Source organism: Melopsittacus undulatus, chromosome 5 (genome assembly GCF_012275295.1).
Source record: "Melopsittacus undulatus isolate bMelUnd1 chromosome 5, bMelUnd1.mat.Z, whole genome shotgun sequence".
NCBI classification, from domain to species: Eukaryota; Metazoa; Chordata; class Aves; order Psittaciformes; family Psittaculidae; genus Melopsittacus; species Melopsittacus undulatus.
In genome coordinates, this window is record NC_047531.1 from 55,108,742 (window position 1) to 55,212,033 (window position 103,292).

Consider the following 103,292-nt stretch of genomic DNA (forward strand, 5'->3'; position numbering starts at 1 on the left):
ACTTTTCTCAGGGCTGCCTGGAGACACAAGCCAGCCTGTCCTTGGCCGACTGTTTTGAGGGGCTGGTGTGATACATGGCTTTCCTGGGGACCTGGGTGAACCTCCCCTCACGCCGTGTCGCTCCATGCATCCCTTCCGTACGGAGATGCTGACCCAGCAGCAGGCCTTGCCAGCAGCTTGACCCCGCAGACCCCAGCCCAGCGCCCCCGAGCCGAGGCCTGGCCGCCAGCCCCTCCACCCGCAGCCGCCCCGCCCCGGCTGCCGCTCCCGGCGCGGGCAGGCAGACGGGCAGGTGAGGTAGAGCCGCGGATTGGGAGGCGGGCGGTGACCCCGGCGGCGGGCCCCGCTCCGCCCTTCCGCCGCCGCTATATTAGGCGGGGGGCGGGCGACAGGGCGGGCCTGAGCGTGTGCGGGCAGCGAGGTGAGCGGGGAGGCGGGTGTGAGGCGGTGCGGGCGGCGGGGACCCCGCGGCTGCTCCTCTCTGTTCCCGTTTCCCCTTGCTCGGGGAGCCGCGGCGGGACCGGAGTTTGGCATCTCCTGCCGGGAGGCGCTTCCTCACTGTCCCTGGCAAGGGCGTGGGGAAGGGCTGCCCCCGAGCTCTCCCTTCGGTGGGCTTCGGGGCCGGCGGGGTGCGGCGGCAGCTCCCTGCCCGCCGGCGGAGGCTGAGCGGGCGTCCCGGGGCGATGCCGGCTTCCCCCGGCTCGGTGCCCGTAGAGAGGTGTGCCGCAGGCCGGCCTGCAGGCAGAAATGTGGTGTCATTGCTTCTCGGGAGCAGGTGTAAGTAAGTAGTTGGAGAAGAGGGTGGTGGAGCATCTCTTACAGAAATTGTGTTCAAGGTTAAAGCCCAGCCCCTCCCATGAAAGCTGGTGCTTTGCTGTGGCACGGGCCCATCTTTTGGTGTAGGCAAAGCCTAGTTCTTTAGGGAGAACAAAGCTGTTGTATTCGAGCGTGCTACTCGCTTTATAAAGTGATTTGGTTTTGTCTTTTTCAGTTGAAGTCTTTTTAGTTTAATTCTTCGGTTGGATTTCTGCAAAGGTCGTGAGGGGGTAAAACTGACTTAATGGGGGTGAGAGGAAGAGGAGCTTTATCTTAAGGCGTGCCACTTCTAAATCTTCATTCAAGCTGCAGCCTGGATGTAAGGCTGGCAGCATGATTTGCAATTGCTTGCTTGCAGTTTTTTCCCTGGTGGGTGATGTGTGCAGGAAACCTGCCTGGTTTTATATGGACACTATATTGGCTTTCTGGAATCATCCCCCGTGCTGGCAAATTCTGCCGATGTAAAGGATTTCTGGTGTCTGGATGGGTGGGGAGACTTGAACAATACAAAGTTTGCCTTGCTTTGAGATTCCTGCTATGGATATTTTGAAAAGAGAGGGAGAAGACTGAAAGGTGGTGATAAGTTCTTACCGAGGCTGTTTTGTGGCTACGTTTTTGGAGTACATGTTAAAAAAAATGTAATTTTAAAAAGGAGGGGGGGCGGGAGAGGTGAGAGAAAGCTGAATAAGAGGAGTTTCTTTGCAGCTCCATCCGTTTCAGTGGTGCAGCTTTCCCAAGCCCCTTTCCATCACCTTCAGGCCGGTCAGAGGAGGTGGAGGAAAGGAGCATGAAGGCGGCCAAGCAGCAGGTGAACCCGTCTGGGGAGAGTCAGTCTCCCTCCAGCCCCCTGCAGTCTGCGCTGACCTCGGCAGCCTCTCCATCCCAGGCGTATGAGACTTACATTGATAATGGGCTTATCTGCCTCAAGCACAAGATCAGGAACATTGAGAAAAAGAAGGTAACTTGTTTTTCTTTGCATGGCATGTGTTTAAGCTGTGAATTTTAAGACTTGGTGCCTGTTTTACAGTAGCTGGAATAAGGTTGTGTGTGTATATAGAAAGCAATCATTGATTTTAAAATTGACTTCTTCAGGACCTGAGCTTGGATTTGCTGCTGGGTTTTTGTTAGCATTTTTAACCACTGTATAGGAATGGTGTTTTTTAACCTTATTGTTCTGGAAATGGGCTCCTTGGATTTGACATTGTGTGAGCATAACGTTTGTTTCTAAGAACTGGGAATGTACCTAACTAGAGATGTGCTCTCAGCTGCTGGCTTCACAGTGCATGCACAGTAGTTACCAAAAGTAACTGAATGCTGTTCAGAACTGGGAATGCTTTTCTAATAGGCTTAATTAGTTCAGAGCTAACTTGGGCCTGTTTTGGAAGCAGCTTGCAGTTCTATAAAAATCTTCATATTTTTTCTAGTAATTGTATACATCTAATATGATGTAGAAATGTATGTAAATTGAAGATTAGAACAGTGTTTCCTCTGATTCATGCAAGTGTCAAATTATATTAGATATATATTGCCCTTCACTTTGGATAAATATGGGGGGAGAGTGTAGCACAGTATTAAGAACTGAGATAATAATACCCCTAAAATACTGTGGCTATAACTAATCAGGCTTTTGCATTCTGAGACTTTTCAGTTAATTGGCAGGTGATTGAAGGCTATATGCATGGTTTTTAACTTGAAAAATGCTATTTTCTGCAAGGTGAAAAGAAATAACGGTACTGTTTCTTTTATTACTGGATCAGGTTTGCAAGTAAAACCATTCAGTGAATATTTTGTTCTTCCCTAAAGATCTGAAAAGCTTTGTGTGCTATGTCTTAGTGTGAGAAGTGGCTCACCATAGATCAGACTTCTGGCCATGTGGCTGGGGACTTGATCCTCCTGCAGGAGATGCAGTATTACTGCTGTCTCATGTCATGCATCATCCTGTAATTTTGAATAATGTCAGATAAGCATGTTTTCTCTGTGGGATTAGCCAGCTTTGCATGGTATTCTGATTCTGTCCAAGAAAGCTCATTGTTGTGAATTTCTCAAGTATCTTTGATTTTTTTCACATGAATTACAAAAGGCCTCACCAGCAAATGAAAGTGTGACTTACTAGAATGAGTAGAAAGTAGTCCTACTCCTAGGCTCCTATAGGTACTGTGTCAATGAAACTGTGGGCTGTTACACAAATGAAATGGTATTTAACTTCATGGCCATGAATTCCCTTTTCTTTTCCCTGTGTGCATAAAGAATAATGCCTAACATTTTTTATAGTTTGCTTCAGCTTTTTTAGACTTTCAGTATATTAGAAAGAAATCTTACCTGAAAAAGTTAGTCTACTTTCTTAGGAAATAGTGCTGTAAAATCTTGATGAGATAACTCAAGCCAGATTTTGAAAGGCATGCTCTGGAAAGTCAAGTAGGGTTATTCAGGGATAAGATAACTGAATCTAGCATGGAACTGGAAAAGCTAAAAAGGCATACTTTAAAATAAGGACACTATGTGTTTGGATCTAGGGTCAATGCATTACTATTTCTTAAACAGATAGCAAATAAGAGATGAAAGATCAGAGATAAGAAGGGGAAGTAGACAGTCCTGGAGACTGAGATTGATGAATCAAAGGCACAGCAGAAATTTCTGTTCCTTTCTCCTGAAAATGAGCAAATAGTAAAATGCTTATTCTGTTGCAGTATGCAATACAGAAAATGTAACTTGCATGCTGTATTCTGCATTAGATAAATGTGTATTAAAAAATGTATTTTGTATTTTCCTGCAGCTTAAGTTAGAAGACTACAAAGATCGCCTGAAGAAGGGAGAAGCTCTGAATCAAGACCAGTTGGTAAGTGCAGGAATGGATGCCCTCAAAACCTTCAGCCATATCAGAAGGATAGGTTCCTGAAGGAGGTGGTGGTGTTTCACAGAAGTAATGCCTGCATGCTTGCAGTGGTATCTTTCACAAAACCAAATGGATGAATTATTGGTAATTAACTTGAATGTTGAGCTCACAAGCTTTGTCTCTCCTACTTTGACCTCGGCACACAAGATGGAGGTTACAGAAGGTACTTATTTATCTTTGCTTTGTAGACTTTCAGCTTCCTTTTCCCTGCACCTTTCTTGAGGGGTGTCCATATGCAGCTTATCTTTGTGGCTTTGCTGTGCTTGAACCTGAACATCAAAACTTTTGGAGTAGCTAATTAGTCTTCATGACATCTTCATTAAATAGGTGTTACTTGAAGTTACCAGTTGGCTGCACCACGCTGTTGATTACAAGTAGCTGTTAAAATATGACTGGCAAACAGTTCCTATTGGTAGAAGTAAGATGCTGGTCTAACTTGCATGATTTCTAAAGGCTTCTCTAATACAAGAATCTAGCTATGGGTTATTGATGCAGGTTGGAATGCTCTCTTGTCCTAGTGTTGCCATTAGACAGCTGCGAGTCACTGACACTCTCAAACGCTGTTAGAGCAATGTCTTGTATGCGAGGTTGCTAGAGTTTGGAATGCCAGGATGCAAGATCGCTAAGCAAATGTGATCCACTTTGTGGAGCTGGTGCAAGCTTGCCTAATGTTAAACAGTAGTTCTCTTTTTTTTTTTTTTTTCCTGTCTTGGACTAGAATGGATTCTAGAGCTGAAACAAAGTTTCTGTAATGCGAAAGCTATTATTTAAGCGTATCTGAGTAGCAGTGTCACATAATCTAAAGGGTTTATTGCTCTAGTTATAGAACTGTAGAATATCTCAACTTGGAAGGGGACCCATATGGATCATGAGTCCAGCTCCTTGCAGGACTATCTAACACTAAGTAGTATGAGTAAGTGCTGTCCAGGTGCTCCTTGAACACTTATGGGCTTGGTGCTGTGGGGAGCCTGTTTTGGTGACCAACCATGCTTTCAGTGAAGAACCTTTTCCTAATGTTCACCATGAACTTCCTCTGAGGCAGCTTCATTTTATTTCCTTGTGTCCTATTGCTGGTCACCAAGGAGAGGAGATCAGCAGCTCCCCCTCCACTGGCACCTTTAAGGCAGTTGTAGGCTGCAGTTGGATCACCCCTTAATATTCTCTAAGTTGAACACTGTGACCTCAGCAGTGCCTTGTAAGTCTTGCCCTCTAGGCCTTTCACCATGTTGGTTGCCCTCCTTTGGACACCCTCTAATAGACTGTCCTTTTTGTATTGAGGTGCCCAAAACTACAGATAGTACTTGAGGTGGGGCTGCACCAGTGGGGAGTGAATGACCACCTCCCTCTACCAGCTTGCTATGCTGTACTTGATATGCCCCAGGACATGGTTGGCCCTTTGGGCTGCTAGGGTGTACTGTTGACATAATGAAAATTGCCATCAACCCAGACTTCCAGGTGTCTTTCCATGTGGCTGCTTCCCAGCTTGTTTTCCCCCCATGCTGATCCTTCTTGTGAACCAGTTGGAAAAATGTCATTGGCTTCTAGCTGTATCACAGTGCAGCAGGATGAGAGCACAAATACTGTTTCTTTACCCTGAATGATTTCCAAATGAGGCAGATGCAAGTGGGATAAGAGGGGAAATAATAATATAGGATGATGACTTTTTCTCAAAACTCAATCCGGAATCAGGTGGGCATGAGCCTTTTGTATTGTCATAGGTATTAACTCTGATCTGTTTTCTGTCACTAACAGTGTGACTGTTGAATAGTATTCTGTGTAAGTTTGTTTAATCTTGAACATATTTTAAAGCTACTTCTGAATTTGGCTAGTTGTTTGGTATACACCCTGGACTGTGAAAAGATGTTAGGTGAAAGTGAAATTGATGCAGGGGAATAGAGATGGAGGATTCTGTAGAAATCATTTTTGCAAATGTATCCAGCAGTGCTGATTTGGAAAATGGCAAGTAACTTGGTTACTGGCTTTTAATATTTTCAGCTGAGCTGGATATCCCAGCCTTCTAAAATGGGAGATTAGGTTCAGTCCTGCCTAGTAAACTGACCAGTGGTAGTCAAACTGTTGGAATGACTATTGTAGAAGTATCAACTCAGTATTTAATAATCTAGTCAAGACCCCTGTTTTAGTGGTTAAGATATGGAAATACTGCACTTGTACCTTTCAGATGCAAATTCCCAATGTACATATAAATACCAGGACCTGGTGATTTGGGCTGGAGCAGAAGGAGCTTAATAGCTTGGACACTTGCCTGAAGAAAACTAACTGCTTGTAATACAGTGAAGTCTAATGTAACTTGATGTCACCTATATTCACATTGTTCCTTGCACAGAGGAAGTGCCCATCTGATGATGAACTTTTGTAAGCAGTTTGTATTAAGCTAATTACTTACGGTGTGTGCATGCCTTCCTGCCAGGGCTACTGTGTGCACCAGTCTTACTTCAGGAAACATCTGTTTCAGAAATTAAGGGCTTCCAGCAAGTGAAATGCTCTCACTGGCAATATTCTGATTTGCAAGCTGGGCAGGCTTTCCTTGGTACTGTTCCTCCAGTATGCTGTTAATGAATGTTAATAACAGGTGTGACACAAGAAAACTGTTGCTTTACTGTGGGTTGAGTTACAACTTGCCACCAGAGCAGTGATAACTGTTCTTGATGTTTTCAGGTAGGGAGTTTTACTTTGGGACTTGCATTGTTTAAAGCACAATTACTGCCATCTGTCTTATAAGTTGTTGGTGTTAAATTGTGAGTATTCCTCAATGTGTGGGCATTAGGGTCTTGGAAGTTACTCTTCAGAGTGTGAAGTGAACTTGCTAATTGGTTCTTATATTGATTAATTTGCTGAAGGCAGCTTAAACTGCCAGATGAGTGCTTTAACTCATGCACCTCACTGTGTTGAGTAGCATTTAGGCCTAGTAATATTTAGTATACTACAAATAAGTGAATACAGGTAAGTTATCAATGAAACTGGTTGAACAGATGAGCATGTAGCTTGTTTTCCAGTTGCTTAGGAACACATATGGAATTTGCAGATGTCCCAAATCTAACTGGGACAGTAGATCAAGCTTTTGTCATTGCACTGATGAAATGCTTCTCAATACTAACACTACTATGAAAGAGCTTTATAGTAGACCCATGAGCCTATTCCAGAAAACTTCTGCTATCATGAGCATAAAACACATGCACATGTGAGCAACTGAAATTAAACGTATTTCCCAGCCATGCTTATGGTATGAGGATATGGGCAGTATGTCTGAACTCTACAGCATTTTGCTGTCTTCACAGCCTTCAAGGAGACTTATAAAAATAAACTGACTCCTTAGTGGGGAAGAACTCATAAAAAATAGGGTATATCAAAGGACATATTAATAATCCACTTAATTTTTTTTTTTGAAGACTGGCTAGTAAAATATTGGTTAAAGCCATCAGTGAAGGCAGGAACATTGTTTTATTTGTGGAAACTAGATTTGAAAGACTTTTTTTCATCAAAGTATGACTTAGATTCCATATTTTTCTCTAAAGTTTCTACAAGTTATCTGTAAAGGCATTCAGGTAAGCATGAGGGTAAAAGATCTGTGCTGAACTTCTCAGTGTCCTGTATTCCTTCCAGGCTTTTGTATCAGTGTTTGATTTTAGGTAGTTGTTTACCTCTGACTGCTGAGACCTATGGGAACAAAAGGAAAATTGAAGTAACTGGTATCCAGGCTTTCCTGTTTCAGCATAAGTATACCATTAGGGTTATAAAGGTGTTGCCTTGAAAGTCTAATACAGACAAACTTGCAGGACATGTGTAGTGGTGTGAGCTGGCTTTGTGCTGCATCTTAGAAAGTCATGAATGAATGATATTAATGACTAAACTTAAAAAACCATTTACAGATACAGTATCAAAAAACTTACATTTTTAGGGAAATGTATGCTAAGTAACTAGTTCTCAATGATAGTTTACGAGTTGCATCTCAGTCCCCTTGTACCGAGTCTTAAGCCTGAAAATTTTTTACTTATTCCTTTGTAGGAGGCTGTAGAGAAATATGATGAAGTAGTACACAACTTGGAATTTGCTAAGGAGCTTCAGAAGACTTTTTCAGGACTTAGCCAAGATGTAAGTTTAAAATGCTCTTCCCTATATTGTAAGAAAGTAACTGCAAAGCTTGTGCTACTCTTCTAATGGCTACACTTGCATATCAATATGCAGAATACTTCAATACTTGGAAGTTTCTATCTTGGGACTCGGGGGAATGATGTGCTTAAGCTTTCTGGAGTAGTGAATAGAGCAGAGTAAATGTTGACAGTTTTGTGTACCACTGACCTCCACAATAGTTATTCACTGTGTATTTCTGTAAGAACTTGTGCTTAAGTAAACTGAGTCATTGGAATTTGGCTATGTTTGAGATGACTTCAGTTAAGCTTGAAACCATTAACTGGTACTGCTGGTACCTTGTGCTGGAGGTGGACTGTGGTATACTGGGTAAGTACAGACTAGTGGGGGAGCAGCTCTGTTGGAAGAGACATGCAGGAAGGAACATGCAGGCAGAGTAAATTAGGTGTACCTGTGGAGCAGTGAAAGTTAGACTAGACTGAGGACCAGTAGATTAGAGAACTGATTATATAGTATTGATAACCAGGTGTGTCTCTTTTTTGGTCACTTGGTACACAAAGGCTACAGATAAACTTCAGTGTGTCCAGTGGTGGGTCTCTAAATGTCTGGGGCCTGGAAAATGGGACCTGTGAGGAGAGACTGGAAGAACTGAGCTTGTTTGGCCTGGTGAAGTGAAGGCTTGGCAGGAGATGCAATATTGGCCTTCAATTACTAAATTGATTACTGAAAGGGTAGAGCCAGGGTTTTTGCTGAGATGTAGAAAAGAGTAATCATGAAACAGTAGGCTCCAACTAGATAAGAGGAAAATTGTCACTGAGCGTAACTGAGCGCTAGAGCAGGCTGCCTAGAGAAGTATTAAAATCTGTCCTTGTATCTCTTCAAGACCTGACTGCACAAGCTCTAAGCAAACTGGTCTTGATTCAGTGTAAACTTTGTTTTGGAGGCTGGGCTGAATGAAATCCCAAGATCCCTTCCAGACAATATTTTGATGTTTCCAATGAGGGGAAGGTGCTGTGATTAAATCACTGGGAAGTACAGCTCTCAGTAAAATTTTACTGAAGCTTGTGGAGTTTGCCACTTACTGTGCTGTAGTCATCTCTAATTGTGGCAACTAGCAGATTTAGTGCTTTATTTATGTTGTTATTCAGGGTTTAAAGCACTAAATACACTATTTTTATGTAAGCAGATGTTTTAATCTTTGAAGAAACTGGTTTCTTAGCTCAAACAAGTACTATCCTTAAGAGATTTGCTCCATGGTGGTCTTATGGACACTGAACATGATTAGTCACTGCTCTGGCATTATGTCTTTGCCTTTTACAGAATGCTGAAGAACTGGTAAAATGGTAAATGTTTTGGTGTTTAGAGAGACTGGAAAACCTTTGCTTGAGAGGCTTTTCTTGTGTATGTAATAATTCCAGGTAGTGCTGTAAATCTCTCAAAGCATTGTGTGAACAGAGATTTAAGAGCCTTTCCAGCAGTGCTGCTGCTTTGGGTTCACTTGGACATTTTATGTTGAACACAAACTACTGTGCTGAATGTAAAAACTTGGATTGCTTCTTACTGCTTTTCTCTGTGTAGCTGCCCATAAAATGTTGGAAATTAAGGATTGTTACCAAGTGTATCTTTCTGTAGCTGTTTTTAGTAATCTGGGTCATGTTTGTCCTTGCACTTAAGGTATTTTTAAAGACTAACCCATTTTTTTTTTCTTTGGCTTTACTTCTGCCTGTATGGATTCTACAGGCAGTACCCATTACTGCAACACTAGTGAACATTCTGGCAACAACATCTTCACAGATTTTACACTGCATTCTAGAAAAATGAAATTTCCACACATCTTGTAAAGAAACTTAAGATACCCTTTAATGAGGTATTTTAAATCTTTCAGTTACTCAGCTTCTGCTGTATAATTCTGTTAGTACATGATAAACTCTCAAATGTATATGTTCTGTGACTTGTTGCTTATTTCATGAGTGCTTCAGTCCTCTGCCATCAGAAATAAGAGTAACTGTAGGGTTCTGCTGCATCATTTAAATTGGGGTGTTCAAAATTTCTTGTCTCAAGAAATTTGGAAACTTCTGCATTGCTAAATTCATGTGGTAAGTGTTAAAGGTCAGCTAGGCTTGAATTTATGTTGGTATCAGTTCCTTATATTCAGTTGTGAGAGCTTTTACAATAAACCAACTAGCAGTTCTGATAAAAATCTAAATATCATAAAGGCATATTACAAGTGAAGCTACTGGTATCCAGTTTGACTAAAAGCTAGATTTGTAGAGAATTAGTAAATAAATGGGGAGCTTTTCCAGAGGAGGAGCTTGAACTCTTGGGTATCTGAAGAGTGTTAGGAGCTTCTGTTATCTAACCAGAATTAGTAGTTTGATCAATGTAAGATGATTGATACTAGAGCTTACTGTGTTTCAGCCTAGAATCCTGTTACTTAGTTGTATTTAACTTTTGAATTCATGTACTGAAATAGCTGCTGAAAGCACAGAGGAAGGCTCAGCGAAGAGAGAGTCTCTTGAAGCTTGAAGCTGAGAAGAAGAAACTGCGTACAATACTTCAAGTCCAGTATGTGCTGCAAAACTTCACTCAAGAGCATGTTCAGAAAGATTTCAAAGGTGGTGTGAATGGTGCAATATACTTGCCTTCTAAAGAACTAGACTACCTCATAAGATTTGCAAAACTGACATGTCCAGAAAGAAATGAAAGCTTGAGGTAAGGTCAAGATTTTTGTCTAATTGGTATGCTTCATTCATTACAGTAAATGTCTTCTGTTTGACACTGTCATGTTTTGGGACATTAAAATTCTGTTCAGTACACTTGCTTTAGTCTGAGAGTCTAAGAATGTAGCAGGTTGACCTCATTGAGCATTAGAGGAAAGCTGCAGGAATTGTGCAAGTTTCATGCAAGCGCTGCCCTCTCACATCTTATTGTGGGGCTGAGGAGGGATAGTCCAATACCATCATAATCAGGGAGGCTGGTGGTGTGCTGCTTTCTTGAGGTCTCTCTGTTCATGGACTGAAAGTGCAGTAAATGCAGAACTACATTCCATTAATGTGGTGGTCCAGATGTGCTGCTTTATTCCAAGGAAAGGTCATACTCCTGAGGCTCTCTTGCTATTATCTTTAAATCTTTGAAGTTTTAAAAAGTTCAGAAATGTTTGATATCTCTACAATAAATGTCATACTTCTTAAAGTAACAAGCTGTCAACAGGTGTAATGTCAGTACAAATTTGGTATTACAATGACTTATGCTTAGCCTGTCTGTTTTTAAGATGGTATGGAAAGAATTGTACTTAAATATGGAAAAGTAGTTATTAGGTGGCAGGTTGAAACATTTTGTGGATAAGAGTACTTCCATATCCAAACATGACTTCCTAAAAATCACTTGCCATATACTAAACCAGCCAAATCTTTGCTCTTAAGGTAACTTCTAAAGAACAGCTGTTTATAAAAAGCCACACAATAGGAGTCTCTTATCACGGTGAAAAAACTTTATTTCTAGCTTTCTCTTTGTTACATTTCCACAAGAAGCACAAACCTTTCCTTTGGAATTCTAAATTTCATCATGGTAGATTTCCAGATCTATTGTCTGGAAGGGGTGGGGTGGATCATGGACCTATGTCAAAGCCCCTCAGTAACTAGCAGAGGCCAGGAGCTGTTGACTGCCTATGTGCATCCAATAAACAAGGTGATCAGCTGGTTAAAGAGCAATTGTTCCCTTATCTAGGAGTCCTGACATTGAATGAAGGTCAGTTTTATGGTCTTGTGGGATAGTGCTAGGCTCTTTAATGTGTCTTAATTATTCACTACTTATATTCGCTAGGTTAAATAATGTACAGATAGAGATAAATCAGTAGTGGATAATGGATTTAGGGCTCCCTTCAGTGAGAAGGCTAAACATTAGTCAGTGTCTTCAAAGGAGGGGTGCTGGGATACTGCAGCACTTGATCTTGGCCACAATTCTGCCTAGTAAAACTGTCATTTGTTTTAGTGTTGAAGACCAGATGGAGCAATCATCACTCTACTTCTGGGACCTTCTAGAAGGAAGTGAGAAACCTGTGGTTGGAACCACATGTGAGTGTCTCATCTAGAGAAGTAACTTAGAAATCTGAAATGTGCATGCTAATTAAAACATTTGAAACCAGTGGAATATACATGAAAGGCTACTAAATTAAGCACTTCCAACTGCTATGTGTTCACTTGGCTGTCCAAGGGTAAACTGCTGGTTGCTTCAAGTTCTGTTTTAAATACAGCTCAACAACAATACAGCATGCTTTCTTTTTCCAGGTAAAAGCTTACTCTTCCTCCGGTGTACTAGCACCTTCTTGTGGAATAATGATGGTAGTAATTCAAAAGCTGATGCATGAATCCCTTACAGACCAGCAGTGGGAACATTTTTGGATAGTTATGTGCAAATGGCTTAAGATTGGAACACTGTTCCCAGCCATGAAATTCTTAGTTGAGTAAACTGATGTGTTTTACAAAGCTTCATTGGCCCCAGGCTGAAGATCCCACAGCACTGAAGATTGTCTTATAGGAGTTCCAGGCTCATACCTGTTGTCTGACTACAGTGCAGGATACCACACTAAGGAAGGATAGTCAGTAGCAGAACTTGCTGTGTTATTTAACCATGTACAGTGCAGTCTTACTTTGACCTGCTGCAAGTGTCCTCATTTTTCAAGCACAGCAATCTGTGAGACTCTACATGTTTTTATTCCATCTGTGGCTTAGTTTCAACAACCATGGTTGTAAACACATTTATGTTCCTATTTAAAACACACAAAAGAAATGTGAAGAAAGTCTTTCTTATTGCAAACAGACCTTGCTTGTCCCATCTACTCCAACCTTGTAATGGCTGCATGGCAGTATCTTTTATTTATAATTGACAGTTTTATTGAAGCTGTTGGACCAGAACATGAGTGTACCCTATCTAATTTCTACATGCAGATAGTTGAGCTGAAGATTAAGTGTTAACTCTTTTCATGGAGTTCTAGACAAACTCCAAGCTGGCTTTGTTAGAGGCTGGTTATTTTGTTATTGTTAGAGGCTGGTAACTTTAACTTTGTGTCTGTTAACATAAATTGATAGCCTAGTTATTTTGAATTCTGAACTTTTGTAGCTTTTTGGCTATAACCTAAACTTCTGTGACTTTTTGTCAGTATTTCTACCCCTTTAGTATCAATCTTGCACAAGCTAAGCTTGAGTTAAGCCTTGGGAAACAATTTTCTATACCCACATTAAATTCAAGCTACAATTCTTGTTCATGTAATTGTCGCTGGTAGGAGTGATCTCTTGCTGAGCATTTTTCCTGTTTTTAAGGCTGCTGTTTTTCTGTCTTCTCTGAAAGAATTTCTAGTATGATTTCTGGGGCCTTACTATCTATGTTGCTGTCTTTTTTTGCATAAAGGGGAAAACTAGATGGTTCTTGGAGTACACAGTTAAGTTTTTCTTTTCCAAAACTTCAGAGGGTTAAGTTCAGTCTGGAGCAGTCTCTTGCTTCCCACCCCCTGCTCATTTCTGCAGTTCTTAACTTTTTCGTCTGAGACTTAACATCACTGGGAAGATGGTGTTGTAGGGCAGTTGCACAGTGAGCTTGTTTGGCTTTACCTTTGCTGCAGTCCGTACAATGTGCTTTTAGTATCGGTGCTGGCTAGCTTACAGGATAAACAAAGGGTAAATAAATTCCTTTCTAAGCATATGGGAGACTAGGTAGCCCAGTGTTCACCTTGTGTGCATTTAAACACAAGTTGCAGTCTTCCCCCTGGTTTGCAAAAGTGATTTCAGCTGTAATATATAAAGTAGTTTAAAAAGTACTTTCCTTTACTAGGGCACTTTATTGCAATAACTCTGTAAGATGTGTGAACTTGGAAAAGTTGCAATTTGTGTAAAGGGAGGGAGTAAAGAGTGTTGATCTGAATACTCCTTAATTTCAAATTGTAATATCTTAACTGCGTGGCTTTTTACTCTTCAGATAAACACATGAAGGACCTGCTGTCCAAGCTTCTGGACTCTCGTTACTTTGAAAGTATTCCGACGCCTCGCACCACTGTGCCAGTAAAAGAAATGGAAGAAGTAAATAGAAAATCTGAGAGAACAAGACACGTGTCAAAAGGAGAGCCTGTCAAAGAACCAGGTGGAATATTACAGGGTTCAGTTTCTGTGCCATTGTGTTGTGATAAGCTTGAACTGAGCACTGACTTTGTGTAGCTTGAGACTAAATCTAATCCTGTGCAGTGGCTTACTTGCAATGTAGCAGATAAAATAGAACCTGCAAGGTTTTTGCCGTATTCTGACAAATATTGTAGGGGGAAAAAAAATCTAATTCATAATAAGATGTTTTTGTCACCTGAGCAAGTCTTCATGTTCAAGGTGTGAGAATTCTCTAGTTTAGAGAATGCTGCATATTACAGTAACCAAATTACAAATACTACAAAATATTTCTTAACTCCACAAATTTAAAACAAAATAAAAGCTTGTATAAAAATACCATGTTGAATGACAAGCTGATCTTTAGCAATTGGCACTACTACTTGGGTAGAATTAAAGACTTGCTACTGCTTGTTCTGCCTTTCTGCATTTGTTAAGTTGAAACAAATTAACATCCTTTCTCTAGAATCCATTGTGGAGCTTATGAAGTCTGAAATACAGCCACAGGAGGTAAGATATTCCACTGCTAATTGCTTTCCTTTAGTATATGATTTATCAGAAATGTAACAGCGTTTCTGCAGCTTGTTTTTTAAACTTAAGGGAATCTGAACAGTAATTTAGGTTTTGCTTTACATAGGAAGCATTGGTTTGGTTGCATTTCGATTTCTAAACACAGATTTATGGTTTCTGTAGGGTATTCTGGGATAAATGGGCCAGGATTACATGAAGAAGTATAGTACTTTAATAATTTGGTGCTTACCTGAATGAACTAAAGCATCAGCCTTTAGAGTGGAAACAAACTGATATTTAGTGTACTGCAGGGCAGAAAAAATACACACATACTAAAGCTGTCTCTAAAAGCTAAGCTGAGCTTGATACTGGTGGGGTTGCAAATGATACAGATCTTGTTCTGATTTGTCAGAAAAGTAGGGATCTTAAGATAGGCTTGTGTGCAGAGGGGTGTGTAGACTTGTGTCAACAACCATCGAGTCGTTGAAATGCATCTGTCTATACATGTTGAACATGTATAGACATGTTTCAACAGCTAAATTGAAGCTTAGTACTCAAACTCCAACTGGGAATAGCACAAAACCCATTAAACTTCAAAATGTGGGGAGGGGTGTACTTCTGTAACAGGAAACACTGGTTCTTGAAATGCTGTATCATTTCCCAGCTATCCCATTAGAGGGTGCACCCCTGAACAAGTTTTTATAACCTGGTAATGCTTGTTACCTGACTCTAAAGGCTTATTCTGGTGACTTGTCAGAAAGTCTCAGCCAGTGAGCCTTGTACATTATTCATATATTTACTTCCTGTTCATGACAAAGTGGTAACTAGGGAAAACTTCAGGATGCCTTCACTGAACTCAGAATTACTGAGCAAATGTAGCCTGTCCAGGCAGTTGAGAATTTAGTGACTTTTTAGTGTTTAAGCTCCATTAAGGATGAGGGTTATACTTAGTTACTGGGTCAAAGACTGTGTGGGAGATGGTGCTGTTGTTCTTAGCAGAATGTCTGCTAATCTAATAACACAGCATGTTAGATGCTTAGAATGAGAGTTGTGTTAATAAAAATCACCATTGAACCTGATACTGTTACTGCCTAGGAACACCAGTTAGCACTGAGGATAATAGATTTACTCAGCTCAAGTATGTGTCACTTGTGCTGCTCAGGAGTGTTTCATGCTTCTCTGGCCTGCCAAACAAAGCTAGTCTGCAGTGCTGTAGGATAAAGGCATGGCTGTCCTTATAGTTTCTACAGCTGATACACTGTCTGGGCTCTGCTTTTAGTCAGAAGTTTTCAGTAGCTGGGTGACCTAACTTACCTGAATTGTAGTAGCAAAATGTTTTCTTGGGAGCCATTAAGTTTCTCTGGTCTATATAGTTTCTCAACAGGCGTTATTTGCCTGAAGCAGAATACTCTGTCAAGAAGAAGCCAGAAGAGCCAAAATCTTGGGAAGCTGGGTATGCTAGAAAGCAAGAACCTCCAAAGTCCTGGGAAATGCGTGTTGATACTGAAGAGCAGAAGCAGAAACAAGAGACCTTAAAGCCTTGGGAAGCTCGTGTTAGGCAGCAAGAACCAAAAAGACCAGATTCTCCAAAGCCTTGGGAAGTTCGTGTCAAAGAAGAGGGACAGAAGTGTGAGCCTGGAAAGCCCTGGGAGGCCCGTGTTGAGGAGGAAGAACAGAAGAAACAGGAGGCTCCAAAAGTCTGGGTAGCACGTGTCCAAGAGGAGCAGGAGTCCTCCAGACCTTGGGTAGCAAAGGCTAGGGAAGAGCAGGACCAGAAGAAACAGGAATCACCTAAGCTGTGGGTAGTAAAAGCTAGGGAAGAGCAGGAACAGAAAAAGCAGGAGTCCCTAAAACCTTGGGTAACTAAAGTTAAGGAAGAACCAGAACAAAAGCAGGAATCTCGAAAACCTTGGGTAACCCGAACTAGGGAGCAACCAGAACAAAAGAAGCCAGAACCTGTGAAATCATGGGAAATGCCTGTTAGGGAAGAGCCAGAGCAAAAGAAGCAGGAGCCTGTGAAGGCTTGGGCTGCACATGTTAGGGAGGAGCCAGAACAAAGGAAGCAGGAGACTCCAGAGGCTTGGGAAAAAGCTGACAGGCAGCAGCAAGTGTCATCACAGCAGTTACAGAACCCTCTGAAGTCCTGGGGAGCTGCAAGTATTGGGCCAAAGGAGCAGATGGGGCCAAAGAAGTTTGATATGGAACCCAAAGAAGTGAGTTGGCATATGTAGTATTACCTGTCATAAGGTTTTGACACTAGTGTATTGGACTAAAGCTGCCTGTTAGCAGAGCCTTTACAGGGTGCATTTTATAGGCCTTCATTTAGTCCTGTTAAATTCTTGGGGAAAACAGTTCTGGCAGTTAAAGCTTATATTGGAATACAAGATGGTTTGGTTTAATTCTTACATTGACACAGTATTGCTGTATTTGAGCCTTTAATAACTGCTTTATGCATAAGACAGAAGACAGCTTAGTTCATCCGTAGGTACTGGCTCTATTCACCCTTGGCAGTACAAAGCAAGTGTGACTCAGCCAGGAATCAATTTGTGTGTGTCTGTATGCAAATAGCACTTCAGTAATTCTTTTTAGGCTTTTGATTAAAACAGCTGCTGATTCAAGACAGATCTAGATCAAGGAATAGCAACTGTGTAGGGGCTTATGTATGTATTTCCAGATGAATGCATAAACCATACTGCTGTTCTGAGGTGTTTTTCAATAGCTATAATTTTAGAAATGTAAAATGAAAGTTGCTGCAGCGCTTACAGCTGAGCAGGCTTCTAGCATCTGCTTACATTACCTTTCTCACCTGTGCTCAGGTAATAACAGTTTTAACTCAAAAGAGGTAACTGAACTGTCTTCTACCTTCTGTCATTAAGAGCCGTGTTCAAGCTAGAGTGAGACTTCAGGAAGAAAAGCAATTTTTTGTATAGTGTTGTCAACACTACTGTCTTGTTTCTACAAGAAACCAGAAATCTGTTAATTCCATAATACTCATAGCAAATGATTAAGTGTAAATCTTGTCAGTAAACTTGACGTAACTGGAAAATGGATGTTCTTGTGCCTAGAAGCGGGACCGCAAACTGAAGGTTGAACCTGAGATTAAGAGAGTATGTAACATGCAGCACTGGGTAACAAAATGGGATTAAAGTGTTTGATTAATCTTTACACTTGAGCTGAGTAGAATCTGTTCACTGGTGGTACAGGCATAACACCTGGTGGCCTCACTGAGTAAATCTGAGCACGAGGAGGTGTTGTGCACCCAACTATGCGTAGTATTACTGAAATAATCTGAAGTATTGGAGTAATTTCAAGCACTTTAAGGTGCCTCGGGTTTTCTGGTGTCAGATAACCTTAAAGCTTAAATGCAAGTTGCTTGCATGAGCTTTTTTTTAATATAGGATGGGCAGATGGATGGCTTTAAGTGGTAAACAAAACTTTGATTCAGTAAGAAAAAAGGAGTTTCTCCAGTCAGTTAAGAAACTTGCAAACTGCCTAAGAATCTTTGTAATGTGCAGGTGTGTATGTCAGCAAAACTAAACTAAATGAAGTTTAGTTTTGCTGACATGCACACCTGCACATTACAAGGATTCTATTGCTGGATTAAGTGAACAAAGCATATTTTAAGTAATCAAACTGATTTCCAGCATGAAACACCAGCTGGCTCTGTTTTTGCTTAGTTATTGACAAATCCAGTATCAAAAGTATATTGACTCAATAGAGAGCAACCTAGGTACTGTCAACCTAGCTAGGTTCCATATACAATTTTTAAAAAATATATCTTTGACTTGTCGGGTACATACAAAGCACAATTAACAATAATGCTGAAATTTGAATAAGGAAATTTCTCTTGCCTTTATATGAAGAAAGAAGAGGCAATGCAGTGTTATAGCTGGATCAATTTTGCTCCCAAGGACAATCTATAAATGACCGTGTGCAGGGATCTAGATGTGGTAGATAGGCCTGTGTCATTGCTGCTGGCCTCTGGAGCTGAAATTAACCTTTCCTTACTCCCTGAAATAACTTAGAGCCATGAGGTCTTTTGATAAACTACTAGGTTTTGAGATCTTGAAATATGCTTAGTTAACTTAATGTATCATGAAGTGCAATACTTAAGAAGTTGAGCTCATGTGCAGGCTTCTTAAGCTGTTACATTATTTAAATGTTTGTGCAACCTGTTGACCATTAAACTTGGTTAAAGCTGAGTTTGTGTCTTGCTATGTGAAAGTAAAAGTTTGGCTTGTGCTGTCATCCAGTGCCATTGAAATTGTATCTAATGTGAATGCTGCTCCAAGTAGGAAGCAAATGATTGTGTATCTACATGGTAAAGCTAGTGCTCACTGTTGAACTTGCAGTTCAGGTATCGCCATCCCAGCTGTCTTGGTACCACACAGCTAACAAACCTAAGAAAGAATTGTGGTATCAGAGTTAAACTTGACTGGCATGTGGGATACTTGAAATGTATGTTGGTGTTGTGCAGAAGTAGACTTTCAGTCTCTAAAAATTCAAGCTTTAACAGGAGTCCTTGTTATATTGGCACTCTGACTGGTAAAATTCTGGAGTGGTCACTGTCTTTACATTGATTTGCAAATGACTTGCCTAAATCAAATTCGAAGTATTTCAACTCCATTTTTAGTGAGTTGTCTAGACAGAAACAGTTCTTGCTGAATGTATAAGAAGTGTTGAAGTTAGATTTCAGAAACCATGAAAAATTAGACCCTAAACTTTTCAGTGCTGTGTAAAACTGACTTGAATGTTGCTTGAACCACTGATGTTAAGTGATCTCAGGATATAAGTTTGATGTGAGCTGGACTGACAGGTTACTATGCTCAGAATCTGCCACCATCTTGTATTGACTTCTAGGAGCATCTAAGTGTAGGCTAGAAAGAAAACTCTGTTTAAAACTGTCTTAAGGATATCAAGTACCTGAGTACCTGCTCTTTCTCAAAGTATCTCTTACAAAGGCATAAAATGTGAAATACTTTAACTTCCTGATACTTTTTTGTGCATGTTCTTGTACTGCGCTTGATTACTCTAGCTTTGAACACCGAAGTGGTGGCAAAATAGCAAATTGAGGTAACTTCAGTATGGCTACTTTGGGCTGGTGTATTTTAGTATATGCAGGAACTGGAAGGTAATGTCTACAGACTAGAGTCACAGTGTTTTAGTCCTGGCTTAAAGCCCTAATATTGTACATGTAACCCTGTATGCTTGTTCTTCTAGTTGGAAGAATGCTACCAGGGTAATGTACAAGTGTATGAGCTAGGGTAGGAGGTGAAGACTCTTAACAAGTTGTAAAAGCATATAGAAGACTGTATCATCTTTGCAGTCAGAAGTGAAACTGCAATTTCTGCTGCTTCTGTCCTGTTAGGGCTGTTTTTAATTGTGCTTAATGTATAAGTCTAATTTACCTAACTAGTGAACAATCTTAATGGCTGTAGACACTGCCAGACTTGACTTGGTTAGGTGACTTAACAGTGAAAAACTTACCAGTTTGTAAAACTACTTAGTAGTGCACTTGGGTCTTAGTAAACTGCAGTGAAGAGGAAAAAAGTAGTAGAACAGTTAAACCCATAATGGATTTACCATGACAGCAAGTGTTTTAAGATTGTCTGCTTGTGAGGGCTAATAAAGTGATGTACAGGAAGATTGATTCCTAGTAACTTAATCTATAAGTTGCTGAGATTTAACTTTATTCAACTGTATGTTTTGTCCTTCAGTTAGATTCTTAATAGCTTTAGTGTCTCTTCATTAATGAAAACTATATAGCGTAACGGATGTGCATCAGGAAGTCTAAGACAGTAATACAAAGATGCTCTCTTAGCTCTAGGAAAAAGTAAAACTTCCCACAGCTCAACAAGTGGCTATTGTGTGGACCACAAGTATTAGAAATGGAGTCTTCCACAGTTAATGTGCTACATGTACATGGATTATGTTTTGTGAAGATCACTAAACCTTGCAAGCTTCTTCCATGTCCATGTTACTGGAGATTCTGCAAATGCTAGGGATTAGTTCCAGATAACTGCATGAAAGAGTAGTTTGGGGTTTGTTGTGCTAAAATTGGACAAAGTACTCTGTCAATTTGTGTTGAATTTGTGATGAATGTCATGACACATACCCTTCTGCCATATAGTGGCAGTCTTCTAATGAATTCCTACAAATACTCAACTGCTATATAGTATTTGTAGTTATCTCCTATTGGAAAGGTAGACTTTTATCTCTAGGAAGGTAAAGGCTTTCATATGCTCCTGTGTGTCTCAACATTTGGGCCAATTGAAATAATGCAGCTATTTAATGTCCAGAATTGTCTCCCTCTAGCTGCATAGACAAATGTAAGAGAAGCAAAGCTTTAGAGAATCACTAAAAATAATGGGTTTAAAATACTTGTAACAAGCCTACCACTTCAAGACATGTTAGGCTATCTAGACAGACTTATTATTCTCACCCTGAAAATAAGAAGGCTTCTGCTGTCTAAAGAGGTTACTGTCATGATTTTTCTGATACCTTAAACTTGCTTATTCTCTGACAAAACACTTCCCTTTTCTTAATGTAAAGTGAGAACAAGTTGTGATGAACTGTTATGGAACCATCTGAAGCAATCAAAGAGTACTAAATTCCTGCAGAAGTAAATATTTAGCCACAAAATCAGGCTCCTGTGTGGGAGTACAGGTGTACTTTTCATGCTAGACTTTGAAAAGTTTAACATAATACTTCCTCCAGGAGTTGGTGCATTAAGAGCATCCAGCTTGTTAGTGGAAGCACCTTGGTCTAATCCTGAGTAACCTGCTTGCAATGTATCACTTGGGTGCACTTTCTTCAGAATGTCTGCAAATGCCATCCTAAAGATCTGCACTTATTGGTGTGGGCTCTACTGGGAGAGGGAGTATGTTTTAAACCTTGAGTGATGCAGCTTTGATTTTTAAGCTTATTCTGGCCTTCAACCTGGATATGTGGGTTTCCTAATGATGCTCGAAATGTAGGCAACTTACTGTCATCTTGTACACTTGACTGTATGAAGCTGAATGAGGTGAATTAATGTTGTGGCAACAGTAAGCTGCTGTTATTTAATTAAGTGAAAACTTGATTCAGGAAATATCAATGACAGCACAGAATTCCTTGGCCCATGTTTTCTGGCATTTATAGGTTGCTCTGGAAGTATACTAGATAAGATACTTTGTCTCACTTCCACTATTAGATTTAATGTATTCTCTTCTTATTAGGTGCCTAAACCTGTACATCAGCCAGCTGCAGAATTTTGTTCTACTTCAACTCTTCCAAAAGATCCAGTGTTGAGAAAGGAAAAACTTCAGGATCTGATGACTCAGATACAAGGGACTTACAACTTCATGCAAGTATGTGGGTTTTTTTTTCTTTTGTTTGTCTGGTTTTGTTTGTTTTGGTTTTTTTTTCTCTGCTGTTGTAGCACACAGCTCCAATTCTTACTGGGTTAGGGAAAACAGTGCTGCCAATGTGTGTTTGCACTGAATGAATGTAGCTCTAATTAGCTAACAGCAACTTATCAAATGAGAATGTTTCATTTATATGTAGAGTTTAACTTTTTTTTCTCTCAATGGGTTATCTTTTTGCAAAAGGAATCCATTCTGGATTTTGATAAAGCTTCACCAAGTGCCATTGGTTCATCCCAACCACCTTCAGTTACTCCAGCAGGTAGTCCTGCAGGTGGGTAATACCGTAAGTGTGAATCATATGCGAGATTTTTGCAACCACTAACAGGATTTGGCTGAGGCTGTAGATCAGTAGGCCTGCTTATCTAATTATAAAACAATACCCATGTCTGATTTAAAAAAAAAAAAAGAGGCAGCTCAAACCACTTACCTGCTTATTAATTGCTGGTGGTGGCTTAAGTTGGTGTATCTGCCTGGAAATGGAATGTTTGTATAATCACTGACTGGCATGTGCATCTGAACTTAACAGCAGAATTGACATACTGACAACTTGTCTAGATGTGTTGTATATAAACACAAGCTGTGAATGAGTTCAGGACAAAGAGCAGTTTTCTAGCTACACTTGGGAAATGGGAACTTGTTAAGAAACTGTGTGGCTCTTCAGCTATGAAACCAAATTAGCCAGTTTATTACACCTTTCGAATATAGAAAGTGGGTATCTCTTTTGTGGTAGAAGTATTTTTATAATTGAATACTTCCCCTTTTACAAAAGTTTTCAATGGGGTATAGTTTACTGATGCTAATTCTGAATATTTGCAGTGCACACACTTGAAATAGTGTGCATTTTCATACACCAAATGCTTTCAAAATGTAGAACTGCGCACTGAAACTCTATAGTGTTTGAATTTAAAATCAAATGTTGCTTAATGCATTTTTTTTACAGCTTCAAAAGAACAGAAACTGCCAAGTCAGAGTGACTTTCTTCAGCAGCCCCTTCAAGTAAGTTGAAGTAAGGCTTGTCCTGAAGAGGCAGAGCTGCAGCTGTGGAATGGCATAGAGGTTATGCACTGGAACAGACTTAGTACTTCAGTTGCTTTTCTTGTTGTCAGTAGTTTTGTAACAAATTTCATGTAACAGTAGCTTACAAATCTAAGATCACTCAAATGCTGACAGAGTTGGCTGCTCTTCTACTTGGAAAGCAGCGACAAATGTTTGAAATTTCTTGAAGTAAAAAGTATGTTGAGGACATGCTGAAATAGTTTGAATACTTAACGTATAGATTCAAGTTGTAGCTGATAACTGTGCCAAAGGACATGCCGCTGCTTTGTTATATAGTGCATGTATTCATCTTTGAGTTCTCCACTTATGCCAAAGATAGTGTGTCAGGCTTTGGCAGCCATGGTTATGTGAACTTCAAAATCACTTACTGTACTTGAATGCATTGCTACTTTGGCTTTTAAATAGGTTTCCTTGCCACAAACAAGAATTCCTGAGAAACTTAGATTACTGTTCAAAGCACTTCAGCTCCTGTCTCATTCTGAAGTTTATTTGAAAATGCCCAGAGTGTGAGTTTTGGTGAAACCAAACATTTAAGACAATATTTTAACCTTCTCTTTTCTTGCAAGGCTGCTGCTTCATCCATTGCACTGCATGGTTCAAATACTTCTCTAGCATCTGCTGATCAGACTCTTTCTGGCTCTGAAACTGAAGACTTGGTGACACCACAGACACCACAGGTAATATACTCTGGGCTTCACTGGCATTCAAAAATCTGTGATAGCTAGCCCTAACAAAAGCTGTGGTGACACCTCTCCTGGAACAACATGGAGGGACAGAATGAAAGTAACAGCAACTGTATAGCCTACATTCTGGAATATCTAAAGATGGCTGGGAAAGTTTTCCTAATCCACATGAATGCAAAGTCTGCCCCTTGAAATGGAAAGGGTGTGAGATGAAGAAATACGGGCTAGAGTGATGCAAAAAAATTTGGGAACGTATGAGCATCATGAATATTTACTTTGGTTACAGTGAAGAATACTCCCTCTAATAACAAGAGTATGCTTAAGTTGGGGTATTGTCATGAAATAGCAGACTTCTGTGTAAGGCTGAGATACGTTCTCTTGAGCAGTAACTGGAAAAACACTGACTTGCTGATACTGAGCCAAGACCTTAGATTTTGCATGAACTGTATGTGCAGTTAAGTCTTCAGCTGGCATTCAGATACTGTTTAGAGGCACAAATAATGTTTCAGTTTATGCAGATCACTGCCTTAAATACCTCTTGCTTAGTGTGATGCTGTCTTCAGAAACACAGCTGGCTCTACCTGTTAGAAATCTTTAATACAGTGTATGTAGATTATAATGGGGGAATGTTAATGCTTTTAAAATGTTTTTGGTGATGTACATGCCATCAGTATGCTGTTTACGTGGCATTTGTTCTATTCCTTAATACTATATAGGCAAATATAACAGTGTTGGTGTGAATATTAGTTTTGCTGCCCCTTGAATCAGCAATTTTGGCCTGGTTCTTGACACCTTCTCTCATTTAGGCAGTATCAGAAGACTTCTTGTGCTGACAAGAATTAAGTAATTTTACTGTGTAATATGCATCCAGAGGACTGGCGCTGTGCTTATAATGTAGAGCATCTGATTTAATAGAATGCTCCTAGTTTATCTGCAAACTTACTGTTTGGAATTAAGGTTGCTTGTGCCCAGCACTTCTAGTCCCTTGGGTTTAGAGTGTGGTGTCTTTTCAGGTCCTTCTCATAGAAAGCAGTAGATGTGCTGAGACCAAAGCTTAACCAGGGAATACACTTCATGGTGACAGTGCACTCTCCTGGTATGTGAGTGCATACCAGTTCAGATGCACCTGTGATGGTATACATAGTGAGAATGGAATTGGTAGTCTTCAGCCCTCAGCTGTGCATCTAAGTGTAAGCAACTCTTAAACTTAGAATTATAGTGCGAACTAACTAGAACATGCAGGTTTTGCAAAAGCAAACAAAGTTTGGCTCTGAAGCCTTGTTCAAAAGAGCTTACCAGAAGCATAACATTAGATATATCTTTGTTTAATTCAAGGAGACAGATGTGTATCAGACTTCATTGTAACAACTGGTTGAAGCAATCGACAGTTCTTAAAATTACCTGATTTTTTTTTTTTTTTTTTAGGGCTAGTTGTACAACCTGTTGTGTAAGAAGGGTAATCAGTCTGAATCTCTAATGCTATTTACTTGAAGTTTTTCGCTAAGATGACTATTTAGTAGATCTACTTTGGACCTGATTTTTGTCATGGTCTTTCAAAATCCACTTATTTCAACTTGGGTGCTGTTATTTTATAGCTCTAATAGAAGCTTGTGCTTTCTGCAGTACTTTTTGTAATAGCAGGTGCATGTATGGCTTCTTCTAGGCATCAGTATCGCTTTCTGAAGAGACTGAGAAATATACTTCCCAGCCACTGTATCAGACAAGTCCATGTATTTCTGAGCCCCTTATACCCAAAAAGATTGAAATTGCCCAGGTAAGCTATCACAAATACAGGGGTAAGGTAAATATATTGGTTGCTGAAATGTCTGGAGCCTTGCATTTCTTTGGCTTCTGATTCCTATAAATACTGGTATTCTAAATTAACACTTCACTTTAAGCCTCATCTGTGCAGAGAGCAATGTTGGTTAATACTTGGTCTTGACAACTCAGCATTGTTTTAATCTGAAACATTGAGAGGGGAAAACAATGAACCCCCCCTAAACTTCCTGAGTTCCTTTAGGAAAGAGGAGTCACTTTCAATATCAGCCAGAGAATCATCTTCCAATAAATGGAACAGAAGGTGTTCTGTTTCCTTAGTGGTGAGGAAAAAAACCCTGATATCTCTTTTGTGAAATTATTACACTGAATGGTATGTATAGTAGCTCATAGGCACATTTCACTTAATCAGCAGAGACTGCAATAGAAGTACTGTTTGCTGAGGATGCACAGCAAGGTTTGGAATGGTAAGCAAAAACTATTTTGTAGCTTTACTATGTCCAAATGTCATCCTGTAGAAACTGCTGACTTCTGTCAGTCTAGGCTTTAGAACAAATTAAATGCTCTGATACTGCCTGATAACTATCAAGTGACCTTTCATGACATTTATTCTTCCCTCAGGCTACTGTTCCCCTCCCAAGTGAGCCACAGTCACCATTGCCTACTTCAAGCACTTCCATGACACCAGTACCACCAGCGCAAAGCTTTCAGTCTCCTCCAGCAAGCAGCAGTTCTGTCACAATAACAGCAGCTCCCTTTCAGGCTATGCAGACTGTAAGTGTGCAGAATGATTTACGATAATGCCGGTAACTTAGCTGTAATACTGAGGAACTGGATACTCTTGATACAGTATGAAACTTCATAGATTGTTTTGATACAAGTTTTGCTCTGTGTAGTCCCCATATCAAATACTGGGATATATTAGTAGCCTCAAGGAACTGAGAGGGAGAAGTCAGACCTGAAATCAACAGATTTATAGCTGTTCTCCAAGGTAAAGTTGACTGTACTTAAACTCTTCTTAGGCATAGATTTTAAATAATAGACTGCAGAGGAAAGAGGAAATCTTCAAGTATAGTTGTTAGGATGAAGAGCTTTCTGAAGCCTGAACCTGTCTTGCTGCCTTTTAAACTGCTTGCTTCAGTGCAGTAAAACTTGGACCACTCCAGTAATGCAAAATGTGTCCTTGAAACATTGTAATTCATTATCCTATCTTGTTAACAAGGAGTCAATATAGATGTCTGGGGAATAGTCCACACAGACTGCATATGATGCTTTTTGCAAACAGATGCTGGGGTTTTTTCAGGCCATATGTCATTACTAATGTTCTTCAATATCACTAATGTGCTACTGCCTGGTAATCTGCAGTGCAAGCTTAGAGGGACTTGAAGAAAGAGTCTCTATTTAGTTGTTAATGTTCTCTTCCCTGTACTTGGTCTTTCTTACTCCTCTGATACCTTCTCAAGATGCTAGAGATCTTTATTTAATGTTCTTGCCCAAAAGCAAGTTTAGAAAAACAGTCTCCAAAGGCATCCTCTGTTTCAACAAATGTCACAGTGCAGATCCACAACTTGCTGGATGATCTGCATCTGACAGTACTGACATACATAGTGGATTTGGTGGAAGAAGATAGCTAGTAGTCTTTTAAAGCACAGGATCTAACTAAAATATGTGACAGTCTGGTGTGGTCTGTAGAAAATCATACCATGACTTTCTCCTTGGTTTTTGGCATTTATACAAGAGATTCAAGTAGAGCCTTCCTCAAACGTGCAGGATCAGAATACACATAAATAAGGGAAATGGTGGTAGAAAGGTGTTTTTTTTTCCAAGACAGTTCTGTTTAAATTATGATAAGTTGATAGGTGGTGATTTTTCATGAGTGGAGAACTAGCAGCATTCTGATCAAGGAATCCAGAGTCTTTCTGGGGACCCAGTTTGTAAGATAAGTGTCGTAATGTAAGTAGATCTCAGTCATTAAGATTATGTCTCTACCTAGTGTCTGTGTTTGGAGTGCTTTTGATCTTAATGGTACCACTGAAAGTATACTTGAATTAATGCTCTGCAGTTTTCAGAGGTGTTAAATATTGAATATTTCTCCTGGGACTTTTTTGGGTCAAACAGGCAAACATCTGTGACTCATTGCCAGGATGTTAATTCCTCTTCTAGTCATAGTAGCCTTTAACTGTGCAGTACTTTCTTCTTCCCTGTGCTGCTTAGATTATCACAAGTGGCAGGAAACTACAGACATTGGATTTCAGTAGATAGCGAGGAGATAGGTGCTTCCTTGCCAATAATGGTAGTACACTGACAGCAATGGAAGCATCTGATTACATGTTGTCAGGTGTCTGAACATCCTGTTGTTGCCACTGTGCTTATGGAAGCCTAAAGGCAGATCTTACTTGTAGCCCTCGTCTGTTACTAGAAATCCACCTGTAACCCTCACTGTAGGGAAAAGTAGACCACTTGCTACAAATACTTCAGGATGTGGGAGTTGACAGCCTTGCTGCCTAGTATCCTCTTCTAGGAACAGGATTGCTTCTGTTCACTTTGATCACTTCATCTGGTAAATTAAAAAAAATCAATTTGTTATGGTTCAAAACTTAACACTTAAGTATCATGAGGGGTTTCTGTGCTGTCTCCCTCTTAGAGGCAGTACTTGGTTTCTTGACCTTGTAAGAAGTGTTCATTTCCATTTTAATTTTAGAGGCTTCTGCAAATTGACAACAGTTGTCAAGCTGTGAAGCTGTTCATTGCATCTACCTATACTTTTGCCCTGGTCCGTCTACAGACAGTTTATAGTCTTGGGAAATGGTCAGATGTACCTCTAGACTCTAGTATCAGTACTGCTGACAACTCTATGTGAAATCTAGATGCTTTTACTTGAAACAGACTTCTTTCCTACTTGATCTTGGTACTAGTTGTTTTTGACCATGTCAACTCTGGTAACTTTGGGATATTGGCTATAAAGCAGTGGAGTCACTGGAGTGACTGAACTCTGGTTGATTAGATTTAACAGCATTCTTGTGCCACCCTTCTGCCCAGTCTATAACATTGAAATCTGAATTACAAAAATTAGGTTACATGTTTATTCTGAGAGAACTTAAAACACCAAAGGGGTGAAGGCTGTCTAATGGAGGGGATAGCAGTGTTATATCGGCCTCCAAGATGTGTATAAAGACAAATTTTTCCGAAATGTGAACATTTATCTTGGTATAGGCTGTCCCAGCTTCATGTCAAAAGCTGTAGGATGGATAGCCAGTGAATTTAAGAGTGGATTTCTCATAGAAAGTAGCTTACTATATGGTAGCTCTTCTGTTCAAATATGATAGCTATGGTCATTTAAGCTGCTTTGTGGGTAGTAGCTACATGAACAGGAGTAACCTTCAGAAGTGCACTGAGGGAAAAAGGATGGGTTAAAGTAATCTCCTTTATTTCTAAGAATATTTATTTCTAAGAAACAGGTGTTCTAGAAACTGAGCTGGGGGTATGAATTTAAGCTACAGCATAACATAAGCACTAGGCAAAGACTTTAGCTGGTAGTGTTAAGTATTTCCCTTGAAATATGTTGTAGGTATTTAAAGTGAATGCACCACTGCCTCCACGTAAAGACCAGGAAATTAAGGAGGATTCTTCATATTCAGCAGGATATAACCAGAATTTCTCTACAGCAAGTACACAGACTCCTCCTCAATGCCAGCTGCAATCTTCTCATGTTGCAGAACAAACCTCTCTTTCACAAGAATCTCTGTCTTCAGGTGAGAACTGTATGTGTATCTATTTCAAGTAGCTTTAAAAGATATTTAGGTTCTAGTGTTTTAACTCATTAATATGTGCTGTGAGTTATAACTTGGTGAAATTCTTGAGTACTTTTACAGCACCTGTTAACATTAGGGTTACATCAACCTATGGTTGATGGTATGGTGTGTAAACTTAATTCCAAAACTGCTAGCAGGATGAAAGGCTGCTTCAAACTATAGTAGCTATATGGACAATGTCACATGCCTGAATTTCTTGATAGGTTGGAAATTCAAGGTTGCGTTGATAGTTGCCAGTCACACCATTGTTAGCTAGGAATTGAAGCAATGATGAAATACTCGTATTTGGGAGCCATTAATTTGGTCTCTGGTAATAGACAGTGCTGGTGTTGCTGAATGCTAAATGAAGTTGGGGCAGGTTTTCAGTTTGACCTTCTGATAGGTGAAGTCTTCTGCTGCCTTATTCAGCACAAAACAGATCTGCTTGACAGTGAGATACTGTAACAGGAGAACTTACATGGCTGACACTAAATTTGAAATTAAACCAGTTCCTAAGTCTCAAATATTTTCCAGGGTGAAAGAAAGCTGACAACAGGGATCTGGATTTCTAAGACTAATCACTTGTAGAACAGTGTTGGTTCTATGTGAAATCTGTTAACCAGGTGTTACTTTATTTTTACTGTGGCTTGGTTATTTTCTCAATGCTGCCGGCAAGCTTGTTCTGACCTATGCAACTGAATCTTGAATGCGTTAGAGGCTTACACTGACAGCCTGGGCTGTCTACAGTATACTTCAACAAGCATTACACTCTACAGAAGAAAATGGGAGGATGCCCTCTTATTTGAAGTAATGCAGTGTCATAAAAAGAGAATATTCTGAGCAGCTTAATGGGTCTCTGAACTTCCTAAGGCTGCTGTTGCTTCCAGGTGTGGTAACTTCTTACAGTTACAAAAGCTTTGAATTCTTCTGTGCCTTCTGTTTTAAGCAGTGAATTATCAACCTGATGGAGCAGTTCCTGTTAGCAATGGTAGCCTTGCCTTTTATCCAGCACAGACTAATGTTATTCCCAGACCGCCTCAGCCTTACCTTAACAGTCGTGGATCTGTCAGAGGATCTGCTAGAGGTGGAAGGTCACTGGCTAGTTCATATCGTTCCCCTGGTGGGTACAAAGGTATGTCTGTATTTGCTACCACCTTAAACCTCTAATGTAGTAATACTAGAACATGATTTAACATGACATAGCAGAGCAATTTCATAGCCTTTTGAGTTATGAAAGTAGAAACTTTCACTAACAGTGTTTTTAAATTATTTAACTGTATAGATTTTGCTTGCAATTTCATTTACTATTCTGAACTTCTTTCCCCCTTTCTTTCTCTTGGCATCTGTCTTGCTAACATTCTGGGCATGTGTTCTCTTCAGATAGCACTTGTGGTATTTGCCCAAAACAAGGTACTCTTCACTTAGCACTGCTGGCTTTAATATTACCAGCAGAAACTGGGATGCGGGAGAGGCTCCCACTAGTGGAGACCCCTTCTGTATTAATAACAAAGTGAAGTTAAGAGCGTTTTTTTTTTTTGTCTCTGCAAGTCAGTTGCTATCTTGCCGCTAGCTGAAGTACTTCAGGAAGTTTCAGCTGACTTTAAGCAGATACTAATTTAAAATTATTGGTAGCTGTGGCCTGTTCCACTTCGGAAGGGCACTTGGTCTGTCATTGCTGTTTCAGTTATTTGGCTGAGACTGCATGTACCAGGTAATGAGTTGTGTAGTTCTAACTTGACAGCAGTTAAGGGTTTTATAGTATCTGGTAGTAAATGGCTTGCAGTTCTTCTTTGCTAGTTAGTCTGATAGCTAAAGAGGGTAAATAGTAGCACCTAAATAAATAACCACAGTAGATAAGCATATGAAAATATTTCTTAATTCTGTGCTAAATCCTGTTTCTGGATCTAGCAAATTTTTTCAGCTATTCCTTGAAGTCTCATTGGTATCAAACAAGCAGTTGTTATGGCCTGATGTTAATACTTTTAAGCATGCAGTTTTGATACAGTAGTCCTGAGTAGCTAATGAAATGCTTTCTTTACAGGAGAAGTGAGATTCTGCTCCAGATTCTGAATAGGAATAGGTGTAGTTGCATAATTTAATACACACAGTAATTCCCAAAAGGGAGCTCCAGTTGTGTTTTGGACTTGTACTGTATACCAAATGAGGAATATAAAATAATCAACTTCATTTGAACAGGTTTTGATGCTTACAGAGGCTCACCTTCAATAACTAATGGCAACTATGGCCAGCTGCAGTTTCCTGGTAGAGACTATGCTGGAATGCCCTATTCTCAGAGGGTAAGCATTGACTTCGTTTCCAGTAACCTTTTGAGCACTGTACAGGAGCTGAGTCTTCTACTGTAGGTTTTCATTATCTTCACAGTGAACTGTTCCTTACAGGATGCTGGTTTTGTTTTCTGGGCAAAACCTATTGAAACAGTAGGCAGCAGTTGAAATGACGGGATTCTGGAGGGAGTCTCCGAAATGAAAACATATAGCACATAAGATGTGATAAGAGTCATTTTACTGTGGATTTTAAAGTTGGTGCTGAGTGCTTCTGTAATATAAAATAATGGAATGAGAATATGGTTGGGCAAAAATTCCAAAGAAACGATGTATGTATAAGGATGCAAAGGGTTCTGGTGAAAGGAGAATCTTCAGCTTTGAAATGAAATACATTCTTCTGTACAGACTCATGGACTTCTAACAGACCTGATGTTTAAGGTATTGCTTGAACTGAACTGTATATAGTTCAGAAGCTAATTTACTGGAAAGGGTATTGAAATAGCTCTTTAATTTCATACAAGCTGATGTAAATTTTCCATAAGTAAGGCTGTTTATCTACATCTTAATTCTGAACTCCATGATTGTCTGTTCTAGAGCTTGAATCAATGGTGTAAATGAAAAAATACTGTATGTTAGCACCACTTATTTTCAGATTTGCTTATAGCCATCTTCCTAATATTTCTATTCTCTTTTAGGATGTTAATTACCAACAGTGCTACAAACGAGGTGGGATAACTAGTGGTCCTCGTGCAAATTCAAGAGGTAAGGCTAACATCAAGTTCCCAGTGGCACATGTGTATGTTTGGGCATAGCAGATAGTGTTATTGTGAATAGCGAGGAAAACAGTGTACTATCACTGATAAAACAGATTAAGATGTGTGTAAATTAACCAAGCTAGATAGAAGCTTAAGTACTGTTCTGAAACAGCATTGCATAGCAGCAAATTTAATGCTACTATTCTCAACTAGGGTGTCTTTATATGTCAAAGTTCTAACATAATGGTACCTTACTGAACTTTCTTCACAAACTGAAGAGGAAAACGCAGAGGGTGGTTCCAGTGTTGCATATGGCTTTTTCCATTAATTGTGTGGTCTCCCCTGCTTCTTGGGAAGCTATCAGGTCACAGAAACCTTGTAAGATAACTTTTTCTATGAAAAATAATTTGTTTGGGAACAGAGCTTTACTCTGTATTTCCATGCTGGAGTACAAAACCTAAAGAAACACATGGGACTCAAGGACTCAAGCATGAATAGTGTGTATTTTGAAAAAGCTGTGAGCAAGATGATGTAATCTTACTGTGTGTGCTGGAAAAAGCTGGGACTTAGGATCCTATAGGTGAAAAATTATATGAATAGCAGTTGTAGATTGCTACTTTGAAGAATAAATGGAAATTCTGGCTTATTGGGAAATTTTAGGATAAAGCAGGTCAACTCAGTCTGAGGGAGGACTTGCAGAATAAACTTCAGAACAAAACTAAAAAATGTGAGATTGTAGCAAGTTAACAGTTGACAGCCATACTCATTATTGTTAGAATATAGCAACTTTAGCTTTATTTGGTAACTTACGGTGTTCCTTCCTATGGAAATAACAACAATTTGCAGCTTGAGTGTGATTGGTTAATGTTTCTCAGATTTATTAATCTTTTCATTTTAGACCCTTTTTAACTTGGATGTTTGAAAGAGATAAACAGCTTTTCTGGGGAGGAGTTGGGGTGCAGAAAACTTAAAAGCAGTTCTAGTTTTTCAGACTTAAAATATTCTAGCATCATAAGTTGATAGGACCTAAGATGCAGTTCCAGAACAACAGTACTGAGATAACCTGAAGTGCAAATTCAGGTCTTGAAGGTGACTAAATGACTGCTTGGGTCTTGGTAATTTGTAAGGTTTTTCAGAAATTACATTTTATGTTCTCTCAGAAGTTAGCATACACTTTTTTTTTATGCTGATATATGTATGTAGAAATACTGAAGATAAAACTATTACAAGCTACTGCCCTCTCTACTTAAAAGTATGAAAAGTAACTGTTTTTAGTTAAATTGTGGCCCATCTTGCTGAATGTAAGTGTGGTGAATGTAAACCAGCTTCAAAGTTCTGTTCTCATTAGGGTCCTTGGAGAACTTGCTGTAGCTGAAAGACAAATCTGTTGCAAAGCCATACATTTGCTGCTTAGGACTGTACCTGCAGGTTTAAGGATATCCCTCTGTTACAATACTTACTTGTCATTGCTGATGATCTTTTACCAGCAGGGTGGAGTGATTCCTCTCAGGTGAGCAGTCCAGAACGAGACAATGAAACCTTTAACAGTGGGGACTCTGGGCAGGGAGACTCCCGCAGCATCACCCCTGTTGACATGCCAGTGACAAGCCAAGCTGCCACCATACTACCAGTGCATGTCTATCCTCTCCCGCAGCAGATGAGAGTTGCCTTCTCAGCCGCTAGAACATCTAACCTGGCTCCTGGAACTCTAGACCAGCCAATTGTGTTTGATCTGTTGCTGAACAACCTTGGAGAAACTTTTGATATCCAGCTTGGTAGGTTCAACTGTCCAGTGAATGGTACATACGTCTTCATCTTCCACATGCTGAAACTGGCTGTAAATGTTCCCCTGTATGTGAATCTCATGAAGAATGAAGAGGTCCTGGTGTCAGCATATGCAAATGATGGGGCTCCTGATCATGAAACGGCTAGTAATCATGCAGTCCTGCAGCTTTTCCAAGGAGACCAAATCTGGTTGCGTCTGCATCGAGGAGCCATCTATGGAAGTAGCTGGAAATATTCCACCTTTTCAGGATACCTCCTTTATCAGGACTAAAATCCAGTGTGATGTTTACAAAAGAGCTGCTCCAAACACCTTGGTGGAGGGGGGTGGACTAGCTTTGCACTTCTGACTTCATAAAAGATATGTGATTCCATTACTGGGGGAAAATGATGGTCCTGTTGCGCAAGGTGAAATCATGAAGCTGGGCTACTGAATCAGCACTAATTTGGCACTTTATCAGTTGTGATGTAGCCTTGCTAGTAAAGCTGTGAATGTATATTGTTTGCACTTACCCTAAACTGTATTAATGTCCAGCTTACTACACTATTGATTGCCTCAAGTATGGGCTATTCACAATGCCTTGTTGTGCCTCAATAAAACAAGTTAATATGCATTTTAGTATTAATATTGCCAGTGGTCTTCATTAAACATATCAAACTGAGCTTATTCCTGATATGGTGCATACATGCATATTACATAGAGCTGGTCTTCAGGTTTCAATAATTCGGGACAAACTATGTAGTTTAAGTGGGATTACTTGCTTGTTTAGTTCTTGTTTGATGATGTTCTTAAAAGTGTGTCTTTGATCAAAGCAAGTTCAAGGTTTTTCCATACCAGTTTGCTTTTAACTGAAAGGTCAAGAAGTTAGTAAAATTCTATATCTTTCATTAGGGCTATTTATTTCAAGTGCATATCCTGTCAAAATCTAGCTTTGTCACATCACCTGCCTTTCAGCAGTGGTTAAAACTTTTAAGCCTTGAAACAGTCACAGAAGGGCTGGCTCACACTTAGATGCAAATATATTTTCAAGTTAAAATTGATCCTTGTGAAGTACACAGGTGTGTTGTTTCCCTCCCCATCACACTTTAATTGGATTGTAATGCAGTTCTTTCAGAGAACTGCTGAGGAACTTGGTATTTGTAGTTGAAGTGTGCTGCTTGCTTTTCAAATCAAACCTTAATACAAATGCTAGGAAGCATTTATGAAATTCCTTTCTTACAGCTAACAGGCTCTGTGACCAAACTTCAGCAATTTCTTTGGTCTAGTAATTGTCAAGGCACGATATGTCCCTGTCATGTCAACTACTGTAAAGTATTTCAATGTTTAAAATGGAAGATAAACTAGTAAAAAGTTCAGTGGATAGGCAGGTCACTGGCTCTTTTTACTTCTAAAAGCTTCATAGCTTGCTTTAGCACTAGGAAGCACTTCAGCTGAGTGCACTAATGAGTGCAAAGGTGTGACTGGCATATCTGAAGATTAAATGGAACTATGCAAAGTAAAAACTGTTCAGCTAGCTGCTTTTTGAGATAAAAGCAAAAACCTGCATGGGGCAGACTTCAGACCTGATATAAAGCTTCTGTTTCATGCTAACTGGTTTTGCAGCTTCCAAATTGAAATGGCATCTCCCCTGCAGATGCCAAAATATGTTGTCTGGCATGACTTAATAAAGTTACTGGCATAAGATCTTGGGTTTATTCCAAGCTTAGATTTATCAACTTGGAGGGTAATCATACTTTGTCTTGGTTTAATTACTCTGGCAAGTTCCGAGAAGCTTAAGCTTCAGGGAACCTTGCTTTTTCCCCACGACGGACAAATACGTCAAGCCTTAACTCTTGAATACTAACGCTGTGTTTTGTGGTTTTAAACATGGTAATTCTTCAGCCAGTGAAGAGGCTTATTTCAAGAACAATCCCAGTTAGAGGGTGAGTGGCAGGAGCTTAACTAGCACTCTTTTCTTACATGGTTAACTCTCCTTGTATATTAATATGGTAGATAGGCCTGAGTGCTTGGATAACTAAACTTGCAGTAGCTTTGTTGCTGTGGACAAAAAGTTTATTGCTTTTCTAACAGACCTACAATTCCTATGTTGTTTTATTTGTAGAGCACTCCTCCAGTCACCCCTCTCATGGTCTGTCTATATAGACACTAGTAAATACATGAACTCTATTGTGCATATAGCACTTTAGATGGCCTTAATGTAGGCTGCTTTGTTTAGTATGCACCTTATCCTTACTTGCTTTATATGTAAGTGATAGATTTCCTATGCTTTAAGAACAAGTTACTATTACTTACAAATGCTGCTAATAATATTAGCCTTTGGCAACCTCAGATGTGATTACTGTGAATACATAACACGCATGCTGCTTTCTAATGCTGTGGTTCAGTCAGATCTGGAAAACTGCTGTCCTGGCTTTAGCTATAGCAGTTATCTTTCTCCTTGTACCTGATGCAATGCTGCATTTTGAATTTAGTCTAAGAACAGTGCTGATAACACTGATGTTTTAGGTACTGCTGAATAGTGCTTTTTCAGTCTCATGCTCTGCCAGGGAGGAGGTGAAGCTGGGAGGAAGCGGAGACCAGAACACCTGACCCAAACTAGCTAAAGGGGTATTCCATACCACAGCATGTCATACCCAGTATTTAAACTGGGGGGAGTCACCTGGAAGGCCCAGATTGCTGCTCAGGTCAGGCTGGTTATCAGTCAGCAGGTGGTGAGCAATTCTATTGTGCATCACTTGTGTTTATTGTATTATTTTCCCCTTTTAGTTTTATATTTCTCTTACCTTACATCCCTTATTATTAGTAGTAGTTTTACATTATACTTTAGTTATTGGACTGGTCTTATCTCAACCAGTGGGGTTTACATTCCTTTGATTCTCCTCCCCCTCCCACCCAGAGAGAAAGGGAAGGGCTGAGTGGTTCTGAGTTACTGTCTGGGCTTAAACCATGGCAACTGCTTGGTGGACCCATGTTTCTGTTTGTTTGGGACTAACCTTATTTCTTACTTATAAGTCTAGCAAAGTTTTTATGTGTCTTAGCTTGCATATATTTAAGATATCTGAGCTAACCATCTTGATTTCATCTCTACAAGATGGATTTTTTTAATGCCTAATTAAAGGAGTACATGCTGCCACAGATATGAAACATGAAATCTTATCATTATACCATTCCTTGTTAGTAAACTTGATCATAAATCATGTAATGGATAGCTTTAAAAAACTTCATAGTGTACAGGCTTTATCAGTCTGAATTGGAATTATCTCTATAGTACAGCTACTTAAAAATAAAATGTCTTTTTCCTGATACTTGTTATTAAAAATATGTACAACTTGGATAATTTTCTTCTAGAATAACTAAAAATATGTTCAATATTATCCTATACATTTCACACATTACCTTCTTAGCTAGAACTTTCACTGTGTTTCTAGTCAGAGTCAGGAACACAGATCTAGCTAACCTCTCACAAAACTAAATGCAAGTCCTATTGAAAAGGTACCATTACAAAAAAGTTTTCAGACTAGATGTGACTCAAATGACTGGTACTGAACCTTTGAAATGCTAGGGCTATGTTTACAAAATGCTTTAAAAATTCCAAGCAAAGCATCTTTTTTTTTTTTTTTCTTCCACACTAACAGCTGGCCAAAATCCACTAGTTGAGCATTGTTATTCTGATCTTTAAAATACCTAAGCCCATCATTTCCTGTTTCAGATGATAAATACTAGCCTATTGATACCTCATACCTCATTCTTCATGCTTCAGATTAATACTTGATTTTGAATGCTTCACAAAGTACTTCAGAGTATTCTAGTGCATTACTTACTGACACAGTTTCATCCTACCTCAGTATGTCTGGATGAAACATCTCAATCCCTGTTCTGAGCAACTAATTTCACGATCTAAAAATGCTTGATGTACCACTACTATAGACTTCAGGTAAGTATTGTCTGCCAATACTTTTTTCCTTGATAGTCATTAAATGAAATCGCTTGAATTGTTGCACTAGCTAATGTGCTTTAAGGATAATAATCAGATCTAATTAAAATATATGAAGAGGGATCATAGCTCTTCTAACATCCTGTTGCTGTCTTAGCTATGCACATCAGATACCACCTAAGTTCTCTCCAGTTTAATTACCTTGTGCAGCCTGCTGAAGATGAGCTGTAAAGCTAAGGAACTAACCCTACATTTTGATTTGGAGTGAGTTTCCACATTTTATTCTCTGAGTTCAGTGAAATGCTGGAACTACTCTGAAAGGGGAGGGTCTGCTGGTTTTGACTGAAATAAGTTAATTTTCATCAGAGTAATAGGTTGTGTTTTGGTTTTGTGAGCAGAACAGTTTTTATAACACAGGGATGTTTTAGTTTTTCGTTTTAATTATTTAGTTACGGCTGAGCAGTGCTTACCCAGAGTCAGGGCCTTTTCTGCCTCTTACATAGCCTTTCTAGCAAGCAGACTGGGGGTGCACAAGTTGGGAGGGGACAGCTAACCATAGCAACCATATAACTTAGTACTCAGCAATTCAAGCTGGGGGAAGAAGGGAAAGGGGATGTTCAGACTATGGCCTCTGATATGCCAAGTAGCTGTCAAGTCTGATGGAGCCCTACTTTGCTGTGGATGGGTGAACACCTGCCTGCTGATGGGAACTGGTGAATAAATTCCTTGCTTTGCTTTAGTGCATATTTTTTGCTTTACCTATTAAACTGTCTTTATCTCATCCTATGTGTTCTCTCGTACTTACTCCTCTGATTCACTGTTGTGGGGGGAGTGACTGGCTCTGTGGGTCTTAGCTGCCTACTTAAGGGTTCAACAAAGGGCTCCTTAAAGCTTTCAGAATACTAATGGAATTTACTTTTGTGTTTCTTCCAGGTTATGGAAGTGAGAAGAGACCATGAATGAATGAGAATTGTCATGGCTGACTTCCTGCAGCTAAGGGAGCCTCCATCCTGCAGGCTGCAGTGGTGGTGCAGACAATACCATTGTTGCTCTTTTTCTGGATCAGTTGACATCATGTTTTCTTCCTGACTGCTTCAAGTTATCTAAAACTGCTCCAACAACAGTCAGTAGGGGAGACACCTTTGGAATTTTAGAATCACAGAATCATAGAATAGTTAGGATTGGAAAGGGCCTTAAGATCATCAAGTTCCAACCCCCCTGCCATGGGTAGGGACACCTCACATTAAACCATATCGCCCAAGGCTCTGTCCAACCTGGCCTTGAACACCGCCAGGGATGGAGCATTCACAGCCTCCCTGGGCAACCCATTCCAGTGCCTCACCACTCTTACAATAAAAAACTTCCTCCTTATATCCAATCTAAACCTCTGCTGTTTAAGTTTCAACCCATTACCCCTTGTCCTATCACTACAGTCCCTAATGAATAGTCCCTTACCAGCATCCCTGTAGGCCCCCTTCAGATACTGGAAGGCTGCTATGAGGTCTCCACACAGCCTTCTCTTCTCCAGGCTGAACAGCCCCAACTTTCTCAGCCTGTCTTCATACAGGAGGTGCTCCAGTCCCCTGCACATCCTCGTGGCCCTCCTCTGGACTTTTCCATGTACTTCTTTAGCCATAAAGTCTTGTACCTGGAGGCCTGCTATACGTTTATCTGCTGCAGCTCATCCTTGTTAGCTCTTTGGTGTAAAATCTTTTTTTTTTTTTTTATAGTGACTGTTGTGTCTTAAAAGTGCTGTGTTTTAAATACAAATGGTAAATGCAATAAAACTACTAAAAACATTTTAGAGAGATGTTAAAATAGCCTTTAAACATATTTGGCTCTTCACTGTGATATTTTACATCAACAGCTCCACAAGACTGAAGTCCTTTAACGAATACATTTAATAACATTTAAGTTCACCTACTAGAGATGAATACACAGAGTCAGAATAAACCAGAGCTGCTTTTAAACTGCCCACAGCATGCTAATTTGGGAAAAGGAAGCGGAGATATAACACTACAAATCTTTGAAGTAATATGGATTTCGTATGATATGTGCTCCAAGATCTTTAAAATAGATGTTTTTACCAGAGTGCTTTATTTTCTATTTTAACCAAAATGGGAAAATGATAAAGAATTATCACAGTTAACAACATATACTTTCCACACTCACACTGTTTTCTGTTTATGTTTTATGATTACTGAACATACTCTCACCTGCTTCTGAGAAGAAATGAAAAGGTGGATGAAAATACCTTCAATTTCCTGCTAAATGCTGTAGAGCTGCATTACTGGAGAACAGAATGGCAGTTCCTGAATGATAATGATCAGGTGTTCTGCACTACTTCAAAGTGATGAAAATCACAAGAAAGCACACAGCCTCCAAAGGCCAGGTAAGTGTAATTCATTTTTACAGTCAGATTATTTCTTAAACTATAAACAAAATTATTAAGGGGATTTTTTTAATAGTATTTAGCTGCTTTAACATTTTCCTTGTAAATAATTTTGTAGAGTGGTTTGTTTTGAAAGGGATCTTAAAGACCATCCAGCTCCAACCCCTGCTATGGGCAGGGACACCTTCCACTAGACCAGGCTGCTCCAAGCCCTGTCCAGCCTGGCCTCGAACACTGCAAGGAATGGGATAACCACAGCTTCTCTCGGCAACCTGTGCCAGGGCCTCACCACTCTCATAGTTATGAGTTTCTTCCTAATGTCTAATCTGGATCTCCCCTCTGTTAGTTTAAAGCCATTTCCCCTTGTCTTGTCACCACATGCTCTTGTAAAAAGTGTGTCTCCAGAATTCTTGTAGGCTCCCTTTATTTAGTAACTTAAGTAATTTAGTGGCAGTAAAGATGTGGCAAACACTGCTATATAGTTCCCTTGGGTAGAGAAGGTACCCCTACTATAAATGACACATAAATGCTGTGCATTCAGCATTGTTAAGAAAAGTATTCTTCAGCATAGGTCAGGTAATACATAAGTTGAGGGAAGTACTGCTGCTTTCTTAATTGAGGAGCAGTAAATGACAAGTGTCATTTTGCATTGTAATTACAATGAACAAATGATATACTAATAGTATTTCTAAGACATCTATATAATGGGATGATCTCGTAATTACTCTTGTGTTTGACTTTTCCAAAATACAGCAGATAGTCTTTTTATTCTTTCTACCAGTTAATAACATGTTTCTTGTTTGTAAACATAATGTAAAACATTACCTGCAGAAGTAATGCAAGGATTTAGCTCACTAAGTTCATACTAGTCATGAGGGTTTTCTGGCATGCTTTTGGTCTGTGAAGTTATCTTACACCTGCGTGGATATTTAATTCTTCCTTTGGATCAGCTGCATGTTCTATGGCTTAAGGGTACAAATAGGAGGACAGGGGTGAAGAATCATAGTAGGGCAAGTGTTTACAGTTGGAAGTAGTGTTTGTATACCCAAAAAGTTCAAATTGAGACAGGGGAAGTTCAGATTAGGTATAAAGAAGAAGTTCTTTACTGTGAGGGTGGTGAGAGACTGGAACAGGTTGGCCAAAGAAGTGGAAAATGCTCCATCCCTGGCAGTGTTCAACACCAGGTTGGCCACAGCCTTGGGCAACACTGTCTAGTGTGAGGCAGGGAGCTGGAACTAGATGATCTCAAGGTCCTTTTCAACCCTAACCCTTCTATGATTTTCACACACAAACACCATTAAGATACACAAATAATTTTCACATTCTGTTATCTACATAATGATGAGGACAAGAAATCCAAAGGAGCATGTTTAGAAGCACAGCAGGAATTACAATGTGTGTCCCACTGCACATTTTAGGAAGCACCTTGCAGCATGTTTCCATCTTTCTGTATGTTGTGAGCTTTTCTTGTCCAGCTGCAGGTACCTGGATAATTGTGTCAGTAATGAAATTGACCTCACCTCCATTCAGTTTTTGTGTGCTCACTTTAATCCTCGTGCAAACAACTCACCAGGTAGCAAATACACATCGAGCCTGGTATGCAAGTTAGAAAGCTACTGGAAAAAAAGGAGTAAATTGTTAAGAGGGAAAACGAGGATTTCGCCTCAAGTGCAGTGCCAAGTATGTGCTGGCAAAGATGGATTAGTGCAGAGGGTCTGGAAGCATCCCGTGGGCTGCGCAGCCCAGTACCTATGCGACTGGTGTGCCTCAATCAGTGGTACCGCTCGCTGCAAGGTACGGAGAGGCCACCAAGCAGCGATGGAAGTCCTCAACACCAGCTGTACCATGGGAACAGTGCTGGGGCTGGCTGAGCCGCCCCTTCGCTGCCGCGGCTGCCCGGGCCTGCTTGTCCGCCTGCGTTCCGTACACCGACATGGCCGCCCCTAGAAAGCCCCGGCATGGATATCGCTCCCTAACCCCGCCTCCGGCGTGCCATCCCAGGTGACTTCCATTCGTACAACAACATGGCGGCCACTTCTCGCCGACCTCCGCCCGAAGCTAGAAGGAGGCGCTGCGGCCGTAAAGCAGTGCCCGTTTTCCGATACCCAGTTGTCGCAAACCGGTGAATGGCTCCGGAGAGGGACCGGGGGGGGTGGGGGACACGAGCCTGTGACTGTGGCACGGGGGGGCGGTGGCGCTAGCGGCGGCTCCTCTCCCTCCTCCTCCTCCTGCCCCTGGGGACGCGCTGCTTGCCAACGGCGGAGCGGGAAGATGGATCCCAACAGGATCATCCAGGCTCTGAAGGGCACCATAGACCCGAAGCTGCGCATTGCTGCCGAGAACGAGCTCAATCAGGTGAGGGGGGCGGACGGCCCCGGCCACGACCAGCCGCCGGCCTGCCCCGCCCCCGCCCCGCCGCGGCATGGGGCCGCGGCACAGCACGGGGCTGACCGGCAGCGCCGGCAGGGGCGGGTTGCGCCCCCTCCTCCCGGCGGGACAGTGTTCTCCGCACCGCTCAGCGGCCGGGGGCATCACCCGCTGGAGCCGGCCCTTCCCCGCCGGATGGCAGCAGCTGCCCCGGGACCTCGGGCCTGGCGGCGGGAGGCAGCGCGGGAGCCCCGGGGCGGGACCTGCCGGCTTCGGGAGCCCCGGTCCGGGCCGTGGGAGCCCGGAGGCTGTGCGGTGCCCTCGCTCCGTTGTGTCCTTAGTTTCGTGACCCTGAGAGCACGGTGTACCGGATGGAGTGCGGCAGTGTAACCCTCGGCTGGCTTGGGCGCTGATTGCAGTGCTCGGTGCTGGGAGGCATGGTACCGGGGCGCTCTGCTCCCGGGTCTCGGTCCTGCTCTTCCAGATGGTTGAGAGCAGTGGCTCCCGGGGATTTTGTCCCGTTCAGTAGCACGAGGAATAAAACTTTGAGATAGGCACGTTGGGATTCTATTAGCAATATCTATCACAGCATCCCTCAGTTGTACAGGCAATAAGCACTGGATCAAAACTATGAGCACAGTCTCAATTCTCTAACAGCCTTCCAGTACCTAAATGGGGCCTGCAAAAAGTCTGGAGAGGGACTCTGCAGGGGCATGTAGTGACAGGACAAGGGGGAATGGTTTTAAACTGACAGAAGGCAGATTTAGATTAGACATTAGGCAGAAATTCGTAACTGTGGGGATTGGTGAGACACTGGCACAGGTTGCACAGAGAAGCTGTGGCTGCCCCATCTCTGGCAGGGTTCAAGGCCAGCCTGGATGGGGCTTGGAGCAACCTGGTCGAGTGGAAGGTGCCCCTGCCTGTGGCAGGGGTTGGAGCCAGATAAGCTTTAAGGTCCCTTCCAACACAAACCATTCTTTGCTTCTATGAATTTGCACATTTGAAAAAGGAAAAGTCCCCTTGCACAGTGTTAAATCCTTTCTATCTATGCTTTAGTGGAATGGATCAGTTCCATTGGAGGACTTGGATTTTTTGACTTTGTTGGTGTCATAGAAAAATGGTCAGTGAGAATTGGCTATCAGGTGTTACTGCTGTTTCAGAATTGCTCTTCTGGCTTAATTTTCTATTTAGGTAGTTTAAAAGTCATTCTGAATTAGGTAGAGCTAATCCTTGCTTTAGCAGTTGGCAAATTCCTTTAGTAAATCAGTGGATTAAGTGTTGGACATTGAGAGGGCTCTTGGGGATAGTTAGATAAAAATACAAACCTTTTATTTCTTTATTTGCCATAGTTACTTAAAAAAATTTTATCAGTGTTTATTTTTATCCCTACTGTGAAGGACTGAGAGGGAAATTATAAATATTTGTCAGCAGCCTGTTGCACAGGAGTCAGAACTACAATAATAAACTGCTTCATGTTTGGCAGGCTGAGAACAAAGAGGCAGCTGTCTGGATTCCTAGGTCCTGCTCCTTGCACTGTTGTTCTGTCATCTGGAAGAAGCACAGGAAAAGTTTTGAAAGCAAGATTGAGATCTGTTAAGTGTTTTAGGTTCAAGTGATGGGTAATGCAGTTCTCATAAAAGACACTGGTTTTAGATTCCAGAGGACAAGTAGACAAGTACATTTATTGAGATCAGATTGAGATACAGATTATTATTTGAAATAGCTGGCACATTTTCTCTAACTACTATAAGGAATGAGTCTTGAGACTAAGACATACCTTTTATTGTGTAGGCTTTCTGTTACTAAATGAAGCATGATGTATCTGACTGATACAATGTACTGATGGAGTGTTGGGTTTGACATAACTCTTTAGATGAGGAACAAAAGTACTCCTGAGGAATGTTGCTTAACGTGGGCCTTTGACATCTTGAAGCCTTTCAGTGCTTTTGAGGCAAGACTTCAAAGCGATGTGTCAGACTCTCATGTATCTAATGATAGTGTTGACATATAACTGTGTTCCTGCAAGTACTGGAATCCAAATGCTTTTCTGGCATTTATCTTGTTCTGGCAAAGGAACCAATCCACCAACCAACCAGAAAACCCTCCAACAATAAGTAGTTGAAATGGTAATATAACTCTTGTCCAAACAAAACAGGGGTCACCTTTATTCTGTGCCATAGTTAAACTGATGCTGCTCCTGATACGCACATGCTAATGGGTATTGAGGTAAAACTTCTCTTGTGTTTGCCTGTCTGCAGTGTATGTTTGCTTTCAAGTTTGAATCCAGGTAGTGACATGAGCTTCCCAGAGAATGTAAATCCAACTAGTCCACCGATATAGCACCTCTCTGTAGGCGCCTCATTGCCTGTACCAAAACAGAATCCTTTAGAACAATATTGTAATGATCCTGACTCTGTAATTTGCTTACAGTGTAGAGTGTGGGGAATGCTGTTAAAATGAAGGAAAGCTTCCCTACCTGTAAAAACTCATAGCATGTTGAAAATGCCTCTCTTTTGTAAGCTTATTTCTCTTCTGCACACATGTAAAGATAGAGAGAAATCAATCAAGCTGTTGTCTACCTTCTGGATTATCATCTAACTGCATTCAGAGATGGAGTCAAGATTTGGGTTTTTTTTCTTCCATTATTATATCTATTGGAAAGATGTTTGTGAATTTTCTTCCTCCTGCAGCTCGAAGCAAGCTCTGGTTTCCAGACAAAATTAATTTATGGTCCATTTATATCCATTTGTGCCAATCTTACTTCTTAACTAGTGTAGATTTGTTGGTACTCTCTCTGACATATTTGTCAAAGGCTGATCCCTACTGGCCTATTTTCCTTGCTTCAACAGGCTGTATTTCCTTTGCCTTATACTAAAACTGAATTTATGAAATCTAATAATAGGGCACAGTTCTTTGTGTTTGTTTCTATTTGAATTAATCTTTCTTGTGCAATCTGGTCATCTGTTTGCAGCATTCCAGAAAGTTTCATGTTCAATGCCACTAATACCTCATTTGATACCTTCTAAAACTACGGTTATCTTATTTGTCTTCAACATATACATATTTCTCATAATTTAATATACCTATGTCTCCTTTCATTGTATGGTTATTCATCACAAAGAAGCCTCAAGCTTTTAGAAGTTCCTGTTATCTTCGAGTGGATGACTGTGATCTTTGTTTCCTTACCCCACTCTGTTTTTTGTTGATGCAGTTCTAAAGATCACTCAGTTCTTTGTAGGATTTTTCTGATCTTTCTCCTTGGATGATGCATTCTACTTAGGAGTCATCAACAAACTTCACTCCTCTGTGACCTGAACACAGGTGTATGTGTGGGGTTTGCCTGAAAGGTGATTCTTGATAAACTAGAGCAGTAATTTCCTGCCAGGTCAGTAATCTATCATGTAACTGCTGTCATTTCCCTTGTAGCCTGTTGATTTTCTAAGTGTACACATCTTTCAATACTCCTCTTTCTTGTGCTCCCCCACAATTTTAGTGCACTGATCTTCAGTGGCTCAGCCTGCTATAGTATATTTCCTGGGCTTGTAACAACGGGGGAAATAAGGTAATGGTTCCAGCTGTTTATGTGAATATTGAGATCTTAAGACCACTCTGAAAGTGCCAGTGAGTAACTCATTCATTACCTAGAGGAAGAAATCTCAGGTGTTTGGGTATTTGTACTGAAGACCAGTTTGATGAGGAAGTTTAGTTGCATGATCAGAAGTTCCTTGGAAAGTGGAGTTTGTTTGAGACTGGGTGAATTTGGCAGCAGAACCCACAAAGCAAAGAAGCTCAGGTAGGTTCTTTCATATGCTTATTCTCACCATGTATGAAAACTGTGTGTTTTCTCCTCCCGTTTTGTTTTTCCCTCCACAAAATGCCTTTGTGTAGGCAGGGAAAGAAGAAAGTGGCTTTTGAAGTTGTAGCTTGTTTTAACAACTATCTGTGACTGACAGTGTGAAAAACAAGAGAGAAAATACTCTTAACAACTGCAAAAATATTCCTGAGTGTGAAACACTGATGGAATTTCTAAGTAACACATTTCCAGTGCACAGCAAACAGAAAATAAAACTTACTAAAGCAGGTAGTTGAGCATTCAGATCAAACGTGTGTAAACCTTAAAATAATCTTAGTAAACAGTTAATTGCATATGTATCCAAGGCACAAATTTCTTTTGTCTGTCTTTGCAAGCAAAAATACAGTGCCTTGATTTTTCAGCAATTTTTACATGCCATGCTTGGATTAGGAGGTACAGAGAAAGAGGTGTTTACTGCTGATATAGAAGGATGGTCTGGGCTTCACTTGCAGAACCTGAGAGAAGGCTCCAGTTTTCATATGCATTGTCTTTGATTGTCTCATTGTTCTGCAGGGGAAAAAAGCACCATCCAGTGCTGTTCTGCAGTCAGCCGCTGGGGTTGTCGTCAGTGCAGCGGGAAGGTTACAGGCAAATAAGATTATGGAGCAGTTGCTTGCTGTGGGATTTGAATGTGACTGCAAGAAAGATGGAAATAGTACTTCCTGAAATGAGTTTAGTAGTATATAGTACATAATAACCTGGGATCCAAATCTGAATGTTAGGTGTGAAGAGTTTTTGATTCAGTAAGATCCTTTTGGGGAAATTTTTATGTATTTTTCTTGCTTTTTCTCTTGTTGCATTCTAGTCTTTTTCATGTGATGGTGTTCATCCTGCTGTTTTTCTGTGGCCCATATGAGGCTTTCTTGAGTGTCATCTGTTCTATACCTAATCAAATAGAAGATGAAATAGGCAAAACATGATGTGCTATCTGATGTTTCAAAGACTGGAGCTGTGGTGCTGAGGCAGGAAACTATATGTTAGGCCAAAGGTGTGTGAACAGAGTGCAAAAAGCTGTACAGCTGCAATGCACAGATCCTGAGACAGCAGAGATGGCACAAGATGCATGGGAACATACACATCTCTTCTCCATTGCTGTAAATTTACCAAACTGCATCTTAACCAGTGCTGTGTGCCTCTCCCAGTTTAGCTGCTGCTAGCTTTGCATGTTACTGTATCCCATCCTCTTAATCCCAGTGGAAATTAAATGAGTGAGTTTGGGTTGTATTTTAGCATAAATGCTCTGACATGTGATTCAGTATGTATTTTACACAGCTTTAAAATGACCACTCTTAAATAATCAGTGAAAGCTTATAGTTAAAAACTTTTATTTTCTCCTTCAAAATAAACATGCCACTGTGGGTCAGCATCTTCCACACAGTGTGAATCGGGGGCAAATGGCAGTATGCTGTATTCTGGGAGTTGTGCTGAAGGTCTTTTTCAGCCATCTGCTGCCTCCCTGCAGCTCGTGGACATGGCTCTTCAAAATCAGCAGATAGCTTTCCATTCCTTCTGTGGGACTGGCAGTATTCCTGCTCTCCTTTTGTAAGAGTTCAGGTGCAGCTCTAATGATGTAAATAACTGTCTTGCCAAACTCATCCAGCATCAGGATCTCTTCCTTGTCTCTTCCCACTTACACAGCGCACACCTGACAATTGCTCTGCGCCTGCTTGTGTGGTAAGTATAGCTTTACTTCCTGGTTCCCAGGAGCCTGTTACAAGTTTCCTCTACAAGGCAGGGAAAGGATACATCCCAAGATCACAGTTAGCATTGTGAGACAACTAAACTGAGAATGTGCTGGTATACAAAAAATGTTGCTGCATACAGCTTTTTAAAAAGTCCTCTGTTCTAAAAATTGCAAGCAGCATGTAGTTTTCCTGGGCGGGTTTGTTGTTGCACAAGTGAGCAGGATAGTGTTTGAGCCTCACAAATACAACCAAATTGGGGGCACAGAGTCTCTGTTGATCTCTACAGTGTTTGTGTTTCTGATAATGATTAGAAAACGAAGCTATGTACTAATGTGGATTATGGTAATGACAATAATATGGAGTAGGAGGATTTAACGGGAGCTTGATACTCTGTTCCTGTCTGCCCTTTAGGGATGTTGGCATGTAAAGTGCAAAGGAACCTCATAGCAGTCTTCTGGTAGAGCTGGGGCCCCCTCTGAGACACTGCGCGTACCTTCTGCATAGCATGTCTTTTGTCACTCCAGGCGCTTGCTGAAAGGATTTGCTGCACAGGCCAAATAACCGTATTTGTATATGTCCTGGCAAAACTTCAGGGATAGCAGTTGTACGCCAGCACAAGTGGTATCAGTAAAGCTTCCTGGAGTAGCACTGGCTTTAATGTGGATTTAGTAAAAGCTGTTTGCACAGAGAAAGGAAAACAATTTTTCCCATTATCACTGTGTCCACTATAAATGTCATACTGGTAGACTACTGCAGGAAAACAACAGCAAAACAACCTCCCAAAGTGTTGTATTCTTAATGCATTCATAGTAGTAAAAGCTGTGAGTAGATTGGGTCTGAGAACAAAATATTGGCGCTGTTCAGAATAAAAAGAATTATTTGAGTTCATGCATGTTTTTGGTTTTCTGTGCTGCTGGGATTCCTTATGGCTTCCCTGTCTCCCTGGAGTTGGGTGTTAAGTGCTGGAGGATGCTGCAGCGTACTGCAACTCCCATCAGAACCCGACAACATTGTCGATATTCTGTCCAGGTGTGACTGAAGGACAAACTTTGCATTCCAGGACACTTGATTAAAAGGGGATCTTTGGAATTGAGTACGCTTCAACCAGTTGACGCTGACAGCTGGTATTTCTGCATGTTTGTACATAAATGGTGTTCCTGTGCTGTCTGTTACAGCTTTTACTTTGTTTGGAGTATTTCTTGTGGATAATGAAAGTTTATAGAGAAGGGAATTATAGGAGAGTATGCTTTTGATTTGCCATTACTGCTTTTATGTGAGATCTCGGATTACTCTATAAACACCAAATGAGTCTCTGAGCACAGTGTAGGTTAGAATTACACTATCATTATAATGAGTAAAATGAGGGCCAGAAAGTTAACTGATTTGGTAAAATTATTGAATGATAGTGTTGTGATGCAGCTGTTACACTTAGGCATCATGAAAGCAATGTAATTTTACCTCATTATGGAAATGATAGCTCAAGGAACTGGGTACATGAAGAGCAGAACACTCCTCTTTATTTCACAGCTTTTGAATGAGGCAAAGTTTACAGAAGGATGTAATATATTTGTACTTAAAGCACAGCTCTGCAAACAACCACAGAGCTGCCAGGCAAAGCAGTTGGAAAGAAATACTATAAAAGGTGAAATAAAGCGAGCTTGTGCTATCTAGCCCAAAGAAACATCTCTCTTTGGACATAAAGCACATGGACCTAAGTGATGAAAGATCTGACCTACTAGTAACTACTGATGTTGCCAAGGCTTGGTAGTTACTGCACCATGCTGAGTCAATGATTCTTCAAGTTGGAGGACCCCTGTTGAATGACAGCAGAATAATGCTATCAGATTTTCACATCTTTTCAATCTGGCATGCCTTGCTCAGAAGTTCAGTGAGCATTATTTTCTCTTTGACATTCCTCAGCTGCATGGCTGATGGAGCGTTTGAAAAGTTCCCAGGAAGACTGTGGGGTTTGAAACATTATCTGTGTGCACTTGGTTTTAATTAAAAATGGTTATTCCACTGTGTTTTCCCAGTTCTTGTTTTTCTGTTAAGATGCACTGTACTTCCAGTTCATTAGTGGGTGTATAATATCTGGCTAATGCAGATGCCATTTACAGTTGAATGTAATTTTAAATGGTTTTCTTAATCTCTTCAAAATTGAGTATCTCTATTACACCACAATGTTTTGCAAATAAATGGTATGTATTGATGAAGCATGTCAATATCCATTTGATTTATGAGGCTAAGTTAAATAATTCAAAGAGAGATCTGTAGTGCTTCTCATTATGCATGTTCAGAATTATTTAAATATTCAGTACCACTATTTAAATATTAATTACCACTAATCTCTAATGGAGAGCCTTGTCACATTACATATTCCACCCATGGGCTGTTATACGCTCAGCTTTCACAATTATAATTATTTGGATTGCTGCAGATCTGGGTAAATCCAAGTACTAAAACCTTTCGTACTTCATGAGGAGAGTCAAAAAAACCCTGCAAAATGTATTTGTTATTTAGCTTTTGGTAATAACAGTCTTTTTCAAGCACAGTGATTTGCTAACTGTTTCGTATGTATTTCAGTCCTACAAGATCATCAATTTTGCTCCAAGTCTACTGCAAATCATAGTATCAGATCAAGTCGAATTTCCAGTGCGTCAGGCAGGTGAGATGAATTCCTTGTTTCTTTTTCTTTCAGTAGACAGTCAGTCTGTATGTTACTTCAACAATGTATCCAGCTCTTGCAATGCAAATATGTCCACATTTGTCCTAATTGTGGAAATGAAAAGGATCTAACATGAGGGTCAGTTAAAAGCAGGGGCATACGGTAGAGCCCTGCTTTTGGCATCCCCGTGTTTGTAGTGATCCCTGCTGGATTGCTGTGATACTGATAGGAGAGTGATCTCTGCTCAAAACTAAATACCCAAGGGAGCCTTAGGTCTTTGTTTTCCTGGTGGTATAGAAGTAGTGATGTCAAGACAAGTAGGAATTTAAAACAAAAAAAAAAGTGGATCTCATTTTTATACATGTATCCATTTTCCTGGAATAAGGAAAACTAATAATAAAAAAACCCCATCCCATAGCTCCCTAGGTCAGGGTAGCCATGTATGCTTAGTCAGTATCTATGGTGTCTGCTTCACAAAAGTAGATTTGAAGAAAGGTCACATCACTGCTGAGTTATAAATTTATATCCTAAGCATGTCTAGAAGGATTGCTGAGCAGCGTGTGTAAGTCCAGGTATGCTGATGTAGTTAACTTCAGGGTATACATCTGAGTAAGATCAGATTCTAAGTTCTCATAATCTATTCTAGCTGATCCTATACAATATTTTTGACAGATACAGAAAATATTCAGCTTTTTCAAGAAATGGATGAACACTGTTTTGCTCACAGCTCTGTTTTTATCCTATGGAACAGCATTTCCCATAGAAGCACTGCTGTTTTTTTTTTTAACAGATCCTGTTAATCCCCTCAGTGCATTGGGGCATGCTGACATATGCTGTTTGTCATGCTGGCATTTATTTTTTCAAAGATAATCCAACTTTGGCATTGTTAAACCATTCTCTAGTAAAGTTTGATGCTTAATCTAGACTCCATAAGGTAATTAGTGTAAATTAAGCTCTCATTTCAGTATCATTCAGGAAAACCCACCAAGTATGTAGAACATAATTTCTAAATTTTTGGTTTATTTTTCATTTCTTACAGAGTAGGGGTATAAAGTAGGAAAACATGTTTAAATTACATTTGTAAGCTAACAGATTTCCCTGGGAATTTTTTAAAAGCCAAGAATTTGTATAGCAACAAGATCTATGGTTAAAGTAAATTAAAGTCTTGGGATGGTCTTTCTGGACCTGTTTCTCATGTGAAAATTTTGGCATGTCATCAACAAAGAACTGTTTTTCCTCTTGTTCCTATAAAATATTTTATGAACTGTATGTTTTCATACTTAGTAATTTGTCATCACCAAGAAAAATGATTGTACCCAAGGATATCTTATTTAGACTTTAAAACCCTAGCTAGTAATCAACCCAACTAGTGCAGGTATAAGAGTTTATTAAAAACATTCCTTTAATGTCTTACACCATATTTACTACGTTTTCATAAAGAATGCCTAGAGGCATTTTAGTACTGAAGCATAAATGCTGCTTTATTTTCAGTTGAAGATTAACTTTATTTTTCATGGTTGTTCATGTGAGACAGAAGGGAACAATTCTGCGGGATTATGGGAAATCCTAGTAGTGAGATAAAGCTTAGGGAATTCACAACAAACATTTTGGTCTGAATAGAAGGTAGGCCACATGCCAGTTTCATACTGAGCATTTCCCCAAACCAGTGTCCCTTCTGCATACACAATGGTTTGTTTACCTGAGCTTTCTAAACTTCATTTATTGAACTTGAGTTAGTAATGGCTAAAAATGCAGATAGATTTTTGTTTGCTTACTTAGAATGATTGAATATTATGTCCATATAGAAGATTGCTGTAATAGAAAATATATCCTGATAGAAGCTGACTGAATACTGTCCTATTCTGCTTAGGACCAGGCACTTGAACCTGATCGTGTATGGAATTATAAAGAAAATGGTTTTCTGCTTCAGCTGTGCTTAGTGCCTAGAATTGTTAACAACTCATGCAGTGGTTTTCCGTTGTCTTTTCAACTCTTCTACTTTCAACTTGTAGTAAAGTTGAGCACAGAGGAGTGTGGAGATGTGTTACAGCTAAACTTTTGTTTCCCCAATGTTTATACTTAGCTGCCATTTACCTGAAGAACATGGTGACACAGTACTGGCCAGACCGTGAACCACCTCCTGGAGAAGCAGTATTCCCATTCAACATTCATGAAAATGATCGTCAGCAGATTCGTGATAACATTGTAGAAGGAATAATTCGCTCTCCTGACTTAGTGAGGTACCTTACATTGTGTGGAGGTATTTCTGTAGCTCAGGTTTTCAGACCTACCAGTCCAGATGTAGTTGATGTGAGAATCTCAGTTTCCTGGGAGATGAATCAAGTACTTGTTTTGAAAATGTAATAATAAATTTTAATGTATTTATGTGCACTTATTTTTCAGAAATGTAGTAACCTGGCTAAGAGCCTTGTGATGTGATTTGTCCTCTTATGGTGGTGTTTGAAGTGTCATGTAACAGTTACTGTAGTGACAGCCTGTCTATTTGGCTGATGAGGGCAGAACAGACTATCTGCAATATGGAATTAACTATTCAGAGAAATACTGCCCAACACTTGTTTTTTTCTAGTAGCCCTTTTTGCAATTACTTTTCCTGTTTTTATATGTAGTCTCAGTATTTAAATATGAATTAGCATTCTTTGGCTTAAGATCTTTGAAGAACAAAGAAATGCTGTTCTCTTTTTGATGGAAGAATAGTTAAGATTCGTAGACATACTATAACCGGTACTTGTTCACCGCTCTAAAGTGAGGCTGATGGGGTGGGATTAGGCTATACTGTAGAGATGTTTTGTCTTCAAAAAACAGAAGAAAATCTTCCGCTTCTCTCCTACTGCTCCTCACCAGCTAGGTGCCCAAAGATGTCCGTTTTTGTCGGTCATATCCAGAAGGGGTGATTCACTACAGATTGAAATTGGGACTAGAGAAAGCACTTTTAAAAAAACCTAAGAGCTAGAGTGCATTAGACTGCTATAGCATTGCTGTCACTAGAGGTCTTTATGAAGAAATTAGACCAACACCTGCCAGGAACGCTTAGGGCATAAATGGTCCTGTACTGAGACAAGAAAATGAACTAAATCATCATTTCCAGTTAATCTTTTCCAATGCGCTCTGATGCAGATGGTTAGTATCTCCACTGAAAGAGATAGGTGCTCTTTGCCAAGGTTGTGCTATGAGATAAGGAAGCTTGTGTTGTTTTGTGACAAGGTAATAAAGGTATGTAGTTACTCCTGCTATCATGTTGTAAATACCAAGGCTAGGTTCATACAAAACAACACAAAATAATGGAAGTTTGAAGAGTTTTTTGCAAACTAGTTCAGCCATCGTTTCATAACCTGATATTCAGAAAGCCCTGATGTTGCAGTGACAATCTACACCTAAAAGGATTGTTGAAAACACTGAGACAATCACCTGTAATGAAGTACAGGGTTTCTAAATACTGGCTAAATTTGTAGATTTGTCAGAGGTTTAGAAAGTCAAAGAAACTTTACTGGAACTGGTCTGAAGTTCTAATCCTGCTATTTTTCATTGTTTGCTTGTGAGAATAAGTGGGGGAGGAACCAAACTGACAACAAGCACAAATTCCAAAGACTTGAGGGGGAAAATAAGTTAGTACAAAGCTAAAAAGATCGGTAGGTGGAGGACCCCTTATTGAACTACTTTTTAATGGTGGCTCCTTATGTAATGAACTGCAAGAGGATACCAAAGGAAAACTAAATCTAGAAGAACCAATATTTCCTGCAGACATTTTTTTCATTCCTTAGCAGAGGCAAGAGTATTTATTTACAGCTTCTATTTCAGTGCTGCTCAGCTTTTTGAATCACACCTCACTTTGGTCAATTAGGAATCCCATCTTGCATCACTATTGTGAGTGGCAACTAAAAGTGCACGGAGGGAGAGGAATGGTAAGATATTTTTATGTAATTGGGCTCTGCCATGTGCTTTGGAAGTGGAGAAAATCCTGTTTCTAGTAGGTCCCAGGAAGACTGTAATTTCATGAGGAATCTCTGGTTTGGGTCATAACACAGGCCAGTACTGTTTAATAAAAATGTATGACTGTGATTTTGTGATTAATTTCAGCCTCTTAAGTGTGTAGAAGTGTAAACATTTGTTTTCAGAGTACAAAGCTAGCTGGTCTCATGAGCAATTAATTGTTTTCGAATATTGCCTGATGAGTGTGGAGAAAGGAGAAAAGTAGATAAAATGTCCTAAAATTAGTTTTTTCCTTGAAGTTAAATCCCCTGGGATTTTTTTTTCCTTGCTTTTCCTCTGCCACTTCCCAGAACACTTTCAGTGCTGTTAAAATGCATATGATGCTTATGATGTAATATGCATATTGTGGCCAATAAATCAAGATTTGGGATCTGTTCTTTAATATTAAACACTGTGCTGGAATCTTACTTACTTACATTTCTTATTCCCTCCTGCCGCAGAGCCCAGCTGACAATGTGCCTCCGTGCTATCATTAAACATGACTTTCCTGGCCACTGGACAGCTGTGGTAGACAAGATAGGCTACTATTTGCAGTCTCAAAACAGTGGGAGTTGGCTTGGGAGCCTCCTGTGCCTGTATCAGCTGGTGAAGACTTACGAGTAAGTTGATGTCCATCAGTAGGTGAGGTAGCAGTACTTTCAGTCTCAGGTGATTGGTGAGAATGACATTCTTAAGAGTGCTGGCAGTTCTACAAGGAATTCAGATAGAAAATGGGAATTAATAATTGTCCTATGCTTTCTTTCCTGCAAATAAATGAAAACTGTCACCTATATATCACCAGTGAATTGAAAGCAGAGACGCCAGCAGTGGTCTATATGAATTTACTGACTTTTGTCTTGAGGCTTTTTACTTTTGATCTGATTTAACTCTAGTGTGAGGTGTCCCTGCCCATGGCAAGGGGGTTGGAACTAGATGATCTTAAGGTCCTTTCCAACCCTAACTATTCTATGATTCTATGATTTGTGAAAAATTTCTTCTTTTGTTTGATGATTCCCCAAATGCTGGATATGTGAATGCAAATTATTTTCTACTTTTATGTCATGAATACATGAATATAGCATCCTCCTGATAGTCTAGATCCACAAATCATAGATTAGAAGGAATGTAGTGAGCATTCTCACTAACTTAAAAAAAAAGTCTATTCTTAGAAATATATGTGTAAACCGCACAAAAGAAATGTAAATGGAGAAAGAATCTTTTCTAGACAAAGGAATTGTCTTTCCCTTTCAATGGCTGTTCATTTCTATTTGTTCAGTGCCCAGCTCGGGTTTGGCACTGGTATGAATGTCAGAGACATTCAAGTCCTTGCTCCTGTGAGCTGACAAATCAGTAGTAAAGAATGTTAGTTCTCCCTTCCTATAGCTACATTCTATATAAGGTAACATTTGTTGTTTTTAATTTCTCTATTTATAGGTGAGTGAATTTGAACAAGTTGTTGAGATGGGGGTTAGAGGAGGGGAGAATGGGTGGTTGGATATTATTTAATTTGGGTGTTTTAGGGTACAGGAATGAAATTGCTGGTGGGGAATAGGCATTAGAATCTCCAGTGTCTGATCCTGGACCAATGTTTTTCTTTCCTTTGCAGATACAAAAAAGCAGAGGAGCGAGATCCTCTCATAGCAGCAATGCAAATATTTTTGCCTCGGATTCAGCAGCAGATGATCCAGCTTTTGCCTGATAACTCCCATTACTCTGTACTGCTTCAGAAACAGATCTTAAAAATTTTCTATGCTCTTGTTCAGGTTGGCATCTGTGTAGAGGAAAACTGAAACTTTGCTGGGCACAACGGCCCCTTTCAGTACACTCACGGGTGTGACTGAATATCGATTTCACTGGGAAAAGTCATGTACAATAAACAGCTTTTATAAAAATATGTTTTTTATAGATTTTTTTTTCTTCTTAAAAACAGGTCACATGATCCCCCAGATTAAATTTTGAATGAATCTAGTACTTTTGCACATCCTGTTTCTAAGCTTACTGGATAAATGTTCCTGGTTCTGTGAAGTCACACATAACCTGATATAAGCTGTAGGGGTATCTAGACTGTGTTTGCTGGGCTCTGAAAGTGTCAGTAGTGGGTATTGTACTATAATTGTCAAATAGTGCACTCCAGTAGGTGGCATTTCTCATTATGTTCTGAAGATCTAGCAGAAATTATTTATTGAGACACATGCATTTTAAATAGAAGAGTTTGGCTTTTACAGGGATGTATTTGTTCAGAAAGCACTTTTAGAGAATGAGAAACAAAAGATTTTACATAAGGGGCAGCAGGAGAATTCTTACTAGGGGTTAAAAAGCTAAAATAGTTTGTTATTAGATGGGGGGAGGATTAAAAAGATCCCAAGATCCTAATTTACTTTTCAATAGCTTGCTTGAATACTGACACTTTGCTTTAGCTTTTGTAGAGAAGTAAGATTTATTAGATAGTAGCTTTGTAGTAATTAGGAATATATTTTACTTCCTGAAATGCTATTGGCTTACCCAAACCCTATAATACCGACACTGCTGTGGTCCCTAAAAGTTAGCTGGGGAATTGTGAAGAAGAGGAAGAAACAAAGAGTCGGCAACTTCTCAGACTAAGGAACCTTCCTCAGATAGTATCTGCTCAGAAATTCCCCTGTAAATTTTACCAAGGAGGATGCAATTAGAGTAGTATTAATATCTAACCTAATTAGTTTTAATTTGGCTTAAAACCTCATCTTCCTCAGATTGTAACTACTGTCGAAACATCTACCTTTTTCAGGTAAAATCAGTATTTAATGACTGTGGTTTTTATTCTTATTTCAGTATGCATTGCCGCTCCAGTTGGTGAATAACCAGACTATGACTCAGTGGATGGAGATCTTCCGTACTATTATAGATAGAAATGTACCTCCCGTAAGTTTTAGTTTTGCAAAGACAATACTTGTGCATTGGCATTTGAGGAAGAGTCAGTGTGAAGATTTTCTAAGTGTTCTTTTTTAAAAGGTCATCTGTTTAAGATTCTTATCCTTGGAATAAATGGTCTTTCTGACAGAAAGCCAGGAAGATCATGTACGCTGCCCGAATTTAATTTTCTGAGGTAGTGACACCATGTAAACTTCAGTCTGGGATGTTTGCAAGTTTCCAAATATTTTAGCCAGTGTCTCTCAAACAAGAAGTGAAAGCTCATCACAAACCCATAATTTGTCTCTGTTCTGCTTTTTCTGTCACCCATCCTTCACATTTCTTGAAGAACAAAAGGAATAATTAAATTCTTGTTTGTGTATGTACAACATTAACTGGCATTTCCTCAGTATTTTATGCATTTCTTTCACAACCATAACATTCTTTTAATAACTTTTGCATTAGAATATGGTTAGGATGTATATATTTTAAAGAGTTAGTATCATGCTGTATGGTATTCAAGTATATCTAAGCGTTTCTGGTTGTAATTATGCATACTTATCTTAGAATCATAGAACAGTTAGTGTTGGAAAGGACTTTAAGATCATCTAATAATGAAAAATAAAGTACAGGGATTGTGCAGGTATTTCACATACACAATTATATTGACTAATAAAGATATTTGAAAGTTTCTGAATGTTATATAGCTGTTAACAGAACCAAAGTTTTTGGTTGGGGTTGTGCATTTGTAGTAGTTTACTCAACAAGGCACATTTAAAGCATCATTGATCTTAACAATACACACAGCTAATTTAAAATGTATTTATTTATAGGAGACTTTGCAAATTGATGAAGATGATAGACCGGAGCTGGTGTGGTGGAAATGCAAGAAGTGGGCATTGCATATTGTAGCTCGTCTTTTTGAAAGGTAACAAACTAACAAACTGATTAGAAACCGAATTAGGGTTACAAATATGTAATGTTACTTGAGGTGCAATTAAACAGAACAGTTGAGTTGATTTCACAGCTCATGGTCATGGAAGAGGTATTCCTGCTGCTGTCTTCTGGCTTGCACTGGTATAGCCACTGGTCTGAGCTCTTAGTGAAATGAATTAACTTTAAGAGGGCAAGAAACTAGCCCTATGGAGGAAGTACATCTTTTAAAATGTATTGATTTCTTTTTTTGTTACTACATCCAGCTACAAGTGCTTATATTCTCAAATATAAAGGCAGGGGAAGATTTTAAAAGTAATCCATAAATACGAAAGTTACAGAGCTTGTGACAAAAAGGTGGCTATATTTAATTGAGTACAGTATTGTGCATTATGGTAATCTAAGAAAAGGGAAGTGGGGCATTATATGGGAAATAATGGCTTAGAAGGAATCTGAATGAGAGGATTCATTTGGGGATGGAAGACTATGCAGGGTCCCTTCGTTTTAGAGAGTACTGTGTTTTCCTGACACAATAGAATTCTCAAAATGTAAGTATCTGCATCCTCTTTTGAAAGGTATGGAAGTCCTGGGAATGTGACTAAAGAATACTTTGAATTCTCAGAGTTTTTTTTAAAAACCTATGCTGTGGGCATACAACAGGTAAGTACAGTTCATTTGTTTGTGAATTAACTAATTTTCACTGAAGAAATGTATTGCTTTTCAACAATGTGCTTGTATCAAAGTTCATTCATGAAACAAAAATGAACTGAGTCAGGCAGGTCTTCCTTTTAATTATTGAGAGGTTCTTTAGAACTCAGTGCCATACAGCTGAGGAATATAACACAATTTTCAGCAATTCAAACAACCTTGCAGGAAAATTCTCAGGAAAGGTGAGTGCTGATGAAATGGCATTATCATGTATGAGCATTCTAGATAGAGCTGAGAGACAAACCTATTGATGCAGAGCCCTCATATCATAGAAGGGTATGTTTTCAGGCCAGTCTTTATGAAGTGCTTTTGCTGCAAACAACTTAGGTACTATAATCCAATGATACTGTTTTCTTTCAGGAAGATGAAGCAGATTAGAAGGTGTCTGGAGAACAGCAATGAAAGTGGTTTTATAGTTGGCAAATATATTTTATGAAGATACAGCATAAACTCACACTTTGCAAGGAAATTTTTGTTGGGGAATGCTAATTATTTGTGAGTTGCATGGTGTTGTGGAGCCAGCTCAGTTCTGATAGAGTTGCATAGAAAAGAGGCAATTTCTGTCAGAGTTTTCTGTGGTTTTCTGTCAGCTCAGCTGTGTACCCCTCCAATTGTGTGCTTCCAACATTTCCCTGGTTTGGTGGAATGGATGTAGTAATTTGGTGCCTGAAAGCCCTGAGTGCTGGCTTCCAAGCTTGGATGTTTTTGGCACACCTCCTCCTATTCCTTATGCAGCCTACCATATACTATATGACTACAAGCATAGTTCTCAGCTAAAGCTCTTGAATGTTCAGGCTTTTGGATTACATATTCCAAATAGGCTCCTAAGAAGCCAGGAGACTGCAGTACACTCTCCTTCTCGTGATCTGTGCTCTTGCCTCCCTTTGACCTGTAAATCTTGAAAAACACCTGGGAACAGAATTTTTCAAGTGACAAGTGTTTGGATAAGGTATATTTCCAGAATAGGTGGCTGCTTAGCATGCTGTCGGATTAAAATACCCTGACAGGGCGTCTTTAGGCATCTTATGATTTAAATTTGATGTGGGGTGCCAGGCTATTGTTGTAACTTCAAGTCAAATTTAAACTAGGTTTCAAAATACCAGGATTGTCTGCAAAGCAAAATTACTTTTCTCCGTCCAGTTTGACAATACGATAGTTTATCCACCAGTGTATTAATTCTGTGTAAATATATAAATATTAAGAACCAGGGAGAAGAATGGTTGTGATAAGGCTGTAAGCGTTAAATTTAAAGTCTAACATCTATTCTAAACTCCTTTCAGTGTTTAACTTCTAAGTGGAAAAATAAAATCCCATGAGCAGTTGTCATTTGAAATACTTAAGGTTTGTCTGTTAAGAGATTACACTATGTAGCAAAGGGAGCAGTCTGGCTTTCAAGATAAATGGACTGGACCATCTGCATGTTTCTTCTATTTCTGGCTCTTAAATGCTGATTTGTCATGTTTTCTTGCAGAGTTAGTAAGAATTCTATTGTGAATATTACATTACTAAGCCTTCATTACTTATTTATCAGTTGTAAAGTGCTAGAATCTATATGAGCTATAGATAATTCTTGCCCAAGGAGCGTATCGTATAAAAGACTTAAGATCAGACTTGGTACTCCTAATAAAGGAGTTATAGCCAAAATAAGATCTATTATAATGTTGTGAAGAATTATGAAGCAGAATTATCTTTCTTAAAACATGACTTGATATTTTGTTATGCATTACCCTTAATTTTTATTATTTGTGTACATGTCAGTTCTTTACACTTATTAACATGGTTAGTCTTCCATTAATGCAGATTAGTGGCTTTGTTCTGTAGGTTTTTCTTACTAGAGCAAGCCTGTATACTAAGGGAGCTTTCTGTGAGAATCTGTGCTAGCATGCTGGGTGGTAGTAGCTGATGATTACAAAAGGGAGTTGAAGGGTTTTACATCTCTTCTGATTCACAGATATAGGCAGTAACCTATTTTTCTAGTTAATAATTCTATTCTTACCTCTGTTCTTCCAAAGTAATTTGTCTTCTTTAGGGGCCTGACCTTAAAAAATGAACACAAGACACTACTAACAAATTTAGCAGCCAACCAGTCTGAAAATCTCACTGTGCCCTTTCCTAACCTATTCCAAATTTTGCTGAGGCCTGCATAAACTGAGAGCCTGTGAATATTGAAGTGTATCTTTGGTTTACTGTGACAAGTCATCATATGGTGGGGTTAGTAGTAAAGGTAAACATGTACATAAATGCTTGCAGGATTAGATCCTGCAATATTTGTAATGTTGCAGGATCTAATATAGATAATATATATACTTTAATATATGCTATATATAATATATGTGTAAAATAACATATTTAAATGTTTTCTGATATTTGGATCAAAGGCATTACATTGATAACTAACCATAGAACCTCTGTTGTAAAACTAATTAATCTGTCCATGTGCGTTTACTGAAGAGGTTCACTGCATGTCTGTGTGTGAGAAGGAAACTTCATTTAAAAATATTAATTTGTCATTTCTTTAGGTTCTCTTAAGAATCTTAGACCAGTACAGGCAAAAAGACTATGTGGCGCCACGTGTTCTTCAGCAAACATTAAACTATCTGAACCAAGGGGTTATTCACTCTGTAACATGGAAGCAAATGAAGCCACACATACAGGTCAGTGTATAAAACCCGGTCATAAACACTGCGTGTCATCAGAGATTATAAAAAGAACAGAACACCACCAGCAGTTTTGCAGGTTTAGAGAAGGTTTTGTGCAGCAATTGATCTGAGCAAAAAATAGCATTTCTTTATAAATGTGGTTGTTTTTTTCAGTATTATGACTACATTTAGTGCAGATATTATTAACTCAGTGAAAGATTGTATTCCATATTTTTATTTTGGAAGTTTTCCAGACAATCATATTGTTCTGTCTTTATTATTTACTGGTGTTTTGAATCGTCTATAAATCTGGAAAGTCATAATTGATTAGATATAGGGAGAAATTCTTCACTATGAGGATGGTGAGACACAGTAGAGCAGGTTGCACAGAGAAGCTGTGGGTGCCCCATCCCTGGAAATGTTCAAAGCCAGGTTGGATGGGACTTTGAGCAACCAAGGCTAGCGGAAGGTGTCTCTGCCCATGGCAGGGGGTTGGAACTGGATGCTCCTTCTAACCCTAACCATTCTGTGATTCTGTGATTGTAGTGAACAGATAGTGGGCAAAGAGAACATGAACTGTGAGAAACCTAACTCTTTGTTTTCAAACCATAAGTTCGGCTGTTGTAGTTAGTTAATCGATGACTCTTATAAAGAAGGACTTTGAAGTCCATTCTCACATTAACTGTTGCATTGGTGAGATCTTTCTGCCGAATGCGATGTTCTGCTGTTCATAGACTGTGTCCTGAAGTATATTTTGTGTGAGTCACTTTATAAAGGTAGATTATATAATTACTGCTGTATGGGGCTGTTGCAAAAGAAAAGTATATTGTAAGCTTATTTCTGTTGGCCAAAATTAATACTGGTTAAAAGAATTTGACTCCAGGCAAGTAAGTCTAATAAATTAGTACTTAGTGGAGGGAACCTGTACTGGAATTTGATTTTGTGTGTACTTATGTGTATTTGACTTCTCTAATATTAGAGTATAACAGAAGAAGTGATATTCTCTCTCATGTGCTACAAAGATGAGGACGAAGAGCTCTGGCAAGAGGATCCATATGAATATATCCGCATGAAATTCGGTAAATGTTTGTGTTTATTTTTTTGCTTTCATTGTAAGTGTGCACTATAGTTCCAGTTAACAGCATGGCCACTGTAATGTCTCTGCCTTCACTAGTGTCCTGCACTGGAGGAAGAAAATTTAGTTTCTTAAATCTCAGTTAATTTGAGTTAAGAGAAAGCAGCAGATCACGGGAGTTTTGGCCATTTGGCTGGTAGCTTTAAATGATTCTTTTAACAGCTTTTCCTACTTCACATGTGCTCAGTGCAGCCCAAATAGACTAGCTTGCTCTCTTTTTAATGACAGTTTCAGAATCTCTTGCAGCTCTTGCTTTGACCAGAAGAGGCCAAACTTGCTCTTCCTTACAGAAAGTTGTTAACATCTTCAGAGTTTTTCCCAATTATTATTGCTAAATTGTAAGATGATTATAAATACATATTCTTCAAAAAAGACGCAATGCAAAATCATAGTAATATCCCATAAGATCATATTATGAATAACTACTGCTACTAAAGGACTCATGTAATTGAGAAACAGAAAAGTATATTAAAAATATAGCAGCTGTGGCTGGAAAAATTCCTTAAGCCAGGCACCACAGAGATATGTGGCATTTGGGAATTTTTAATTAATTGATTTGGGATTAATATATGTGAAAGCAGAATTTAAATGTTCATAGAATAATAAGAAAAACCCTAGGAGAGTTGTTACGCAAAAAATTAATCACAATATAGTGTTGATCACTGGGGTACAAATACATTGCTCATTTTTAGTAGGTGAATTCAGTTCATGCTGTATAAGTAGTGAATCCTATCTTTATATGTCATGAGACAGTTAAATATGGTGAAGGATAAAATAAATAAGCATGAAGTTACATTGAGTTGAAGTATAGTGATATATGTTTGGGTTTGGAACAGAATTCAGTAGTTGGGTCGTATTTCTTAATCATGTTTTATCTTCAGGCTCTCGGGAAAAGTTAGTGTGTAATTTTAACCACAATTTAAGATTATGTTTTTTTTAGATCTTTTTCTTTAATTCAGTTTGTGCAGGGATATTTGCATTAGAACATGTTTGGCAGTGCAGATTTTCTTTTTTTTTTCAAGATACAAGTGATATTTTCAACATGATTAAAGGAGGTTTACTTGTTATGAATGAAGCTAAAAAGCTGGAATTCTCAGGACATTTGGAACTACCCCCATAGCCAAATAGTTTTTACAAACAAAAAGTTTCCCATGAGTTTTTAATAAAATCAAGCAAAAAATGTGTACGTATGATATGCAGATGGTACTGAAGCGTACTGTTGGTTTTCCTATAGAAGTTTTAATATGGACTCCCCCCCCAAAAAAAAAAAAAACCCAGAACTTTTCATCCCTTAAATACATTGTTTCAAAGAATTCATGAATAAATAACACATCCCTAATAAAGGGAATGATGAGTGGTCAGAACACCAGTAAGGCAAGAAGTAAATGCATTCATAAGCTATGTGACATAAGCTTGGATCTGACTCTTTAACTGTGAATGCTGATTTTGTGTGAACCTGTGTAACTGTGAACCTGATTTTGTGATATCCCACAGACAAGATGGTTTATAAAAGTTTTATTCTGTCACTCAGAAATGGATATTTTTTTTTTTAATTTTTTAGATGTATTTGAGGATTATGCATCTACTACAACAGCAGCACAGAATCTCCTTTATACTGCTGCAAAGAAGAGAAAAGAGGTATGGAACTAGTGCTTTTTAGTTATTTGAAGTTTCCTTAATGATGTAGTTTTCCCTTAAAGTTGAAGATGCTCCAGGAAGCTAGTCTTAAAAAATCTACTTGCTGATACATAGTCAGATGTTTTCCTGGCTGAGTGCTATCAATATTGGGTGAATTAAAATATGTGTGTACTTGTAAATAAAAAAGTGGATTCCTCTTGCAGCCAGATACGAACTGAGTTGGAATAGATGTACTGGTATTTTCCCAAGTTTACGGACAGCCTCTGTCATGGATATTTTGAGCTTCCCAAACTGTAGCAAGGGGAAAGTGAACTTGATCCTTACTAGTTTTCACTGATGTTATTTTAAAACCTGTTGACAACAATGAAATTATCAAGAATTAAAGCAGTTTCATGGTTACTCTTTAAATGAGGATATAACTTTCCTGTAGATCTTTCTATACTTACATTAATCTGTGCAAAAGATTGCCAAGCCCTGGAAAACACATCAGTTTCCTAAAACTGTAAACTTTTCTCTGGGCACCATTTTAACATCCAGTAAACATGGAGCTCTTTTTCCAAGTAGATTTTAGAGAAGAGCATGGCTTTTTTGTCAGGTGGAATAGCCTATGATCTTTTTTTTCTTTATTGTCAAAACAGTCCGTGCCCACGGGTCTTCTCATAATTTGCACTGAGAGTATAAAATGTGATAGTATCTGAAAGGCACATAATGGGTGTGGAAATGATGTTAAACGATTAGTTTTGCTGAGAAGCCTTTCAAAGTCTAGTCAACTTCAGAAACTACTGCCAAAATCAGTAGATTAAAATGAGTTTATGAGGTTTTAGTCCAAGCTCTTCTTGAATATGTATATATTCATACATATATACATACATATATAGATATATATATATCTGTGTGAGACAAGAAAATGGGTGCAGTACTGTTTGAGCCTCTTGCCTTTTCATCACCTTTTTTGATTTACCACAAGACAACAACAAAAATACTTAGGTACTGTTATTAATGTGAAATTTCAAAGAGATTAATATAATTCTGACAAGTTGGGCTGAAAAGTTGGAAAAGGAACCTGCTAAATTTTAACTGTGGAAAGGTGCTACACATAATACCTCACAGTTGCTTTGGCCAAGGTGAAATTTGTACTTGAATTTTTTAACTTAAATAATACTATTGAAATTGACAAAAGAAGATTGTATGTTTTCTGTCTTGCACAGGTACTACCAAAAATGATGGCATATTGCTACCAGATTCTGACAGAGCCAAACATTGATCCAAGGAAAAAAGATGGAGCTTTGCATGTTATAGGATCCCTAGCAGATATTTTGTTGAAGGTATGTGGGTAAAGAAGTGAAAAAGGCTCTTAATTCTTATTATTAACTGCCTTTTCCATTAAAAAGTCTTAGCTTAAGAAGTGTGGTGAGCCATTAGCCATGTTTATAAGGTCTGTAGAGAGATTGCACTGTGCGGTAAGAATCTGAGGGTTTGTTTCTTTGCAAATATTATCATTCCTGGTTTTTATATTCCCGTTTTATAGGCATACTTTTCTTCTCAAGTTTCTCCAAAGCACTGTTTATTTACTCTCCTACTTTACAAGTAAAATGAAAGGGTGTTAAAAATGCAAACGTGCATTCCATCAATAACATTTTCTATAATTCTTTAGCAAACTGCCCAACAGCCTGCACTAGTGTGGGCTTCTGCTTCTAGAAAAACGTTTACTTAACATGTTGCAGGAATGTTTTGTCTAGCTTGCCAGCTTTCTTACCCAACAGAATGTGGCTTTAACTCTTATTTTGTCTGACATTTGGGAGTTTTGAAAGTAACTGGACAGAGCACAGAGTTTCTAACCTTCCTCCAATTTTTATACAGTATCTTCAGAATTTTGAGTATTTGTCTGGTATTTGAATATACATTAAATCTATGCTGTTGCTCTCTGATGTAATATTGATTACAGTTTCCCTTATGCTTTTGTAGAAGGTGGAGTCTACAGTATGCCCTGTCTCCATGATAACTGTCAGAAAGTTATCACTTTTATCATGAGAATGGCAGCCTTGTGCTGGAGGCTTCCTTTTTAAAGTTATTTTATTATATTTTATGTGAGTTGTCTGTCTGTGCAGGATATGTCTTCATGTTGCAAGCAACATTTGCCATCTATTTCTTACCAACGTACCTATGTACAATCTGATCTGAAATCCAGAAATATCGGTAACTTTTGCAGATATTTTGCGGATTACATTAGATTGTAAATGCCCTCCCTCATGCTGGAGAATAACAGTGGACATTATTATAGGAGGACATTGTTTGTGTTGTGAGGAGCCTTTCATATGGATTAGGGGTTTCTAAACCCATTTATCTCTGTCCTGAAAGCAAAAAAAAAGGAATTTACTCCAGTATACTGCTCTTATTTGAAATTTTCAGTCTTGAAGCATGAAGTTATACTTTATAAAAGAGTACATATTTTATATATGCTTTATAAGAACCCCAAACATTGCAGATATTTTTCAGCTCTGAATTTCTTGTTGACAGATTGAAAAATCCCATTATTTGTTTCTTCATAAATGACTTGATCTATAAGTGCTTTCTGGCTGTTGAGCCGACTCAGATAAGGTTGTAAGGAGCTCTGTAAAACACAATGACTCTTCCTTAGGCACCTGGTTCCCTGTAGTGGCTTCAGTTTAATGTATGAAAATCTCTGACCTGTGTGCACAAAGGAAATCTCTTTTCCCTTCTCTGTGTTTTTTTCTCTGCCCAGCTCTTCATCTGCCCCTCTGAAGGTTGGGAAATTAGTGTGGGAAAAAAAGATTTATGCTTTGGTGAAATAAAAGTGTGATCATCCAAGATATATTTTGCACGTTGAATGTCCCGTTTTGCCCTTTTTTCCTGTCTCAGCCACTGAATCATTCCTTTAGATGGTTACACAATCCCCAGCATACATATTTTCTAGTATCCTGGGGCTAGAGGTGCTAAGAAAGTCCCAGGTCTCCATGCTGGTCTTCCTGGCTTCCTGTGAATATCTTGAGATTTGACAAGGTTTGAATAATAAAAAATTATTTTCATTGATTATCCTCCAACTTTCTGTCACTAAGGGCATATCTTAGTCCATTAATAAAAAAAAAAAGGTGGGAGTTACTGTTCTAGTTTGTAAAAAATTAGTTTTGGTGCTGATAGTAGGTAATTTGAAGCTCAGATCTCTTTCATACTAAGCTTATATTTTTATTCAGGTATGTATGTACTCCTTTGTAGAAAGAATGGAAGTACTAGGTTATTGATCCTGACCAATTTTTAAGAAAAATCAGCTGGAAGCAATTGCCTTAAAGAAAATGGAAACTCCAGTTTACAGTATTGTAATGAGTTACATAGAGTTGAATATTGTATGTACAGTTCATTTATCTGGCTTTGAACTTGCTGTGCTTATGAGGTTTGTTCAGTTTAAGGCACAAGATCCAAATCTTTTTGTAAGGGAATACCTTTACTACATAGACAAATCATTGTATTTCCCGTAGTTGGTAGTTGAAATGAAATATTGGCTAGAATGAAGTATGTAAAATGAATGGTCTCAAAAATGAATTTTTATTTGCATCAACAGAAGAGTGTCTTCAAGGATCAAATGGAGCTGATGTTACAGAATCATGTATTTCCACTATTCATGTCCAACCTGGGGTACCTCAGAGCTAGAGTAAGTTCACAAGTTACATCACTATTTCAGTATTTGCCATGATTCTTTCCTTTGCAATTTGACTTCATTCTGAATGTTAATGAAAGGAATAAAGCAAATACATGCTAAAATTTCAAGTGACATCCTTGTGCAGTAGTTTTTCAGCATTTTGATTTAAAAATGGCTTGTCAGTTAAAAGAATTGATGGAAAGTTTCTCATATTATTGTTTACTTCTTTGATTGTGGCCCTTTAGTGACTATTTTTCTTTAGTAGAGCTCAAAAACTGGAGTGGTTGGATGACTGTGAAGAATAGGTAGGACTTCCACAGAGTAGGTAATGTCAGTTTTTGAGTGTAGCTTGAAGAAAACCCCCAGTTGGTCCTATCAGTCATAAACAAACATTTAATTTTCTTTAATTCCTGTTGTGTTTTGTTTGTTGGGATTTTTTTCGCCAGAAGGAACAGAATTATGAATGACAGTTATATCCATAGTGTATTTATAGGATTTGAGAAAGGAAGCTGAAGGACTGGAAGTGTACAAGGCCAGACTGGACTTGCAGGGACTTTGAGCAGCCTGGTTTAGTGAAAGGAGTTCCTGGCCATGGCAGAGGGGTTGGATCTGGATGAACTTTAACGTCCCTTCTAACCCAAACTATTCTATGATTCTATGAACTGCTTGAGTGCAAAAGCTGTTATATTTACTGTAGAAATACACTATAATTAAGAAAAAGAAAAGAAGCAATATGTGCAAGTAGAGATAATTAGCATTGGTTTGGTATCAGTTAAAAAATGCTAAAAATTGTAATAGTCCCAAAACTTGCTTTTTTTTTTTCCATCATGCAGTCTTGTTGGGTACTTCATTCATTCAGTGCTTTGGAATTTCACAATGAGCTAAACTTGAGGAATGCAGTAGAGTTGGCAAAGAAGAGCCTGATTGAAGATAAAGAAATGCCTGTCAAAGTAGAAGCAGCCATAGCTCTTCAGACGTTAATAAGCAACCAAGAGCAAGGTATGCTACAGTGATTCATAAGTTGCATACACTGATGAGGAGGTTGGTGTAGATTTGTCTAAACAGTTTTACCACTTGAAAGATGTAGATTTCAGAACATTTCATCATGTTTAGACAGCTTCACTTGCCCATTAGTTACCATATACATCCCAGAATTCTGACTTCAGGTTTTTACAGCAGGTCTCGACACAAAAAAAGTTGGAATCAACAAATTTCTTTGGATAAAGTAAATAGCACCTGTCTTTGTTTTTTAGTGAAAAGAAATAACTCATATCTTTAAGAATGAATGGTGGCATGTGTTCCCCCCAAACAGTGGATTTTAGTTGTAGATGGTGTTTTAGTATTGAATGTGGTAAATGTACAGTTTATTTACTTTGTTGGTTTGCTAGTTATGGCCCACAAATGTGCTTTGAGTAATTTTTTTGGCTTTGGGTATTTTTTTAGCGAATTAACTTACATTGTTCAAGAGTAGTCAGTTCCATAATAGTTTTGAGATACTGGGTGTTTGTGTTTATGGACAGTTGATTTCACCTAGGTTATTTTTGATTTTTTTAGCCAAGGAATATGTGAAGCCTTACGTCAGGCCAGTTATGCAAGAGCTCTTGCACATTGTTAGAGAGACGGAAAATGATGATCTTACTAATGTCATCCAGAAGATGATCTGTGAATACAGTCAGGAAGTAGCTACTATTGCTGTTGACATGACTCAGCACCTGGTAAGAGGCAATGGTAAAGTAACAGTCCAGTCAGAAGAACATGCCTAGTTTAGTAAACATGTAATGAACTTTGTATGAATTGCACACTGTTTAAAGTAACCTTTATAAAGATCCACCTTTAGTATTCACTGTATTCATTTCAGTATGAAGTATCTTTACAGCCTATAGGTTTTTAAAGATACTAATTTTGCCACTGGTTTTAATGAGCTAATCTTTTACCTATTTAATATTTCAAATGATGCATCCTAGCCAGACTTCTCAAAAAGGAGTTTTTAATTTTCTGTATTCTCCTTTCAAAAGTAAGGAATGTATTTTTCACTGCTGACAGCTCTTACAGATAACACATTGCTGCTCTTGCATTAGCTGTCTTGGTTTTGCATGACAAATTAGAAATGTGAGCTTGCTCTTGAATATCAAGTTGGTTGGGGTTTTTTTTTCATAGGCTGAAATATTTGGTAAAGTACTTCAGAGTGAGGAATATGAAGAAGTAGAGGACAAAACAGTTATGGCCATGGGCATCTTGCACACAATTGACACAATCCTGACAGTTGTGGAAGATCACAAGGAGGTGAGATTTTTTAATGCGTCTTTTCTCCTGCTGTTCCCTTATGCCTTTCGTTCATTTTAACAAGCACTTCTATGTATGTTGCATCTCTTGAATTGATATGAATGTGCATTTTTTATAGCATCATAGTGAATTAGTACCAAGTGATCTCTGACAAATTTGAATTTAAAGTCCAATTTACTTTTATGGTTTTTTAATTGTTGAACTCTCAAATTTGATGGGAATTTTTATCCTGAGGGTAAAATCCTTAGCTCTTATTTTGGTAATACTTAATTGGATATTTCTATTACAGACTGTTGAAATAGATTTTTAGGGAGAAATATTTTGCACAAGGCTAATTTTTTACAATGGTGACTCATATTTTGTTGTTTACTCAGCAATTTCTTGGATAGAATTCCTAGGAATCGGTCTCCCAGTTTTAGTGCAATGTAAGTCTGTTTCACATATTCAGGAAAGAAAGGTTCTTTCTGTTCATACCACCTGAGCTGACTGAGATAGGAAGGGAACTAGATGATCTTGAGGTCCTTTCCAATCCTAACTATTCTATGATTCTATGATTCTATGACTGATCAAGGAGGCAAAGTCAGTCAGTAACTTTAAACTCAGCATAAAAGAGTTTTGTCCTAGGTTGTTTTGCTTCCTTGTTTTACAATGAGAATGCTTCATCGCAGGGGTGAAATCTTTTTATGAAGCTTATAATTTTGAAAATAGATTCATTAAAATACTAATTATTTGCCTTTACGACCATTATGTTCCATGGGATTTCAAAATATCTTTTAATTTCTTTACACGAACCTCTTGCATCTTTTTAAAGTTAAAATGAAATCTGGTAGCTAAGCTGAGCATTAGGAATGATTGTATGAAGTGGATCTTCAGGCTTTAGCCTAGGAGGAGCTTTAGGATTGGGGTAGTTTTGGTATAAACTTAGAAGCTTATTTCTCTTGTGTGAAGCACAGACTAAAATACTGTGCAGAGTGTTCTTTATCTTAGGATCTTAAATAATTTTAAAAGTGATATAAATGATATAGAAATGACATATGAGGCTTGGAAACTCGTATGTATGGAGAGGGCTTAGAGGATGAAAACTCAAGTCACTCAAAGGTGACTTGAAGGTAAGAGGATGAATCTGTGGTCACATACTTAATCCCTTAATTTTTCCCTGCAAGATTGTCTCTAATTACCTGTGGTAATAGCATGAAATGTCTGTATTTGCTGGCTTTAATTAGATTTGTAATGTAGCCATATATTTCTACTTAATTAATAAATGTAGTCTCTCTGTCTAATATGGCAAGGCTGAATCCTGACTTCGACACAGTTGTATGCTCTGAACTTCTGCATGTGCCTCCTCATACTGAGCCTGCTCTAGGAAGCTCTGCATAGACATTAGGCGAAAGCATCTCTTCCTTTCTTCCTGTTCTACTTCAAAGTTTTTGGACAGAGGATTTATCTCAAAACACTTTGAGTACAGTGTTAACTTGATATCCAGACAGGACAACAGGTGCAGTTTTTGATAGGATCTGTAGAACTTGTCAAATTGAATTAGTCAAATACATTGATTAAATGACTGTATTTCTAAGTTTTTAAATAAACTTCTTTATGTTCTTATTTCAGATAACTCAACAACTTGAGAGCATTTGTTTGCAGATTATTGGCCTTGTTTTGCAGAAGCATGTTATAGGTATGTTTTAGAGATAATTTTTAGGAAAAAATTACTTATTTTTACATTTAAAAAATCTTAAATTTATTATTCCAAACAGTACTGTCCTCCTGAACCATCTTTTTGTATGTGTGCTTCTTTAAAGAAAAAAAGTTGTTAATTTTCAGTTATGATTTGTTTCTTCTGACACATTAGTCAGGCTGGTTATTGTGATTTGAAGGTCAGACTCAAAAGCAGAAGATGCAGTTCTGATTATAATTCTGGCTAGCTGTATTAAAGGACAATAACTGCAATTACATTTGTATTTTTATGGACGTGGACTGCAATTAAATTACTGCATTATCAGTACCCTTGACTAAAGAGTTACACAGTTTGGGGATAAGGCCTTTAAGAAAAAAACAAAAGTTGAGGGAAGAAAATATTTTTCAGTAAATTGTTCAGAAGCACTGTCTTTGTGCTGGTATTTTTCTGGTGTGTATTTGTAATGGAAAACTATGCATAGCATTGTAACTATAGCCAACATAAGGCCAATCTAAAAGAGTCTTTTCCAGTTTGTATTATTTTTCTACATATCGATTTAGTTACTAATTGCTAATTCAGTTACTAATAGCTAAAAGTTACTAATTCTAGTTGTTATATGACTCAGGGCGTGGTTTCAGATTTTAAGGCATTAGCAAGCTAATTTTGTTTTTTCAAAGCACCCTACTTGAAATTGTTTCTCCTTTGCAGAGTTTTATGAAGAAATTCTCTCCTTGGCCTACAGCTTGACATGCCAGATGATTTCACCTCAAATGTGGCAGCTTTTGGGTGTCCTATATGAAGTTTTCCAGCAGGATTGCTTTGAGTACTTTGCAGGTATGATCACTTCTATTGATGTTTCTACTGCTTGGGAATTATTTTCTAAAACCCACCTTATAAGGGTCTTTTCCATTTAGTGTTTTGGTTTAAAATGATCATGTATTTGAGTCATGCCCTGACCGTCTGTTTAGTGTGGGAGTATAACAGGAGCATATTTAAGTAGGAGAAACGTGTTCAAATCTGCCAGTGTGATCAGTTATTGTAGGAGGTCCTGAACTCAAAGCAAGCTGAAATACACAAAGTTAATGTGAAACTACAAATTAATTAATTAAAATTCTGTTTCCTTTTCTGACAAGGCACCCTGCATGGTGCAGTTTATGAAACGTGCTTCCAAATGGACTTTTACAGAGTTTGAATTTCCACATTTCCACCCATATCCAAGAATCTGAGCTAATGAATTCCATTCCAGGACTGCAGCCTCACTGGTTTGCAATTGGATGGATTAGTTTATAATGTTTTTCTCTTTTGCTCTTCCTGTTTTTCAGATATGATGCCTCTCTTGCATAATTATGTGACCATTGACACTAATACCTTACTGTCTAACCCAAAGCATTTAGAAATCATTTATGCTATGTGTAAAAAGGTAAGGCTTCTCATTCTTACTGTTGAGCCCATCATTGGTGCTTAACGAACAGATTAGCAGAGTGACCTGAACTGTCAGGTGGTTGGCAGTCATTTCAGAACGAAATGAAATTTGGTCTCGGCTCAGTTCCGAGTACACACAGCACTTTCACACTTGTTAAGTGACATGCTTTTAAATAAATTACATGTACAAATCTGTGTGGGAGAAAGTTGCTGTTCGTCTTGACTCTCTTTTATGAACAGTTATTTTGGTAAGTAGAGGAATTAATGAAACCTGATTTCCTTGGGTTGTTTATCTGCAATTGGATTTCTCTAGTCATCAGTTAAGGTGTGAACTCATTTGAAGTTCCTCTTACATTTATGTTTCTCTTCTATGCTGATTCTCTCATCTGAAAGTACGAGATCACACTGCAGCCTTTCTCTGATTTTAGGCATTACAGAGTGTTAGGCATCTAGCTACCATCTTACTTTTAAGAAACTTACAGAAATACAGTGTGTTTCAGAATTCTTCTTTGTCAGGCTTGATTGACACTGACTGTAGGGTAGAAATGTACTGAAAAGAAGCAGTCAGTTTCACATGTATATTCACACACATACAGTGATTGCATAGATCTTATTTTTAATCAGAAACTAGTCTAGAGATAGGACTTCACTTTGCCAGCCTGCTGATCTGCCAGTGTCTATTAGACTTGCATTAAAGAAATGGAATCAGAATGTGGAAAACATCAATGTTTCTTACCAGTAGCATTTCCTTTAACAAATGGAAAGCTATGACATATAAAAAATGCTAGCATTCATAAAGAACTATAGCAGCTTCTTTGAATTTTTTAAGTTCATCTTAAGCCACTTATCCTTATTTATGTCCTATAGAGATGGTTTTTTTATGTGTCTTAATTCCTTCACAAAGTATAGCATAAATAGATATGTATATGCTATGTAGAGGGGTTTTGATGTATACAGGTACAGGAGCACACTTGATTTAAAAGTTGTCAGTGATTCACACAAACTAAATTCTCATCCTGATTGTTAGGTATTAACAGGAGATGCAGGAGAAGATGCAGAGTGCCATGCAGCCAAACTCCTAGAAGTAATTGTTCTTCAATGTAAAGGACGGGGTATTGACCAGGTGATAAATATTGAACGGTTTTTCTCTTTTACTAGTTTCCAATGATGTGTGTATAATTCCTGAAAAAGCAGTTGCAATTGGAGAATTTGAGGTAAATGTGAAGTGTAGAACTGGGGAGAAATGCAGAAAGAAGTAAATGAACTCAGGAGAGTTTGTAAGGTTGGTTGTTTTATTTGTTTGTTTGGGATTTTTTTTACATTACAGATTAGTGGGCATGACCTGAAAATCATAGAGTCATAGAATAGTTAGGGTTGGAAAGGACTGTAAGATCATCCAGTTCCAGCCCCCCTGCCATGATCAGGGGCATCTCGCACTAAACCATGTCACCCCAGACTCCGTCCATCATTGCCTTGAACACTGCCAGGGGTGGAGCATATGAATACAGAAAATTAATACAGACTGAATGATAAGGGTAGAGTATGATGGGCAGGATGGTTTTTTTTTTCTTTTGCTTTTCCCTAATAGAATTTCCTTTTTGATTCAAAACACACATTGTTAAATAATTGTGGCTAAGAGGTTAACTATACATATCCAACTACTGAAATTGTTTTTCCAAGCAATTTGAACTTGTTCCCTTTTAATATTTTGAATTTCTCAGTGCATTTGGAAATGAAGTTTTAGTGTGGCTGGATTGTGATTGCTGGGAAAAACATAATCACAAAACATAGTAAGTTGTTCAGAGTTTCTTACACCACACTTTTAGTATGCAGTCTTTCCTATTAAGGGCTAAATTCTGGTCTCATGTTTTACATAATGCTCCAGCCTCAATTTCTTTAACATACCATATTTGATGTTGCCACAGTGGAATCCATGAACTCGGTTATAAATTTTCAGCTAATTTCACTGAAACCAATATAACTTCACTAATTTAAATCTGAAGTCACTGAAGATAAAAATGTTCCCTAAAAGATTTTATTTTTAAAGGAAATCTGGAAGGGATTAAAGTGAACTGTAGGCATTTGCATTGAAATAAGTATGTGGTGGAAGGATTAATTGAGCTCCACAACTCTGTGAATTAAAATGGTTGCACACTGAACTGAAACTCATAAACTAAAACATTCATAATGCTTCTCAAGTTATAATAAAGCATAAACTTGCACACTGAAATATAGATATTCATTTCATCGTGTAGAAATTTGTGCATACTTGCTTTTATCTGAATAAACTCACTCATTTCAAACTTTTATAAGAAGCTTAACATCACTTTTCTTAGGAAAAACTTCTTTTCTTGCAGGTTTAGGTAATATTTTTATGACTGTTTTGAAATTTTTGGATATCTTTATTGAAAGATGAGAGTATCTTTGAGTTCTTTTCTAAACCTTTTATGTACACTAGAAAAAAACACCAAATGGCCCAAAATATTATTTTCTGTGCTGAGAATAACACTGGCAATTTTTAGCTCAGAGAATAGCTGTTTTGGGGAAGAAGTATAAGGATGTAATCAGAGGCTTAAAATGCTTTTATACTAGGAAGTGAATAGAATGTGTTTCTAGGTTAGACCTGCACTTCAGCTAACTCTGGAGATCAATTCAGATAAAAATATCTTAAACTTTTTTATAATCTGGCAACATGTGCAATGCCTGTTTTATTTTTGTTCTTTATATTTCTATGCCCAGTGTATTCCACTCTTTGTGGAGGCTGTTCTGGATCGATTAACTAGAGGAGTTAAAACAAGTGAGCTTCGTACCATGTGTCTTCAGGTTGCCATAGCTGCACTCTACTACAATCCCGACCTACTTCTGCACACCTTAGAGAACATCAGATTTCCACACAATCCTGAGCCCATCACTGCACAGTTCATAAACCAGTGGATGAATGACACAGACTGTTTTCTTGGGCAAGTACTGTGTTTTCTTCTTTTAAAAGTCCATGGGTTTGAATTTTTTGTTTGCTTCTGTATATGTCCCTCGTTGTGTTGATGAAAGAGTTTTCATTCACTGACTAGTCTAAGTAACAGTAATCCACATCAGGTCTGACTGCTGTGATACCAGTGAAGGTGACCTATGTCCGTGTAACTTTTCCAGGTCTGCTGAGACACATGCTGAATTTTCTGTGTTGTAAGGATACAAGGGTACAATACCTAGAATATTTCAAAATTCTTTTAAGTTCCTTAGTCACAAACTATCTGCTGCTCCAAGGGGTGAACCAACATGCATTGAGAGTAATATTCAGAGCTGACCAGCAGGATTTTAGTGAGATGCAAACTTTTTTTCCCCAAAACACTGTATATATATTTTCTGTTCTATATTTCATAAAGTATTTTCAACTGCTCTAGTTAATGTTAAAAAACATCATTCTGTCGAATGAATCCCACATCCTTATTTTAATCCTTGCGAGTTGTTCATGATCAACGTGCATATTTATCACTATGCTGCCAATGTGCTGACTGTTTAACATGCTCCTGAACTTAGACTTCATTCCAGCCTTCCTCAGACATTTGTGTACACTGCATGAGTGTGCACTTGAGCAGGAGCTGAACATTTGTGAAGTAAGTGAAGGTGGACAAAGCCTGTCATCGCATAGCTAAGCATGCATTTGATGCTTTGTGGATATGAAGTCCAGTGCTTGACAGTTAGTGTTTTCCTCTCAGCTAAGATTTGGTGTCTGTGAGATTCAAATCCACTTAAGGGCAAAGCAGGCAGTCAGATGTAGTTAACAGCTACCTCTCATCTTTCTGCTATGAGTTACATTTTCTCAATGGAGGCTGACATCTGACTGCAGCTGTACAGATAGGCTTAGAATGAGTTTTCTCTATGCACGGTCTATGCCAGCAGACTAAGTGAAGTGTCAGCATGTTAGCAATCATACTGTGAGTGAGAATGGGCTGAGACAGGCAACTCCTCACACATAGATGCATACCTTATTTTAGATTGTCAGTCTTTTCCTACCTGTTTTTCATTGATACAGTTTTGTCTTTCCAATTCTAAACAAGTCCCTATGGAGCTTCTTATAAGAGGGTTTCTCCGCTACTCAGTAATCCAAGTAGCTTTTCTCCATACCAATTCTTATGCGAGTTAATCTTCCCTGAACAGAATTATATGCCATCTTGATATAGCTGCACTATTGCCTCAGTGTCTGTCTTAAATTTAGAACTGTGTGATACATTAGAGCACTGCATCACCTTTTTCATAGCTGTAATAAAATGGTGATTCCAAATCAATCAGTGACTAACTGGTATATCCAGGCTTGCTTTCAGCATTACCTTTGCAATATTTTTGAAACACATACCACGTACACAGTAAAAATTGTTTTCGTCCCTCCTCTGTCCTAAGTACAATTTAGTGGGATGAGGATGAAAGCTCAGTAATTTGTGGAATTGCAGCATATTTCAGGTCTGCGTGTTAATTCTTTTTTACTAGAATGAAAACCACTTGGAGATACAAAAGAAATTTGTGGTATACAGGTTTTGTGCAGCTTCCCCATTCGTGTCTGTGTTTGAAGCTATTACCATTGCAGTCTCTCCTTGAAGGAAAAAAAAAGTACTAGATAGATAAAAACTGGGGGAAAAAAAATCTCTTACTATAACAAACCAGATGGTTCATATTATCACAAGCATTGTGACTTCTTCTACCTTCTGTGTGTACAAAATTTCTACAGTACATCCTGTATCTTAACATAAATACACATCTTATCACTTAGAGGGGTTACTTGAATTGGTGACAAAGAAGACATAAAGGAGCCAGTGTCACTCGTTTCTTTTTGGAGTGCCAGTGGCTGAAAAATAGCACCTTTAAGTCTCTCTCTCCCACATTGCATGGTAATATTATTGTTAATTACAGAGTTATTTTTATATCTACCCACTTCAGAAAAGGATTTCCGTGAACTGATTTTGTTTTGTTTTCTATGGCTGAAGCAAAATTCTTGAGATTCAGCTCTTTGTTCTGTTGTTTTTTCTACTACATATCAAATGCTGAACTCCTAACAGAGGCAGTAGGAAAGAAGACGTTCCCTACAGATGGTAAACTTGTCATACCTTTTTAAAAAGAAATAAAAAATGAGAGATTAATAGCCTTAAACAGTTCATCCTGGAGCATTCAATAAGAAGTTAGTTAAATCCAGAGGGAAAAAATGCTGCAGTTCTCGCTAGGCTCTAACCTCTATTACTCCTATGAGCTACAGCATAACTTTCAGTTCTTTTCTGTTGCTTGTCAAAAGCATCAGCTACTGTAACTACTGTTCAACTAAAGTCTTCTTCAGAGCTGAAACAAAAGTTGACAAAGCCTATGAAAATGAAACATGGAGATCATGATACTAGGTTCTGTTCATACTCTGCACTTGAATGGCAGCAGAAGATTAAAATGTATCTCTTTGATCTGTTGCTACCAGCAGTGAAATAAATCATAGAATCATGGAATGGTTTGGAAGGGACCTTAAAGCTCATTGAGGTCCAACACCCTGCTGTGGGCAGGAACACCTTCCACTAGACCAGGTTGCTCAAGGCCCCCTCCAACCTAGCCTTGAACATTGCCAGGGATGGAGCAGCCACAGCTTCTCTGGGCAACCTGTGCCCATGCCTCACCACCCTCACAGGGAAGAATTTCTTCCCAATGTCTAATCTAAATCTCTGGAGGCCCCAGAACAGAAGAGGAGGTGTGTAGTATCATTGTGTATTTCCCAGTGTATGACATGTATTGATGACATGATAGACTTGAGATGAGAAAACATTACCAAGAGGGTGTTCCCTACTGCTCTGTCTCCTGCCAAGGGCCCAGGGGACATGCCTCAGTTCAGCCTCGGGCCATCAGTGCCTGTCTGAGCCATGTTGTAACTGTGCCTGTCCCTGTCTCCTGTATGCATCTGGGACCTGCACTGCAGAGAGCTGCTCTCCTGGGTGGATGCCGTAGACCTATGGCATCACTTGTCATGGAGAGATGTAGGGATCCCATAGTATAATGTATTCCATTTCTGTTCTAGTCTAGTCTAGTCCATTCCGTTCTACTCCATTGTACTCCATCCCACCCCATTCCACTCCACTCCGTGCCTCCCCATTACATTCCATTACCTGCACTCACCCTGAGCTGAATAACAAGAATTGTATTTCCCTGCAGTGCCAGGGGTTTTCAAATCAGTTGTAAGACTCACAGAGCCTAGAGAAATTGCAGAAGATTGAAATAGATCTACCTCCAGCTGTGAAGGGCCAGCGAATCTTACTGCCATTTCTTTGTCAGTCATGCAGGAAACCTGTGGCTTACTGGTAACAGTGGCTCTTCAGGATGCTTTGTCCATGTATCTCACACTCCTCTGCCCTCCTGGTCCTATGAAGTCTTAGTACCCATAGATCCTGCCTTGCCAGCAGTAGGGTTGTCTGTGTCTGTATGCTCTCAGGCTGGAGCCAACAGTGTTTACCAAAAGAATGCAGTATTTCTTGCACTGTGCTTGTGAAGTCATGAGATAGAATCCATGGAAATAATACATCTTCGGGAGGGAAGCAGTTGTGGTAGGATAAGTAACTGTTCTTCCATGTTATTAAAAATAAGGAAACTATTTAGAACTGAATAGACGTTTGGAATATTATGATCTAGGCAAGGAGAGCTCAGAACTCCTTGTAACACTGTGCATAAATCCATATATCATTGTAGATATCATGTATCTGTGAATGTGTGCCCATAATGCCCATGTGCCAGAGCATGTTGTATTTATTTATTTTCAAATGTTTTGTGCAAAAGCTTTAAACTGAAAAGCCTTTTGTAGAAACATTTGTTCCTTACTGCCTTCCACCCTTTCCTTGACAGCTGAAATTTGGGTGAGACTTCTGCTTACTCTCATACTGAAAATTCTTCTGTGAAATCTAAGGTGAAAAGAAAATATAACTTGCTTCAAAAAACCCTCAGTAGCATTTTTATTTTTTTAGAAGGTGAATAGGGGCATTTATTTGATAGGAATTTATATAGTTGGAAATTCTGGTTTTCTCAGTTGTATATAAAATCCCATTCTTACATAGGAAAACAGGTTTGGTTCCAACTTTGCAGCAAGAAGGAAATGGCCAGTTATTTGCAGTTTGTCCGGAACTGAGTTGCTGTAATAGAAAGCAAATTGATCTTTGCATAAAGGAGCACAGCAAATCTGTAAAAAAAGGCTTAGTGTTTTCCCTTTAAAATACTTTCAGCCTGGTTTAAAATACAAAAGATTCTTAGACCTTTTTGTCCTGTCTTGGAAAGAAGTGTATTAGCAAGAAAAGGTCCTGCAGAATATGAAGACCACACACAGCTTGTTGAAAATAGACTCGCCTAGGAGTCGGGCATTGCACTGCTGTATGTTGCATGTTTAGCACTCCAGGCTTGATATACCATTGAGGGAGCAAGCAGAATTTGTGATTGTTAGGGAGAACTTTTGTGTGCTGCTGTGCAAATAAGTATAAATCTTGAAGGAGAAAGCACTGAGGGAAATCGTATCTAGGCTTCCTTGTGTAGAAGGAAGAGTGCTGAAATAATGAGCCATTTGATAGCAAAGGAATGGTCCTGAAACCATCCTTTGTCATTACAAAAATATGTAAATGACATAAAACTGTTCTGCTTGCTCAGTCCTGTGAGTACTTAATACAACTGGGACAAAGTAGAATTTTGAACTTAAGGCAGGGCAGGTCTTATCCTGCTGTTTGTCTCTGCTGGCAGGTGAAAGAAACAAGTCTCTTTCTGGCTCAGGTTCACTAAAGATGGCTTGATGCCTGATTTCTGCTATAGTTCTGGGCCATCTAATAACATGGATATACTGAAGACGTTCTCACAACTTTCCTGTTGAAAATGGAGCATGACAAATATGCTATATTTTTTTCGCCATTCGGGCTGCTCCCTAATGATGACTCTCTTTTAAACAGCAGTGCTTGATTCTTGCAAAACTTTTGTTTGCTGTCCAGAAGAGACAAGTATGTAGCTAAGCCACTAATTACTAAGATTTATTTGTTTTTTTTAGGGTTTTTTTGGTTTTTTTTTTTTACATTTTACTGTGTTGCATTTTGCAATTGGCATTGTAGCTTTTTCAAATGTGTTATAAAAGGTAGTGCCAAGTGTTATTAACTACTCTGGTCCATGTACACAGAAATTGCTTTGTTACACATTTGGGGCTTGAAGAAATTTCATGGCTTCCCAGTGTCAAGATGCAGGATAGAAGTCTTGTGCGTAGATTACAGAGTTTTTGTCAAACTTGGATGAAGGTGCTGGCAGAGAGAGGAGGTAGAGAAAATTCTTCCTTTTTGTACTTGAAGGACAACTGTCCCCAAAAAGCTATGCTTCATTCACAGGTGGCATCATCTTTAGCTTGGATTTTGGTCTTCACAGTGTTGGCATGAGTGCAAATGGTGCTGAGCTTGTTTTCGACATAAATAAACAGACAGGAGTAAGCAGATTCTGTTCCCCTGGCTCTGTTTCCTTGGTTGTTTTATATGCCCTCTTTTGAGCCTCATTCCTTCTGTAAAGAAAGTATTGCAGTTAGCAGTGATGTAAGGACACTCTTCACCTACTTATGTTTTGGTACATTTTTCAACACATGTAATGGAGCAGCCAAACCCAACATGACAAAGCATGTCATTTGATATGCTAGTTGACTTTGTTTTTCTTGGAAGGTCGTCTGTGATCATAATGTTACATATGATCATATGTAACTTATTATTGTTGTCAACTACTCTGAGAATGGAGTTACTTCACTAAGCCCTAACAGGATGAACAATGTAGGAGGTGTAATGAAATCCCTTTCAGCTCCCCAGCCTTGCTTAAGCACATATAAAGTTCAGAAAGCTGTAATACACGATCACTTGTATTACTTAGAGAGTATTATAGTTCAGTAGCATGTTGTATGGGATCTTTGGTAATGAAATTGTAAACACTTTATAAATTGTATTTCTTTAGCAATTTTTGAAGTGATGAATTTTTGAACTGGCTATTCCCCGGTAAGCTTTATTGCAGTCTGTGGTGCACATGTTCTTAGTTTAATCTCTCTCAACTTGTTGTATCCTCTTTGTCCCAAGGTAAAACTGATTCATTAATAGAAGTATCTAGCCAGAGTTTGGAGGATAGCCGTTATCTGCCAGGTCTGGAGGTTTGCTTGGTTTCTGTAGGTCTTGCTGAAACTTCTTGCTAAAACTTCTTGCTGGAACTACATGTCTTGCAGAAGGCATGCACAGAAGCCTTCAGCATCAAACTGAGTAATTCAAACAAACCAAGTTCCTCTCAAGCCCTTAATAGCAAAATACCATAATGTTAGAGAAGAGTTGAATACTGCTGGTGTTTCCAGTGAAGGAGAACCAAAGAGTACTTGCAGAGGCAGTTAGAGAATTTTTCCTTGTCTTGTTTGAAATAACTTGTATTTCTGGAAGTGAAAATCAATTCTTATTTCTAATAGCATGCAGGTTCTTACCTAGTTTCCTGGCTGTGGTCACATGAAGATCTTCCTGCTACTAGTGCCATGATTTTCTTTCCCTTCAGTTATCTATAGTTTACTTTTTTTACTGAAGGCCTATTTGTTGGCAAGTTCCCTGTATTCTTGATGCAGTGGAATTATTTCCCTGCTTTCAGTGGAGTTAGCAATGTGTCTCAAGTTAGTGTGGAAACTCGATGTATAATACAGCCATTCTGGTGGACTCTTAATAAATATATTTAAATACAGCACTCTATAAATGCACCCTGCAATTCAGTAGATTCTTGTTTATCGTTACTCTTCACTAATAATCCTTTTGCTAATTTCAGTCCCTGTAACAGTACTGCTATTGAAGCTAAGGCAAATTAATTTTCCATCCTATTTAATGATAATCTGTATCAAATGCTATATTAAAGACAAGGTATTCTACATAATTATTAAACAGTATTTATTTAGCATTACAAACTTTACATTTGGCAATCAGAAGCATTTGTTCCAGGAATTTGACTGATGCTTCAAAGGTATTTAATTGCTGTTGGACAAGTATTTTCAGTGGCAACTTGGAAACAGAACAAAGAAATAATGTATTTAGAAGCTTTGGACACAGATGTGTAACAGTGTCTGTGACATTGTCTTCTGCCATGCCAAACACCAGGCCTTTAATGTTCTCTATATATCCTTGCAGTGAAAATCTGTTATGTAACAAGTGTGTGTTCTTTCAGACTCCATGACAGAAAGATGTGCATAATAGGACTGAGCATCCTAATGGAATTGCAGAACCGACCGCCTGCAGTGGATGCTGTGGCTGCCCAGATTGTCCCTTCAATTCTCCTCCTCTTCCTGGGCTTAAAACAAGTTTGCGCCTCACGAGAACTCACAGAACACGAGGATCATGCTAAAGATGAAAAACACGTTGCAGAAGATAATGGTAAAATCTCCCCTTTTCACATTGTGGATTTTGTCTGGATTTAATTTAAAGGGGGTAAGGAATTGCAGTTCATTTTTAAGACTTATTAGTCTGCTGAAAATAGCTCAGCTTACTGGGTTCTTGAAAGATCATCTTAGGAATTGATCTTTCCTTCCAAAAAGGTTTCAGTGTGTACACCTAACACTCAATGAAAGGGTAGTATTTAAGAGTAACAGTGAAACTTGCAAGTCCACTCTTCTAGGTTCTGAATGCGCTCTGTCTTCTCACATAAGCAGCAGGAGTTTGCCAGAACTGCACTGGTTATATTCTTGCGTCCTGGAAAGAAGCTGTTCCTAGTACCCAACTAGTTGAAAGACCCATTTGGTTGCACTTCAAAGGAAATCCCAGCAAGTCTTCTTTGTCCAAATGGAAAGTGATTTGTAAAGTAGGGTTTGAGACAGCTGAGGTTCCTGGAGTAGACTCTTGCTGCTGTGTCTGCCAGAAGAGAAAAAACATCAAAGAATACCTTGTGGAAGGAATTCTGAGGAGTGAATTTTACACACTGTTGCAGGCAGATATGTGTGGCTGTATTTGACTTGGAACAGGAGATAGATGATTTGAGGTCTAAAAGTTAGATTGGATGTAAGAAGATTATGTAATCCACTCAAATTTCACATATGATTGTTCTGTAATGGAATTACAGAGTTCTCAGTGCATAGGGGTATGGCATAGAAACAGTGCAGTAATTTTCAAATCCCTGTGATTCTGTCCCTGCTTGTTGCAGATACTCATCTTTTTTCCTTCTAAACTGCTAATACAAGAAGAGCTGAAGGTTTAGTATTGGAGGGGGATTTTTTTAATCTGGATTATAAATCCAGAATATTTTACCTTAGGTAAGAAATAGCAGTGTTTAGAATTGCATGTTGGAGTTGCGTTTAATTGAGGATATAATAGTTGTTTCATGAATGGATCTGAAGCTAAAGCTAAACAAAAGATGCAATTTGAAGTTTGTTCAAATAAGAGAACACTGAAGAACAATGAGCAGGAATTTGGTCTGCATCTGGTTTCCTCTTTGTTTGTATCAATTTGTGAAGTCCGTGCAAGTCTCTGTTTGTTCATTTGCTCTTCTACTTTGCTCTCATGAAACCCCACTTAGAGTACTGTGTACAGTTCTGGTGTCCTCAAATGTAAGGACATGGAGCAATCTTAGAGCAAGTCCAGAGGAGGGCTGCAGGAATGATGAGGGGGCTGGAGCACCTCCTGTAAGTTGGGGCTGTTCAGCCTGGAGAAGAGAAGGCTGTGTGCAGACACCATAGCAGCCTTCCAGTATCTGAAGGGGGCCTACAAAGATGTTGGAGAGGGACTCTTCCATCAGGGACTGTAGTGACAGGACAAGGGGTAATGGGTTTAAACTTAAACAGGGGAAGTTGAGGTTAGATATAAGGAGGAAGTTCTTTACTATGAGGGTGGTGAGGCAATGTAGCAGGTTGCCCAAAGAAGTGGTGTATGCTCCATCCTTGGCAGTGTTTGAGGCCAGGCTGAAGGGGACCTTGAGCAACATTACCTAGTGTGAGTTGTCCTTGCCTGTGGCAGGGGGGTTGGAACTAGATCATCATAAGGTAGTTTCCAGTTCTATGATTCTGTGATAATTTAAAAAGCACAGTGATGAAACACTTTGACAAAGACACATGTCATAAAAATTTTTGGATCCTGTAATTGCACTATGACTACATAAATGAAAGAAAAAGAATATGGTAGTTTCTCATTCCCCTGGTGGGCTTAGAAACAAGTTTAGCTGATCTTGAACACAGGAAACATTAACAGCTTAATTTTTCCAATTCTTTAAGATTTTGGGGGAAGGGTGATAACAGACGGTTCCCTTTCCAGCCAAAACCTAGTTGTTCTTCACTCATTGTTTCCTCATAGTTTTTAAGCTTTGCTTGACGAAATACACCAATGCTTTTGCAGAAGAGATATCAAGTGATGAGGACGAGGCAAATGAAGTGAGCCAGGCAATGCAAGAGAACCATGATGGTGGAGGAGGAGGAGGAGGTGGTGGAGGAGAAGAGGAAGAGGATGAAGATGATGATGATGATGACTGGGATGAAGATGCATTGGAAGAGACTGCTCTTGAAGGATTCAGCACACCTCTCGACCTTGAAAATGGAGTTGATGAATACCAGTTTTTTACACAAGCACTTTTAAGTATGTGTTTGCTAGTTGACAGAACAACATAACATGATGAAATAATTTGAAGATATTTATGATCATTCTTTTCTTTTTAGGAGTAATAGTTCAGATTAGTGAAACTGGAAAATGTGATTTTACTTTCTAATGTTAGTCCTAAGATTTTTTTGCTTGCAAGTACCACAAAGACAAATGGTAGCAAATACAGCCACAGACTAATTATCTTCATGTTCTCTTTCAGAACATTTCAATCACAGCCTAAATGAATGGGACTCGGTCACTAGAGGGACTCCTAAATATAGAAATACTTGTCATGTTCTAGATGTTAAAATCATAATGGAGAAATTATTTTCTGCCTTTCTTGTTTGACTAATCCTGTTGCTTTTAGTTTTGGTATGAGTTTTAAATTAGAAGATTTTCTTCATCATGGTCCATAAATAATGGATACATGGTTAACTTTCTATTTCAGAAAACAGAGGGATACAATTAAGTTCCCCAAAACAGATTGCATTTATTACAGTGGGTATTCTGTGCTAAGAAAACTGTCAGGAATGCTGAACCCATTTTGCAGTGTAATTTCTGTTTTAAAACCAACCAGGGATTCCATGTATTTCATTTTGTTTTTCTGAAATTACCTTGCTATATAACCTGATAATCACTTTTCCTTCATTCCTGTTCTAACAGCTGTGCAGAGCCGAGATGCAGCCTGGTACCATTCGCTGACAGCACCACTGAGTGAGGATCAGAAGAAACAGCTGCAGGAAATTTATACATTAGCAGAACACCGGCGAAGTGCTGCAGGTGAGGCAGTTTTCTGGGGCCATTTTATCTGTTGCAGAGATGGTGGAACTGCATCTAATCTGTAACAACAGAGAGAAGAAATCTCTGTTGTTGTCAGTGTGCCAAGTAAAGCTTCCTGAGAAGCATGAGTGGGATATCACACCTATATTATTCCTTGCCTGGAAGTATGTGTTATTCAGAATACTCTTGCTTCTAATTAATTGCCTTCTCATTGCCATGTGCTGCTATTTGAAGAGGGTACGAACTAGCTTTGCACAATCTGACATTTGAAATGAAGAGGAAATTAAGGCAATATCTAGCTGTCAGCCAGGCAATTGATGAAGATTTCTACAGATTATTATGTGTTTAACAGTTTTGTGACTTTTTAACTGCTAACATTACCGTCGCAGTCAGTGTAAGGTTTTAGGTGCTTAGAAAGCTTGCACCATGGAAAATAAATTCATATTTAATAAAAAACCATGGAGAATAGTATCACATGAACTGATTCTATAGAGGATTAATTCCTAAGCTTATTTCTCAGTTGTAGTGGTGTGTGTTGTCTGCATTTAAAGAAAGTATGAATGTAGCTTATTAGTGTCACTGCATTTAGGGAATGATATTTTGACTCAATTGAGAGTTTTTTCTACAACTGTGTATTCCTTGCTAAGCTGTATTGTCTCTGACAAAAGCATTTTCAATAGGCTATTTTTCACATCCTTTCCCTTCTTTCAATTCTAGAGGCTAAGACAATAGAACAACAAAGCGGCTACACATTTGACAGCAAAGGACTGATCACAGCATTTAACTTTGCTGGAAGTACTACCGGTGGCAACTGAAGGATCAGCTGCAAAGGTCAATGGGAAGGGTCTCATCATTACATTTTCTTGAAATCATGGTGACTTCTGAGTGATAGGGGAGGGTAATTTAATGCTGCTGAAGGTTTCCTGGAAAATAGCAGTGTGCTTCCCCCACCAGAATGCTCTTTCTAACCAGCTACTGTAATGTACAAATTCTTGTGGTGTTTTTATAATTTGATGGATGGAAAGGAAACATTTGTCCTCAAGGAAACCGAATGACTGGGAGGAGCCAGGCTGCATCTGATTGAGTTGCACTTCTCAGGTTTTTGCTGTGCAGAATTGATAGATTCATATGGATAACAGTGCCTTCTGTTGTACATGGATTGCCTGAACAAATGGATTTTGGAGTGCATTATAATTTTTTAAGTGTAAGGACATTTCTTGATACACTGTAAGCCTTGGTTCCATGTTTTCTAGTCACCTGCTATTTACTACTCTGTTCTGTTGTTTGTGGGTTGCATATGCATTGCTGGATTCAGAATATTATCTTCCCTATTTGGTGCAGACCAAATGTGTAGAGGGAAGTGTCTGTTGGAGCTGCAAAGCATACACTGGTTATGTCAAAGGGTCTTAACAAAATTGCAGATTTTCCCTTGATGCAGTAGTTTTAAATAATTTCTCTCAGCCATGAAATCAACTTGCTTGAGTTATGATGGCATGCATGGCAGGTGGCTACAGTGATATTACTTCCTGCCTGGGCAAGCAGAGTGGCCCTCACATGTAGATGTTCTACATGACAGCTTTTTATTTCCACTATTTTTGATGAATATTGGATTTTGATTGGGATTCTGTAAACCTCTTTTCTGGTTTTATTCATTCATTACCATTCCAGTGGTAGTACTGAGTAATGTGATACAAAATATTTACAATATTTTATTTATCTTGATAGAAGAAAAATAGCTCCAAACTTATTTCTTCTTACTCTTACACTTCTGTGGTTGTATTTCTGGTCTGCATTCCAGTTGGCTGTTCTTGTTGCATGCTGAAATTCTATCATCTGCCAAATTTTTTCCTTAATTTTGAAGACTGGTTTCTCATAAGTTGAAACACATCCAACAAATTTTTTGTGGATATGTTAATTTGAGAAACTAATAGCAGTACTAATTTGACTAGGTGCCCCTCCTTTAGATTTACTGGGATCGGAGTGGTGTAGCCAAAATAAGTAGGGGTGCTTTAGAATGTGAAGTTTGGATTGGAGATAAAATGTTTAGACCAGATATTGTCTCTATACGTTAATTTCTTTATGATTTAGAAATATTTACAAAACAATTTTAAGCACATACTGATAGTGTATTTCTTTACAGCAGTGCCCCAGCTGAAAAGTCAAAGCCCTCCCCATACCCCATCAGATTTCCATTGACTGTAATGAATTACAGATTGCTGGCCCTGCCCGGTGCTGAAGCTTTCATTTCATGTACCTCAGAGTAATTATAATTCAGTCTGATATATCTGAAGCACTCTGTGCCTTGGCTTCTGGAAAAGGCCAAAGTGTTTCTGCCTGTTTCTTGCCCCATCCCTTGGGATTTTCTGAGCCTGGCAGCTGAGGGGCAGAAGGTTTCCCTACAGCTTTCCTTTTTCCTGCACCTTTATGTCAGACTCTCTCCAGTGCTGTTCTCTGCTGCTGGTTCTTCCCACCCTCCCCCAGCAGCTGGAGATTAAAGTTGGCCTGGCTCATGTAGGTTTTTCACTGCTGCTACTCACTTAATAGCAGCAGTGAAAATTTCTCACTTTTAGGTCTGTTGAACATATGGAAAACTGTGAGAATTCCAGGGTCTGTTTCCAAAAGGGAACAATACATTGAGCTGCATTGGGCAGGCTCTTCAAGTTCAAACAACAGAGGGCCAGGACATTCTTTATTTTGAACATCAGGCCATGAAAATTATAGGTCATTTTTGCTAATTTAGGTCTGGGGGTGAATTGACTGAGATGGTAGGAAGACATTACATCCAGTTTGTTGGTGAGTTTCTCAGAAACCACAGAAGTTTTGAATTCCTTCATAAATTTAAGGAATGTTTTTTTTTTTTGAAATTAAGGACATGGACATCTTCTCTCTTACCTGAAAACTGTAGTGAAATATTATTCAGGTAAACTGTTTAATCCCTTTATTATCTTATTTTTAAAAATGAGATTGTTGAGTTGGGTTTCTTTAAAAGCCCATTTGCCTTCTCTACACTGGCATGCAGAGCAGAAGAGGGATTTATTTTTCTTCTGCTAATGAGGTTGCTTGGACAGTCACAAGCTAATATTTAGGAGTTGATGTGTTCGAGGAAAAATCTGCTTTTGCATAGCATCTTTGTGTCACTCGGCTGAACTATGGCTGCTCCCTTGTTCTGCTTCTTGTATACTTTACAAATCAACTGCCAAGAAAATTTCACCCAGATGTTTCTTACAAGGGGTTTAATCAGCAGCATGGAGTCGGGAATCTTTGTTGTCTCTTTTGCAGTGGGGATCAGAGGTGTCTGAGGGGATGGCATGTAAAAAGGTTAAATGCCCTTCCCTTCCCAGGAGATTCATGAGCAAATGTTTCTACTGGCAAAAGCAAATGTTAATTATTTTATTCCTTTTTTTTGAAAAGGGTTTTCATCCAAAAAGATTTATTGGGCTCTAGCCTCCACTATAACATATGGTTCGCTTTTAACGTGATAAATATCCATTTGTACATGATCATAAATAGGTAATGGATTTGAGGGATTTCTTTCTGACCTGTGTCCAGCTTTGTACTACATTAAAGGGAGAGTAACACAAATGTGCATTACTGTCTCACTCTGAAGCCAAGGTAATAATTGAATATCAGGTACCAACATCAGCCAATCAAGCATGATGTGTTTGCCATTGAAGTGCAGATAATCATGAATGTATTGTAAAATAAAGGCTGATAAACAGTGACCTGTGTTGCCACATGTTCATCTTCCTAAAGTGTGAAGGTGACTTATGTGGGCACCATGGGGGCTTTACATAGGAAATTAGCATTCTGTAGGTTATAATCATAGCAAATGTTAACTTACACGATAAGCTGCTTTTTCAGATAAAATTAACTGATCATGGGTATTGAATTGCATATGCTGTTTTGTCGCTCTGAAAAGAAAATGAGATTCACCATATGTTTTGACTGTTACTTTTTACTCTCTCTCTTTCAAAGTTGAAGGTCTTGGTTTGCTTTCATTAAAAGCAGAGTCTTTGATCAAAATGGCCAGATCCAGGAAAAGTGCAGAATATCAAGCTAAGGAGAAAGCTAAATCCCAAACCTCAACAATCCCCCAAAACCCACATGTGCACAGTCTGACTGAAATAAATGTGCTTTGGGAGTGTAAGTCAAAATATGTAAGGAATGTTACACAAAATGATATTGAGAGATTCTTTGCTTTAGGGGGAAAGGCTGCCTGCCAGGGTGTCAGGGAAACATGAAATTAACTGCTTTAGGACATGTCCTTTGCCTGTAAAGTCCGGGCAGTTTGTGACTCTGGAGTCCATCATACACTGTAGAAGAGAGAAGGTAGGACAGTAGGGGATTTATTTATTTTTTTACTATAAAGCAGGAGTCTGTCTTGAGACTTTGGTGAACATGGATTATTAACTGTCTTTTGTGTCCTGAATCCTTTTTTCTTCCCTCCTTTCTTTCTATGTGCCAACCAATGTGTTATCAGATATTTCAGGGGTTGTTGAAAATACCTGAAAAGTTAAAGATTAAACAATCTTTTTAAAATCCTATGTTTCTTGAAGCAACCCAACCTATCCATTGCATTTCTGTCTGTAGAATAAAGTCTCTCTTTTGACATATGCAGATGTCATAGAACTAAAAAACCCCCTCACTTGTGCCTGTGGTTTGATGAGTGTTTCTGTGTTTTACTTCTTGAGGATATGGGTACTTGTATGGATACTTTGAAATCCCCACACCTTGTACTGAAATTTACTCAAGGATAGGCAAAACTGCAGTATGTAATGGAGTACTCAGTTCTAGTTCTGAGATGCCCTTGTCAGTCTTCTGATGATGTTTGATAGGCTGGTGGTCAGTTCTTCAAGGATCTCCATCTCTGAGGACATTCTTGAAGTTCAAGAGACTCTGAATCTTTGCATGTGGATGGAGAACCTGTATTTCCCTGGTCACAGGAAAGCATACAGCAGGCATGGCTATCAGCTTCTTGATCTTATGAATGAAAGTAGCACTCTCTTCTGTTGGATGTCAAATTTTACCCCAAACAGATGGCGTACAGAAGATGTGGATGTTCTTAGTGTGTTAAAGGAAGCCAGATACTCTCCCAGATACCAGAAGGACTTAGCATAAAGCCATATTATAAAGGATATGTGAGAGGATACATGAACAGTTCAAGCTGCTTGCTTTTGACACCTCTTCCACAGCTACTATTTTTGTAAAACAAAACGACAAAAAACCAGTATAAAATAAGAAAAAACTAAAGCAATGCTTGTGCACTAGACAGGTAGAAACTTCCCTGGCCTGTGGATTTAATCCCAATACTCACTTCAAATGCAGCCACATACTTTTAAAATAGAACATGCAACAAGTGTATGGGTATCAGTACCCTGAGCCTGACAGCCATTGATGAGAAGTAATGACTTAATGTGAATTTTCGCTGGCAGAAAACATATGCATCTCTTTACACCTTCCATGATGGGGCCACAGCGCTGGTGGATAAAGGAAGAGCAACTGATGTCATCTACCTGGACTTTTGCAGAGCATTTGACACTGTCCTGCACAACATCCTTGTCTCTGAGTTAAAGAGGTATAGGTTTGATGGATGGACCACTCAGTGCATAAAGAATGGGCTGGATGGTTGTGCTCAAAGAGTTGTGGTCAATGGCTGTATGTCCAGGTGGAAATCAGTGACAAGTACTTGTCCTCAGGGGTCAGTATTGGAACTGATCCTTTTCAGTGTCTTTCTTGAAAACATGGACAGTGGCATCGAGTGCACCCTCAGCATGTTTGCTGACAACACCAAGCTGTGTGGTGTGGTTGACACACTGGAGGGAAGGGATGCCATCCTGAGAGACCTTGACATGCTTGAGAGGTGGGCCATTGCCAATCTTATGAAGTTCAACAGAGCCAGGAAAAGAATGTAATTGGGCAGCCCCAGATTTGGTGGGATGCTTTGAACTTGGGGTCGGAAAGGAATGCTTATTATAAGTGGGTAGTTTTCCGTATCAGAGAAATGAGGTGAAATTGGTATATTAATACAAGGATTCTCTTTATAGCCTGTATAGAGGTTCACAGTTTTAAGTGGTTGGCTATGCCCATGGTGGGGTAAGAGGTGAACTTTCAAAGGTGTCAATTTCTCCCAGCGTTTATACAACAGTGTCAGGATTCACCTGAGGTGAATGGAAAGTGTTGGTCAGGGGCTGCCTGCTGGACCATCCGTGATTACGTTAGATTAAGTGAAAGGATAGTTTGAAGGTGTTGAGCAACAAAACTGAGTGTTTTCTTGAAATGAGATTTTAATGTTATGTTCAGGTATGTTTTAATTTTTGGATTTCTTGCCCTCACTCAAAATATAAAATCACTACATGACATGGACCCTATTGACTGTTCACAGGAGCGCTTACTGTTGGAGGGGTTAATCCAAGAACTGTTCCTCATTTGTAGGTGTTTTCAACATGTTTGTTAGTGACATTACACATACCCCTCTTTCAGTACTTTCCATGCACAGAGAACTTGGAAATGAACTTAACAAAAGGAAAAAGAGCAGTGCTTTGAAAGTGAATACTGTGCATAAGGTGATTATTTTTAGAGACAGACAACTATGGCCTCTGAAGGAAATATGAAACAAATATTTATACAAAAGTGCTTGAGGTAAAGAAAGAATTTAAGACAATATAAGCAGGACTCTGTTGTTTGATCACAGTTGTAATGATTGTTTTTTATCATTGAGTGGAAATTGCTTTTGCATGTTCTGTTGGTAGTATGCTTGACATCACCTGCAATGTTTTTGCACTCAGAAAGATACCAAAGAGGCCATGCAGATTTCTTTTGGTATTAAAAGCAAAAATAGGAGCTCATGCCTGCAGTGAGGTAGACCACTATGTGCTACATTAGCAGATTGAATTGCAGGTTCATTGCCTTTGTAAGAAGCCTGAAATACTAAACTATGGGTTGGCTTTGAGGGCGAGAATTGACAAACGCAAAATGTGCATCGATGACAAGAAGAAACTCTTCCTAGCTTAAAGAATTCTGGACAGTGTTCTCTGAAGCTGTGCTGAATTTGCTTTAAAAATAGTAATAAATCTTAAGGCTTAGGTCGAATGTTACATCTGTTGTGCATTTCTATGGGAGGAATAATATTTCTTAAAAAAATGTAACATGCCACCTACCAAGGACCCTGATCTCATTTTACAGCCTCTCTTCATGTAGCCACAAAACTGACTTGCAAGAGCACCCCATCATTTTAAACAAATGTGTGTGTTAACAATCCAGAGTTAATATGTGCATTGTTGTAGCAGTGTCTGTTTGTTAATCTCAGATTTGTGAAGGTAACTGTTCACATGCACACTTTGCCTGCAAAAGAACACAACTATCGTTTAATGGAGATGATATCATTACAGATCAGCCAAATACAATTCTTAAATTATCAAACTAGTGAAGACAGTGCTGAGGGAGGGGATTGCACCAAAGCTTGGGCCAGTCTTCTGTGCATGGGAATCCTGCTGAAACTGCAAGCCCAGTATTTATATCAGTGGAGTATTTTCCTGACAGTGAGTTGCTGAAGTAGCATGTTTGTTAACAGGCACAACTTCCTTGGGTTAGGCACTGGCACAGGTTGCCCAAGGAAGCTGTGAATGCTCCCTTCTTGGAAGTGTTGAAGGCCAGGCTGGATGGGGCCTTGAGCAGCCTGGCCTAATGGAAGGTGTCCCTGCCAATAGCAGGGCATTGGAACTGGATGATCTTAAGTCCCTTCCATCCAAACTGTTTTATGATTCTAAACTGCACTGATTGATAACGCTTACCCTTTTCTGTATGGGGCACTTCTGTGCCACAGCATCTCCAAGAGCAGTGGTTAGTGGCCCATTTTTGTAACTGGGGAGGTTGAGTTAGTATAGTTTGCCCAGAGCTGCAGCAGTGTGTTGCAGCTGGCACAAGAAATTAAAATCCTATCTCTGTAGAAGTGTCTGGGAGTTTTGCCATTTGTTTTAATGGAGCCAGGATTTTGCCCAAGAAATTTGCTAGGTCCTAGTGTTCGGATCACTGCTAATACCTTTCTGAAAAGCTCTGTCAGAATGTAATTTATGGGAATGCTTGTTAACAGTGAGTTCCTCTATTGAGCTGCAGTTCTGATCTGTCTAGCAGTGACATTCTTTAGTTGTACCTTTTGTGGGTTGCTTGGTATGATGAGTGTCACGTAGAAAAATGATTCTCACCTAGCTGATGAATGACATCCTGACTGTTAATTCTTCTTGAGGCTTTGAAGTGAACCCGTTGACATAGGAGCAGAACTCTAGATGACCTGTGGTATCATCTAAACCATATATCAGAGTCTTGTGAAGCTTGTAGCCTGTCTGCAGGTATTAACAAACATGCTGGTTTGGTTGTGAAACTGTATGTTGTGATTGTAAGTGTTCAAGGCCATGTTGGATGGGGCTTTGAGCAGCTTGGTCTAGTGGAAGGTGTCCTTGCCCATGACAGGGGGTTGGAACTGGATGAGCTTTAGGGTCCCTTCCAAACAAAACCATTCTGTGATTCTATGATTGCCACTTTTAATGGGTTCTATAAGAGTACTTTTTACCAAACCATGGCTCCTATGCCGCCTCCTGCCTTCTGACAGAACATTGATCTTCTTTTGCCTAGAATCACGTTCTTAAGCAGAATTCTAACTCCAGATCTCTTAAAATGGTCATTTGTCTTGGTTGGTCCCCAGCAAAGGTGAAAGATGATTGGTGTTTGCTTCCTCTTATTATAAGAGATGTTAAATGAATAATTTAAATACTGTATTTACCTGTTTGATTGAGTTACTGGGACTTCACCAATCTCATGCAGTATCCTACTGAATTTATGGGTTTTCTGACAAACTCAAGCTACATGGATTTGTGTGCACATCAGGAATAGTCATCTTAATGAGATTCAGGGTAAAAGAGAGAGAGAGAAAGTTTGGAAAGGTCATATCAGCATATAAATAATGGATGTTTTCCTTTTCTATTGAAGATACTGGCATTCTGTCTCTCAGCACCTTGTAGGGCAGATCATGCAGTGTCTGTATGGAGAAAGCATAACCTTCCTTTTCCTCCTGCAATGAGTATCTTTCGGGAGGATGCAGGGGGTTAAATAAAACTGCAACAAGAGAAATTGGAGAACACCAAAAGCATCTGAACGTGCACTGAACAGAACTAGCTATCACCATCCATTTCTATGTATAGACCACTCAGAAATGTGTCGACATCAAGTGAGATTAAACAGATGCAGAGAGTCTAGTTTTCCTCAGTACAACAAGGTTCATAGTTGTTGAATTCTGCCAAACAAGTATCAACTCAGGGTAAACAGCATGGTTAGCTCTATTTGTATTATTGTTTTGAAGAAAGACTTGACAGGATCTGTCTGCATCATTGTGGAGATAAAAAACACCACCACCAACAACACGGCCAAGAGTCTCCCAAGCATTGTTTTCACTGGAAGAGCAAGCATGGGAATTCTCAAAGGCAGAGTTACTACTCCTGGTGCTCTGATACAGAATATTTATCCTTTTTGTACTGTCAATCAAAAGGTTTACTGATCTCATGAAGATAAGGTAAGTAGGTTCCTAATACTTTCCCACTGTGCTCCTCTGGTAGGCATGCCTGATTTCAGAGCCCAGGGCCATCTGAGCCACTAGGCTGGAGGGTCTGAAGGGCTTTTCCTGACTGCCAAAGGGCCTTCTGTCAAGAAGGGAGAATTTTGCAGTCTTAGGTTGCCTCAGTTCTTTTGGTTGCTTCTTCCTAACTGCTGCAAAAGCATATTTAGGTTGTTTAATGGGATTTGCTATGACTTAGTGATTGATATTCTTTTAATAAAACACTTATACTGAAAAACCGCTGCCACTGTGTGGCTGAAGTAGCGGCTGTTTGTGGTTGCAAATCATTCCAGGCTGCCTGTGACACAAGGAAGGGTGGGGGAGAGTACTTGTTTTCATCTTTGTCTGTTATGATCAGGCTTTGTTAGCCTCCTCTTTGCTGTCTGTTCTATAGCTTTAGGATGCAGTGGTCTTCCAAGGCATCAGGATATTACCTTAGATCTTCAGCTTCTGCTTTTTGTGAAAAAGGGTTCTTACTTAATCATGATTCTGGATTTCTGTGTCTTCCACTCACCTCTTCAGGGCTGTGATCTACTGAATTAAGAACAACTGGGGAGTAATCCAATTTTTTCTGTCAATACGTATTCCTACAAAGCATGGATTATTAATCATGAGATTTTCTTACTACTCTGTTTCTTTCTTAAGATACAGTACTGTGTAAAATGTTTTCAAACAGATTTTTAGCCAGTTTTTCAGTGTTTCAGGGCCCAAATTCTGATTGAATGGAATTCTGTCACTACAGCAGGCTGGGGAAGATGCAGGAAATGTGGCAAACAAATGAAAGGTTAACTATGAGAAGAAAAAGATAGCATTGATTTGTTTATAAACTGTAAATACTCAGTTTTATAGCTTCATGTTCTTGCTCTGTTCCTGATTTTAGGCTAGGGGAGAAGATTTAGTTGTCTTTTACTTTTCATTTGGGTATGGAGTTGTACTTGACTATTAACTCCAGATTTTACTTTGTGACAGTACTGCTGCAGGAAAAAAAGCGCTGGCTACTTAATGCCAAAGAACATGTACCAGTTTGTTCTGTTGCCATCTTTGTGGCTTCCATCCAAGGTCACTTCTGCTACAGAACACCTGAGTCCAAGATTCATTTTGCTGCAGGAGATTGCCTAACAGTACTTTAACTGTTCATGATGTAATGAATTTCCAAAGCACCATTAAAGCACTGGGAAGCATTGCATCCTTTACTGAATGCTTTCTGCTTCACCATATAGTTTTATACAGTAGTATTTTTTTCACTGTTTTTCATAATATCCCCACTTTGGTTGAAGAAAAATAGGGGGAAAAGATGACCAACTGTGGATATGATTAAAGACACACAGGTGAGCACTGTTATATGTAGTACTAATGAGGACACAAGGGAAAAAATAAGCACACCATCTGGTTTTAGGTGCCTAATTTAAGTTAGGAGGCTTATCTTGTTAGGCTTTTGTAGGAGAGTGGGGGATAGGCAGAGTTGTGCTCCTAAGCCATCAGATGCTCTAAATCACCCCCTGGCCAAGCCTGCTTCCTTCTCTTCTTGCAGAGCTGGCTCAGGGAGATGAGCCATCCACGTTGGGTGCATAACTCAGCTAATGTGGGTACGCCCACCTGGTGGGTTTGTTTAGAGGGGAAAAAGAATCACTCAGGAAGATTATAACACTCAGCAATCAGAGAATAAAAGTCTCTGCTTCTTGTTTGCTGATTGTGTGCAAGTGCCTGGTTGGTTTTGCTGATGCTTGTGCAAGAGAGAGATTCTGAAACGTGAATAATTTGATACAAAGGCTTTGTCTTGTTACAGTAAATTACAGCCTTTCCCTGCCCAGGAGCTGAGCTATCGCTCTTCCTGTTTTAGAGTGTTATGTTGCCTTGATTGCACTGTGTATTGTGAAATTTTTGGTGTTTTTTATTTTTGTCTTTTCCTGTGGATGCTGTAACACAAGTAAATGGTACTACAGCATTCAGGAAACTTGTCAGGCTGCATTCAGGTCAGCAGTTCATCAGTGAGTGCTATGAAAGGTAATCGATGAATGTCAAAGTTGCAGGACCTTGAAAAAAGGCAGTCAGCAGGAACAGCTTGAAAATCTGCTGAACAGAAACACCTAAAGGTAGGTAAGGTAGTAATTATGAATTATTGAATGTGTCGAGCCCCTGGTTGTGTGTCCAGATTCTGGGCTTTGTGGTGACCATTAGCATACCCTTTAGGATTAGGGAAAACCCTAAAGAAGGGAAACATAAAACCTGTGGTTGGGGGTATGTTACAGAGCTAGACTTTCTATCAATTCTTGTTATTATCCCTGCTTCAGAACTTAGAATCACTAAATAGTTCAGGTTAGAAAGGTGTTTAGGAGGTTTCTAGTCAACCTGCTGCCCAAAACAGGGTCAGCTTGGAGATAGAGAATGTTGCTTGGGATTTTATTGAGTCAGTCTTGCTGCTCTTCCTGTAGGATGGGCAAGGGGGAATTGAGGGTTGGCAGTGGTGAAATGGCTTGGCTGGGCTACGTGAGCAGAGATGATTAGGAGGGCAGGTGTTTGACTTGCTCAAAATGTGATAATTGCAATAATCTTGAATGAAGTGGCTCTGCTTCAGACAGTCAGAGGTAATTAGACTTTGTATTTGAAAGGACATGATCAGAAAACGCAATAAGCATTAGGCATGAATCTCACTACCGTGCAGTTTCTACCTCTGGAAACTACAGATTGAAGTAGCATTAGCTTCAATTGCTAGAGTCTGTCACTTCCTCAGAGCAGTCCAGAAGTTGAAACATGAAGTATAAAGTTCTGTGGGAGGGGAAGGTATGAAAGGTATAAACTCTATTGCATGAACTATAGATGTGTAAAAGAGGGAGATATAAAAGGAGGACCTACATGAGAAATCAGTGTCTGCTTGGATTGCAGAGTGTCAGCAGGTGTCTGGTAGGTTCTGCTTGCTAAAGGAAGCAGGTGGCTTATTATTCACAAGAGAAGAAGGAGCATCTCATTGACAAAGGATCTAAGCATGGGAGAGCCAGATGAATAGAGGGATCTCTGGAGGTTTCAAGGAGATGGGTTGTGACCCCCATGTTCTTAACATTTTCCAAGATGACAAAGCATATTGCTGAAGGAGAAAAGGCTGGACAGAAAAATACTGTCTTTTAAAGGTTGAGAAAGGCACCTGCAGTCACTTACTTTGTGTTACTGCAAGGGAAAGTAGAGGCACATCCCTACCCTGCAACTATTTGCTCAGCCCTAGTACAGAGATGAACATCCAACACACCTGTGCCATCCAGTGTCAAGCTTTGTTGCCAAATTTCAGCTTCTTTGCAATGATTCACTGATGAGAGGTGCAGGTGTGTTGCCTCTTCATGGGTGCCTAGGAAAGCCAGATGGGGGAGACCAAGCTGTATGAAAGTCTACATAAAAATGTGGCAATGAAGAAGAGGGGGCATGCAGATACATACAAGTTTAAAGAGAATATGGAGTTATTAATACAGCTATAAAACCCATGCTTCCTCCGTAGCAATTTAGAACACATTTGTAACTCTTTCCTATATTTCTACTCTCATTTGCAAGGAAAATGTTTTTCCTCTGGTACCAAGCCCAGGTCACTGCCACAGAGCCAAAGCCTGCCATGTTTAGGTACAGCCATGAAACAACCAAACTCAGCAGTTGCTCCAACAGCCCCTCTTAATCCATCTTCTTCTCCAGAGGACGCTGCTGTGCCAGTGTTCAGTTCATCCTGTCAGCTATGTGGCAGGGTGGGAGGATGGCCCAGCAAATTGGGGTGGCATTGTGAAGGGGGCTCTGTTTCCCCTCCTGCTTTTGCTTGGGCAGGCTCCTTCAGCTGAGCAGCAATCACAGGTTTGCTGTTGGCTTCTTGCTTGGTCTTGAAAAAGATTGGCTGCTCTAGAATCTTTGTCTGTAACCTCTCTCTGTCATTTCTCACATACTGTGGCTTTGGGGCCCACTGGAACCCAGGGATTTTCACCCTTGCAGATAGCTGAGTACCTCCAACAAGGGCTGCCTTTCCTATTTCCTTGCAGAGAGCTGCTATTGCTGAAATAACTGCCTGCTAATCTGAACACAGTGGGGAGTTCTCAGGAAGATCATACTTCTGAAATGGCTGTGCTACACCAAACCAAGGAGCACCTCAGCTCATTAGCTGAGAGTTGCAAAACCTGAGTCCTTAAAACCCTGGCTGAACTGATACAGCTGAGCTTCTGTATGCTCTTGATTACAATACTTGATTGCCTAAACTGCTTACAGTAGCTAAAAATATCTGATATATTCCAACTATCAGTGACACATGCAGCACATAATACTGGATGCCACCCACTGGCTTGAAATGTTTTTTCACCATGTGCCTGACTTGCTACAGGAGCCAGAAGGCAGGAAGAGAGACAGTTGGGGTGACACTGAAGGAAGCTCCCTTATTACTTATCCAACTTGGATCAGTTTGTAGTTCAGAGTTTTGTAGTACTAAAAGCTCTTTGCAAAGTGTGATTATTTAAATTGGTGCAGTCTCTCTGATGATGTTGGAGAGCTGCTTCTGGTCCCACATTTCTCATGAAAGCTGATAGCAAAAACCATCCCTGTAGGTTTTACATACTTCTGACACGGTGGTTCAGTCTACTGCAACCTTTGGGTCCATGAGAAGATAATGTTGGGCTCAGCTGTACCATTCTATGGGTGACTAATGCTTAAAAATCTAACATTCTGAGAATAAAGATAGATCTGTTTTTCACTTTGACATGTTCATGGGTTCCTTCTGACAGAGTATGCATGCCAGTCAGACTCAAGGAAGAAGAGATCTCAACACCCACTGTCACCTTGATTCCCTAGGCTAGCTGAGGATCCAAGGAAGGAGTGTTTGAGAGAAGATCCTATATCTACACATGTTTTCTGATGCTGTAATCTCTATCAGGCATCCCTTCTGGCAGTTTTCTGAACTTCAAGGGCTTTTCTGAAAAGCCCTTGTTAGTAGGATGGCTTTTCTTCCTGCTTCTACCTTTATCTTGCATTTGGCACTGTTTCTATTTAATTCAAGGAATGGCAGAATGCCTTTATTCAGAGTGAGAACCCTTGGTTATAAGAGTCACAAAGCTGATGCACAAGAGCTTTATTTCTGTGCCTGTTGTTCCCTTCACTTGCAGGAAGGATGTGAAGTTTCATCTACAACAATCTTGCTTTTAGCACAAGGACTTGTTTTCAGGATTATTGTTAGCATGGGACATTTTGACATTATGTATTAGAATTCATATGATTCTAGAAACCTCTGCTTCATTTCTCCCACGTGTTCAAATAGCGGCTGTACAAAGGAGACCACTCATCTTGCCTGTGCCAAGCAAGAACTCATTTCTGCAATTGATGAACCATCACCCAGTCTTTGCCTGCAGGACTATGTTCTGCACAGGAAGAGTCAACTGTAGAGGGAAATCTCCAGGAGTGGAGTACAGCCATTTATAAACCTCCTGCAACAAAAAGCATCAAGTGTTTGCCATTACAAGTCTTGCCTGGGGACTCCCATCATGCACGATTTTTCATCCCATGATCTTCAAGAATGATGTACATGTAACTTTTAAGTCTTTTAATAGTGTGCACGTTAGGAAGATTAGGTCAGGCAGAGCTCAGCTAGCCATCAAGATGGTTTTCATGCTTTGTCACCAACTATTTGTTATTCCCAGAAGGCTAAATTTGCGGTTAGGTTTGATTGCACAAGGTGATGGGCACAGGCTTAGCTTCCCTCTTCTCTGCAGTATTTGAAACTTAATTGGTGGTTGCAGAAAGATTCCAGATATCTTCAGAGACCAAAACATTTAAGTCCAGGTGAGAAATCCTTCTGTCAGACCAACATACTGTGCCAAGTAGAAGAGAGCTTCATTAAAGCAGAACCATGTCTGTTAAGTCCCTGTTCTGCAATACTAGTTTTCTGACTGGATTATTTATATGGGGATTTTAAGAGGGAGACATGGAGCACCCCCAATTTCTCTGTGAACTATCTCAGCATCCCACTCCTTCTCCAGAGATACACACCTCCTAGTTTCCCTGGTCTCTGCTGTGACTGGATCGATCCCAGAGGAAATAGCGTATGCACTTTTTATTCCCTGCAAAGCAGGAAAATGCCAGTTTTACATTAGCAAAGGAATGAGATTGATAGAGACCTCTCTTTGCTCCACTGTGATATGTTAGGCAGTAAATTTACTAATGGCTTCTGCTACCCACCATATGACTGTGTGGCAAATATTATGGTTTGGGAGCACAAGTCTAGGTAATATGTGTCTGTGATTAAAGAGGCAACAGATTAGCTATGGCAGCATGTTTGTAATGGTTTAACCCCAGCCGACAGCTAAGCCCCACAGACCTGCTCTTTCACACTCTCAGTGATGGGGGAGAGAATCAGAAGAATAAAAGTGAGAAGATTCATGGCTTGAGATAAAGCAAGTTTAACAAGTAAAGTAAAAGCCACATGTGCAAGCAAAGCAAAATTCATTCA

The 103,292-nt window shown here is 39.2% G+C and overlaps 2 protein-coding genes across 9 annotated transcripts; both read left to right on the top strand.

Annotated features, from left to right (window-relative positions):
* The first annotated feature begins 407 nt into the window (after positions 1–407).
* CAPRIN2 (caprin family member 2) lies at positions 408–34,630 on the top strand. 7 transcript variants are annotated; one of them, XM_031044944.2, is made up of 20 exons: positions 408–421; positions 1,575–1,774; positions 3,590–3,652; positions 7,733–7,819; positions 10,290–10,528; positions 11,807–11,889; positions 13,787–13,948; positions 14,429–14,472; positions 15,846–16,685; positions 21,690–21,821; positions 22,062–22,149; positions 22,819–22,874; positions 23,501–23,611; positions 25,281–25,391; positions 26,015–26,167; positions 28,962–29,145; positions 30,131–30,316; positions 31,381–31,481; positions 32,165–32,231; positions 33,712–34,630. In XM_031044944.2, the coding sequence occupies exons 2-20, from the start codon at positions 1,604–1,606 to the stop codon at positions 34,278–34,280; spliced, it is 3,447 nt and encodes a 1,148-aa protein (XP_030900804.1). In that variant the 5' UTR covers positions 408–421; positions 1,575–1,603; the 3' UTR covers positions 34,281–34,630. The 7 variants fall into 7 exon arrangements, with proteins under 7 accessions (XP_030900804.1, XP_030900808.1, XP_030900809.1 ...); XM_031044948.2 differs by lacking the exon at positions 408–421 and having other exon boundaries at positions 1,526–1,774; positions 33,712–33,734; positions 33,879–34,630; XM_031044949.2 differs by lacking the exon at positions 408–421 and having other exon boundaries at positions 1,526–1,774; positions 33,712–33,734; positions 33,882–34,630.
* A 7,888-nt stretch (positions 34,631–42,518) lies between these two features.
* IPO8 (importin 8) lies at positions 42,519–90,813 on the top strand. 2 transcript variants are annotated; one of them, XM_034062847.1, is made up of 25 exons: positions 42,519–42,688; positions 50,822–50,903; positions 52,987–53,143; positions 55,352–55,510; positions 56,497–56,653; positions 57,699–57,788; positions 58,610–58,704; positions 59,285–59,369; positions 61,937–62,071; positions 63,036–63,135; positions 64,753–64,829; positions 66,038–66,154; positions 68,407–68,496; positions 69,318–69,483; positions 70,039–70,199; positions 70,642–70,767; positions 72,376–72,442; positions 73,151–73,276; positions 73,765–73,862; positions 74,892–74,987; positions 76,604–76,824; positions 84,059–84,264; positions 86,212–86,448; positions 87,115–87,231; positions 87,949–90,813. In XM_034062847.1, exons 1-25 carry the CDS (start codon positions 42,605–42,607, stop codon positions 88,044–88,046), a joined length of 3,147 nt encoding a protein of 1,048 aa, XP_033918738.1. In that variant the 5' UTR covers positions 42,519–42,604; the 3' UTR covers positions 88,047–90,813. The 2 variants fall into 2 exon arrangements, with proteins under 2 accessions (XP_033918738.1, XP_033918740.1); XM_034062849.1 differs by having other exon boundaries at positions 76,688–76,824.
* The last annotated feature ends 12,479 nt before the right edge of the window (positions 90,814–103,292 follow it).

What these genes read in the sequence shown, in the direction of transcription:
- CAPRIN2 (XM_031044944.2), top strand. Translation starts at nt 1,604, where the DNA reads ATGAAGGCGGCCAAGCAGCAGGTGAACCCGTCTGGGGAGAGTCAGTCT. An exon ending in CTGAAATACAGCCACAGGAG is followed by an intron (nt 14,473 to 15,845) that starts GTAAGATATTCC and finishes TGGTCTATATAG; the next exon opens with TTTCTCAACAGGCGTTATTT. An exon ending in TCCAGCAGGTAGTCCTGCAG is followed by an intron (nt 22,150 to 22,818) that starts GTGGGTAATACC and finishes TTTTTTTTACAG; the next exon opens with CTTCAAAAGAACAGAAACTG.
- IPO8 (XM_034062847.1), top strand. Translation starts at nt 42,605, where the DNA reads ATGGATCCCAACAGGATCATCCAGGCTCTGAAGGGCACCATAGACCCG. An exon ending in CAGCTGGTGAAGACTTACGA is followed by an intron (nt 55,511 to 56,496) that starts GTAAGTTGATGT and finishes TTTCCTTTGCAG; the next exon opens with ATACAAAAAAGCAGAGGAGC. An exon ending in AAATGAAGCCACACATACAG is followed by an intron (nt 62,072 to 63,035) that starts GTCAGTGTATAA and finishes CTCTAATATTAG; the next exon opens with AGTATAACAGAAGAAGTGAT.